Raw genomic sequence first — 144,179 nt, 5'->3', positions numbered from 1 at the left:
AAAGTTGGTGAGGGAGATAAAAGTCTCCAACTTCAACGATTTTTGCAATTCGTTCCAGTCACAGGCAGCAGAGAATTGGAAGGAAAGGCGGCCAAATGAGGTGTTGGCTTTAGGGATGATCAGTGAGATACACCTGCTGGAGCGCGTGCTACGGATGGGTGTTGCCATCGTGACCAGTGAACTGAGATAAGACGGAGCTTTACCTAGCATGGACTTGTAGATGACCTGGAACCAGTGGGTCTGGCGACGAATATGTAGCGAGGGCCAGCCGACTAGAGCATACAGGTCGCAGTGGTTGGTGGTATAAGGTGCTTTAGTAACAAAATGGATGGCACTGTGATAAACTTCATCCAGTTTGCTGAGTAGTCTTGGAAGCTATTTTGTAGATGACATCGCCGAAATAGAGGATCGGTAGGATAGTCAGTTTTACTAGGGTAAGTTTAGCGGCGTAAGTGAAGGAGGCTTTGTTGCGAAATAGAAAGCTGACTCTAGATTGGAGATGTTTGATATGAGTCTGGAAGGAGAGTTTACAGTCTAGCCAGACACCTAGGTACTTATAGATGTCTACATATTATAGGTCGGAACCATCCAGGGTGGTGATGCTAGTCGGGCGTGTGGGTGCAGGCAGAGAATGGTTGAAAAGCATGCATTTGGTTTTACTAGCGTTTAAGAGCAGTTGGAGGCCCAGAAGGAGTGTTGTATGTCATTGAAGCTCGTTTGGAGGTTAGATAGCACAGTGTCCAGGGAAGGGCCAGAAGAACACAGAATGATGTCGTCTGCGTAGATGTGGATCAGGGAATGACCCGCAGCAAGAGCATCATAATATATGCCATTTAGCAGACGCTTTTATCCAAAGCGACTTACAGTCATGTGTGCATACATTCTACGTATGGGTGGTCCCGGGGATCGAACCCACTACCCTGGCGTTACAAGCGCCATGCTCTACCAACTGAGCTACACAGGATCATCATTGATATATACAGAGAAAAGAGTCGGCCCGAAAATTTAACCCTGTGGAGTCTGCCAGAGGACCAGGCAACATGCCCTCCGATTTGACACACTGAACTCTGTCTGCAAAGTAGTTGGTGAACCAGGCAAGGTAGTCATTAGAAAAACCGAGGCTACCGAGACTGCCGATAAGAATATGGTGATTGACAGAGTCGAAAGCCTTGGCCAGGTCGATGAAGACGGCTGCACAGTACTGTCTTTTATCGATGGCGGTTATGATATTGTTTAGTACCTTGAGCGTGGCTGAGGTGCACCCGTGACCGGCTCGGAAACCAGATTGCACAGCGGAGAAGGTACGGTGGGATTCGAGATGGTCAGTGATCTGTTTGTTGACTTGGCTTTCAAAGACCTTAGATAGGCAGGGCGAGATGGATATAAGTCTGTAACAGTTTGGGTCCAGGGTGTCTCCCCCTTTGAAGAGGGGGGGATGACCACTGCAGCTTTCCAATCCTTGTGGATCTCAGACGATATGAAAGAGAGCTTGAACAGGCTGGTAATAGAGGTTGTGACAATGGCGGCGGATAGTTTCAGGAATAGAGGGTCCAGATTGTCAAGCCCAGCTGATTTGTACGGGTCCAGGTTTTGTAGCTCTTTCAGAACATCTGCTATCTGGATTTGGGTAAAGGAGAAGCTGGGGAGTCTTGGGCGAGTAGCTGGGGGGGGGGGCTGTTGGCCGAGGTTGGAGTAGCCAGGAGGAAGGCATGGCCAGCCGTTGAGAAATGCTTGTTGAAGTTTTCGATAATCATGGATTTATCGGTGGTGACCGTCTTACCTAGCCTCAGTGCAGTGGGCAGCTGGGAGGAGGTGCTCTTGTTCTCCATGGACTTCAGTGTCCCAGAACTTTTGGGAGTTAGAGCTACAAGCAAATTTCTGCTTGAAAAAGCTGGCCTTTGCTTTCCTGACTGACTGCGTGTATTGGTTCCTCACTTCCCTGAACAGTTGCATATCGCGGGGACTATTCGATGCTATCGCAGTCCGCCACAGGATGTTTTTGTGCTGGTCGAGGGCAGCAAAGTCGGGAGTAAACCAAGGGCTATATCTGTTCTTAGTTCTGCATTTTTTGAACGGAGCATGTTTATCTAAGATGGTGAGGAAGTTACATTTAAAGAATCACCAGGCATCCTCAACTGACGGAATGAGGTCAATATCCTTCCAGGATACTCGGGCAAGGTCGATTAGAAAAGGCCTGCTCGCAGAAGTGTTTTGGGAACGTTTGACAGTGAATTGGGGTGGTCGTTTGACTGCGGACCCGTAGCAGATACAGGCAATGAAGCAGTGATCGCTGAGATCCTGATTGAAGACAGCAGAGGTGTATTTGGAGGGCTAGTTGGTCAGGATAATGTCTATGAGGGTGCCATTGTTTACAGATTTAGGGTTGTACCTAGTGGGTTCCTTGATGATTTGTGTGAGATTGAGGGCATTATCTTAGATTGTAGGACTGCCGGGGTGTTAAGCAAATCCCTGTTTAGGTCACCTAACAGAACAAACTCTGAAGCTAGATGGGGGGGCGATCAAATCACAAATGGTGTCCAGGGCACAGCTGGGAGCTGGGGGGGGGTCGGTAGCAGGCGGCAACAGTGAGAGATTTATTTCTGGAGAGATTCATTTTTTAAATTAGCAATTCGAGCTGTTTGGGTATGGACTTGGAAAGTAAGCCTACAAAGTAATGTAGGCTTACATTACATTAAGTAATCTTTGGCAGTTCTATCAGAAAATGTTATAGTTGGTTATGGAAATCTCAGAATGTTTGGTGGCCTTCCTAAGCTAGGATTCAGACACGGCAAGGACATCAGGGTTGGCAGTGTGCTAAAGCAGTGAGTAAAACAAACTTAGGGAGGAGGCTTCTGATGTTGACATGCATGAAACCAAGACTTTTCGATCACAGAAGTCAACAAATGAGGGTGCCTGGGGACAAGCAGGGCCTGGGTTTACCTCCACATCACCCGCGGAACAGAGGAAGAGTAGAATGAGGGTGCGGCTAAAGGCTATCAAAACTGGTCGCCTAGAGCGATGGGGACAAAGAATAAAAGGAGCAGATTTCTGGGCGCGGTAGAGTATATTCAGGGCATAATGTGCCGACAGGGGTATGGTGGTGTGCGGGTACAGCGGAGGTAAGCCCAGGCACTGGTTGATGATGAGAGAGGTTGTATCTCTGGACATGCTGGTTGTAATGGGTGAGGTCACCCATGTGTGGGAGGTTGGACAAAGGAGGTATCAGAGATATGAAGAGTGGAACTAGGGGCTCCATTGTAAACTAGAACAATGATAACTAACCTGAACAACAGTATACAAGGCATATTGATATTTGAGAGAGACATACAGCGAGGCATAAAGTAATCGCAGGTGTTGATTGGGAGAGCTAGCTAAAACAACAGGTGAGACAACCGCTAATCAGCTAACACAACAACAGCAGGTAAAATGGCTGTGACTAGGCAGAGAGGGTCAGATTAACTACACACAGAGCCTGAGTTTGTGGCTGGGGCCATCAGAAAAAACAAATAAACATAATGGAGTACCGTGACTAATGGACAGTCCAGCAGGCATCAGCTATGTAGTCAAGTGATCATAGTGTCCAGGGGGCAGCAGTAGATGGAACAGGGAAGCCGCCACTACACTAGCGACACAGCGTTTAAAGTTAGTAGCAAGGGGCTAGTAGGAGCGTCTGCTCCGACGGAGGCCGGTTGAAGGCATAGCGGATGGAGTATTCGTCGGCAGACCAGTCGTGGTGGTGCGCCGTGTCGACAGAGAATCCAGGCCAGATGGCGAAAGAGGTATTGTAGAATTTAGTTTGCTAGCCGGGAGATGCGCATGGCTCACGGCTAACTGGAGCTAGCTTCGTGGCAGTGGCTTTAGCCAATATAGCCAATCAGTAGCATCGGTGATCCAGTGCCAAGGTCCAGAGTATACAGCAAGGATCCGGTGGAGTATTGGGCTCTTGCCGTGTATGATTGGAGTTCGGATGAACAGCTGAGTAGGCCGGGAGGTGGGCCTCAGGGATAGCTCTGGTACTGGATGCCACGGTGAGTGCACGCTAGCTGTGAGCTAGCTAGCTGTAGGCTGTGAGCTATCGAGCTAGCTGCAAGCTAGCTGTGAAGATCAGAAGTAGTGGTCCAGGGATTACGGCAGGAATCTGGCTTTGTTGTGGAGAGACAGTCCGATACTGGTAGACTAGAGAGTATTATCCAGGCTAAAAACAGGGCTGGTATCTGTGCAGAAGGTAAAAGCCGCTAGCAGTGGCTAACAATGACTAAATAGCTTGTAGCTAATTAGCTTCTGGAGGTTCTTGAATGTGTTCTAAAATTGAAAATTATAGCGATTCCGTATCACATTGGGTGAGGCAGGTTACCGGAAGGTATAATCGAATTAAAAATCAAAAATAGATTGAAAATAAATAGAAATATATATATATATATACAAAAAAATATGAAAAATACAAAAGTACACGAGAGGAACAAACAAACACATCTTCACTGCTACGCCATCTTGGTTGGTGATAATGGTGATCATATAACTCCTTCAACCAAAACCTATCCCCCTTTAGAACACAGGTTGCTTTCGTGGACTGATTTATCAGATAACCAGGAACTACCATCTGCTTCTCCACCTCAAGAAACGTTCAGGCATGAAAATGTCTGAAATAAAACAGGTGTGACGATCACATCCATTATCAAGATAGGGCTGCTTGGTATATAGACTAGGAAGATGAAACCACATGCTTTGCTTAACATATAACAAGGTGCTAAGCACATAAGAAAGTGCATGAGTCATGACTCTTTAAATGCATTTCTATTTGAGATCTCAGGCATAAATGTATGTACCGGCTAGAGGTTGACCGACTATGATTTTTCAACGCCAATACCGATTATTGGAGAACCAAAAAAGGTTGATACCGATTAAATCGGTGAAGATTTTATTAAATCGGTATCGGCGTCTATTTTTTCCCCAATAATAAATATATATAAAAATGACAATTACAACAATACTGAATGAACAATGAACACTTATTTTAACTTAATATAATACATAAATAAAATATATTTAGTCTCAAATAAATAATGAAACATGCTCACTTTGGTTTAAATGCAAAAAGTGTTGGAGAAGAAAGTAAAAGTGCAATATGTGCCATGTAAAAAAGCTAACATTTAACTTCCTTGCTCAGAAAATATGAAAGCTGGTGGGTCAATATTCCCAGTTAAGAAGTTTCAGGGTAGGGTCTCCCGGGTGGCGCAGTGGTTAAGGATGCTGTACTGCAGCGCTAGCTGCGCCACCAGAGAGTCTGGGTTTGGAAGGTCCGTGGGGCGACGCACAATTGGCCTAGAGTCGTCCGGGTTAGGGAGGGTTTGGCCGGTAGGGAAGTCCTTGTCTCATCGCACGGTGCGCGCTAACCAAGGTTGCTAGGTGCACGGTGTTTCCTCCGACACATTGGTGCGGTTGGCTTCAAGGTTGGATGGCGCTGTGTTAAGAAGGGTTGTGTATCGGAGGACTCATGACTTTCAACCTTCGTCTCTCCCGAGCCCGTACGGGAGCCGTAGCGATGAGACAAGATAGTAGCTACTAAACAATTTGATACCACGAAAATGGGGAGAAGGGGTAAAATTCAAAAAAATAATAATAATAAGTTGTAGTTATAGGAATTATGACTACCATATATCTTTGACTATTGAATGTTTAGCATTGCCAGCCTAATCTCGGGAGTTGATAGGCTTTAAATCATAAACAGCGCTGTGATTCAAGCATTGCTAAGAGCTTCTGGCAAACGCAGTAAACGCTGTTTGAATTAAATGTTTACGAGCCTGCAGGCAGCAGCCTAACACCGCTCAGTCAGACTGCTCTATCAAATCATAGACTTGATTATAATAAACACAGCAATATGAGCCTTTGGTCATTAATATGGTAAAATCTGGAAACTATAATTTCGAAAACAAAACGTTTTATTTCAGTGAAATACTGAACCATTCCGTATTTTATCGAATGGGTGGCAACCCTGAGTCTAAATATTGCTGTTACATTGCACAACTTTCTATGTTATGTCATAATTATGTACAATTCTGGAAAATTAGTTCGCAACGAGCCAGGCAGCCCAAACTGTAGAATAATACCCCGACTCTGCGAGCAATGTCCAGAAGATAAGTGACACAATGTCCCTAGTTAATATTGCCCGCAACATGAATTTATTTTAATCAAACTTTGTAACACAATAAAATGTGATGCTATCCAAGGAATACAAAGGGAACTGGGTAATCAGGCTAGCTCGCACTTACCATTACTTGAATCCCATTGCGGAAAAGTCACTCTTTGATCCAGTTGAAACGTCGGAAAACTGTGGCGCGTGTTGGACTAAGATGAACTATAATTTAGACATTTGCTCACGAGTTAAACACAATTTCGTCAAAACAAATACGAAATTACACTTGGCGTTAAACTAGTGAGAGAAGTGAAGTCTTTTCTTCTCTTTCCTTTGAGTATTCTTCAGCTTGCTGAATAGCTATGTTGTCGCTAGCCGCCTCATCTCACATCATCAATTTTAGACAGCCAGCTGACGTTAGCATGGATGAGAAATGAGACATCAATTCCAATTGTCAGCCTAAAACAATATCGATTATCCGGTGTCTTTCACTGGTGCGTAAAGTCCGTTCATTTATTACTGTCAATAGGAAATTGAACTACTTTAGCCACAGGTTAAACTTTGATGTTAAAAGCCTCTTTATGGGTGAGTGGGCTGCACAATGAGGTACTGGAAACGTCAACATCAAGGGTGTATTCATTACGGAACCCGTTTAAGAACCAAACAAATCAAAGAGAGCAAAACTAGTTTCTATTGGACAAATTCGGATAGCTCCCTTTCGTTTGCTTCCGTTTAAGAAACGTTTTGCAACATAATAGGCGGAATAAATACACTTCAGTTTCTGATAATATAAATTATATTAGAATGTACAGGCCCACAAAATGTATCGGAATCCCTTGATTGGTTAATCCTTTGCGGTTTCTTGCCTTTTAGTCCCCGCCCTCTATTTCTATTCGATAATAATAACACGCAACAGGCACAACAATCATTGAGTGGCACCAGAGCATTGTAAAGTCATTGACGTAAGAGAAACGTTTTAACCAAGTAGCTACTGTACTAGAAAATATGATCCTTATGATAAAAGCTTCATTACTTTAAAAAAATGTTGATGAAAGTGTGAGGGTGTTATGGGGTTGTTAACAGAAAAAGCAGTCGTTTCCTTCATATAGACCAATCACCTAAAAATTGAAACCACAAATTCCTCAAAATATCAATAATCACTGTGGCATTTCTTGCCCATGTTATTTTAATGGTCTTTATTTTAAATCAGCTAGGTATGAGTATGCAGATTTTACAAGGCAGCTCAAAATTACTTTTAGGGAGGGTGTCCATCTAGTGTAGTGTAATAACTTACAATGTATCAACATTGGATCTGTTTGACCTCTTCACCCTATAATATCTCTCAGGGAAGTGTGCTTATAATGGTTTTAACTTCATATAAAAATGATCCCCTCACATGTTCAAGCCAAACTATTTATATATTTTGATGAGCTACAATTACACGATCACGACATGCAGGTTAAAATATCAAAATAAACTCTGAACCAATTATATTAATTTGGGGATAGGTCGAAAAAGCATTAAACATGGCAATTTAACTAGCAATTGCTACCTAATTTGTCCTATTTAGCTAGCTTGCTGTTCCTAGCTAATTTGTCCTGGGATATAAACATTGAGTTGTTATTTTACCTGAAATGCACAAGATCCTCTACCTTGACAATTAATCCACTCATAAAACAATCAATCAAACCATTTCTAGTCATCTCCACCTTCCAGGCCTTTTTTACTTCTCTTGACTTTATGAGATTGGCAACTTTAATAAATTAGGTGCATTACCGCCACTGACCTCATTCGTCTTTCAGTCCCTACTGGGTACCTGCTTCTAACAACCAATGAGGAGATGGGAGAGGCAGGACTTGCAGCGCGATCTGCGTCAGAAATAGAACTGACTTCTATTTTAGCCCTTGGCAAAGCAGATGCGCCTTGGCGCAATAATTGAATAACATAGATTTCTAAATTTATTTTTGCAACGCACCCGCGGTGTAGTCAGCCTGTGACGCCTTCGACATCTCTGAAAAAAACTTTGCACAAAACAATGCAGAGTTCAGGTGCTAGTCGGAACTAGGAAACGCTGACATTTCCGAATCGTTAACTGGTTGTAGTTATACATGTACTGCGTTCATTCTGTTAGCAAGTCAGAAACGTCCGTTTTCTAACCAGTTTCCTATGTTGTCCTATGCCAAGGTTGTAACTTTAAAATGGAGTTGTTGATAAGAACAGCTGCCCTATGAGCACAATGTTGAAAATAACATTTTTGGCTGAACAAATTTGACAAGGCAGCTCAAAATTACTTTTAGGGAGGGTGTCCATTTCTCTCACTAGATGAGCTCCAATACTTATTTCAGAGAAATTACATTTGAGTATCCTTTGGTTCTAAATGCCATTAGAGCTAAATATAATCTTGAACTTCAAATAACAGTTTTGAACATTAAAATTTTATAAATGTCAAGTTTCCAGAAACATTTCTCATCTTTTAAAATACTACAAAATCCATATGAAGTATGATTGCTTCAACAAGCATGTCAATTCCACAATGATGAAATTAACTTGGTAATGTAACTAAAGAGAAAAAGCTATACTAAATGACACTCGTTCTGATTTAAATAGTTCAAAACTGTGGTTCAACCTCTAAACCACAACAACATTAGTCTGAGTACCAGCCTCTTAAGCTAACATTCCACCCCTTGTCATTGCCAAAGAGACTGTTTAATATGTGCTGGATTTACAGGGGTGCTGCTCATTGGCTGCCAGAATTAACATATTTCCCTTGACAACATGTGGAGCATTGGAAATAGAACGATAATTTATAACAATTTTTTTTTAAACATTTAGCTGTTAGCAAGTTGAATTAAAGCATTTTGTTGATGGAATTGCAGTATGTATTTAGTTTGATAATTTAGACTTGTGCTACTGTAGAAACTTTCACAGATTGGTTTCATCTGGACAAACAAAAAAAAGCAACCGGATCCCAACATGTTCTGTGGAGAAAAAAAGTGACAAGAATTCCGATCGAATCAGGATCTGCTCGAGCTCATTAACAATAGACTGTTCATTGAAGATAGCAGAAAGGCCAGCCTCTTTGGCACATGACATGGAGTACAGAGAGTGGAGACACTGGTACCCAGCCTACAACAGCATGTGTCTCAATCTTTTTCAGGATTTCGAACCTGCATTCTTTAAACATTGCAGAACAAATCAAAACAAAATAAAAGATAAATTGAACAAAACCCTCCTTTTGCAAACATATTGTATTCATCCAGTTGTGAAGCCAAGTGTAAATACCAGGTCAGTTCCCCCAGTGCATCACTCATTGAGGTGATTTAATCAGTGTAGAGCAGCAAACAAATACAGAGGAGTAATTATAAGCACTGCTATGTGGATACAGGAGAGGGTATCATAGTTCTGTAGAAATGGAAAGTTCAACATCATATACAGTCCAAGAAAGAGACATTTTCACATGTGCAAATTGTCCAGTCCATGGTGTTTTTCACCCTCTGATTCCAACTGATAGCAATCAACATTGAAATTATGCTTTTTCAGCCTCTCACTAGAGAAAAAAAAACCTGACACTATTACACTACCACAGCTGAGACAATTGGATTGGTTTGTGCAAGGTACATAAGTGCCTGACACGGACACAACACATTTCTGAGTGTGGAAACAGGTGTGTCTGTGGACACTGGTTTTACCAGTGGGGCCCCAGGGGAGGCTGAGACTTGACAGTGAGTTCAGAGCTCTGACAGGGGAGAGGGACACTCCTTGTCTCCTAGCCTCCACAGGTGCTTGGTTCCCACGATGCGAGGAAATGTCTCCCCAGAGCTCATAACTCCACATCGTCCGAGTCCGGTGCAGTACTGGTGGACTGGGCCTCTTCCTGTCTCTCTCCCCATACAAATCTGTAGTTGTTTTCCAACTCCTGCTGTCTCTTTTGCTCCTTGTAAACCTCTTCTGTTCCCCCTGTCTGAGAGAAATACAGGGAAGAGCAAAAATAATAACTCACACAATTACTCATATATTACTTAAACCTCTTCCAAAATGTTGAACTGCTTCCCTCTCCATCAATTGCTTATATTGGTTTTGAGAGCAGTCGTTGAACCAAATAGAGAAAATGTCCTTACAGATATTTTTCAACACATATCAAAACCTTTTTCTAGACGGAAGAGAACTCTGTAGTGTTTTTTTAAAAGGTTGATTTTTTAAAATTGTAATTACCAGTAGGTTGATGAGCAGCTCTCTGAAGGACTTGGTATCTTCTTCAGTCAACCACTGGTCCCCAGCCTCCTCAGCTGTCCTTTGTGTTATAATCTTCACCTCAATTTTACCTTAAAAAAATAATTTTCAACTTTACAATACTAACAAGCGTTTCACATAAACCAAAGCGTGTGCCCACACATACTAGAATATGGACAGCTTAAAATGTGCAACTCTGCACAAACATGAATGTCAGTCAGCAACCCTATTGAAAAGCTTCTGACACAATACCACACAAAATGAGAATAGATCATAGAAACAAGACATGGAAAGCACACAAGAGACAGATGAAAATGGATGAGACAGTGTGACTGTTGCATCTACACCTCTTAAAATATATTTAATGCTATATACAAATCATTAAAATCCCGGCGGAAAATATTTACACAAGAAGCAACATAGTATCAGTCTACTCCAGCCTAAAATCAGATAAACCCATTTTGAAATGTTAATATGACAAGCACACCCAGAAGCTTCCTCAGATAATATATTCACACATTAACTTTGCCACACACCAGAGATCTGAAGCGAATTTAAAAACCCATTTCAACAGATACGAGATCATGCAAAGCATAGCTCTGTTTTGCCAGTGACCCCCTTCTATTTTTGGAACCTGACCTAAATAGCCCAAATTAGATGAGAAGAGTGACATGATCACACGCTAAAGATATCAGGAGGAAAAGAGAGACAGGCCGTGTGTTTTTGGGCACTCCCCTTCCTACCTTCGGCCTTCAGTCCCGCCTTCTCTAGCTGTTCTTTAACCACGTCCTTAATGTGCTGCCACTGGGGGTCACCTTCGCCCATCTCCTGAACTTTGACCTCCCCATCGGGACTGCTGCCTGTCTTATACTTAGTAACTCTGATCTTAACAAGGTCGTCAGCCGCTTGGTCTGGGGTGACGAGACAAAAGAGGGACAAACAACAGAGGTCACCTCCCAACAAGTAAAAGTAGGGCAACAGGATGTAGGAGTTAAAGCCAGCAATGTGGGTGGGATCACTCAAGAGTTTTCAATTCACTACCGGTATTCTATGATTCCCTTTCTCTATATATAGGACTGTAAGTATACTGATATAGCCTACTCCCATTTTACTCTCTCCTGAGCATTGAACAGCGAATCTCCATAAAGGTACTGAACATGAGATGGAACAAGAAATTATGACAGACATCTACATAGAAATGAATATACACGGAATGTAGATGTATGATCTATGAACACAGAGCCAGGCCCAGAGGGTGGAGGTCCAGGCAGAGAGCCCAGTTACCTGGCTGTCGAGGGGCCAGGCTGGGACTACCCCTGGCTGGGTCGTTGGCCCTCTGGCCTCCCTCTGTCTGGGGCTCTGCCTCTGTGTCCCTGGCCTCTTTGTCCTCCAGGCGGTCCAGCAGCTTGTCCAGAGTAGCCTCCAGGGTCTGGGTTGCCTGAGTGCGGTCAAACTCCCCCTTCAGACCTTCGGTCTCCAGTTCTTGCTGAGCCTAGAACAAAAAAGAGAAACCCCACAAAGCAACATTATCAATCAAAATATTAACATGTTGACAAAATAATGGTCATTTAGATGTCCATCTACCTCACATGTTTGACCAATAATGTAGTTGAGCACTCAATAACCTGTTCTTTTACAGAGACCCATTTACAGCCTGTACACTTGTCTAGCATCTCTAGTGTCTGTTCGCACCTCGTCTATGATGTTGTCAAACTCCTTTTGCATTTCCCCTTTCATTTCCTCAATGTTGGCAGAAGGTACTGAGATGTCAGCTATCTCCTCCTCAAACTCCTGCAGCAAGAGATGCTCTTCTTCATCCCCCTCCTCATCCCTCTCCTTTTCCTTCTCGTTTTGGAGTTCCTCTCGTTCTTGTTTGGCTTCATTTTCTGCTTTCTGAGAACAAACTCAGAATTAACCATATTGAAATGAAATGCACAAAAATGTCACTGAATTATGAATACATTGTTATGGGTAAAAGTAAACTGTGCCATGACCTAAAGGCAGCACTAACCTTTCTGTTGCTCTCTTTGAGATGCTGCACAAATTTCATCAGGTCTGCAGGGTCAGTGATGATCTTGAAGTTAAATTGTTCATCTCCAAAAGCTACGAGTAAAAAAAAACACCAGATGGATATTAACCAAAAGGAAAAAACTTGAAAGCATCAGAAGTGATATTACAGTGAAAAAAAAAAAAATCCAGTTTAATATATTACCATCCTCTGTGACCTCATTATCTGTGAGCTGATTATCATAGGTATCCTCTCCAGCCTGTGAAAACAAAACACTGTTGGTGCCAGCTTGTGAAAGACTAAGGCATACGTTCAAAGATATGACGATCACTGACTGTACCTGATGCTCTGAAGTGGTGTCAGTTGCTGTGGTACTCCCTGGCTTCGTCACTCCCTCCCAGAAATCAGAATCCTCGGGCTCTTCGGAGGTCAGAACTGCATCTGGTCCAAGAGGAATGAATCAAGAGGACAGATTATTTCTCAATATGATGCTTTCATTATAAAATCCTGCAAGCAAGCTGTCCAATAAATTAAGTACTTTGATTAAGCAAACGGGATTTGTACCTTTTGTGTCTGACCCCAGGACATCTGGGTCATCAGTTGGCGTCGCTGAGTCCTCGTCTGTCCCCTCGTCCCCAGCCAACATCTCATCAAGAGTCTTCAGCTCCTCTGAGATCTGCTCCACTTTACGTTTCGTATCCGCTGAAAATGAAAGACAGAGCAAGAAGCAAAGTTACATTATTCATTAGGGCTTGTAAAATCAGGAAAGTACCAATTAAAATATTTAGTCTGGCTCCATATCACAGTACATAGTGGTTCCTCCTTTAAAAAGTTGCATCATACTGCAGCACGTTATGTGATTGTCAGCCATTTTTACCATTAATGCTAGTTAGACCACCAGAGGGCATCTTTGAGAAGCATTTGATAGTAATGCCAATATTGAAGACTAAAGAATTGTACAACTCTTTTGTAAGAACATAGTATATGGGATTGATTTTAAGAAATGTAGCTTAATTAATTGAATATTATGGCGTTACTATTGGAAGAAAAACTAAACCCTCAGGGTTTCCGGTAATGCCATATTTTCCGTTCCATCCTGTATAACGTGATGGTCGGGAGAAGGCTACAGTACTAAGAGCATAAGAGGATTGGAGGGTTCTAAATTAATATCTAAGAGGCATTTTTCATTAGGGCAAATCTGATCTGTGAGAATATCTAATGGGCATTCATATCATTTGAAACTAATTAATAATAAATCGCTTTGTTTAAAAATTAACGATATTTTGGAGATGATTTTGTTTTCATTTAACCTAGTGAGCGAGAAAAGGCCATTCTTAAACACGGGGTGAGACATTCTCACTAATTTGTAAATAAAGTTTGTTATTTAGAATGGTTTATTTCTGTTTTTAGAGGGAGAGAAACCAAAAGCCGCCTCATGGGTCTCCCGGTGGCGGCTGGCACAGGTATCAAAGCAGCATCTGTAGTAATGCAGTGTCTTAGACCGCTGCGCCACTCGGGAGGCCCCATCCACAAAGTTTAATGCTGATCAATTGCCATGCACAAAGTACCAAAATACAGAGGTGTTGGTAAAGGTATATTGTCCTGCTAATAGCCCATAATGGGCTATTATAATACTGTACATGGTGTCTAGGTCAGGATAACCAAAAAATTTCTTTATGAAAGACTATCAGAATGAATGTTGGTACTTATTTTGATCCAAAGCCTTGAATGAGTGAGTCACTCAGCTTTATGTAGGTGCCGGGGATAAATGACTTAGAAATGACTGCCTAGAAGGTCAGCATCCCGGAGTCGCCTCTTCACTGTTGACGTTGAGACTGATGTTTTGTGGCTACTATTCAATGAAGCTGCCAGTTGAGGACATGTGAGGACTCAGTTTCTATTTGGTTTATGTCGCCCATTAATTGTCAGTTAGAGACACAGTAGCGCCTTGGGACCCAAAAGGATAATCAGTGCTCCAACTCCCCATTGCGCTGGTCTAGAACAATGAAGTAGTGATGCAGGGTACCGTATTAAACCACAAATTACCTCTAAGTCCCACAGCATAATCACAAAACATTTAGTTGAGCAACCACTGTATAGGCCAAGCACCCTCCCAAAGACCCCCAGCCCCTGTTGACTCACAGACTTGGGCCTTGACATAGTCCATGTACTGCTGGGTGCTGAGGGCTGGCTGGCACACAATGCCCTGGGGCTTGGCGGTGTAGGGCGGGCGCAGGAAGGGGTGCTGGCAGGTGCGGGTGGTGTGGACCGTCAGCACGTAGCGGCACGACTGGGGCTCATCCACACGGGCCACGTAGTCCCCCGAGCCCTCCTCACACACAAACTGGACGACACAGACCAGAGCAAATTAGGGGCCAGAAGTCATGGATTGTCAAGGAGCCACACCAGTCATATCTAATGTGTTTGGAGTTTTACAAGATTTATTAAATACAATACAAAACACAGGTTGTCCTTACTGATGTTTGTTGCAATATTAAGACTCCATCGCATAAGCTCTCACCCTGACTTCAGTCTCCCTGGGGTTCCCGTTCAGGTCACACTTGGAGCCATTGACATAGCTCTGACTGTGGTAGCGCTTCAGTCTGTGTTGCTTGGAGGCCTGGGCACCAGGGAGGAAGAGAAAGAGATTATTATCAACACATACACCATGGATATTCTACTGTATCATCAAACTGCATAGACCATTACATCAAATTTAAACACTTGCCCCCAATGCCCCCTTTTCCTGATAGACGTGTTAATATTGCACCATAAATTGTGCCTTCCTGTATTATAATGTTTATTATATTCTACTGAGCCATTTACTTTATGTTTGTAATCTAAACTTTTATTATTGTTGTTGAATTGTCCAGAAGGAACCTGCCAGTAAGAATTTTGTTGGACAGTGTAGCTTTTTCAAGCAGAAATTTGCTTCCTGCAACACTAACTCAAAAAAAGTTCTGGGACACTGTAAAGTCTATGGAGAATAAGAACACCTCCTCCCAGCTGCCCACTGCACTGAAGATAGGAAACACTGTCACCACTGATAAATCCATCATAGAGAATTTCAATAAGCATTTTTCTACGGCTGGCCATGCTTTCCACCTGGCTACTCCTACCCCGGTCAACAGCACTGCACCCCCAACAGCAACTCGCCCAAGCCTTCCCCATTTCTCCTTCTCCCAAATCCATTCAGCTGATGTTCTGAAAGAGTTGAAAAATCTGGACCCCTACAAATCAGCCGGGCTAGACAATCTGGACCCTTTCTTTCGAAAATTATCTGCCGAAATTGTTGCCACCCCTATTACTAGCCTGTTCAACCTCTCTTTCGTGTCATCTGAGATTCCCAAAGATTGGAAAGCAGCTGCGGTCATCCCCCTCTTCAAAGGGGGGGGGGCACTCTTGACCCAAACTGCTACAGACCTATATCTATCCTAGCATGCCTTTCTAAGGTCTTCGAAAGCCAAGTCAACAAACAGATTACTGACCATTTCGAATCTCACCATACCCTCTGCTATGCAATCTGGTTTCAGAGCTGGTCATGGGTGCACCTCAGCCACGCTCAAGGTCCTAAACGATATCTTAACCGCCATCGATAAGAAACATTACTGTGCAGCCGTATTCATTGATCTGGCCAAGTTATTCGACTCTGTCAATCACCACATCCTCATTGGCAGACTCGACAGCTTTGGTTTCTCAAATGATTGCCTCGCCTGGTTCACCAACTACTTCTCTGATAGAGTTCAGTGTGTCGAATCGGAGGGTCTGCTGTCCGGACCGCAGTCTATGGGGGTGCCACAGGGTTCAATTCTTGGACCGACTCTCTTCTCTGTATACATCAATGATGTCGCTCTTGCTGCTGGTGAGTCTCTGATCCACCTCTACGCAGACGACACCATTCTGTATACTTCTGGCCCTTCTTTGGACACTGTTAACAACCCTCCAGGCAAGCTTCAATGCCATACAACTCTCCTTCCGTGGCCTCCAATTGATCTTAAATACAAGTAAAACTAAATGCATGCTCTTCAACCAATCGCTACCTGCACCTACCCGCCTGTCCAACATCACTACTCTGGACAGCTCTGACTTAGAATACGTGGACAACTACAAATACCTAGGTGTCTGGTTAGACTGTAAACTCTCCTTCCAGACCCATATCAAACATCTCCAATCCAAAGTTAAATCTAGAATTGGCTTCCTATTTCGCATCAAAGCATCCTTCACTCATGCTGCCAAACATACCCTTGTAAAACTGACCATCCTACCAATCCTCGACTTTGGCGATGTAATTTACAAAATAGCATCCAATACCCTACTCAACAAATTGGATGCAGTCTATCACAGTGCAATCCGTTTTGTCACCAAAGCCCCATATTACTACCCACCATTGCGACCAGTACGCTCTCGTTGGCTGGCCCTCGCTTCATACTCGTCGCCAAACCCACTGGCTCCATGTCATCTACAAGACCCTGCTAGGTAAAGTCCCCCCTTATCTCAGCTCGCTGGTCACCATAGCATCTCCCACCTGTAGCACACGCTCCAGCAGGTATATCTCTCTAGTCATCCCCAAAACCAATTCTTTCTTTGGCCGCCTCTCCTTCCAGTTCTCTGCTGCCAATGACTGGAACGAACTACAAAAATCTCTGAAACTGGAAACACTTATCTCCCTCACTAGCTTTAAGCACCAGCTGTCAGAGCATCTTACAGATTACTGCACCTGTACATAGCCCACCTATAATTTAGCCCAAACAACTACCTCTTTCCCAACTGTATTTAATTTATTTATTTAGCTCCTTTGCACCCCATTATTTTTATTTCTACTTTACACATTCTTCCATTGCAAAACTACCATTCCAGTGTTTTACTTGCTATATTGTATTTACTTTGCCACCATGGCCTTTTTTGCCTTTACCTCCCTTCTCACCTCATTTGCTCACATTGTATATAGACTTGTTTATACTGTATTATTGACTGTATGTTTGTTTTACTCCATGTGTAACTCTGTGTTGTTTGTGTCGAACTGCTTTGCTTTATCTTGGCCAGGTCGCAATTGTAAATGAGAACTTGTCCTCAACTTGCCTACCTGGTTAAATAAAGGTGAAATAAAAAATCCTGTACAGACAACTTGAAACAGCGGGTGAGTATCAGGGGAGGGAGTCACTTCTGCTGTAGCAATCAAGTCAGCCTCACACGCGGTTCTTTCCCTCATCATATCATCAACCTGAACAAGGTACATGCTGTGTTCCAAAACCAACAAGCAGCCCGTACCTGCCAAGCACTCATTCTAACCCTAATGCAACTATAGTAAAATGGGTGAAAAACAAAGTAGGATACAAATCTAAACAGCTTGAGATTTTCCTGTACATTCTCTCTCAATTGGCTTATACAACATGCTTTTTGCATGTTTTCCAGCAAGTATACATGAAACTCTTGGTTTTGTCCTTTGTACGAGTTAAACACATACTGAATCAAATAAACTTTATTTGTTAAAATGCTCCGAATACAACATGTGTAGACCTTACCCTGAAATGCTTATTACAAGCCCTTAACCAACAATGCAGTTGAAGATAAGAGTTACGAAAAAATAATGAAAAGTAACACAATAAAATAACGATGCTATATACAGTGAGTACCGGTATTGAATCAATGTGGGGGTAGAGGTAATTTGTACATGTAGGGTTGTAGTGACTATGCATAGATAATAAACAGCGACTAGCAACAGTGTAAAAAAATTACCATACCAGGCAGTGATGCAACTGGGCAGGATGCTCTCGATGGTGCAGCTGTAGAACTTTGAGGATCTGGGAACCCCTGCTAAATATTTTCAGTCTACTGAGGGGGAAAAGGTGTTGTGGAATCTTCATGACTGTCTTGGTGTGTTTGGACCATGATAGTTCATTGGGGATGTGGACACCAAGGAACTTGAAACTCTCGACCCGCTCCACTATAGCCCCATTGATGTTAATGGGGGCCTGTTCGGCCCGCCTTTTCCCATAGTCCACGATCAGCTCATTTGTCTTGCTCACATTGAGGGAGAGGTTGTTGTCCTGGTACCACACTGCCAGGTCTCGGACCTACTCCCTATAGGTGTGTCTCCTCGTTGTCGGTAAACTTGGGTTGACCTTGGGTTGTGCCATGGCAGAGATCTTTGTGGGCTATACTCAGCCTCGTCTCAGGATGGTAAGTTGGTGGTTGAAGATATCCCTCTAGTGGTGTGGGGGTGCTTCAGCCTCCAGAATTTATGCTGCAGTAGTTTGTGTCGGGGGGCTAGGGTCAGTTTGTTATATCTGGAGTACTTTTCCTGTCCTATCCAGTGTCCTGTGTGAATTTAAGTATGCTCTCTCTAATTCTCTTTCTTTCTCTCTCTCGGAGGACCTGAGCCCTAGGACCATGCCTCAGGACTACCTGACATGACTCCTTGCTGTCCCCAGTCCACCTGGCCGTGCTGCTGCTCCAGTTTCAACTGTTCTGCCTGTGATTATTATTATTATTATTTGACCATGCTGGTCATTTATGAACATTTGAACATCTTGGCCATGTTCTGTTATAATCTCCACCCGGCACAGCCAGAAGAGGACTGGCCACCCCACATAGCCTGGTTCCTCTCTAGGTTTTGGCCTTTCTAGGGAGTTTTTCCTAGCCACCGTGCTTCTACACCTGCATTGCTTGCCGTTTGGGGTTTTAGGCTGGGTTTCTGTACAGCACTTTGAGATATCAGCTGATGTACGAAGGGCTATATAAATAAATTTGATTTGATCAGGCCTACCACTGTTGTGTCGTCAGCAAACTTGATGATGGTGTTGGAGTTGTGTTTGGCCTCGCAGTTGCGGGTGAAAAAGAGTACAGGAGGGGACTAAGCACACACCCTTGAGGCGCCCCAGTTTTGAGGATCTGCATAGCAGACGTGTTGTTGCCTACCCTTCCCACCTGGGGGCGGCCCTTCAGGAAGTCCAGGATCCAATTGCAGAGGGAGGTGTTAAGTCCCAGGGTCCTTAGCTTAGTGGGCACTATGGTGTTGAACACTCAACTGTAGTCAATGAACAGCATTCTCACATAAGTGTTCCCTTTTGTCCAGGTGGGAAAGGGCAGTGTGGAGTGCGATTGAGATTGTGTCGTCTGTGGATCTTTTGGAGCGGTATGCGAATTGGAGTGGGTCTAGGGTATCCAGGATGGATGCTGTTGTGAGCCATGACCAGCTTTTCAAATGCCTACCGACGTTTAGGCTGGTTTAGGCTGGTTACCTTCACTTCTTTGGGCACAGGAACTATGTTGGTCTGCTTGAAACATGTAGATATTACAGACTCAGTCAGGAAGAGGTTGAAAATGTCCGTTTAGACACTTTCCAGTTGGTCCGTGCATGCTTTGAGTACATGTCCTGGTAATCCTGTTCCCGCTGCATTGTGAATGTTGACCTGTTTAAAAGTCTCACATCGGCGACCAAGAGCGTTATCACACAGTTGTCCAGAACAGCTGGTGCTCTCGTGCATGCTTCAGTGTTGCTTGCCTCGAAGCAAGCATAAAAGGCATTTAGATCGTCTGGTCGGCTCGCGACACCGGGCAGCTCACGTCTGAGTTTCCCTTTGTAGTCCGTAATAGTTTTCAAGCCCTGCCACATCCGACAAGCTTCAGAACCGATGTAGTAGGATTCAATCTTAATCCTGTATTGATGCTTTGCTTTTTTAATGTTTCATCTGAGGGCATAGCGGGATTTCTTATAAGGGTCCAGATTAGTGTAACGCTCCTTGAAAGCAGCAGCTCTAGCCTTTAGCTCAATGTGGATGTTGCCTCTAATCCATGGCGTCTGGTTGGGATATCTACGTACAGTCACTGTAGGGACAACGTTGTTGGTGCACTTATTGATGAAGCCGATGACTGATGTGGTCCACTCAACGCCATTTGATGAATCACGGAACATATAACGTTGTTGGTGCACTTATTGATGAAGCCGATGACTGATGTGGTACACTCCTCAACACCATTTGATGAATCACGGAACATATTCCAGTCTGTGCTAGCAAAACAGTCCGCGTCATCTGACCACTTCCGTATTGAGCAAGTCACTAGTACTTCCTTCTTTAGTTTTTGCTTGTAAGCAGGAATCAGGAGCATAGAATTATGGTCAGATTTGCCAAATGGAGGGCGGGGGGGAAGAGCTTTATATGCATCACTGTGTGTGGAGTAAAGGTGGTCTAGATTTCTCTTTCCCTCTGGTTGCACATGTGAAATGTTGGTAGAAATTAGGTAAAACAGATGTAAGTTTGCCTGCATTAAAGTCCCCAGTCACTAGGGGCACCACTTCTGGATGAGCATTTTTCTTGCTTGCTTATGGCCTTATACAGCTGGTTGAGTGCGGTCTTAGTGTCAGCATCGTGGTGGTAAATAGAAAGCTAAGAATAATATAGATGAGAACTCTCTAGGTAGATAGTGTGGTCTACAGCTTATCATAAGGTACTCTACCTCAGGCGAGCAATACCTAGAGACTTCTTTAATATTAGACATCGCGCACCAGCTGTTATTGACAAATAGACACACACCCCCGCCCCTCGTCTTAACAGACGTAGCTTCTCTGTCCTGCTGGTGCATGGAAAATAATGCCAGCTCTATATTATTCGTGTCGTCATTCAGCCACGACTCGGTGAAACATAAGATATTACAGATAATGTCCCATTGGTTGTATAATCGTGATCGTAGGTCATCTATTTTATTTTCCGATGACTGCCATCTGTTCTATTGACCAACGTGCAATGGGAGTTTACTCACTGGCCTACAAATTATGAGAAGGAAGCCCGGCCTCCACCCTCTTTTTCACGCAAATGACGGGGATTTGAGCCCGTTCCCGAGAAAGCAGTATATCCTTCGCGTCGGACTCATTAAATAAAAGAATATTCTTCCAGTTCGAGGTGAGTAATCGCTGTTCTGATGTCCAGAAGTTATTTTCAGTCATAAGAGACAGTAGCAGCTACATTATGTACAAAATAAGTTTAAAAAGTGAAATGCAAAAAAACTTTAAAAATAGCAAAGTTGGTTAGGAGGATGTAAAATGTCAGTCATCCCCTCCAGCGCCATGAAGTAACACCACAAAGTATGACAAAATGCTTTAAGGGTAGAGAGGAGAGGGGCTGCATGCAACAGGGGATTAAACCAGTTACCTTGGCTGTTTCATTGTTCCAGTCAAACTCTGAATCATAGTACCCCAGGAAGAGAACATCCCCTTTGATGTCTGTGTCTGTGGAGAGATAAAAACAGACTATCATTAGAGGCAAGGCCTAAATCTAAATAGACAAAGCACCATCAGGTAAACCATGTGATGCAGTAGCACTTGACAGACAGGTCAACACTAGACCGGTCAACACCAGAGAAGTAAATAATGACGTGTAACATGGGGATCCAAAATAAACATGGTGAAAGTGTAAACAGTGAGTACAAACAAGATGATCCAGCTGTTGCTACTTGTGTTAACTTTTGGCAAACACCGTGGTTGAAAATAAGTCTTACCCTCAAGGTGGTACTGTCTAATGTGTTGTCCATAGCAGAACTCATATGTCCACCAGTCTTTTGTCTGCAGTTAGAGAATGACAAAGTTTCAGTTGCTATGACATTTCATATTCATGTTGACAGTGACCTTACAATACTAGAAGAATAGCAAATAGCCTAGGCAGCCTTATATGGAGAAGTTGATTTCTTATGTGCATATGGAGTCTGTCCAACTCAAGGTCCGGTAGATTACAAGTTCAATAATCCAAGTGACTTCTTCATCCATATACAGTAAGAGAGGTAGCTTATTGTAGAGACAATTTGGATGGTTAGGTTATGCAAACTGACCAAATCAGATAAGCACGATAGGTATTTAACTGTCAATACAAGTTGCACAACTCATTGCAGCATCCAACCTGGGCCAACTAAACTTATTCTCTTCCATTTAATTAAAAGCATGACTTTATAACTGTCTGCAATAGTTCTGGTGTAAAGTGGCCAGGGGAGAAAACTGTTTAGACATTGATACAATATGAAGCACTGTTGTCTCTAGGCAGTGGTATAGTATTCCTCCCCTTAGTCTTCTTGTGTGTGTGCTTGTGTGTCTGACCTTCACTAGGCAGGGGGCAGTGTGCATGGGCTTGAGCAGGTCTGGGATGCTTGGTCCGGTGTAGCCTTGGGAGTCAGGCTCAGAGGCTCGGTCCTGGTGAAACCTCACTGCCTGGGCTGGAAGGCGACATTCATACATCTGCTTGTATTTGCTGGACACCAGCATGACTTCTTCTGTCTTAGCCTGTATTGTAGAAAACATGACATAACGCTAGATAAAACAGACTCTATTATATAGCTAGTTAACGAGATAGCTAGCTTGGCAAGTATGCTATCTGACAGCTGCTGTCAACTTGAAACTGCATTTTCTAAACGATAGCTACATATTAGTAGATAGCTACATATTAGTAGGTAGCAACAGTTAGCACAATGTATCAGTCTGTGCATAACGGTAACGTCCGCATTGTTGACTGGGGCGCTAGCTAGCAGCACTATAACGTTATTTCATCTAATTAGATAGCTAGTGCATTATCATTTCATTCAAATATCACGACTAACGTTAGCAAGCCATTAGCCATCTGACTCCAGTAGCGATGTACAGTAACGTTAGATAGCTAACTGGGCAGAATCGCTGAGACCATGCATGCTAGCTAACGTAAACTATAATTTCTTAATTTCACGTCTCACCTGACCCATAATGACAGGATCTGGAAGAATCTGGATCCCATATTTCACCTCGTTTAATTCCTCTAGATTCAAGAAAGCCAAGACGGATAGCTGACATGTCAAAAAGAAAACGTACAATCCCCTCAACCACCTAACCACGGAAGCAGCCATGATAGCTAGTTTCTGCTTCTCTTTCTTCTATGGTATAAAAGCTAGCTAGCTACATCTGTCAAGTCTTGTTGCTGTTTATTTGTGCTATGGAACGTCATGGATTGGACAACAGGGACATCAAATACCACATAATACGGTATTATACATGTCAATCAAAGTCACTACGTTGTCCTATTGGATAATTGTCCATCCTTTCCAGAATCCCTCGTTTTGGACACGACTGTTTCCTCGATTGGTCGAATAAGTATGTATAGGCGTGGCTCATACATCATTGGGTGAGTTCGTTTTGCCTGGCCCGGTTCCCCGGGTGATTTAGATTTAATTTAACCCTTGTTAACCCTTGTGTGGTGTTTGGGTCTGTGGGACCAATTTTCAATGTTTACTCAAATAAAAACTATACAATTCATACTTTTTTCAACCTGAGACTCATTGGCCTTGGCTCATTTTCTGTGAAGAACATGTAAAATAACACATTTTAATTGAGTGCACACTGTGTACACTCCTACACATTTATAAAGCACATATTTGGTGATCAGGTCCACTGGACCCGAGGGTAATAAAAGTGTGGAAAAGTGTATGTGTAGGTCAAAACAAGTAAAATTGAAACAAAAAGGTTTGCTGTGTGCCTTCACTGTGTCACCCTCCTCCCTGGGCCTGCTGTTTCAACATAACACCAAGAACCTGTCTGTCTGTCTCCCTGCCTATCTGCATGTCTTCAGCTTTTCTCGCACTCTTTACCCTTTGTAGTGTGTGAAACTACACAATGTATTGCGGGAACCTGCACAATGTTATTACAATACATTATTTCGATACATTATTTTGATACATTGTAAAAATATACCCCAGCCAGGGGCAAATTTGGGGAGGGACACATAATAATAAATAGCTTGGCATATGTGACTCCTTACCATGGCATATGTGACTCCTTACCATGGCATATGTGACTCCTTAAATTTCAGAATATGAGGATCATGTCTCTGTCAATTCGGAGTCTGACTGAGTTGGAAGAAGAGGATGAGATTGACCCTCAGCCATTCCCATGACCAGCCCGTCAGCAATCAGCTCATCAGCAGCCGGCAGGAGGAGAAATATGGATGTCAAAAAAGTGTGAACTTGAATGATCTTCTTGTCCAAGGAATGAGCTACCCCAGATGGAGAAGCCAGATTGAGGAGCCCCTGAGAAGAACCAAGGAATGCGGGTTGTCCTGGACGTGACACAGGGTCTCTGTGGCCACAACATCACATGCGATAACTTTTTCACTTCGCACAAGCTGGGAAAGGAGCTCCTCAAGAGGTACCTGACGATGGTAGGAACAGTATGAAAAAACAAGCCAGAGCTCCCTCCTCAGCTGTTGAATACATGGAACAGGCCTATCAATTCCTCTAAGTTTGTGTTCACAGCTGACACGTCCCTAGTGTCCAATGTGCCAAAGAAAGGCAAAAATTAAGCTACATAGGGATGGGAGAATCTATGGCCAGGAACCTCAAAAAACAGAGATCATAGTGGATTGCAATGCCACAAAAGGAAGGGTGGACAATTTAGACATCCGCACAACCCACATAACCAACAACTCCAATACAGGAAGTAAGTGTGAGTGAGGTTGTTGCATGTGTGTGTGCCTGACTCTCCTACCTTTGTCACGTTCTGACCTTAGTTCTTTTGTTATGTCTTTGTTTTAGGTTGGTCAGGGCGAGAGTTGGGGAGGGTTGTCTTTGTTCGTTTTTCTATGTTGTGTTTTGCATTTGGCCTGGTATGGTTCTCAATCAGAGAAAGGTGTCGTTAGTTGTCTCTGATTGAGAATCATACTTAGGTAGCCTTTTCCCACCTGTGTTTCTTGGGTGATTGTTTTCTGTCTTTGTGTATTGGCCTTTCTAGGGAGTTTTTCCTAGCCACCGTGCTTCTACACCTGCATTGCTTGCTGTTTGGGGTTTTAGGCTGGGTTTCTGTACAGCACTTTGAGATATCAGCTGATGTACGAAGGGCTATATAAATACATTTTATTTGATTTGTATGTCACCAGACAGGACTGTTTCATTTCGTGTCATTCTCTTTGTTATTTTTGTTTTAGTGTGTTTAATAAATTCATCATGAACACGTACCACGCTGCGCATTGGTCCGCCAATCCTTGCTACTCCTCCTCAGAAGAGGAGGAAGACGAGCGTTACAGAGTCACCCACCAACCAAGGACCAAGCAGCGTGGTAACAGGCAGCGGCAGAAATCTCAAGACTCCTGGACATGGGAGGAGATTTTAAACGGAGAAGGACCCTGGGCACAGGCTGGGGAATATCGCCGCCCCAAGGCAGAGCTGGAGGCAGTGAAAGCTGAGCGGCGGTGGTATATATATTTTGACTTGTTTAATTAACACTTTTTTGGTTACTACATCATTCCATATGTGTTATTTCATAGTTTTGATGTCTTCACTATTATTCTACAATGTAGAAAATTGTTTTAAAAATAAAGAAAAACCCTTGAATGAGTAGGTGTGTGCAAAAGTTTGACTGGTACTGTATGTGAGTGAGTGAGATGTTTGTCAAATTCATTTCTAGATTGCAGCCGGTAGCAACAAGAAAAAGCTTTGCGATGTGTGTGAACCCAAGAACAGGAAGACATAGTACACATGCATCAAGTGCAAGAAATACATTTGCAACACACACACAGTAAAACTCTGTCACTCATGTGGTGTGTAGAACGGCCTTAATACTGTATGTAAAATTTGTCCTTCCAATTTGCTCAGTTCAAAGCATTAAACATCAGTAGTGATGAAAACCTTGTTTTATTTATATTTGTTCAAGATAAATATGATTTATTCCACCCATGTCTTGATTATAATATATTTTTGTTTACAAAAATCCCTTTTACAAAAAAACACTCTAGTGCTTTTATTGATAAATGTGATCTAGCAGAGGTAAATGGAAAATGTTAACCATGTATGCTGTCTATATTGCTTGTAATTGAAGTCAACATCTAAGTATTAACTATTTTTTACATGCATTGTTATTGCCGTATTGTTTTATAAACCCAATAATATTGTGGGTCCTTCAGACCCTAGAACATTGGGTGAATAACAAAAAGATTGGTGCAGTGGTCTGAGGAACTGCATCTCAGTGCTTAAGGCATCACTACAGACACCCTGGTTTGATTCCAGGCTGTTTCACAACTGGCCATGATTCGGAGTCCCGTAGGGCAGTGCAGAATTGGCCCAGTGTTGTCTGGGTTTGGCTGGTGTAGGCCATCATTGCAAATAATAATTTGTCCTTAACTGACTTGCCTAGTTAAATAAAATGTAATAAAAAACAAGTGTTAAGGACCATTGGAACGGTCAAAACTAATAACCTCGGGGAACCGGGGGATGTTAAACGAATTTGCCCAGTGATACCCACCCATTTATTGGCATGCTATAAAAAGTTTCCGTACGATTTGTGTTCTAGTGTTTAGTAGTCAAAATGCAATGCACACAACTGAAGCGCACACTCCCGTAATTGATTTAAAAGCATTGAATTGCAAGCAAATAATTGGCTGGAGCGAGGTACCAACATTCAAAATCCATGCTAGAAAGTGTGTAAATAAACCATTTGGGAAAGGGTGCGGAATTGGGTTGCTCAGCCTCCCTTTCTCTCTCTCAATTCGTCTTGTTGCTGACAGTTGTACAATTTCTTGTCAAAGTACAAAAAAAACATTATCCATTTGTCTGTTTGTCTGTCTCTCTTGTTTTTTTCAATCTCGCTGCATGAATACACCTTCGTGGCATGAGAGACCACTGGAATTATTCTACCGCTGCCATAAATGTAGCAATAACTGTAGTGGAGCTGGGCAGAGACCCTGCAGTCACAGCTTGAGTGCACTGCACCATCACCTGTGCAATAAAGGTCCAGATCTCTTGGCAGATGCTGTAGGTTAGTGCGCCACACCTCGATCAGACGACAGTGCCGTTGCGTCAATGCTGTGTAAGAAACTCTGCAGTCAAACTTTTTTACTGAATATGTATGCAACAAAAGTTCAACATTCACTTTTTCCTACTATGCATACAATTTGATGCATATTGTTGCAAAATTGAAAATGAATGTACTTCTGGTCCAAAACGCAATGATGCTGGTCTGATCGAGACTAGTCTATTGCTTTGCAGTACATTTTGGATATGCCTTGGCATGAACCTTCATGCAATTAAATTCGATGCATGCATTCTGCTGCGATTCCAACGACTGGCCGCTCGTGGCATCGCTCTTGCGTCTGTTTTACGAGTCTTGGCGGAACAGCCTGGCGTGGGCGCACTGTGCTGCATGCAGGGGGATGAAGCATATCATCTATCGGAATTAAAACAGTGCTTACTGCCGGATTCACATAAATGGAATGTAACCAGATTTTTAACAACATTATTTTACGCATGCATTATAAGTATATTGGTGGCAATTTCATAAGGACAATCTGATTGGTGGAGACGTTAAGGTACGATTTATTTTGAGGTTATAATATTCATGAAAGGCCTTATGATGGATTATTATTGAGAATTGTATCAGTTGCATTCCCATTTAACTTGAAACAGTCATGCAAATAGATAATTGTTTCAAAGCATTTATGCACATTATATGCGAATTAGAGGCTTTGATTCAGAATAAGATATATCCTAATTATATCTTGTTAAATATCATTAGAGGCGTTGGTGACCTTTTACGAGTGTATTGCTGCCATATTTAATTTGTATTGAGAAAATATACATTATAATAAACAATTATACCTGTATCATTTGTCTACGTGCACCAACCGCACCCGGTCAATTCAGAGGCCTCTGAGAAAAGCTGAATCACATATCTCAATTCTGTCCATCGACGTGCTTTGACCTGCAATTGGTCCAGATTTGATTAGATCTGAATGACAACACAGTGCGTTTTTCCTAGTTTGTGCAATGGATTGCATCAGAGGAAATATAACGGAGCGCAAGGATGAGATGCTCACACAGAAGCCTGTCGATGACTGCAGTAAATACATTCTAAATTGTTACGGGTCCTGGAAAGGCAAAATAAGCATTACACACATTAGTCGGGAGGGACACAAACAGCGCTACTAGACATGGCGCTGGCAAGGATACAGGCTACAGCCAACTCGCATTATGTCACCCAACTCTTTGATTCTGTAAATTTAATCGACTATTATAGCCGAACCTGTTCTTGCGTTTGCATGTAAACGTTTATTTTTATTTTTTAGACAGCAGTGGCTTCTTCCGTGGTGTCCTCCCATGAACACTATTCTTGTTTAGTGTAGGCTCGTCAACAGATATGTTAGCATGTTCCAGAGATTTCTGTGAATCCTGAGCTGATACTCTAGGACTCTTCCTAATGAGCATTCTGCACTGTGCTCTTGCAGTCATCTTTGCAGTACACTGTGAATGCTTAAATTATGTATTCAATACAGACAAGAAAAAATACAATAATTTGTGTGTTATTAGTGTAAGCAACCTGTGTTTGTCTATTGTTGTGACAGGTGAAGATCAGATCAAATGTTATGACCAATGTATGCAGATATCTAGGTAATTCCAAAGGGCTCACATACTTTTTCTTGCCACTGTATGTACATGAAGGAAGGGTGAAGTGACTAGGCATCAGGATAGATAATAATAAGAGTAGAATAAAGTACAGACTAGCAGCAACAAATGATGAGTGTAAAAGTGTCAGAAATAGATGTGACCGATGTGAAATGGCTAGCTAGTTAGCGGTTTCAATCGGTTGAGGTAACTCTCTCTCTCTGAGACTTGAAGTACTTGTTCCCCTTGCTCTGCAAGGGCCATGGCTTTTGTGGCACGATAGGTAACGATGCTTTGTGGGTGACTGTTGTCTGTGTGCAGAGGGTCCCTGGTTTGAGCCCGGCGAGGGGACGGATAAAAGCTATACTGTTACATAGAGGTGCTGGATGTCTGGGAGCTCGGCCCCAGTGATGTACTGGGCTGTCTGCACCACCCTCTGTAGCACTTTGCGGTCAAGGGTGGTGCATTTGCCATACCAAGCGGTGATGCAGCCAGTCAGTATGCTCTCGATTGTGCAGCTGTAGAGCTTTAGAGGATCCGAGGGCCAAAGCCAAATCTTTTTGAGGGGGAAGAGGTTCTGCTGTGCCCTCTTCAACACTGTGCTGGTGTGTGTGGACCATGTTCCGTCCTTATTGATGTGGATGGGAGCACAGAGCTTCCTTCAGGCGCTTGAAACCCGCTTCGGTCTCGTCCCCGTCCATTTCACTGTTTTCGGGAGGCAGGCCCTGGTTAGAATGGTAAAGGGGGGATGCTATAGCCACAAAGTTGGGGATAAACTGGCTGCAGTATCCTGCCAATCCCCGGAAGGACTGGTGCGTGTCATGGGCCAGTCACGTACCGCATGGACCTTCCTCTCCTGGGGCTTGACGTTCCCCCGTCCGAACAAATACCCCAGCTACTCCACCTTTTGAGAACTAGCTTGCATTTCTTGGGGTTTGCTGTCAACCCAGCTTGCCTGAGCGAGTCCAGCACCGGCAGTTTTGGCACCAACACCATGCGCTGTGGGACTCTTCAATGACCCCCATCCTCAGCATAGCCTTCACTTCTTGCTTCACAGCCTTAATTCGGGCCTCGGGGATCAAGTTTGGCCTCTTTTGTACCATATCCCCGGGCCGGGTGCGAACATGGTGTTCAATGATGGCCCGGCTTTTCGGCGAAAACCTGCTGTATTCCGAGCAAATGGCGCCAACAGAGATGGTTGCCTCACTTCAAGTCCTTAGGAAACTATGCAGTATTTTGTTTTTTTAATGTATTATTTCTTACATTGTTACCCCAGGAAAACTGAAGTCTTATTACATACAGCCGGGAAGAACTATTGGATATAAGAGCAATGTCAACTTACCAACATTAGGACCAGGAATATGACTTTCCCAAAGCGGATCCCCTGTTTGGACCACCACCCAGGACAATGGATCTAATTTCAGAAGCCGACCCAAAACAACGGCGCCGCAGAAGGGACAGACGGAGCGGCCTCCTGGTCAGGATTCATAGACGTGCACATTGCCCACCGCCCCTGAGTATACTACTCGCCAATGTCCAGTCTCTTAACAACAAGGTAGATGAAATTAGAGCAAGGGTTGCCTTCCAGAGAGACAACAGAGATTGTAACATTCTCTGTTTCACGGAAACATGGCTCTGTCGGGATATGTTGTCCGAATTGGTTCAGCCACCGGGCTTCTCCATGCATTGCGCCAACAGAGATAAACACCTCTCTGGGAAGAGGAAGGGCGGGTGTATGCTTCATGATTAACAACTCATGGTGTAATCATAACACCATACAGGAACTCAAGTCCTTCTACTCACCTGTCCTATAATTATTTGCAATCAAATGCCGGCCATATTACCTCCCAAGAGAATTCTCGTCAGCTATTGTTATGGCTGTGTGCATTCTCCTCAAGCAGACACAACGACGGCCCTCGAGGAACTTCACTGGACTCTATGTAAACTGGAAACCATATATCCTTAGGCAACATTTATTGTAGTTGGGGATTTTAACAAAGCAAATTTAGCTTCTTGCGTCGAGCCATCCCGGATCCGGGATCGTGAATACAGCCTCAAGCTCATTACCATAACGCAACGTTAACTATTCATGAAAATCGCAAATGAAATGAAATTAATCTATTTGCTTTCAAGCTTAGCCTTTTGTTAACAACACTGCCTTCAGCAAATCCGACCATGACGCCATCTTGCTTGACTGTCTTATAGGCAGAAACTCAAACAGGATGAACCAGTGACTAGAACCATGCAAAGCTGGTCTGACAAATCGGAATCCACGCTTCAAGATTGTTTTGATCACGAGGATTGGGATATGTTCCGGTCAGCCTCAGAGAACAACATTTATCTATACGCTGACTCTGTGAGTGAGTTTATAAGGAAGTGCATTGGAGATGTTGTACCCACTGTGAATATTAAAACCTACCCTAACCAGACACCGTGGATGGATGGCGGCATTCACGCAAAATTGAAAGTGCGAACCACTGCATTTAAACATGGAAAGAGGTCTGGGAATATGGCTGAATATAAACAGTATAGTTATTCGCTCCGCAAGGAAATCAAAGAAGCGAAATGCCGGTACAGGGACAAAGTGGAGTCGCAATTCAACGGCTCAGACACGAGACTATGTGGCAGGGTCTACAGGAAATCACAGACTGCAAAAAGAAAACCAGCCATGTCACGGACACCGACGTCACGCTTCCAGCCAAACTAAACACCTTTGCCCGCTTTGAGGATAATACAGTGCCACCGTTGCAGCCCACTAACACGTACTGCACCCCCCCCCCCCTCCTTCTCCATGGCCGACTAGCAAGGCTGCTGGCCCAGAGCATGTGCTGGTGTGTTTACAAACATATTTAAAAAAAAAATATATATATATATATTTCACCTTTATTTAACCAGATAGGCTAGTTGAGAACAAGTTCTCATTTACAACTGCGACCTGGCCAAGATAAAGCATAGCAGTGTGAACAGACAGCAACACAGAGTTACATATTCAATCGCTCCCTATACCAGTCTATTGTCCCCACATGCTTCAAGGTGGCCACCATTGTTCCTGTACCCAGGAAGGCAAAGATAACTGAACTAAAATGAAGTGCTTTGAAAAACTAGTCAAGGATCACCTCCGCCTTACCTGCCACCCTAGACCCACTTCAGTTTGCATACTGCCCCAACAGGTCCACAGATGATGCAATCGCCATCACACTACACACTATCCCATCTGGACAAGAGGAATACCTATGTAAGAATGTTGTTCATTGACTACAGCTCAGCATTCAACACCATAGAACCCTCCAAGCTCATCATTAAGCTTGAGGCCCAGGGTCTCAACGCCACCCTGTGCAATTGGGTCCTGGACTTCCTGATGGGCTGCCCCCAGGTGGTGAAGGTAGGATACAACATCTCCACTTCACTGATCCTCAACACTGGGGCCCCACAAGGGTGCGTGCTCAGCCCCCTCCTGTACTCCCTGTTCACCATGACTGCATGGCCATGCACGCCTCCAACTCAATCATCAAGTTTGCAGATGACACTACATTAGTGGGCTTGATTAACAACAATGACAAGACAGCCTACATGGAGGAGGTGAGGGCACTTATGTACATAAGGTATTTATGCTTTATATTGTTAATAAATTAGCAAACATTTCTAAAAACTTGTTTTCGCTTTGTCATTATGGGCTATTGTGTGTAGATTAATCAGGAAAAAAATGTAATTTAATAAATATTTAGAATAATGCTGTAATGTAATACAATGTGGAAGAAGTCAAGGGGTCCGAATACTTTCTGAATGCACTGTATCTGTAAGTTTGTTTGATGCAGGCTATCTAATATAGATAGATATAGATATGTTTGAAAAATGTTAGAGAAATAATTAGTACCCAACCCAAGTGACATGCATGAATGTTTAGGGCACCAATACCTTTGTATTTTACCCCAATTTCGATATTGTCTCATCGCTGTAACTCCCCAATTTGCTTGGGAGGCGGAGGTCAAGTTATGCGTCCCCCCGAAACATGATCCGCCAAAACACACTTCTTAACACCTGCCCGTGTAACCCGGTAGCCAGCCGCACCAATGTGTCGGAGGACACACAGTTCAACTGATGACCGTTCAACTGATGCCTGCAGGTGCCCGACGCTGGGCCAATTGTGTGCCGCCCTATAGGACTCCGGGTCACGGCTAGTTGTGATACAGCCCGGGATCAAACCCGGATCTATAGTGACGCCATTAGCACTGCGATGCAGCGCCTTACATTTACATTTAAGTCATTTAGCTGACGCTCTTATCCAGAGCGACTTACAAATTGGTGCATTCACCTTGTGACATCCAGTGGAACAGTCACTTTACAATAGTGCATCTAAATCTTAAAGGGGGGGGGGGAAGAGGGAATACTTATCCTATCCTAGGTATTCCTTAAAGAGGTGGGGTGTCAGGTGTCTCCGGAAGGTGGTGATTGACTCCGCCTTAGACCGCTGTGCCACTCCAGAGGCCACTAAAACCTTTAATAGTCTTAATTAAAATATCCATCCCTTATGAAAACGGGAGTTGCTTGGACACAAGCATTAGGTTCTACACAATGGGAACTCTTGCAGGTCGCACCCTCTCCCTACCCCATATACACACTCTCCCTACCCCATATACACACTGTTCCTACCCCCTACACATACTCTCCCTACGCCATATACACACTCTTCCTACCCCCTACACATACTCTCCCTACCCCCTATACACACTCTCCTTACCCCCTATACACACACTTCCTACCCCCTACACATACTCTCCCTACCACATATACACACTCTCCTTACCCCTATACACACTCTTCCTACCCCCTACACATACTCTCCCTACCCCCTATACACACTCTCCTTACCCCCTATACACACTCTTCCTACCCCCTTACACATACTCTCCCTACCCCATATACACACTCTCCTGACCCCCTATACACACTCTCCCTACCCCCTACATACACTCCAACCAAATTAATCAGTACAGCTATAGTCTGAAGGGAAATCAGTGTCCTTGTCACGCCCTTTTTATTCTCTATTTTGGTTTGACTAGGGTGGGCGTTCTATGTTATTTTTTTCTATGTTTTTGTATTTCTTTGTTTTTGGCCGGGTATGGTTCTCAATCAGGGACAGCTGTCTGTCATTGTCTCTGATTGAGAACCATACTTAGGCAGCCTGTTTTCCCACTATGGGTTGTGGGGTAGTTGTTTTCTTTGTCTGTGTTTCACCATACAGAACTGTTTTGATTTTCATTGTTTCACTTTGGTTATTTTGTATTCAGTGTTCAGTTATATTTGATTAAAATGGACACTTACCACGCTGCGTTTTGGGCCCATCTTTCGTACTCCACATTAGATGAAGAAGATCATTACAGTCCTCTGTGATAATGATCACATAAATAAATTACCAGTAGGTGGCTGGTTACTGTATATGACATCATTGGTCTCCATGTCAAAACATTGTTGTGGCTTTCATAAAGTAAAAATCTTGAACTAATATCTGACAAATGTAATTGTCAATGAAATGCACCTGACTTATTTATCTGCATTGAAAGTGCACAAATAGGTTTGAACTGTTTTTAATTTGATAGACTATATCTATTTTTGGGGATTGTACTATGCTTAATGCAAGGGGTCAGGCTACTTACTTTACAGTCCTTATGTATATAATAAGTAAGACGGTACCACAAAGTAGGAATATTTGCATGTCCTTTGTTTGAATGTGAACGGTGGAACGTTGTACTATTGTTTAAAGCTACACTCTGTAAGATGTGGATATCCTCAAAGAGTGGGTCACCAACTAAGACATAAACAATGGTGCAAATGTATTCCATGACCATAACATTTTTACATGCAAATAGTACATGATTTCTATGAAACAGTATGTAATGCTCAATGAATGAAATTCCACATGAGAGCAACATGTTTTCTGAACATGACTTGAAACTAATTTGTTATTTGGTTGTGATAAAGTACATAATGTAGGTGTAGTAATCCCATGAAGGTATTCTTGTTATATTCTTCAAAATCAAGGTGCATATCTCATTATTAAAAATACTGGAAAACTTGGTAACATAGTTCACCGCCACAGACATGATAGTCTGACAGACGATTATGACTTCCGAACCTCATATGAACCAATTAAATTAGGCTTGTATGGCTGTGTTTACACAGACAACCGAAGACTCCAAATCTGATTTTCTTTCGATATCCATTCTTTTTTTCTGACTGTCCACACCCAGTTTTACATGTGACCCATATCATATTTGCACATTCACACTGATGTATCGTCTGAAGTAGTACACAGACACAATGCTTATATCCTTTCACTGTTCCTTTCAATTTTAGGGTGGTTGTCATGAAAACGGCAGGTTGCTAAATAAAAACACTTCAGAGCAAATCAATCTGATCTGAGCGTCCAGACAGCGGTTGCATTTGGAGGATTGGGTTTGTAGCAGAATTGGTATGTACATACAGTTGAAGTCGGAAGATTACATACACCTTAGCCAAATACATTTAAACGCAGTTTTTCACAATTCCTGACTTTTAATCCTAGTAAGAATTCTCTGTCTTAGGTCAGTTAGGATCACCACTTTATTTTAAGAATGTGAAATGTCAGAATAATAATAGAGATAATTATTTATTTCAGCTTTTATTTCTATCATCACATTCCCAGTGGGTCAGAAGTTTACATACACTCAGTTAGTATTTGGTAGCATTGCCTTTAAATTGTTTAACTTGGGTCAAATGTTTTGGGTAGCCTTCCATAAGCCACAATACGTTGGGTGGATTTTGGCCCATGCCTCCTGACAGAGCTGCTGTAACTGAGTCAGGTTTGTAGGCCTCTGTGCTCGCACTTGCTTTTTCAGTTCTGCCCACATATTGTCTATAGGACTGAGGTCAAGGCTTTGTGATGGTCACTCCAATACATTGCCTTTGTTGTCCTTAAGCCATTTTGCCACAACTTTTGAAGTATGCTTGGGGTCATTGTCCATTTGGAAGACCCGTTTGCAACCAAGCTTTAACTTCATGACTGATGTATTGAGATCTTGCTTCAATATATCCACATCATTTTCCTACATCATGATGCCATCTATTTTGGGAAGTGCACCAGTCCCTCCTGCAGCAAAGCACCCCCACAACATGATGCTGCCACCCCGTGCTTCACGGTTGGGATGGTGTTCTTCGACTTGCAAGCCTCCACCTTTTTCCTCCAAACATAACGATGGTCATTATGGCCAAATAGTTCTATTTTTGTTTCATCAGACCAGAGGACTTTTCTCCCAAAAGTACAATATTTGTCCCCATGTGCAGTTGCAAAGCGTAGTCTGGCTTTTGTTATGGAGGTTTTGGAGCAGTGGCTTCTTCCTTGCTGAGTGGCTTTTCAGGTTATGACGATAGACTGTGGATATAGATACTTGTGTACCTGTTTCCTCCAGCATCTTCACAAGGTCCTTTACCCTTGTTCTGGGATTGATTTGGACTTTTCACACCAAAGTACGTTAATCTCTAGGAGACAGAACGCGTCTTCTTACTGAGCGATATGACGGCTGCGTGGTCCCATAGTGTTTATACCCGCATACTATTGTTTGTACAGATGAACGTGGTACCTTGTGGAGGTCTACAATTTGTTTCTGTGGTCTTGGCTGATTTCTTTTGATTTTCCCATGATGTCAAGCAAATAGGAACTGAGTTTGAAGGTTGGCCTTGAAATACATCCACGGGTACACCTCCAATGGACTCAAATGATGTCAGTTAGCCTATCAGAAGTTTCTAAAGCCATGACATCATTTTCTGGAATTTTCCAAGCTGTTTAAAGGCACAGTCAACTTAGTGTATGTAAACTTCTGACCCACTGGAATCTGTAAATAATAATAATTGTTGGAAAAATGACTTGTGTCATGCACAAAGTAGATGTCGTGTCCGACTTGCCAAAACTATAGTATGTTAAGAAGAAATTTGTGGAGTGGTTGAAAAACTGGTTTTAATGACTCCAACCAACTGTATGTAAACTTTCAACTTCAACTGTACCTGCATTTACACAGGCGGCCGAATTCTGATATTTTTTCACTAATTGGTCTTTTAATCAATCACATCAGATCTTTTCACGTCAGATATTTTTCAGAAGTGATCTGATTGGTCAAAATACCAATTAAAAAGATCATCCAAATTGATCCGCCTCTGTAAAAGCAGCCAATTGTAGGTGGTATAAATCGGATGTCAAAAGATCCGAATCCATGTGTTTTTTTTCTTTCTGTTTATACATAAAATATCAGACAGGTATCAGATAAAATATCAGACAGGTATCAGATATGCAGGTATCAGATATGCAAATATGGCTGTGTTTAAACAGGCAGTCCAATTCTGACCAATTGTGCAAGTTCTCCCACTTAAAAATATGAGAGAGGCTTGTAATTTTCATCATAGGTACACTTCAACTATGACAGACAAAATTTGATTTCTTTTCTCCAGAAAATCATATTGTAGGATTTTTAATTAATGTATTTGCAAATTATGGTGGAAAATAAGTATTTGGTCAATAACAAAAGTTTATCTCAATACTTTGTTATATACCCTTTGTTGGCAATGACAGAGGTCAAACGTTTTCTGTAAGTCTTCACAAGGTTTTCACACACTGATGCTGGTATTTTGGCCCATTCCTCCATGCAGATCTCCTCTAGAGCAGTGATGTTTTGGGGCTGTTGCTGGGCAACACAGCCTTTCAACTCCCTCCAAAGATTTTCTATGGGGTTGAGATCTGGAGACTGGCTAGGCCACTCCAGGATCTTGAAATGCTTCTTAACGAAGCCACTCCTTCGTTGCCCAGGCGGTGTGTTTGGGATCATTGTCATGCTGAAAGACCCAGCCACGTTTCATCTTCAATGCCCTTGCTGATGGTAGGCTTTGTTACTTTGGTCCCAGCTCTCTGCAGGTCATTCACTAGGTCCCCTCGTGTGGTTCTGGGATTTTTTTCTCACCGTTCTTGTGATCATTTTTACCCCACAGGGTGAGATCTTGCGTGGAGCCCCAGATCGAGGGAGATTATCAGTGGTCTTGTATGTCTTCCATTTCCTAATAATTGCTCCCACAGTTGATTTCTTCAAACCAAGCTGCTTACCTATTGCATATTCTGTCATGTTTTGTCATTTATTATCTTGTCTTGTCCCTGTGCTTCCCATTCTATTCGTTTCCCTCTGCTGGTCTTATTAGGTTCTTTCCCTCTTTCTATCCCTCTCTCTCCCCCTCCCTCTCTCACTCTCTCGCTCTCTCTTCTCTCTATCGTTCCGTTCCTGCTCCCAGCTGTTCCTATTCCCCTAATCAATCATTTAGTCTTCCCACACCTGTTCCCGATCCTTTCCCCCTGATTAGAGTCCCTATTTCTTCCTTTGTGTTCCGTTCCTGTCCTGTCGGTTCCTTGTCTAGAATTCACCGTGCTGTGTTTGTGTATCGCCCTGTCGTGTCGTGTTTTCCTCAGATGCTGCGTGGTGAGCAGGTGTCTGAGTCTGTCTGGTTCAAGTGCCTTCCCGAGGCAACCTGCTGTTCACCTGCTGTTCAAGATCGAGTCTCCAGTTTGTCCTCGTCATTTCGAGTGAAAGTTGTGTTTTTTGTTTGTATTTACTTTACTGGATTAAAGACTCTGTTTTCGCCAAGTCGCTTTTGGGTCCTCTTTCACCTGCATGACAGAAGGAACCGACCAAGGAATGGACCCAGCGACTTCAGACGCTCGTTACACTGCCGTCAAGATCCAAGGAGCCATGCTCGGCAGACACGAGCAGGAATTGTCTGCTGCTCGCCATGCCGTGGAGAACCTGGCCGCTCAGGTTTCCGACCTCTCTGGACAGTTCCAGAGTCTACGTCTCGTGCCACCTGTTACTTCCTGGCCTGCCGAGCCTCCAGAACCTAGGGTTAATAACCCACCTTGCTACTCCGGGCAGCCCACTGAGTGCCGCTCCTTTCTCACGCAGTGTGAGATTGTGTTCTCTCTCCAACCCAACACATACTCTAGAGAGAGAGCTCGGGTTGCTTACGTCATTTCACTCCTTACTGGCCGGGCTCGAGAATGGGGCACAGCTATCTGGGAGGCAAGGGCTGATTGCTCTAACAAGTTCCAGAACTTTAAAGAGGAGATGATTCGGGTTTTTGACCGTTCAGTTTTTGGTAGGGAGGCTTCTAGGGCCCTGGCTTCCTTATGCCAAGGTGAACGGTCCATAACGGATTATTCTATTGAGTTTCGCACTCTTGCTGCCTCTAGTGAGTGGAACGAGCCGGCGCTGCTCGCTCGTTTTCTGGAGGGACTCCACGCAGTGGTTAAGGATGAGATTCTCTCCCGGGAGGTTCCTTCAGATGTGGACTCTTTGATTGCTCTCGCCATCCGCATAGAACGACGGGTAGATCTTCGTCACCGGGCTCGTGGAAGAGAGCTCGCATCAACGGTGTTTCCCTGCTCCGCATCGCAACCATCTCCCTCCTCTGGCTCAGAGTCTGAGCCCATGCAGCTGGGAGGGATTCGCATCTCGACTAAGGAGAGGGAACGGAGGATCACCAACCGCCTGTGCCTCTATTGCGGAGTTGCTGGACATTTTGTTAATTCATGTCCAGTAAAAGCCAGAGCTCATCTGTAAGCGGAGGGCTACAGGTGAGCGCAACTACTCAAGTCTCTCCATCAAGATCCTGTACTACTTTGTCGGTCCATCTACGCTGGACCGGTTCGGGTGCTACATGTAGTGCCTTGATAGACTCTGGGGCTGAGGGTTGTTTCATGGACGAAGCATGGGTTCGGAAACATGACATTCCTTTCAGAGAGTTAGAGAAGCCTACGCCCATGTTCGCCTTAGATGGTAGTCATCTTCCCAGTATCAGATTTGAGACACTACCTTTAACCCTCACAGTATCTGGTAACCACAGTGAGACTATTTCTTTTTTGATTTTTCGTTCACCGTTTACACCTGTTGTTTTGGGTCATCCCTGGCTAGTATGTCATAATCCTTCTATTAATTGGTCTAGTAATTCTATCCTATCCTGGAACGTTTCTTGTCATGTGAAGTGTTTAATGTCTGCCATCCCTCCCGTTTCTTCTGTCCCTACTTCTCAGGAGGAACCTGGCGATTTGACAGGAGTGCCGGAGGAATATCATGATCTGCGCACGGTCTTCAGTCGGTCCCGAGCCAACTCCCTTCCTCCTCACCGGTCGTATGATTGTAGTATTGATCTCCTTCCGGGGACCACTCCTCCTCGGGGTAGACTATACTCTCTGTCGGCTCCCGAACGTAAGGCTCTCGAGGATTATTTGTCTGTGTCTCTTGACGCCGGTACCATAGTGCCTTCTTCCTCTCCGGCCGGGGCGGGGTTCTTTTTGTTAAGAAGAAGGACGGTACTCTGCGCCCCTGCGTGGATTATCGAGGGCTGAATGACATAACGGTTAAGAATCGTTATCCGCTTCCCCTTATGTCATCAGCCTTCGAGATTCTGCAGGGAGCCAGGTGCTTTACTAAGTTGGACCTTCGTAACGCTTACCATCTCGTGCGCATCAGAGAGGGGGACGAGTGGAAAACGGCGTTTAACACTCCGTTAGGGCATTTTGAGTACCGGGTTCTGCCGTTTGGTCTCGCCAATGCGCCAGCTGTTTTTCAGGCATTAGTTAATGATGTTCTGAGAGACATGCTGAACATCTTTGTTTTTGTCTATCTTGACGATATCCTGATTTTTTCTCCGTCACTCGAGATTCATGTTCAGCACGTTCGACGTGTTCTACAGCGCCTTTTAGAGAATTGTCTCTACGTAAAGTCTGAGAAGTGCTCTTTTCATGTCTCCTCCGTTACTTTTCTCGGTTCCGTTATTTCCGCTGAAGGCATTCAGATGGATTCCGCTAAGGTCCAAGCTGTCAGTGATTGGCCCGTTCCAAGGTCACGTGTCGAGTTGCAGCGCTTTTTAGGTTTCGCTAATTTCTATCGGCGTTTCATTCGTAATTTCGGTCAAGTTGCTGCCCCTCTCACAGCTCTTACTTCTGTCAAGACGTGTTTTAAGTGGTCCGGTTCCGCCCAGGGAGCTTTTGATCTTCTAAAAGAACGTTTTACGTCCGCTCCTATCCTCGTTACTCCTGACGTCACTAGACAATTCATTGTCGAGGTTGACGCTTCAGAGGTAGGCGTGGGAGCCATTCTATCCCAGCGCTTCCAGTCTGACGATAAGGTTCATCCTTGCGCTTATTTTTCTCATCGCCTGTCGCCATCTGAGCGCAACTATGATGTGGGTAACCGTGAACTGCTCGCCATCCGCTTAGCCCTAGGCGAATGGCGACAGTGGTTGGAGGGGGCGACCGTTCCTTTTGTCGTTTGGACAGACCATAAGAACCTTGAGTACATCCGTTCTGCCAAACGACTTAATGCCCGTCAAGCTCGTTGGGCGTTGTTTTTCGCTCGTTTCGAGTTTGTGATTTCTTACCGTCCGGGTAGCAAGAACACCAAGCCTGATGCCTTATCCCGTCTGTTTAGTTCTTCTGTGGCTTCTACTGATCCCGAGGGGATTCTTCCTTATGGGCGTGTTGTCGGGTTAACAGTCTGGGGAATTGAAAGACAGGTTAAGCAAGCACTCACGCACACTGCGTCGCCGCGCGCTTGTCCTAGTAACCTCCTTTTCGTTCCTGTTTCCACTCGTCTGGCTGTTCTTCAGTGGGCTCACTCTGCCAAGTTAGCTGGTCATCCCGGTGTTCGAGGCACTCTTGCGTCTATTCGCCAGCGCTTTTGGTGGCCGACTCAGGAGCGTGACACGCGCCATTTCGTGGCTGCTTGTTCGGACTGCGCGCAGACTAAGTCGGGTAACTCTCCTCCTGCCGGTCGTCTCAGACCGCTCCCCATTCCTTCTCGACCATGGTCTCACATCGCCCTAGACTTCATTACCGGTCTGCCTTTGTCTGCGGGGAAGACTGTGATTCTTACGGTTGTCGATAGGTTCTCTAAGGCGGCACATTTCATTCCCCTCGCTAAACTTCCTTCCGCTAAGGAGACGGCACAAATCATTATCGAGAATGTATTCAGAATTCATGGCCTCCCGTTAGACGCCGTTTCAGACAGAGGCCCGCAATTCACGTCACAGTTTTGGAGGGAGTTCTGTCGTTTGATTGGTGCGTCCGTCAGTCTCTCTTCCGGGTTTCATCCCCAGTCTAACGGTCAAGCAGAGAGGGCCAATCAGACGATTGGTCGCATACTACGCAGCCTTTCTTTCAGAAACCCTGCGTCTTGGGCAGAACAGCTCCCCTGGGCAGAATACGCTCACAATTCGCTTCCTTCGTCTGCTACCGGGTTATCTCCGTTTCAGAGTAGTCTGGGTTACCAGCCTCCTCTGTTCTCATCCCAGCTTGCCGAGTCCAGCGTTCCCTCCGCTCAAGCGTTTGTCCAACGTTGTGAGCGCACCTGGAGGAGGGTGAGGTCTGCACTTTGCCGTTACAGGGCACAGACTGTGAGAGCCGCCAATAAACGCAGGATTAAGAGTCCAAGGTATTGTTGCGGCCAGAGAGTGTGGCTTTCCACTCGCAACCTTCCTCTTACGACAGCTTCTCGTAAGTTGACTCCGCGGTTCATTGGTCCGTTCCGTGTCTCCCAGGTCGTCAATCCTGTCGCTGTGCGACTGCTTCTTCCGCGACATCTTCGTCGCGTCCATCCTGTCTTCCATGTCTCCTGTGTTAAGCCCTTTCTTCGCACCCCGTTCGTCTTCCCTCCCCCCTCCCGTCCTTGTCGAGAGCGCACCTATTTACAAGGTACATAAGATCATGGACATGCGTTCTCGGGGACGGGGTCACCAATACTTAGTGGATTGGGAGGGTTACGGTCCTGAGGAGAGGAGTTGGGTTCCGTCTCGGGACGTGCTGGACCGTTCACTCATTGATGATTTCCTCCGTTGCCGCCAGGATTCCTCCTCGAGTGCGCCAGGAGGCGCTCGGTGAGTGGGGGGTACTGTCATGTTTTGTCATTTATTATCTTGTCTTGTCCCTGTGCTTCCCATTCTATTCGTTTCCCTCTGCTGGTCTTATTAGGTTCTTTCCCTCTTTCTATCCCTCTCTCTCCCCCTCCCTCTCTCACTCTCTCGCTCTCTCTTCTCTCTATCGTTCCGTTCCTGCTCCCAGCTGTTCCTATTCCCCTAATCAATCATTTAGTCTTCCCACACCTGTTCCCGATCCTTTCCCCTGATTAGAGTCCCTATTTCTTCCTTTGTGTTCCGTTCCTGTCCTGTCGGTTCCTTGTCTAGAATTCACCGTGCTGTGTTTGTGTATCGCCCTGTCGTGTCGTGTTTTCCTCAGATGCTGCGTGGTGAGCAGGTGTCTGAGTCTGTCTGGTTCAAGTGCCTTCCCGAGGCAACCTGCTGTTCACCTGCTGTTCAAGATCGAGTCTCCAGTTTGTCCTCGTCATTTCGAGTGAAAGTTGTGTTTTTTGTTTGTATTTACTTTACTGGATTAAAGACTCTGTTTTCGCCAAGTCGCTTTTGGGTCCTCTTTCACCTGCATGACATATTCAGTCTTCTCAGCCTGGTGCAGGTCTACAATTTTGTTCCTGGTGTCCTTTGACAGCTCTTTGGTCTTGGCCATAGTGGAGTTTGGAGTGTGACTGTTTGACGTGGTGGACAGATGTCTTTTATACTGATAACAAGTTCAAATAGGTGCCATTAATACAGGTAACGAGTGGAGGACGGAGGAGCCTCTTAAAGAAGAAGTTACAGGTCTGTGAGAGCCAGAAATCTTGCTTGTTTGTAGGTGACCAAATACTTGTTTTCCACCATAATTTGAAAATTACAGGCCTCTCTCATCTTTGTAAGTGGGAGAACTTGCACAATTGGTGGCTGACTAAATACTTTTTTGCCCCACTGTATATGTCATAATCAGTTGGTGAACTATTGTGGGTGTGTCTCTGCAGCTGTAAACTATGAATTCTGCTTCAGTGATAGTCATTGAGACCCCTGAATTCACTGCAATTGTGTCAGAAGTGGAATGTCGCTACAGTAGATGCATATTCCAAAGGAAGGGGATAGATTACTGAACTTGCTACAACCTCGAGTCATCTCTCGTGCCTGCTTGAAAACTAAGTCAGTAGAATGGTTTGATTATCTTAACATTGGCAATTATCATGAAACAAGTCACCAACCAGACAAGTTTGTTATCTCCCTTGGCTCTTATTGTTGTACTTAAATAGAGCCTTCTTTCCCACTAGACTTTGCTCAGCATTTATCTGATGTTAACACAACCGTCATCACTACCATTCATTTAACAGCTCCATCATAAAAGGCCATTCAATCTGCTAAAAATCCTTACCTTTGCTGTACCTGCATGTCGCAGTTTCATCCCCTCTAGATCTATTTTTTTTTTTTTACAAACATTCATATTTTTCACTTGTCCGTTAATACCTTGCTCTTGGAAATTAGAAGTTACTTCAGGTATCCTACTGAATAAACATAACTTATGTGTTATTATTTACAGATGGGGAAAGTCCTTAGCTGTTCATTATGGGATTTTGGGGGATCCAATGGCCGACAGGAGATGCCTTCTCTCTGAGTGGATACAGGCAGTAGGGTATGATTCCAGCTGTCTTTTACTGTAATGGATGCCAGACATGTTTTTTCTGTTGCATAACAAATTCAACTTGTTTAGAAAGTGTTAAATCAGATTTCATGTGATACTGTAAGCTGCCATTTACTGTAGCTGAAGATAACCGAATCATGGCAGCATTCAATTCATCCAGCAATTGGGCAAATCTTGTCACCTCAGATATGGTCACATAATGTTGGACTTTTTCTTCGCCGCCCAAGCAGGTGGTGACCGCAGCACCTCTCCTGTTTGTCCTTGTGTGCTGTGACCGTTTTTAGGATGCGTTCCTTAAGGAAGACAGTGTTGTTGGCCATCGTGGCGTCTGTGGTGTTGGTGTTGGCCCTCCTCCATTCTTGGCCCACCCGGGCCTACACCACCGTGGATGTCTGGCAGAGACCAGGGCCTGCAGTAGAGAGGCACCTGGAGGAGAGGTTCCCAGAACCAGACCACAGATCTGCCAACATCCCCTATCGTGTGAAGGAGAGTGTTGCAGGGTCAGTATTTGATATAAGACCTTTGAAATGATTCATTTTTTTCTCTCTTTGATATTCTGATTCAATAAGCTGATGATGTGGTGGAAATGATGTTTTATTGTCATTTGATTGATGAAGTCCTATCGTCCCTTTCTTCTGTCTCTAGTCTGTTGGCACGTAACGGGTGTGTGTGTGAAGGTGAGAGTGGGGGTATGAACCTGCCCTTTGCCCAGCTGCTGTTCCCCCGGGTGTCGGCCCACCCCATGCACACTGCATTTGAGGCTTCTGAGTTGGAAGAGATGAAGAAACGAAGGGCCAAGGAGTACCAGGGCTTCCAGATGAGGTGAGAGCAAAGGACTGTACACCAGCACAAAACTGAAAGGGAAGGACTTCCCATATATCATCGTAGGTGGTCCTTACCCTAGGGGAAGTTGCTGTGTTTGTCATTTCATGTGACTAAATACCAAGATTGGAAATTCTTAGGTTTAGGTTAAACTTGCTGTAGGTCTTTTGAACAAACAAGATGATGTCATTGGGTTAGGCTCAACATTACCCAGTTTTTAAAACATATAGGCCAAATAGGGTTCACGGGGCTTTAGTCTAGCTGTAATAGCTTTGAGTACTGATTATTAAACTGGTGTGTTTCTGCCCCTACAGGTCTCAGACTCCTGCAGATATGCTCATCGTGGCCGAGGCCAACAATCCTCTGCAGTACCCAACACAGGGGATGGAAGTACGGCCACTCAAAACCATCCTCATCCCAGGTCTGACCCATAACAGAGATTAGTTTAATTGTACCTTGACATACATTGCATTCGGGAAGTATTCAGACCCCTTGACCTTTTCCACATTTTGTTACGTTACATCATTATTCTAAAATGGATTAAATAAATACAAATCTAATCAATCTACACACAATACCCCATAATGACAAAGCAATGTAAAAAAACGGAATGCTCTGTCAGGTTGGATGGGGAGCGTCGCTGCACAGCTATTTTCAGGTCTCTCCAGAGATGTTTGATTGGGTTCAAGTCCAGGTTCTGGCTGGGCCACTCAAGGACATTCAGAGACTTGTCCCGAAGCCACTCCTGCGTTGTCTTGGCTCTGTGCTTATGGTCCTTGTTCTGTTGGAAAGTGAATCGTCACTCCAGTCTGAGATCGTGAGCACTCTGGAGCAGGTTTTCATCAAGGAATCCTGACTAGTCCCTGCTGCTGAAAAACATCCCCACAGCATGATGCTGCCACCACCAGGATGGTGACAGGTTTCCTCCAGATTTAACACTTGGAATTCAAGCCAAAGAATTAAATCTTCGTTTCATCAGACCAGAGAATCTTGTTTCTCATGGTCGGAGAGTCTTTAGGTTTCTTTTGGCAAACTCCATGCGGGCTGTCATGTGCGTTATACTGAGGAGTGGCTTCCGTTTGGCCACTTCCATAAGACCTGATTGGTGGAGTGCTGCAGAGATGGTTGTCCTTCTGGAAGGTTCTCCCATCTCTGGGGCTCTGTCAGAGTGACCATTGGGTTCTTGGTCACATCCCGATGCTCAGTTTGGCCGGCCGGCCAACTCTAGGAAGAGTCTTGGTGGTTCTAAACCTATTAAATTTAAGAATGAGGGAGCCCACTGTGTTCTTGGGGATCTTCAATGCTGCAGAAATGTTTTGGTACCCTTCCCCAGATCTGTGCCTCGACACAATCCTGTCTAGGAGCTCTATGAACATTTCCTTCGACCTCATGGCTTGGTCTTTGCTCTGACATGAACGGTCAACTGTGGGACCTTACATAGACAGGTGTGTGTCTTTCCAAATCATGTCCAATTGATTGGAGTCCACCTGTGGTGAATTCAGTTAAGTTGTAGAAAGATCTCAAGGATGATCAATGGAAACAGGATGCACCTGAGCTCAATTTCAAGTCTCATAGCAAAGGGTCTGAATACATGTTTAAAAAAAATATATAAATTAGCAAGAATAGCTCAGTTGGTAGAGCATGGCGCTTGTAACGCCAGGGTAGTGGGTTCGATCCCCGGGACCACCCATACGTAGAATGTATGCACACATGACTGTAAGTCGCTTTGGATAAAAGCGTCTGCTAAATGGCATATATTATTATTATTATTATATAACTTTAGACCGTCCCCTCGCCCATACCCGGGCGCAAACCAGGGACCCTCTGCACACATCAACAACAGTCACCCCCGAAGCATCGTTACCCATCGCTCCACAAAAGCCGTGGCCCTTGCAGAGCAAGGGGAACTACTACTTCAAGGTCTCAGAGCAAGTGACGTAACCGATTGAAATGCTATTTAGCGCGCACCACTAACTAAGCTAGCCGTTTCACATCCGTTACACTCACCCCCCTTTTGACCTTCCTCCTTTTTCCGCAGCAACCAGTAATCCGGGTCAACAGCATCAATGTAACAGAATGACTTTACGTCCGTCCCCTCTCCCATACCCGGGCGCGAACCAGGGACCCTCTGCACACATTGACAACAGTCACCCACGAAGCATCGTTACCCATCGCTCCACAAAAGCCGCTGAGCAAGGGGAACTACTACTTCAAAGTCTCAGAGCAAGTGACGTAACCGATTGAAACGCTATTTAGCGCGCACCGCTAACTAAGCTAGCCGTTTCACATCTGTTACATCTACAAACCTGTTTTCACTTTGTCGTTATGGGGTATTGTGTGTAGATTGATAATCCATTTTAGAATAAAGCTGTAACGTAACAAAATGTGGAAAAAGAGAAGGGGTCTGAATACTTTCCGAATGGACTGTAGGTTCCTTGATATTTAAAACCTAATTTATAATGGAAACCTGGCGATAACAGGCAAAATCTACTGCTCACCCAGAGCTGATTAGTGAAGGTGCTGGAGCCAAAAGGCAAAACTGGAGAAACAGGAACAAGTCTCTGCACACTTCTAGTCAGATGCACATTTCTTTAATTGTGGCTGAGCTTTCAGTCAGCCGACCTTCATCAGGAAACCTGGCAAAATAGGGCAAGCATACAAATACAAGTGTAATTGTATCAAGTTACCAACTCAGGGAGACTGTCCTATTACAACAATGTTAAAAAGAAGGAAAACCCCAGCACACCGGTAATCTTGATGCTGATCTTATTCACCAACGTGCTGGTCTCAATCTATCTTCATCAGGGTATTTGGAGGTAAAACTCATTGTCTTTTAACGTGACAGACAATAGGTGTTCTAACAAGCTAACGCTAGTATTACTACGGTGTTAGTACTATTATTGCAACCACTGACATCTACTTTCTATACCCTTACCACTATTACTACCATGATAACCTACTGCACTGTATGGCTGTTTTAGAGGAGAGAATAGTGTTTTGTTGCACAACAGAGAAATAGTGTTTACTCCAGCTGACAATTGATGTGGTGAATTTGGATTGGATAAACATCCAACAACTTCATCAAATATGCCAGTAAATTGATGTCATATGTTTTCAGGACTTGCAGTACAAGACCATCCCAGAGAGCTGTACACAGTAAGTAGACCAATAACATTTGGTTTGAGTTATTATTTCCAATACTATTCCATTTGTCTGGTCCTTGTCTTCTTTGTTCTCTGTCTCCCTCTTAATTTTTTTCTTTCTCAGGTCAACTTCACCTCCACCCTGGGAACGTTAAATGTGGCAGCAGAGGTTGAGGGGGTAAAGGTCAAAGGTGACGGGGAGATGCACATGACCCTGACCAGCAGCCTGCTGTCCAATTTGAACCGGCAGCTACAGTTTGTCACCTATACCAACACACTGTTCCACCCTAGTACAGCAGACACAGGTGAGGCCAGACACACCTGTCCTTCTGCTGTGTACTACTTATTTCTGTGTTGTGTCCATTATCAAAGTCCTATGCCAAATAACATCTGTAAAATATTTGTGGAAATGAGGTTGGAAATACTCTTGCTGTGTCTTTCAGTGCAGGTTGAGACAGAGGGTCACCAAGCCATGTTTACTATCAAGGTCCGTCATGGTGTAACTCCAAAACTCTACAACACAGGGCCCAAAGGGGGTATGTCGACAAATACAACGGCTGACTGTATCTGTCACAACCGCACAACACTTACAAAACAATAAATAATAATTGCATCTGAGATCAATACCCCAACTTTTTGTCTCTCTCTGTTCCCCTTCTAGAATACAACATCAGTGCCCTTGTTACCATAGCAACCAAAACCTTCCTGCGCTATGACAAGCTCCAAGATCTCATCGACAGTGTGCGAAAATACTATTCCACTGTCACCATAGTAATAGCTGATGACAGTGAAAACCCAAAGATGGTCTCTGGCCCCTACATCGAACATTACATCATGCCATTTGGAAAGGTTTTTTTTTAAACACTACTGCCTCTATTTGCAAGTAAGGGATGGGATACAGTGTACGTGTACCTGTCAGGTCAAAAATGTGTCTAACACTATCATTGTTAGCTTAAATGATCCTTGACAGATGACCTTAAGTGAAAAAGTACTGTCTGTGATTTTCTTAGTTGTCCTTTCCCTTCTGCTTCCTCTTTCCCACATCCTGTTCTCTGTGTCACAACAACTAGGGCTGGTTTGCAGGACGGAACCTAGCCGTTTCCCAGGTGACTACCAAGTATGTGCTGTGGGTGGACGATGACTTCATCTTCACGGCCAACACCAAGCTGGAGAAACTGGTGGACGTCCTGGAGAGGACTACCCTGGACCTGGTGAGGGGGCACAGGCATTGCCATACTGTATTGTAGACCTGGGTTCAAATATCACATGAAATCGTTCGAATACTTTGATAGTTAGTTCCAATAATTCAACAATGGTCCACTTTCTATGCAACAGTCGAATCCAGTTCAGAATCTTTTCTCTGGACTCAGAACACATTGGTTACTCACTGGGATTTACTCTGCAAAGCCAAAAACAGCACCTACACGATTCACCACATTCCATCTTGGGTAGCATGAGGAAACATAATCAACATTTCAGTCATTTTGCCCAACAGACACAACTTATTATGAGTTATTAAATGAAAGTTTTAAAATAATTTTGAATTACAGCACATCATGAAAAGACTATTGAAATAAATTATGTTAGCTGTCTTCTGAAGATGACAAATGAGGAGGAGGCATTCCTTGCTAGCCACATCCAGTCTATCATCTCACAAATGCGATAACATTGCCTTTAAAATCTGCATTGTCTACAAGCGTGATAATATTGAATCCCAGGCCTTGTTTACTACTTACAGAAGAAAACAATCTCTCAACAGACTCTTCCGTTCTCTCATCCTCTCTTCTTCAGGCATATTACAGGCATATTCTTGCTCTGTAATACATGAACACCACAGCAATATTAGCCATGCGCGTGTGCACAAACTCACACAAACACGCACACATGCAGGCATGGATACATGCACGCACACACACACACACACACATGTCATACATGCACACAATCCTAGCACAAAAGCCACAAAAGCTGACACCCACACATAAGGCTTGTAATGAATGATCTGTCTGTTTCTGAGGGTGAAGGGTGTTTTGGCTGGAGCCTGAATCCCGCTCAGAGACTTACTGTGTGCTCTGGGAATAGAATAGACCTCTTGTGTACCATAGACTGGGACTCCTACTCTTGAGAGGGGACTCTATGGGTTACACATGTCAGCAGCTGGTCTGCTGGACACTTTGAATCCCTTCTTTCTCCGGACCCCAAAAGCACAGACAGACAAACATGGAACGGAGATACTTCTCGGTTTTCTGGTTCTTATTTTAGTTTTGTCTGTTTATTGTGTCCTTTGGAAAGATGACGTGATCAAGGATCCAACTGTTTCCATCGGTTTCCCTACAGCATGCACTCATTATCAACTTCAGTCAGACAATTGGAAGTACCCCTAATGTTTGTTTTGTACACAGTATACAGTGCATTCGGAAAGTATTCAGACCCCTAAACTTTCCACATTTTGTTACGTTACAGCCTTTTTCTAAAATTGATTAAATAACAAATTGCAAATTAAAAAATAATAATAAACAGAAATCCCCTATTTACATAAGTTTTCAGACCCTTTGCTATGAGACTCGAAATTGAGCTCAGGTTGTCATGCTGGTGAAAGAGGACCCAAAAGCGACTTGGCGAAAACAGAGTCTTTAATCCAGTAAAGTAAATACAATCAAAAAAACACAACTTTCACTCGAAATGACGAGGACAAACTGGAGACTCGATCTTGAACAGCAGGTGAACAGCAGGTTGCCTCGGGAAGGCACTTGAACCAAACAGACTCAGACACCTGCTCACCACGCAGCATCTGAGGAAAACACGACACGACAGGGCGATACACAAACACAGCACGGTGAATTCTAGACAAGGAACCGACAGGGCAGAAACGAATAACAAGGAGAGAAATAGGGACTCTAATCAGGGAAAAGGATCGGGAACAGGTGTGGGAAGACTAAATGATTGATTAGGGGAATAGGAACAGCTGGGAGCAGGAACGGAACGATAGAGAGAAGAGAGAGCGGGAGAGTGAGAGAGGGAGGGGGAGAGAGAGGGATAGAAAGAGGGAAAGAACCTAATAAGACCAGCAGAGGGAAACGAATAGAAGGAGAAGAACAGGGACAAGGCATGATAATCAATGACAAAACATGACAGTACCCCCCACTCACCGAGCGCCTCCTGGCGCACTCGAGGAGGAATCCTGGCGGCAACGGAGGAAATCATCAATGAGTGAACGGTCCAGCACGTCCTGAGACGGAACCCAACTCCTCTCCTCAGGACCGTAACCCTCCCAATCCACTAAGTATTGGTGACCCCGTCCCCGAGAACGCATGTCCATGATCTTATGTACCTTGTAAATAGGTGCGCTCTCGACAAGGACGGGAGGGGGAGGGAAGACGAACGGGAGTGCGAAGAAAGGGCTTGACACAGGAGACATGGAAGACAGGATGGACGCGACGAAGATGTCGCGGAAGAAGCAGTCGCACAGCGACAGGATTGACGACCTGGGAGACACGGAACGGGCCAATGAACCGCGGAGTCAACTTACGAGAAGCTGTCGTAAGAGGAAGGTTGCGAGTGGAAAGCCACACTCTCTGGCCGCAACAATACCTTGGACTCTTAATCCTGCGTTTATTGGCGGCTCTCACAGTCTGTGTCCTGTAACGGCAAAGTGCAGACCTCACCCTCCTCCAGGTGCGCTCACAACGTTGGACAAACGCTTGAGCGGAGGGAACGCTGGACTCGGCAAGCTGGGATGAGAACAGAGGAGGCTGGTAACCCAGACTACTCTGAAACGGAGATAACCCGGTAGCAGACGAAGGAAGCGAATTGTGAGCGTATTCTGCCCAGGGGAGCTGTTCTGCCCAAGACGCAGGGTTTCTGAAAGAAAGGCTGCGTAGTATGCGACCAATCGTCTGATTGGCCCTCTCTGCTTGACCGTTAGACTGGGGATGAAACCCGGAAGAGAGACTGACGGACGCACCAATCAAACGACAGAACTCCCTCCAAAACTGTGACGTGAATTGCGGGCCTCTGTCTGAAACGGCGTCTAACGGGAGGCCATGAATTCTGAATACATTCTCGATAATGATTTGTGCCGTCTCCTTAGCGGAAGGAAGTTTAGCGAGGGGAATGAAATGTGCCGCCTTAGAGAACCTATCGACAACCGTAAGAATCACAGTCTTCCCCGCAGACAAAGGCAGACCGGTAATGAAGTCTAGGGCGATGTGAGACCATGGTCGAGAAGGAATGGGGAGCGGTCTGAGACGACCGGCAGGAGGAGAGTTACCCGACTTAGTCTGCGCGCAGTCCGAACAAGCAGCCACGAAACGGCGCGTGTCACGCTCCTGAGTCGGCCACCAAAAGCGCTGGCGAATAGACGCAAGAGTGCCTCGAACACCGGGATGACCAGCTAACTTGGCAGAGTGAGCCCACTGAAGAACAGCCAGACGAGTGGAAACAGGAACGAAAAGGAGGTTACTAGGACAAGCGCGCGGCGACGCAGTGTGCGTGAGTGCTTGCTTAACCTGTCTTTCAATTCCCCAGACTGTTAACCCGACAACACGCCCATAAGGAAGAATCCCCTCGGGATCAGTAGAAGCCACAGAAGAACTAAACAGACGGGATAAGGCATCAGGCTTGGTGTTCTTGCTACCCGGACGGTAAGAAATCACAAACTCGAAACGAGCGAAAAACAACGCCCAACGAGCTTGACGGGCATTAAGTCGTTTGGCAGAACGGATGTACTCAAGGTTCTTATGGTCTGTCCAAACGACAAAAGGAATGGTCGCCCCCTCCAACCACTGTCGCCATTCGCCTAGGGCTAAGCGGATGGCGAGCAGTTCACGGTTACCCACATCATAGTTGCGCTCAGATGGCGACAGGCGATGAGAAAAATAAGCGCAAGGATGAACCTTATCGTCAGACTGGAAGCGCTGGGATAGAATGGCTCCCACGCCTACCTCTGAAGCGTCAACCTCGACAATGAATTGTCTAGTGACGTCAGGAGTAACGAGGATAGGAGCGGACGTAAAACGTTCTTTTAGAAGATCAAAAGCTCCCTGGGCGGAACCGGACCACTTAAAACACGTCTTGACAGAAGTAAGAGCTGTGAGAGGGGCAGCAACTTGACCGAAATTACGAATGAAACGCCGATAGAAATTAGCGAAACCTAAAAAGCGCTGCAACTCGACACGTGACCTTGGAACGGGCCAATCACTGACAGCTTGGACCTTAGCGGAATCCATCTGAATGCCTTCAGCGGAAATAACGGAACCGAGAAAAGTAACGGAGGAGACATGAAAAGAGCACTTCTCAGCCTTTACGTAGAGACAATTCTCTAAAAGGCGCTGTAGAACACGTCGAACGTGCTGAACATGAATCTCGAGTGACGGAGAAAAAATCAGGATATCGTCAAGATAGACAAAAACAAAGATGTTCAGCATGTCTCTCAGAACATCATTAACTAATGCCTGAAAAACAGCTGGCGCATTGGCGAGACCGAACGGCAGAACCCGGTACTCAAAATGCCCTAACGGAGTGTTAAACGCCGTTTTCCACTCGTCCCCCTCTCTGATGCGCACGAGATGGTAAGCGTTACGAAGGTCCAACTTAGTAAAGCACCTGGCTCCCTGCAGAATCTCGAAGGCTGATGACATAAGGGGAAGCGGATAACGATTCTTAACCGTTATGTCATTCAGCCCTCGATAATCCACGCAGGGGCGCAGAGTACCGTCCTTCTTCTTAACAAAAGAACCCCGCCCCGGCCGGAGAGGAAGAAGGCACTATGGTACCGGCGTCAAGAGACACAGACAAATAATCCTCGAGAGCCTTACGTTCGGGAGCCGACAGAGAGTATAGTCTACCCCGAGGAGGAGTGGTCCCCGGAAGGAGATCAATACTACAATCATACGACCGGTGAGGAGGAAGGGAGTTGGCTCGGGACCGACTGAAGACCGTGCGCAGATCATGATATTCCTCCGGCACTCCTGTCAAATCGCCAGGTTCCTCCTGAGAAGTAGGGACAGAAGAAACGGGAGGGATGGCAGACATTAAACACTTCACATGACAAGAAACGTTCCAGGATAGGATAGAATTACTAGACCAATTAATAGAAGGATTATGACATACTAGCCAGGGATGACCCAAAACAACAGGTGTAAACGGTGAACGGAAAATCAAAAAAGAAATAGTCTCACTGTGGTTACCAGATACTGTGAGGGTTAAAGGTAGTGTCTCAAATCTGATACTGGGAAGATGACTACCATCTAAGGCGAACATGGGCGTAGGCTTCTCTAACTCTCTGAAAGGAATGTCATGTTTCCGAACCCATGCTTCGTCCATGAAACAACCCTCAGCCCCAGAGTCTATCAAGGCACTACATGTAGCACCCGAACCGGTCCAGCGTAGATGGACCGACAAAGTAGTACAGGATTTTGATGGAGAGACTTGAGTAGTTGCGCTCACCTGTAGCCCTCCGCTTACAGATGAGCTCTGGCTTTACTGGACATGAATTAACAAAATGTCCAGCAACTCCGCAATAGAGGCACAGGCGGTTGGTGATCCTCCGTTCCCTCTCCTTAGTCGAGATGCGAATCCCTCCCAGCTGCATGGGCTCAGTCTCTGAGCCAGAGGAGGGAGATGGTTGCGATGCGGAGCAGGGAAACACCGTTGATGCGAGCTCTCTTCCACGAGCCCGGTGACGAAGATCTACCCGTCGTTCTATGCGGATGGCGAGAGCAATCAAAGAGTCCACATCTGAAGGAACCTCCCGGGAGAGAATCTCATCCTTAACCACTGCGTGGAGTCCCTCCAGAAAACGAGCGAGCAGCGCCGGCTCGTTCCACTCACTAGAGGCAGCAAGAGTGCGAAACTCAATAGAATAATCCGTTATGGACCGTTCACCTTGGCATAAGGAAGCCAGGGCCCTAGAAGCCTCCCTACCAAAAACTGAACGGTCAAAAACCCGAATCATCTCCTCTTTAAAGTTCTGGAACTTGTTAGAGCAATCAGCCCTTGCCTCCCAGATAGCTGTGCCCCATTCTCGAGCCCGGCCAGTAAGGAGTGAAATGACGTAAGCAACCCGAGCTCTCTCTCTAGAGTATGTGTTGGGTTGGAGAGAGAACACAATCTCACACTGCGTGAGAAAGGAGCGGCACTCAGTGGGCTGCCCGGAGTAGCAAGGTGGGTTATTAACCCTAGGTTCTGGAGGCTCGGCAGGCCAGGAAGTAACAGGTGGCACGAGACGAAGACTCTGGAACTGTCCAGAGAGGTCGGAAACCTGAGCGGCCAGGTTCTCCACGGCATGGCGAGCAGCAGACAATTCCTGCTCGTGTCTGCTGAGCATGGCTCCTTGGATCTCGACGGCAGTGTAACGAGCGTCTGAAGTCGCTGGGTCCATTCCTTGGTCGGTTCCTTCTGTCATGCTGGTGAAAGAGGACCCAAAAGCGACTTGGCGAAAACAGAGTCTTTAATCCAGTAAAGTAAATACAATCAAAAAAACACAACTTTCACTCGAAATGACGAGGACAAACTGGAGACTCGATCTTGAACAGCAGGTGAACAGCAGGTTGCCTCGGGAAGGCACTTGAACCAAACAGACTCAGACACCTGCTCACCACGCAGCATCTGAGGAAAACACGACACGACAGGGCGATACACAAACACAGCACGGTGAATTCTAGACAAGGAACCGACAGGGCAGAAACGAATAACAAGGAGAGAAATAGGGACTCTAATCAGGGAAAAGGATCGGGAACAGGTGTGGGAAGACTAAATGATTGATTAGGGGAATAGGAACAGCTGGGAGCAGGAACGGAACGATAGAGAGAAGAGAGAGCGGGAGAGTGAGAGAGGGAGGGGGAGAGAGAGGGATAGAAAGAGGGAAAGAACCTAATAAGACCAGCAGAGGGAAACGAATAGAAGGAGAAGAACAGGGACAAGGCATGATAATCAATGACAAAACATGACACAGGTGCATCCTGTTTCCATTGTTCATCCTTGAGATGTTTCTACAACTTGATTGGAGTCCACCTGTGGTAAAATTCAATCAATTGGACGTGATTTGGAAAGGCACACGCCTGTCTATATAAGGTCCCAATGTTGACCGTTCATGTCAGAAAACAAATCAAGCCATGAGGTTGAAGGAATTGTCCGTAGAACTACGAGACAGGATTGTGTCGAGGCACAGATCTGGGGAAAGGTACCAAAAAATGTCTGCAACATTGAAGGTCACAGTGGCCTCCTTCATTCTTAAATGGAAGAAGTTTGGAACCACCAAGACTCTTCCGAGAGCTGGCCACCAGGCCAAACTGAGCAATCGGGGGAAGAAAGGCCTTGGTCAGGGAGGTGGCCAAGAACCCAATGGTCACTGACAGATCTCCAGAGTTCCTCTGTGGAGATGGGAGAACCTTCCAGAAGGACAACCATCTCTGCAGCACTCCACCAATCTAGCCTTTATAGTAGAGTGGCTAGACAGAAACCACACCTCAGTAAAAGGCACATGACAGCCCGCTTGGAATTCTCCAAAAGGACTCTGACAATGAGAAACAAGATTCTCTGCTACTTCTAATGAAACCAAGATTGAACTCTTTGACCTGAATGCCATCTGGAAGAAACCTGGCACCATCCCTATGGTCAAGTATGGTGGTGCCAGCATCATGCTGTGGGGATGTTTTTCAGGGGCAGGGACTGGGAGACTAGTCAGGATCGAAGGAAAGATGTACGGAGCAAAGTATAGAGAGATCTTTGATGTAAACCTGCTCCAGAGTGCTCAGGACCTCACACAGGGGTGAAGGTTCACCTTCCAACAGGACAACGACCCTAAGCACACAGCAGAAGTGGCTTCGGGGAAAGTCTCTGAGATGTCCTTGAGTGGCCCAGCCAGAGCCCGGACTTGAACCTGATCGAACATCTCTGGAGAGACATGAAAATAGCTGTACAGCGACGAAACCCATCCAACCTGACAGAGCTTGAGAATAAGAGGATCTGCAGAGTAAAATGGGAGAAACTCCCCAAATACAGGTATGCCAAGCTTGTAGAGTCGTACCCAAGAAGACTCAATTTAAACAATTTTAGAATAAGGCTGTAACGTAACAAAATGTGGAAAAAGTCTAAGGATCTGAATACTTTCCAAATGCACTGTATGTTCTTTGTGTGTATGTGTGTCAGAATCAGTTAATGCATTCTTTATATGCACATTTGTGTGTGTGTGTGTGTGTGTGTGTGTGTGTGTGTGTGTGTGTGTGTGTGTGTGTGTGTGTGTGTGTGTGTGTGTGTGTGTGTGTGTGTGTGTGTGTGTGTGTGTGTGTGTGTGTGTGTGTGTGTAATTTAGGTGGGTGGTGCAGTGCGGGAGGCCACTGGCTATACTGCCACCTACAGGCAGACCATGTCCATTGAGCCAGGGGAGGAGGAGGGTGACTGCTTGCATATGCGGAGGGGCTTCCACCACATCATCCAGGGCTTTCCAAACTGCGTAGTCACGGACGGGGTCATCAACTTCTTCCTGGCCCGCACAGACAAAGTCCAGCAAGTGGGCTTTGACCCCCGTCTGGCCAGAGTGGCCCACCTGGGTGAGTACAGACCCAAACCCCAGCACCACACAGAGCGTGTCTGTCCATAACATCAGCTGTACCAGTAGTCAAATGTAGTCGGTGCTACGCGGAGCCTGCACCTGTACCTTATGAGTCCAAAGAGGAGTAGGATAGAAAGTAGGATAAGAGTACCCTAACCCTAGCTTTGTGTCCACATCCCAATTCAATCCTAACCCTAAATCCTAATCTTGGCATAACTTGTGTTCAACCCTGATCCAAAACCCTCCAAATAAGGCTCCTCCATGTCCGAATTCACAATTTAACCCCTGAGCTGCACCATCTACATTTGGAAGAAAGTGATATAGGTAACAGTCTGAATAGTCATTCATTAATTATGTATCAAAAAGCTCAAGAAGGGAATGAAATAGCTTCTTCTCACATGTTTGTTAGTTGATTTTGTACATATAAATTGTGTGATACGTTAAGTTCCCTTTAGCATAAACACGAACCTCTTTTCTTTTGCTCTTGACCCCTTGGTTCTTGTCACAGAGTTTTTCATCGATGGCCTCGGCTCACTTCACGTGGGATCCTGTGATGATGTCATCGTCAACCACGCCACCAAGATCAAGCTTCCCTGGGTCAGCCAATCAGAGAGTGACAAGACGTATGCCAAGTTCCGCTACCCACCAGCCTCTTCGGATGCCACACACACCAAAAACGGCCTCCTCTATTTCAAGAACCGCTTCCAGTGTTTGACTCACAATTAGATGACCTGTTTTGTTAACCTGTCGTTTCTCCTCTCGTTCAAGATTCATGCTCTTTCTGAGTTGCCAAAGAAGCTCTCGCCCGACGTGTCCAATCGGATAAGATTTTAAACAACCACATTACACACATCCCCTTGAATATCGACCTTGCTTGTTTCACTCTAGAGGGATTTCCATTCAAACAGAGCAAAGCTGTCATTTCTCTTAACTTAATCATAATTTCTCTTCAGTTGTGTACTCTTGATTGTAAACTCAAGGTTGAGATCATATTAAGGGATATATGTGCGTGTTGTGCCTCAAATCTTATCTGACGAGTCGCCACCGAGTCCTTTTGTTGAGGAAAGAGAACAAAGACATGCTGAATTAGCCTTATGCCCTCACAGGACTAAATGAGGTGAACGAGTTTCCATACTTTTATGAAGAGATCAGAGGTATGTGTACTCTGTCCTTCCCTTTGCACTATACAGTTTGAGCTGGACTGAGCTCTAAGGGTCAGACAAATGAGGATTGTGGGGACCAAGGGGGACTGAGGATGGGGATTGACAGTCATTCAGTAGAGAGGACACTTCTCAGCATGTGACAACCCCTTCAGAGACACAACGCATGGGTGCTCCCTTTCCAACCCCAGACAATGAACGCATACAAGACTCTAAATGTGTGGCTAATTCTCCCTGGGTGTCTGTGCCAATGGTTTCCCAGGTGGTTTGGTGTTGAATGATATTTTTTGTTTAAAACCTCTGTGTCGCCCTTGACTGGCCCATGCTTGAGGAGAATGATGCTCATCCATCTGGTCTGGGATCTAACCCAGGAATAATATCCCTGTTTCACCTGGTCTAGTGCATTCTGTCTATCTAGGGTCGATTCCACTCTGTTTTATACTCCAAGCATCATAATAAGGAATGCTTCTATCCATGCACGCATTTGAATGGGAGGGGAGATTAATTGCATTTTCATATGCTACCTCGAACAGAAGGGTTAGTTTGACCAAAGTGCATGTCTCTCTATTTCTTTACCAATTCTACATGGAAATAAACACACACTAATAGAATGATGGCAATAATGGCACAGTTTGTGTTTAGAGAGTTGAAACGCTGTACGAATGAGTAGAGCACCAAAGGAAATGGTTGGAGAGACACAATGTTAGGTAACACATCACAGAGAGATGATATGAATGAGAAAGTAAGGGTCACAGTCACACCGAAGTACCAAGGCAGCAAAACATTTTATACTTCCAGTTCCTCTGCCATGCAACCTGACAGCAGGATCACATAATGTTATTGTGTTTTCTAAAATCAAACAACAAATCGTTTTTTTGGATTTGTTATGAAATACCCCAAGGTGCCAGTGATACATTAGATACCTTTTTATGTTTTCCTTTTTGAATAGAGGAATATTTTAAAACAGATACAATTTTGGGTGATGCCAGAATTAGATTTGTATTTCCTGAAAGGGGATATTTAACACTAAGTGAGATCTCAGTTCAATTGAACCTTGATTGGAGTAGCTCTTCCATGGGAATCTATGACTAATACCAGCTAGACTCCCCAAGCAGATACTTCCCGTTTTCAGAATGAGAAGTGTTCTGCATGTGAGTAGGGGCAGTAGTTTGTCAACAAAGACACTGCTTAATGATAGGTTTGATTGAATTCCATTATCTGAAGGGATTAGTTGAAGGGATTTGGACAGTGATTTCCATTGTTAAACTGATGTTAATGATGATGATGATGGCGGTTGTATTTTTTCTGCTTGCTTCACCATAGAACCACGGGTCTGAGTCTTTCCAACCTGACGACTATCATAATATATGCCATTTTCACAACAACCTTCTGCATTATCAGACTGTTTTCAGTTAAACATGATTATAAAGTCTCTGATAAAAAAATACAGCTGATGTATGGTACTGTGATTTTTTAAGGCAACATTTAAGAGGGTGTTCTGGTGCAGTGCAGAGATGCGCACGGTGTCTCCAGTGCGCATTTCTAGCCCGGTGCGCTATATTCCAGCTCCTCACATTGGCCGGGCTAGAATGAGCATCCAGCCAGGACGGGTTGTGTCATCTTTACACTCCAGACCTCCAGTACGCCTCCACAGCCCAGTACGTCCTGTGCCTGCTCCCCGCACTCGCCCTGAGGTGCGTGTCCCCAGCCCAGTACCACCAGTGCCAACATCACGCACCAGGCTTCCTGTGCTTCTCCAGAGCCCTGTACACCTGTTCCTCCTCCCCACACTCGCCCTGAGGTGCGTGTCCTCGACCCAGTACCACCAGTGCCGGCACCACGCACCAGGCCTACAGTGCGCCTCGCCAGTCCAGAGCGTCCAGCAACAGTACCCAGTCCAGAGCGTCCGGCAACAGTACCCAGTCCAGAGCGTCCGGCAACAGTACCCAGTCCAGAGCGTCCGGCAACAGTACCCAGTCCAGACCGTCCGGCAACAGTACCCAGTCCAGAGCGTCCGGCAACAGTACCCAGTCCAGAGCGTCCGGCAACCTCCTACGACGGGTCGCAGTCTGGAACCTACCACAACGGGTCGCAGTCCGGAGTCTACCACGACGGGTCGCAGTCCGGAGCCGCCAGATTCACCCTCCTGTCCGGCGCCGCCAGATTCTCCCTCCTGTCCGGAGCCGCCAGATTCTCCCTCCTGTCCGGAGCCGCCAGAGTCTCCCTCCTGTCCAGAGCCGCCAGAATCTCCCTCCTGTCCGGAGCCGCCAGAGTCTCCCTCCTGTCCGGAGCCGCCAGAGTCTCCCTCCTGTCCGGAGCCGCCAGAGTCTCCAGCCAGCCAGGAGCCACCAGAGCTGCCAGCCAGCCAGGAGCCGACAGAGCCGTCAGCCAACCAGGAGCTGCCGATGTCGCCTGCCACACCGGCGATGCTGGAATCTCCCTCCTGTCCGGAAATGCCAGAGCCACTCCTCAGTCCAGTGACGCCCTCTACGATGATCTCCAGTCCGGGTTCCGCTGCGAGGGTCCACATCCTGCACCTGAACCGCCGCGGTGAAAAAGGCCCACGCGGACCCTCACCTGGCCGGAGTCCGCACCTTTGTGGGGGGGTACTGTCACCCGCCGACCTGAGTATTCTTTGTTTTCTTTGTTTTGGTTAGGTCAGGGTGTGACATGGGTGATGTATGTGTTTTTGTAATGTCTAGGGGTTTTGTAGGTTTATGGGGTTGTTTATCATCTAGGTGTTTATATATGTCTATGGTTGCCTAGATTGGTTCTCAATTAGAGGCAGGTGTTTACCGTTGTCTCTGATTTGGTACCATATTTAGGCAGCCATCTTCTTTGGGTATTTCATGGGTTATTGTCTATGTGTAGTTGCCTGTGTCTGCACTCGTTGTCATAGCGTCATGTTCGTTTTGTTGTTTTTGTTCTTCGTGTTCTTCATTCATTAAAAGAATATATATTCACATCACACTGCGCTTTGGTCTCCTCACTACTATGATCGTGACACTGAGAGATACACTATATATACAAAAGTCCACTTCATATTAGTGGATTCGGCTCTTTCAGTCACACCCATTGCTAACATGTGTATAAAATGGAGCACACAGCCATGCAATCTCCATAGAGAAACATTGGCAGTAGAATGTCCTTACTGAAGAGCTCAGTCACTTTCAACGTGGCACCGTCATAGGACGCCACCTATCCAACAAGTCAGTTGGTTAAAGTTCTGCCTGCTAGAGCTGCCCCGGCATAGCAACAACGGCTCAGCCACAGTGGTAGGCCACACAAGCTCACAGAACTGGACCGCCGAGTGTTGAAGCGTGTAAACAGTCTGTCCTCGGTTGCCATACTCACTACTGAGTTCCAAACTGCTTCTGGAAGCAACGTCAGCACAATAACAGAAATGGGTTTCCATGGCTGAGCAGCTGCATATGCTGCATATGGGGCGTTGTGCCAGAAACCGAAAGGTTGCGGAATCGAATCCCCAGCTGACAAGGTAAAAATCTGTTGTCTGCCGTCGAACAAGGCAGTTAACCCACTGTTCCCCATTTAACTAGGCAAGTCAGTTAAGAACAAGTTCTTATTTACAATGACAGCCAAACCCGGACGAAGTTGGGCCAATTTTGCGTCGCCCTATGGGACTCCCAATCAAGGCCACAGGATACAGCCTGGATTCGAAACCAGAGTGGCTGTAGTAACACCTCTAGCACTGAGATGCAGTACCTTAGACCAGGGCTCTCCAACCCTGCTCCTGGAAAGCTACCGTCCTGTAGGTATTCAACCAACCCTAATCTAGCACACCTGATTCTAATAATTAGCTGGTTGATAAGGTGATTCAGGTTAGTTACAACTGGGGTTGGAGCAAAAACCTACAGGAGGGTAGCTCTCCAGGAACAGGAATGGAGAGCCCTGCCGTAGACCGTTGCGCCACTCGAGAGCCCATGTAATTGATGTAATGTAATTGAGATAGATATGTACATATACTGTAGGTAGGGGTAAAGTCACTGGACAACAGGATAGATAATATGCAGTAGCAGCAGCGTATGTGATGAGTCAAAAGGAGAAGGCACATGCCAGCTGATTGGTGAGTAAAATATTGACGTGGCATATCAAAGAGTGAAGCATTACTCCCATGTTTGTTCAGAGAAGACAGCGTGAATCAGGCCTTCATGGTCGAATTGCTGCAAAGAAATCACTACTAAAGGACACCAATAAGAAGAAGAGACTTGCTTGGGCCAAGAAACACGAGCAATGGACATTAGACCGGTGGAAATCTGTCCAATGGTCTGATGAGTCCAAATTTTAGATTTATTTTTTATTTTATTTTTTTTGTTGATGTTTACCCCTTTTTTCTCCCCATTTTCGTGGTATCCAATTGTTTAGTAGCTACTATCTTGTCTCATCGCTACAACTCTCGTACGGTCTCGGGAGAGACGAAGGTTGAAAGTCATGCGTCCTCCGATACACAATCCAACCAAGCTGCACTGCATCTTAACACAGCGTGCATCCAACCCGGAAGCCAGCCGCACCAATGTGTCGGAGGAAACACCGTGCACCTGGCGACCTTGGTTGGCGTGCACTGTGCCCGGCCCGCCACAGGAGTCGCTGGTGCGCGATGAGACACGGATATCCCCACCGGCCAAGCCCTCCCTAACCCTAGGCCAATTGTGCATCGCCCCACAGACCTCCCGATCGCTGCTGGTTGCGACAGAGCCTGGGCGCGAGGCCAGTCTCTGGTGGCACAGCTAGCACTGCAGTGCAGTGCCCTTAACCACTGCGCCACCCGGGAGGCCCACATTGCGAGAATCTTGACTGTCTCTGGTGGCACAGCTAGCGCTGCAGTGCAGTGCCCTTAACCACTGCGCCACCCGGGAGGCCCCCATTGCGAGAATCTTGACTGGTTGCATCAGCGCTTGGTATTGCAACTGCTTAGCATCCTATCGCAGGGCGCTACAGAGGGTAGTGCGTACGGCCCAGTACAGTTACTGTATTCCTAGTTATATGTACATATATACCTCAATTACCCCGTATCCCTGCACATCGACTCAGTACCGGTACCCCATGTTTGGCCTCCTGAGTGGCGCAACTGTCAAAGTCACTGCATTGCAGTGGTTGAGGTGTCAATACAGACCCAGGTTCGATCCTGGGCTGTATCACAACCGGCCACGATCAGGAATCACATAGGGTGGCGCACAATTGTCCCAGTGTTGTCCGGGTCAGGGGAGGGTTTGGCCGGGGGGGCTTTACAAGTAGGCTGTCATTGTAAATAATAATTTGTTCTTAACTGACTTGCCTAGTTTAATAAAAAATAATAAAAATGTATATAGTCAAGTTATCATTACTCATTGCGTATTTATTAAGTGTCATTACTTTTCTATTATTTCTCTATTTTCTTTCTCTCTGCATTGCTGGGAATGTGCCCATAAGTAAGCATTTCAATGTTAGTCTCCACATGTTGTTTAAAAGAATGTGACAAATAAAAAAGTGATTTGGACAGTGGGCAGTGCTAGAGGGTTTCCAACACAAACCACAACCTTGAGCTCTAGCAGATGAAACCACAAAACCGCATGCTCCTTCACTCATTCACTCACTACATTAATCAAATGATCACGTTGGAGGTGCCAACTGAGGGAGCGTCAAAATTTCAGTTAAGGCCTCTCTCTCATTAATGCCAGAGAGAAAGGTATGAAAGCCTGTTTGTTGATGTGATGCACTACCTCTCCACCTAGCCTGTTCTAGTGATCCCTGGGATCTCTCCCTGCCCGTGCCTCTGGAACCAAGGGAGAGCCGGAGCGCAGGGAGATTCAGGGGGTGATTCATCCATAGCTTCAGATGTGAAAAAAATACTTACATTGTAAAATAACCTCTTAACAGAATTTACAACATTTTCTATTAAATTTAATTTCTATATTCCAATGTGAAAAATTCCTGACAAACGTAATCTGCCAAAATATTTTCAACTCTTTGGTGTGTTACAGTTTTCCTCCAGCAACCTTTCATAACAAAAAAAACTTTAGGATCAAAACAATCATGTTTCCAACAGCAGTTATGGGCATATAAAACATATAACACAACATATAACATCATGGCCTCTTAACTGACCCTCATGTGTCTTTAACAGGTAATAGCCTAAATGCTCTAGGTTTGTTGGCCTGTCCCTCACATCTGTTATGACCATTTTGTCATAACAGATGTCACAGTCCTTGGTGCAAATATAGATGTATGATGGGATGTCATGGAGACATGACTGAAAGATGAAGCAAACCTTATACCTTATATATCCATTAAAATGAAATGTCCATTGTCCATTTAATTTCTATGGATACATTTTTTAACTGAAATGCAGGGGAAAAGAGATATGGATGAATACAATTGACAAATAACTTCACAATGGTTATTGACTCCTGAGTGAAATATGGTGTCATAGTTAACTAGTAAGGAAAGAAAATGTATAAAAATGCCAGAATAAAGACACAATCAAAATAAACAAAAGTCCATCATAGATTTAAAGCAACAGTGACAACATCATTAGTTTGAAATTGAATGCAAAAGAGAAATGTCCTGTTGGTTGTCATTGAGATTAGGATGGGACGGGATTGTTATTTGTTGCTATGGAAATATCACTTACATTTACATTACATTTAAGTCATTTAGCAGACGCTCTTCTCGGAAGGCTCTTTGAAGAGGTAAAATGGTCACCTTTGCAAACTGTTGTGTCTGCATTTGCAATAAGATTATAGATATGGCCTTCACTTGAACCCAGGGAGGGAGATCTTCGAAAACCATTAGTTTGATTGATTTTCAGACGGTATTGGGGCGCTTTGATCTTGTATTGTTATACAGAATCAAGAAAGAAACACACAAAACAAAGAAACAAAACCATTAAACCATAAAATAAATGTTATAATTTTTCTATTAATTTTTTGGGGGGCAAGGAAGATAAAGCGTTTAGGCCTAATATCAAAACCAGTCACCTTTGAGAAAACACAAAATCCTAATAATTATGCTACTACATGTGCTTAATTACGTCACATTTGTTTTGAGCAGACTACCGTGGGCTTTAACAGGGCGCTTGGCTCAAGCCCGGGAGGCAGCCGGTTTAAAATCGAATGCAATCGATTTAACTTTCAGCCAATGCAAAACACGCCAACACCGGCACCCGGGCGAGATTAATCTAACCCTCTCATTGACAAACACACACAGACGGTTCTTACTTTATCTGTACTGTGAAATCTCTCCCAAACAAGATGCTGCCAAGAATGTGTCGATTGGTTCTCCGCACACTTCAAATGATATCCAGTCATAGCGTTCGAGGCAATCAGTGAAGACAAGGATGCAGAAGGGATACCGCCGGAGCAAGTATTTTGGAATTAATCATTCCTACAATCCATTTTTTTAATCCACTTTTATTTCTTCACAACAATATAAAACACGTTATGAGGTTGTTTTTTTTCTTCAGAAAATTAGACTGATTTTGGATGAGAATTAAGACACAGCAAAATCCCGTTTTCTTGATTTTGTTTCGGTGCTGCACTTGTACTGAGACCAGTTTTAAAAACTACGTTGGGCGCAGAAGCGCGCAAAAGTCATGGCCGCATTTCCGGGGACCGACCACTTTCTAAACCATTTCTTACAGACGAGGAAAATGTTTTTAGTTGAATTTGGTATGGGAGAGTCATTTCAGTGTTAGCCTTCTTCAGATTACATTTTGAAATTGTCAAGTGCAATTATTGATACATTTTCTCCCAATATATTTATAGGAATTCGTCTGGATTCATTTGTTAGCAGCAGTATTTTACCTTAAAATATTTACTTTATTTTAGTTTATAAAATACATTGACTACATCAATAAAATTATAACATATATTTTAGAAATAGAGATGTGGAAGTTCACAGTAAAAGGTCACCACTGTTCTATAGTTTCTCTATATTATCACATTAGAAAGAAGTCTTAAGTTCTGTGTTACCACTATAATATCTTGATTTTGTATGTGGTTTTTGCTCAGGAATATCTCATTCAATAGTGTACAGCATGTCTAACATCCATTCTTTCTATACCCCATAGGACCGCACACCCAGCTCCTCTCCTGAGAACGGACCCCATCTCCTCTCCTCCTTCCTGGCCAGACCTTGTGGCCAAGCCCGGCTGGGGGGCAGTGGACTGCGGCAGGAACGGCCACACTCATCCTATGAAGGGATCATGAGTTCCATGACTGGGATGCTCCAGCTATTGGGCAGTGAAGTGGCCCAGAGCTCCAGTCTAAGGGTCCAACAGGTGGCAACTCTGACAGTGCCAAAACTTAATTTTCCTGGACACGTCCAGAGCGGACTTGACCTTCACCCCCATCCACACCAGCACCACCACCTCCATGAGCTGCCTCTCACCCCTCCTGCTGAGCCCTCCTCCACCCCGGCTGCCTACACCTTTGAGCTCCCCCCATTGAAGATGCTCGGTGTACAAGAAGACTTCCCACCTGAAGGAGCGACCTTTCGTCTGCAGCTGGCTCTTCTGCGGGAAGAACTGCACACGCTCAGACGAGCTGCAGAGGCACCTGCACACACATACTGGGGAAAAGTGCTTCGGCTGCCAGACGTGTGGGAAGAGGTTCATGCGGAGCGACCACCTGGCAAAACACGAGAAGACCCACCAGGGGGAGGGGCCACGACAACCAGGGCCCCCAACAGGAGGCTCCACAGCCACAGGGTGGCACCAGAGGACCAGCCAGGAACATCAAGAAGGAGTAGAGAAAATACAAAAAGCCAAGTGACTCGCGGTCAGTATGGTGTGTTTTATTGAGAACCCCAGCTCCTGTCTCTGTGTGTGTGGAGTTCAGGCCATGAGACCCGCAGAAAGACAGAAGGGCCAGTGTGGAGACAGAGTCGAGTGCAGACCAATGCCCTTTCTCTGGAGAAAGAGACTTCTTACACAAACTTTTACACCATCAAACCATTGTCATGACAACATGTTTGTCATGGTCATTGTAGCCAGCATTGTCTACTCTGCCAGCAGGAGGCCTGTGATCTTCAGAGGATGTTCTGTTCAGCATGACTGCCTGTGTGGGGATTGGCAATAAAAGCAGAAGAGTTGTGGTGGTTGAATATTCCTTTCTCATGGACCTCTAATGGAGATAACTGGTCTCAGAGAGTGACCAAAGACATCAGGGAGGAAGTCAGAATACAAATCATTTTGGAAATAATGCTGTAATGCTGTTTACAATGGCTATTTTCATTCAGTCTGCCAGTAGAGAATATCTGAATGCGGTGTTATGGTTTTCAATAACACCACACTAGAATGTATTGTAATCCTTAGAGGAAGGACCACATTCTCTTTTGGATAAGTACAAAGTAGCGGTTTATTGGGCTTATTTCTTAAGTGTGTATTTTTGGGACATTTGTATTGATATCATACAATGTATTGTAAATTAATTACATATATTAGTCGATTTAGCATGATGCACAGGATAACCGACATTAATTGTAATTTGGTTGTCAGTAAGCCAAAATAATAGAGATTCAATTAACACTGATCTACATTACATGTGCATAAAATCAGAAAGAATCAAAACTATGTTTGAGTAAAACAAACTGTTTGAGCTTGGTTTCATTCAAATAAATTCCCCCGGATTCCCCCGGTACTGCTGGTCATTCCGTGCACCAGCTTCTGAGGTCTACGTCACCGGACTCTAGGCGTCAATGAACTGCTTCATTACACACACCTGGTTCCCATTCCCCCTGATTAGCAATTGTATATATGTGCCCTCTGTTCACCATTGTTTTGTTTGGTTATTGTTCCCAGGTCCGTTGGTCTACCTGTACTTTGTTTCGGCTTTTGCCCTGCGTGTTTTGTGTTCTCGTTATTACGGGTCTCATCCTGTGCATTGTTATTACGGGTCTCGTCCTGTGCATTGTTATTACGGGTCTCGTCCTGTGCATTGTTGTTACGGGACTCGTCCTGTGCATTATTACGGCTCTCGTCTTGTGCATTCTTACGGGTCTCGTCCTATGCATTGTTATTACGGGTCCCGTCCTGTGCATTGTTATTACGGGTCTCGTCCTGTGCATTGTTATTACGGGTCTCGTCCTGTGCATTGTTGTTATGGGACTCGTCCTGTGCATTATTACGGGTTTCGTCCTGTGCATTCTTACGGGTCTCGTCCTGTGTATTGTTATTACGGGTTTCGTCCTGTGCATTGTTATTACGTGTCTCGTCCTGTGCATTGTTATTATGGGTCTCGTCCTGTGCATTGTTATTACGGGTCTCATCCTGTGCATTGTTATTACGGGTCTCGTCCTGTGCATTGTTATTACGGGTCTCGTCCTGTGCATTGTTATTACGGGACTCGTCCTGTGCATTCTTACGGGTCTCGTCCTGTGCATTGTTATTACGGGTCTCGTCCTGTGCATTCTTACGGGTCTCGTCCTGTGCATTGTTATTACGGGTCTCGTCCTGTGCATTGTTATTACGGGTCTCGTCCTGTGCATTGTTATTACGGGTCTCGTCCTGTGCATTGTTATTACGGGTCTCGTCCTGTGCATTGTTATTACGGGTCTCGTCCTGTGCATTGTTATTACGGGTCTCGTCCTGTGCATTGTTATTACGGGTCTCGTCCTGTGCATTGTTATTACGGGTCTCATCTCATCTTGTGTATTTATTAGAGGTTGTACCTCTCTCTTTTGTTTGGGTTACATCCCTGTGTTTTTGTATGTTTGTTTGGGTTACATCCCTGTGTTTTTGTATGTTTGTTTGGGTTACATCCCTGTGTTTTTGTATGTTTGTTTGGGTTACATCCCTGTGTTTTTGTATGTTTGTTTTGGGATTCGTCCCTGTGCCTTTTCATGGCATGTTGTATTTTTGGGTCGAGTATTAAAGCCCCCTTTTACATATTCCTGCGCCTGTCTCCAATCACTTCTACAACATGACAAGTAATGATAACTCAAGTGATTGTTTGGCCATTTTGTCAACTGTTGTCAATTACTGTTGACAATATATTTGAACATGTGCGTGAGCATCTTCTATCAGGTAGCCATCTATCTCCAAGTGCCCTATATTGAGCATTTAAAGTTGTCCCTCAACTCACCATTTTGAGGAAGCTAAATACCTGTAGTATTTTTCCAATACCCTCCCAAAGCCTGTTAGGTAGGCAAAATGAACCACATGGACGCTAAACAAATCACCAATGGATGTGAAACGCTATTGTTTAGTTTTAGACAGAATAAATTGAATTACTCTTGCTTAGTGGTGCTATTGTTCACTTTTGTATTGTTCCTGTGTGGTGGAAGTATTCATCTCAAAGGCAACAGCTAGTGTTGACTACGTGAAGGAAATGGTCATTCTGGGAATTTCCAGGATATTCAAGTCATCTCACTATCAGTTCCTTTTCGGCAGTCTTATAACATAACATGACCAAGACCAGAAGTATGATGGGGGGGAGGAACAGCAGCAGTGTTTCATAAACGTTGTTTATTGATATGATCTCACAGCAGATTATTTACATTCATGATGACACTGGCAGAAGAGCACGCCCTCTATCGGTGTCCCCTTTTCCTCTCTCCTTCAGAGTTTGGAGTGGGCTTTGTGTGAGTTTACGTGTGTTTTCTTCAGATAACGTTGGAACAATGGCAGGGTTAAAGTGGCCCCTTAAATGAAGGGAAAAGTATGCAAACCGAGCAGCACAGTAATAATGGATAGAGTAGACAATCATGACTGCTCAAACCCTGGACAAATTCAGTCCCACAATTAAGCTCAAATAGTTCTCCGGCCCACAATGTCAACACTCTTGACCCAAAGGCTGCTTTATGAAATGGTGGTGAGGATGAATTCAGAATAGGAGGATAGCAATTAAGGAAGAGGGACAGAGAATAGATATGGCATTACCTCCCCACTGCTGTTTTACCTTCCTTGTTGTGCAAAGTGATCAAATCTGTCACACGTAGCAGTAGCATAATGTTAATATGGTCCCCGTGTTTAAGAAAAAGCAACATGAAAGGGCTGGCGACTTAAGTGGTAGTTCCCAAATGTCTATTTCTATACGAAAACAAATGGTGTTAAGCGTGTCACCATATGAGTGGTACAGTACTGTAGAAACGGTTTGCAGTGTGAATAGCTACCGTTGCAACACAGAAGCTGCATTCCACCAGAGAGAGAAACACACACACACACACACACACACACACACACACACACACACACACACACACACACACACACACACACACACACACACACACACACACACACACACACACACACACACACACACACACACACACACACACAGACACACAGACACACAGACACAGAGAGAGAGAGACACAGAGAGAGAGAGACACACAGAGAGAGAGAGAGACACCATTGGCTACTTTTCCTTTTCGCTCACAAACACCAGAGGGCTGCATTTCTGCTTCACTTCTCGCATCACAATAGTAAATACAGGTTTCAAAATAGTAGAAAATGTAATATGACAGAAATACCAACAAAAAAATGATAATTAGAAGCTAGAGATACCATAGTAATCATAATATAATGTTATTAGGGTAATCACAAGAGTTGTGATAGTGAAACTGTCTGAACTAACCCCGCCCTAGGCCCCCTGCCTGTCCTGACTGGAGCCAGGTTCACCAGGGCTCTATCAGCCTGCCCCTCATTCGCTATAGACTGAAGGTTACACTAGGTACAGATATAGGATCAGCTTCCTCATCCCCCAAACCTAGCCTGGGGGAAATTCTAAACTGACCTAAGATCAGCGTCTAGGAGCAACTTCACCCTACACCCCTTCATTCAGGCTGTGAAGTAAAAGGTTATCAGCACTCATGCTCATGCAGAGAGAGTTCAGTTAGCTGATCCAGGTTGCCTGAGCGATGCGATGCGTAAGTCCCTCCCTCCCCTGGCATGGCTCCATGGTAACAGACAGTACCACCCTGAGAAGACCAGAGTAGACAGAGGCAGCGTGTTCAGTTACATACACATAGTGGAGTCATACCTGGGGCAAGAGGCCTAATATGTCAACTTTTATATCAAAGCCTTTATTACATATTCCGTTTGGACATCTGTGCAATCTCTGAGTCATATTCCAAATGAAAGTCTGTGTCTGCTCCTGAGTGGTGCAGGGGTCTAAGGAACTGTATCTCAGTGCAAGAGCTGTCACTGCAGTCCCTGGTTCGTATCCCGGCTGTATCACGTCTGGCTGTGATTGGGAGTCCCATAAGGCGGTGCACAATTGGCCCAGCGTCATCCGGGTTTGGCTGGAGTAGGCTGTCAATGTAAATAAGAATTTGTTCTTAACTGACTAGCCTAGTTACATAAAGGTTAAATAAAAAAAATCTATTACAAGAAGGCCTGTACATTGTGTATAGGAGGAAGCTGGTAATTGCCTTCCTTACTGTCGCTGAGGGGTTATTGGAATATACTTTAAAGTTACATTATTTCTAGTAGATTCGGAGTTCCTTTGTTTCCTGGACCACCTGCATATCCCCACAGTGAACTGAGCTCTTAATCTCAGAGAGATGGAGAGACAAACACACAGAGAAATTGAAACCCTACCTAGCCTCGCAAAGAGGAAAGACAAAGATGATGCTATGTTGAATGGTTATAAAGCAAGATCCTATCCTTACATCAACCCTGGATGGAGACAGGAAGAGAGAGTGACCCAACAGTTTAAACTCACTCAGCCTTCACACAATGCTATCAGTCCTCTCACCTTCTCTATATCTATTGTAGCATACATCACTTTCCAAACAGAAAGAACAGTTTCAAATAGCCCTCAACCCACTGACCGGACTACACTTTTTTCCAAAGGCCCCAAAAGTTCCCTATCCCCCTGTCTGCATCTACCAGAGAGAGAGGAGGAACGAAATGAAGTGTGGAAAAAGGCATGACAAGCCTCTGATAAGAGCCCTGAAATCAAACCCATTTCCTCCTTTTAATGGGGAGAGTCTGGCTAAATAAGATAAACCACCAGTCAGGGCACTGGGCTAGTTATCCCTGGGAACTGACTGGAGAACATTGGGACAAAGGAATGTTTTTAACCCCTGAGCCTATCCAACACTGACTAGGGATCAGATTGTCTGCTGAAGATGACATCCTCAGAGTATTCTGACTTGGGATCAGTGGGACTCGACAGCAATCTATATGGTTTCTATAGTATTTCTAGGAACTGACCACAGATCAATATGACAGCCAGCCAGGGTGCCATTAGTAGTGTAACCCCAGCTGGGAACAACAACAGGATATCACCATTCGGACAGAGGATAGGACTGGCCCAGTCATTTCCCTCTAGCACTGGCAACCACGACAACCCGGGCCAATGGCCAGGGGAATAATATGATAAAACAGTAAAGAACCTGGGAAAGTGCTGAGTTATTCCCCTCATCCTAACCGTAGAAGAGCTATTTATAAACTAAACTATTCACTGATCTGTAGTGATGAGAGAGTTTATGGGAGGTTAATGACAGATATCCAACACATTTTTACTTAATTAGGCAAGTCAGATCAGAACAAATTCTTATTTACAATGATGGCAACACTGGGCCAATTGTGCGCTGCTCTCCTATGGGACTCCCAATCACAGTCAGTTGTGATACAACCTGGAATCGAACCAGGGTTTTTAGTGACACCTCTAGCACTGAGATGCAGTGCCTTAGACCACTGCACCACCCAGGAGCCCAAATGGCAGTGAGTCCTAAGTTAACTCAGACTTTCCCGTACTGTAAATCATGCTTTGATTATATTTCTGTAGAAATGTGTGGTTGCTCTCAAAATAGAATTTGGTCAATGTGGATAGCAGTTGTGAATTGTCAGAACCTGCAAGATACTATATCACTGCTATAAGGCGAGTGTTGGAGTCAGTGGGTTCTTATTGTATTTCTCTGCAGTGTGGTTGAATACCTGTAAGCTGTGCTGGGTAGGGGGGCACAGGCCGTTGGACACCCCCTGGCAGTGCCTGGCCTCTTGGGACATGGTGAGCTTCAGAGGGAGGTGAGAGGGACGGGGTGTTGCAGGGCTATGGTACAGTGGGGACTAAAAGAGGAAAAAGGAGGGGTGAATAAGAGAAAGACAGACAGAAAGAGAAATAGAGAGCGATAAATAATTAGGTAATTAGAATAAATGTATTCTTACAATAGTTGTAGTAGCTACTGGTATCTTCACTTTCTGTGGTCAGCATCCCAAATGGCACCCTATTCAATAGGGCTCCGGTTCCCTACTATGTAGGGAATGGGGTGGTGTTATTAGTGCCTACCTGTGTTTCTGCAGTGGGTCCCTGGCTGGGCAGGTGCAGGGAGGGCAGAGAGGTGTTGTAGGAGTGCAGGTAAGGTAGCCGGTAGCGGTCAATGGAGGCCGAGGAGTGGGGTCGCAGGCCAGAGGTCGTTGCCACGGGCGCCCTCATGGCTCGTCCCAGGCTGTTGGACTCCCTTCGCTGGTACTCTATAGGAGACTGGAGAGCTATGGACCACAGGAGATGGGGAAAGACAGGAGGTTCGTTCGTTGTAGGGAGAAAGAGTGAGACACAATCATGCAGTTGATGCTTAACCAATGGTACTATTTATTTGTTTATTGAGCATCTATAAATGTATCCATATGTCAGAATCCATGTCTCACTTCTCTCAAGGCTTAAAAATCCTTCTTTAACCCGTCTCCTCCTCTTCATCTACACTGAATGAAGTGAATTTAACAAGTGACATCAATAAGGGATCATAGCTTTTACCTGTATTCACCTGGTCAGTCTGTCATGGAAATGTTTTGTATACTTGTGTGTGTAAACATCAGAGAAAAAAGTAGTACACTAAATAGGGAATAGGATGTCATTTGGAACACATTATGTATGTGGCCCTGGTCCAGCTGTCAGCAGTACCATTGAGGAAGTTCCTCTGTGTCTCCAGGATCTGGACCACGTCGTTGACCCAGGCCCTTCGCGTCTCAGGGGACGATGCCTGTAGGGCGAAGCGTGTCACGCTCCCATCGGGCCCGCGGGACGTCAGGACCAGACGACATGGGTCCTCCTCACAGTGGTCCTCCACACCCAGACAACTGAGCTGCAGTAGAGAGAGAGGCACAAGGGTCACATACACACACACACACACGCGCGCACAGAAACACAAACACACACAGTACTCCGCCATTCTCACCTTGATGCTGTTTTTAAAGGTGTACCCTGGCAGAGAGAAGCCCTTTTTCCTGTCGATTGGCTCACTGATAATGACCAGCTGTTCAAACAGGAAGACACGCCTCTCCTTGGCGCGGGACAGGAAGCTGCTGTCCTGCTCACTGACTGTAAAGGTGTCCTGCTGGAGCAGCTTCCCCTGAGCTGTGATCTTCCCCTGAGAGAGAGACCCCCATAAGATAGAAAGAAAAACACTCATTTGAGTCATTTAGCGGACACTCTTATCCAGAGCAACTTAAAGTAGTGAGTGAATAGATTTACATACTTTTTGTACTCATCATGTATAATGTTTTTGTTTGACAAGTGATATAATCAAAATGGTTTCCACCTGTTTTCAGTCATCTCATACATGCTTGCCAACTGTGCTAGAAAACACAACATCACATGGAGAACAGCGTCTTGTGTCTATCTCACCTCAAAGCCCTGCAGCCTGCCCACATTCATCATATCATTACAGCGCTTGGGCACGAAACACGTCACCTCCACCGCTCTCTGTGGGTGAGAGAAGAGGGGTGGAGATGGAGAGAAAGAGATGTTGTGGGATAGACAATTATGGTTTGCAGTTGCACTTAAAACAGTATTTTTTTCACGTTCTCCAACAGAGCTGTGTACATGAGAGAACTCTGTGTGCAGTTCACAGTAATATCACAAGAAAGTATTGGAAATGTTTTGACCATGACTGTTTGTACCATGGTTTTGGGAGAACTCTCACCTCCAGCTCTGAGGTATCCCTTCCTGCTTTGGTGTAGTACTTCAGGAAGTCCTGAGGGATCCAATCAGAGAATAGTTACTGAACGTTTCAGAGTGATTTCTGAACAAAATGAGACTGTACTGTATCTTGTGTTTCATCATGTAAGAGCGACATATTATCCATTGTGAGATTAGTGAGCTGATAAGAGGACTTGGGACAAAAGCTTTCAACATTCATCTCTAAATCACAGTAAAAGCTCCCACAATGCTGGGGGGCAGGCTGCTTATTCTCCAGTCACTCACAATTTGTCTTTCTTCCTGCCTTTCTCTCCATCTCTTCCAGTGACAAGTCATTCAATACAGCTCCATTTCACGATGACTCAAATCAGCTAGGGCTAGATGGCATTATGCTAATTATACCAGTTATTTTCCATATTCCAGAGGGATTTCAAACACACACGTATACGCACACAGGCAGACGCACTTAGACAAGTACACATGCAGATGCAAACACACACACCTTGAGCAGTAGTTGGTATTTCATGATCCTCTGTACTGGTTTGATGAGCAGGTCGTTGAGTTGTAGTCTGTGGCCCAGCTGCTGCCTCAGCTCCTACAGAGCCAGACAGGTTAGCTCCTCATAGGACACACACATAACTAAGGGCAGCTTTGGGTCAGCCAGACAGAACCCACTGAACAAAAAATGGATTGAATCAACGTTGTTTCAATGCCATTTCAACAAAAAAAATGTATGTGATGTTGAATCAACATGGAAAACTGATTGGATTTTCAGAAAACATATTTTTTTGTTGAAATCACATTGAATTCAAGTTAGTTAACAACTCAACCAAATGTAAATCAAAATTAGATGTTGAACTGATGTCTGTGCCCAGTTGGAAGACATACAGAACAAAGGGCAGATTCAGGTCAGTCAGACATAAAGAGACATAGAATTAGCACTTAAGATACAAACAACCCAGACCAGAGTTGGAGAAATAAGAGGAATTAGGCTAGAATGATGCCTGAGTGGGATTTAACTGCTCTTAAACTATCCTTGTCATTGTACTGTGAAGAGTCACTCACCTCGAAGTAGGTCTCGATATACTCTGAGACAATGTGCTCTGACTTGGGCTTGTTCTGACAGTACACTACGTACATGTGGAGACGCCGCTCCTAGAGGTCCAAAAACAAACACAGAGATGATGAGAGCTTTACCAGATGGTGGCGCCTGTGGTCCCTGTGTGTGAGAGAGCTAGTGTGAGCAGGTGTGTGTGTGTGTGTGTGTGTGTGTGTGTGTGTGTGTGTGTGTGTGTGTGTGTGTGTGTGTGTGTGTGTGTGTGTGTGTGTGTGTGTGTGTGTGTGTGTGTGTGTGTGTGTGTGTGTGTGTGTGTGTGTGTGTGTGTGTGTGTGTGTGTGTGTGTGTGTGTGTGTGTGTGTGTGTGTGTGTGTGTGTGTGTGTGTGTGTGTGTGTGTGTTAAATGTCTCCGCCATTGTGGACACTCTAACCCTCTTATTCCTCTAAGTTTGACTCAGTTCTCCTTCCCCTCCAGGCCCTTTTGAAGTCTGTTAAATAAGAGCAGGAACTTTGCCTTATTAAATGGTTCCGGCAGCTTGGGAAGAATCCTTTAATTCACTCTTGCTTAATTAAACTTGCTGGACTAATGAAGGAACAGAGAGGGAGCGAAAGAGAGACAGGGAAGTGGGAGAGTGAAAGAGAGACAGGGAAGTGGGAGAGTGAAAGAGAGACAGGGAAGTGGTAGAGCGAAAGAGAGACAGGGAAGTGGGAGAGCGAAAGAGAGACAGGGAAGTGGGAGAGTGAAAGAGAGACAGGGAAGTGGGAGAGTGAAAGAGAGACAGGGAAGTGGTAGAGCGAAAGAGAGACAGGGAAGTGGTAGAGTGAAAGAGAGACAGGGAAGTGGTAGAGTGAAAGAGAGACAGGGAAGTGGTAGAGTGAAAGAGAGACAGGGAAGTGGTAGAGCGAAAGAGAGACAGGGAAGTGGGAGAGCGAAAGAGAGACAGGGAAGTGGGAGAGTGAAAGAGAGACAGGGAAGTGGGAGAGTGAAAGAGAGACAGGGAAGTGGTAGAGCGAAAGAGAGACAGGGAAGTGGGAGAGCGAAAGAGAGACAGGGAAGTGGGAGAGCGAAAGAGAGACAGGGAAGTGGGAGAGCAGAAGAGAGACAGGGAAGTGGGAGAGCGAAAGAGAGACAGGGAAGTGGGAGAGCGAAAGAGAGACAGGGAAGTGGGAGAGCGAAAGAGAGACAGGGAGGTGGGAGAGCGAAAGAGAGACAGGGAAGTGGGAGAGCAGAAGAGAGACAGGGAAGTGGGAGAGCGAAAGAGAGACAGGGAAGTGGGAGAGCGAAAGAGAGACAGGGAAGTGGGAGAGCGAAAGAGAGACAGGGAGGTGGGAGAGCGAAAGAGAGACAGGGAAGTGGGAGAGCGAAATAGAGACAGGGAAGTGGGAGAGCGAAAGAGAGACAGGGAAGTGGGAGAGCGAAAGAGAGACAGGGAAGTGGGAGAGCGAAAGAGAGACAGGGAAGTGGGAGAGCGAAAGAGAGACAGGGAAGTGGGAGAGCGAAAGAGAGACAGGGAAGTGGGAGAGTGAAAGAGAGACAGGGAAGTGGGAGAGTGAAAGAGAGAGTATGTGCATGTGTCTATAGAAGATAATGTAAGAATGTGTGTATGTGTGCATGGACGATTTCCTGCCATGGTTTTGCTTTTCTCACTCGGCCTAATTTTTTAGTGAGATCCAGACCTTCACACACAAACCCAGCTGTTTGTGTGTATGCATGTGTGTGCGCACGTTTGTGTGTGTGCACTAAGTACAAACACAGCTGTTTATTTGCTTTGAATGTCATTTATCTGTCATTATGGCTCATTTGTTTCTGCAGTTTCACAAACAGCCTGGCGTTTGAAAACTGGCTCTTTGTAACTGGACCTGTTAGCTGACCGTAGCACAGTACAAAGCCCTGTAGGACAATTATGCCTGCACTTATTATTATTCTACTGGCTTTCACCTCTCCTCTCCTCCAGGCAGCCTGAACGATCAAGACACATCTGGATGGCAGTGAGCCAGAGACAGGGACAGTAAACAGTCAGTACTCTGAAGAGACCAGGACTTCTTACCAGACACACAGAGGGACACCCTGGAACTTCATTCCAAATACAAGAAAACAGAATCAAAGACCATGTAAGGGGCTAGGTTGTCATGGTGTGTCCGCAAACAAAGAGTTACACTTATGCAAACACAAACACTCATTTGCACACACACACACACACACACACAGACTCACATGCTTGATGAAGAGTTGGGCCAGTCTGTCGGGCTCTGACACACACTTCTCCAGCTCCCCCAGGAGATAGCTGTGACACACAGAGCAGAGGGGAGGGTCGAACACCAATATACACTCGTCTACACACACACAGGCAGAGGGGAAGAGACACACAGATACACACACAACTATACACATGGAAACAGATACACACAGAAACACAGAAAGATCGAGAGAAACAGATCCGACAGGTTTTCCCGAGACCACACACACAGGAAATATCTGACAGCCATGTGGAGTCAGTGTGAGAGCATCAGACTTATGTGATACGTGCTGATGAACATGCTCCAGTCTCAGTGAGCTCTCACACATACGCTCTTCACATAAACAGCGCTCAGTATTCACATTCACACACGTTTAGCCAAGAGCGTGAGACCTACTCTTTATGCCAGTCATAGATCTGGTGGATGTTCCCGAACACTATCTTGTCTTTGCCCTTCATGTCCTCTGGAATCCCTTGAGTGGCCATGCTGACCATGTAGCCCTGGGCAAAGTAGAAGAAACACACATCCTACCTCAGGACAGGAAATACTGCTACTTCACAGGAGGGCATCTGGCTATAGTCATCATTGTGTAATATGGTAGAGACAATAGCATAACTTCTATGGCATAACAGAAAAAATAGTATTTTTTCAGACTAGGTACTTTATATAAAAAATAACTGATAGGGGGGTCAGAATAAAAAATGTCACATGATCGATTTGTCACACACCTCTACTATGAGGCCCAGGTCGTCCACATACAACTTCTCTGTCTCTATCAGCTCTGTCAGCACATATCTGAGAGTGAGAGAGAGAGAGATGAGTTGGCTGTAGTAATAGAGGGCAGCCATTAAACAGTGTCTTCTCTCATCACAGTGAGGGATGGGGTTCTCCCAGAGTGGAGCCAGCACTTCCACCACACCGTTAGCTCTCATCAGGACACAGCATACAGAATTACATCCCAACTGGAACCATATTCCCTGTATAGTACATTACTTTTCACCAGTGCCCTTAGGGAACGGACTGCCATTTGGGACAATGGGACTTGGGACACCAGGAGCACTTAGATGCTGCATTATACTGTGGTGGAAAACTGACAGTCCATTAATGGGATAGGGACCATAAGACTGGACACACTGTGGGTTCACATGGAGGTCACAACCACCTACATGCTCTTCTCTAAGGCACTCCTCCTGTCCTCCTCACTGTCCATGGTGGCTGACCATTGACTGGTCGAGTCATCAATCAGGGAGGAGCCATCTTCTTCTTCTGGGAGAATGGTGGAATAATGATGGTTCTGAAAGAAGAGGGTAGAGAGGTGAGTTCATACATGTATTCACTCCAGGTCTGTTGACTGTAAGCATATGTCTTCTATACAAAGAGAGCATAGAGTCCAAGCCCGACAGACAGTTCTCCTAATCCAGGAAGCAGACATCCATGGGAAGGAGAGGGAGGAAGTAGGGAGACTCCTCAGGACAAGGCCAGCACCCTGTAGGCTGTTCCAAGAGGGAGACTACTCAGGACAACTCCAACACCGTTTGGGTTGTTCCAGGAGGGAGACTCCTCAGGACAAGGCCAGCACCCTGTAGGCTGTTCCAAGAGGGAGACTCCTCAGGACAAGGCCAGCACCCTGTAGGCTGTTCCAAGAGGGAGACTCCTCAGGACAAGGCCAGCACCCTGTAGGCTGTTCCAAGAGGGAGACTCCTCAGGACAATGCCAGCACCCTGTAGGCTGTTCCAAGAGGGAGACTCCTCAGGACAAGGCCAGCACCCTGTAGGCTGTTCCAAGAGGGAGACTACTCAGGACAACTCCAACACCGTTTGGGTTGTTCCAGGAGGGAGACTCCTCAGGACAAGGCCAGCACCCTGTAGGCTGTTCCAAGAGGGAGACTCCTCAGGACAAGGCCAGCACCCTGTAGGCTGTTCCAAGAGGGAGACTCCTCAGGACAAGGCCAGCACCCTGTAGGCTGTTCCAAGAGGGAGATTCCTCAGGACAAGGCCAGCACCCTGTAGGCTGTTCCAAGAGGGAGACTCCTCAGGACAACTCCAGGCAAACTGCCTGCCGTGAAACTTAGTCCACACCCTCTGTACTTTGATAGCAATAAGCACTTTTCCATCTCTTTTCCTTTCGCTTTTTCTTGCCTAGGTGATAGCTGGCTGAAATGGCAAGAGAGTAATATTTCAAAGAATAAATAAGACTTCACCTCAAATACAGGTTAATCTCTTAATAGGAATAAGAATGTAATCTTCTCTTTCTAAGACTTCAGCCACCCTTGTATTTATCTGTACCACCGCTCAACCCACCGCTCAAATGGGTGCTGATAGCCACAGCACGTCTGCCTCATGCTTCCTCGTATCCTAATGTTACCACCGCTCAAATGGGTGCTGATAGCCACAGCACGTCTGCCTCATGCTTCCTCGTATCCTAATGTTACCACCGCTCAAATGGGTGCTGATAGCCACAGCACGTCTGCCTCATGCTTCCTCGTATCCTAATGTTACCACCGCTCAAATGGGTGCTGATAGCCACAGCACGTCTGCCTCATGCTTCCTCGTATCCTAATGTTACCACCGCTCAAATGGGTGCTGATAGCCACAGCACGTCTGCCTCATGCTTCCTCGTATCCTAATGTTACCACCGCTCAAATGGGTGCTGATAGCCACAGCGCGTCTGCCTCATGCTTCCTCGTATCCTAATGTTACCACCGCTCAAATGGGTGCTGATAGCCACAGCGCGTCTGCCTCATGCTTCCTCGTATCCTAATGTTACCACCGCTCAAATGGGTGCTGATAGCCACAGCACGTCTGCCTCATGCTTCCTCGTATCCTAATGTTACCACCGCTCAAATGGGTGCTGATAGCCACAGCACGTCTGCCTCATGCTTCCTCGTATCCTAATGTTACCACCGCTCAAATGGGTGCTGATAGCCACAGCACGTCTGCCTCATGCTTCCTCGTATCCTAATGTTACCACCGCTCAAATGGGTGCTGATAGCCACAGCGCGTCTGCCTCATGCTTCCTCGTATCCTAATGTTACCACCGCTCAAATGGGTGCTGATAGCCACAGCACGTCTGCCTCATGCTTCCTCGTATCCTAATGTTACCACCGCTCAAATGGGTGCTGATAGCCACAGCACGTCTGCCTCATGCTTCCTCGTATCCTAATGTTACCACCGCTCAAATGGGTGCTGATAGCCACAGCGCGTCTGCCTCATGCTTCCTCGTATCCTAATGTTACCACCGCTCAAATGGGTGCTGATAGCCACAGCGCGTCTGCCTCATGCTTCCTCGTATCCTAATGTTACCACCGCTCAAATGGGTGCTGATAGCCACAGCGCGTCTGCCTCATGCTTCCTCGTATCCTAATGTTACCACCGCCAGGCAGCCCACAGACAGTATGTCTATTCACCAGTACCTAAGCTATGTTAAAGGGATGGCAGAGCTCCTGATGGACCTAGTGAGGTAGACTATTCATGGCATCTCAGCTCAGGGTCATCTCTTCTGACCGTGGAGGGGAGGTAAAGGCAACGGCAGAGCTTTGATAAGAGTCATAAAGATTTACATATTTATTGACCCTCGTGGAGAGCTTCAGTGGTTAGAATGTGTCATGGGGTGTAAAGGCTGGAGTTTCAGTAAGAGTTAGGGGGAGGGAGGGAGTGAGAACATTTCCAGCCTGGCCATTCCCTCTTAGCACTTCCTCAAGCTCCGCCCCCCCCCCCCATTTCCTCTTCTTCCTTCCCGTAAATTCTCCAGTCTCTCTAAGCCTGACCGAGACTCACCCAAGACCCTGTTCTGACTTCAAAGTCCCCCTCTACCTCCCTATTCCCTCCCCTTGACAGCCTCCCCTGGTTTCTCTTCTTTCCCCCATTACCCACATCTCCCTCAACCCCTCTCTACCCCTACCTCTGCTCCCTAACCATGTTATATCCAGCATCCCTGTAGCTCTTTCTCTAACACCCACGTTTTAGTCTTCCCCGGACCTCTACTCTACTAACCCCCCTCCACCCACCCCTCCAGCCATCCACCCCCAGCCCTGACCCTGTTTTCAGCTCCCCAGTGAGTCTGTGGACGCAGTAGACTGTCCGGGGCTGATCTGCTGCCTCGCTGCTTGATCACTTCCAGATGCAGCCTGGAAAATCCCACAGGATTGATCCCACTGAGCAAGGGCTTTCTTAAAGGTTCTTTAGATTTAAAGTGGTGAGAGTTTTTCCTGATTGTTTGAGGGCGAGAGTGTGTGTGTGTGTTTTTGTGTGCATGTGCATATAATAACTGATAAGGCAAAGTTGTTCTTTGAAGGTAATGTTTGGGTGAATTGGAGTTACTGCCAGATACTGTACACTGAATATACTGTACAGCATTCCCAGTGACTATGTATTTGCGGGAGAAACTGTTATGTTTTATAAACATTAGCTATACTAATTTAGCATACTCCTCTGGTTTGTTTGATGACTCTAGCATTGCTTATGTGCTCTGTTTGAATGTTAATACTCTAATTACCGGGATTTTTGCATTAACCAATAAGCGGTTGCCCAGCAACAGCGGTATCTCAGGTTACATGAGGAGAGACTTGATATTTTCTGACCTTACATCTATTTATGGTTAACTCGCCTCCGCTTTCTCGGTTGTTCAGGATTCTCTTTCTCTCTTTCTCTCTCTCTCTTACTTTCTTTTGATATCTCTCTCTCTCTCTCTCTCTCTCTCTCTCTCTCTCTCTCTCTCTCTCTCTCTCTCTCTCTCTCTCTCTCTCTCTCTCTCTCTCTCTCTCTTTCACCACCTCCCCCCACTCTCTCCTTATTGAATATTGATACTGGTTTTAAAGGGAGTTGTTTCAGGCTCAGTGCCAGTGTTTGACTAACAGGGAAATGAATGCTCTGACAGCTGTAATATCTCTTTGTTCTCTAAATCTCCACAGAATCAGCCTTTGTGTACAGAGCTCTAACAATCAAATCAAATTGTATTTGTCACATGTGCCGAAAAACAAGTGTTCACGTGAAATGCTTATTTTACAAGCCCTTAAGCAAGAATGGAGTTTTATGAAGAGATAAGAAAATATTTAATAAATAAACTAAAATGAAAAAAATATATTTTTTAAAGGAATGCAATAACAGTGCCTTCGAAAAGAATTCAGACCCATTGACCTTTTCCACATTTTGTTACGTCACATTCTTATTCTATAATATGTATATTTTTAAGAATCATCAGCAATCTACACACAATACCCCATAATAACAAAGCAAAAACAGGTTGCTATAAATGTATAAAAAAATAGAAAACACATACCTTATTTACATAAGTATTCAGACCGATTGCTATGAGACTCTAAATTGAGCTCAGGTGCATCCTGTTTCCATTGATCATCCTTGAGATGTTTCTACAACTTGATTGGAGTCCAGCTGTGGTAAGCTCAATTGATTGGACATGATTTGGAAAGAAACACACCTGTTCCCCCAGTTGACAGTGTATGTCAGAGCAAAAACCAAGCCACGAGGTTGAAGGAATTGTCCGTAGAGCTCCGAGACAGGATTGCATCGTGGCACAGAGCTGGGGAATTGTACCAAAACATTTCTGCAGCATTGAAGGTCCCCAAGAACACAGTGGCCTCCATCATTCTTAAATGGAAGAAGTTTGGAACCACCAAGACTCTTCCTAGAGCTGGCCTCCGAGCCATTCTGAGCAATTGGGGGAGAAGGGCCTTGGTCAGAGAGGTGATCAAGAACCCGATGGTCACTCTGACAGAGCTCCAGAGTTCCTCTGAAGAACCTTCCAGAAGAACAACTATCTCTGCAGCACTCCACCAATCAGGCCTTTATGGTTTAGTGGCCAGACGGAAGCCGCTCTTCAGTAGTAAAAGACACATGACAGCCAGCTTGGAGTTTTCCAAAAGGCACCTAAAGACTCTCAGACCATGAAAAACAAGATTCTCTGGTCTGATTAAACAAAGATTGAACTCTTTGGCCTGAATGCCAGGCATCACGTCTGGAGGAAACCTGGCACCATCGCTATGGTGAAGCATGGTGGTGGCAGCATCATGCTGTGGGGATGTTTTTCAGCGACAGGATTGAGGGCTCCAGAGCGCTCAGGACCTCAGACTGGGGTGAAGGTTCACCTTCCAACAGGACAGTGACCCTAAGCTCACAGCCAAGACGACACAGGAGTGGCTTCGGGACAAATCTCTGAATGTCCTTGAGTGGCCCAGTCAGAGCCTGGACTTAAACCCAATCGAACATCTCTGGAGAAACCTGAAAATAGCTGTGCAGCGACGCTCCCAATCCAACCTGACAGAGCTTGAGAGGATCTGCAGAGAAGAATAGGAGAAATTCCCCAAAACAGTTGTGCCAAGCTTGTAGCGTCATAACCAAGAAGACTCATGGCCGTAATCACTGCCAAAGGTGCTTCAACAATGTGCTGAGTAAAGGGTCTGAATACTTATGTAAATGTGATATTTCAGTTTTTTATTTTTAATAAATTAGCAAACATTTCTAGAAACCTGTTTCTGCTTTGTCATTATGCAGTATTGTTTGTAGATTGATAAGAAAAAAAAAAAAAAATGAGGGTAAGGCTGTAACGTACAGTAACAAAATATGGAAAAAGTCAAGGTGTCTGAATACTTTCCGAAGGCACCTTGTACAGGGGTTACCGGTACCGAATCAATGTGGGGGGTACAAAAGGCTGCAGTGTCCTCTGTCTGCTCTGTTTGTGTGTGTGTATGTGTGTAATCCTTACCAGACTGTGTGTATCCCTGTCCTGTAGTAGGTCAGATAGGTAGCTGTGACAGAGAGGGTGTGTTGGAGAGTACGTCGCTGGACTCACCAGGCCATCATTCCCCTGCACAACACACAACATACACAATATAACACACATACACGCACGCATGCACACATACACACGTAATCTATTCACATTACTTGGGCATTCATATTAAGTCATTGGAGTCAGGGGTTTGTCCTGAAGTGATGTTATCACAATCTTTATAAAAACCTCTGTGTGGATTCCAAGGCTATAGTAGAAAGTAATGCCTCACCAAGTCCACATCAGTGCAGGGGAGGATTGTGTAGTTCTCCCCCTGCTCCAGAGGCCTTCCAAGGGCTTGGCCGTTAGGGGGAGGGGAGAGGGATGCTTCCCATCCAGCCTGTGGACCTGCCTGTCCTCCTTGCATCCCCCTCCTCCTTTCACTCCTCCTCCTCCCCCCACGCTCAGCTTGCGGACGGGGTTGGTGAGCCACTTCTTCAGGGCACTGACAGAGTGATGTGACTCCCCAGGGGAGGAGGGCGAGCAGGGGCTGGAGATGCCAGAGGCCTGGTTGGCCACAGAGCCTACGGATGGAGTGATGCTGCCCTCACTGCCGGCCACAGAGTACGACTCTACAGGGGAGACAGAGAGAGAGAGGTTTTGGTTATTCAGTTATTGAGGTAATTTAGTCCAACTTGATTTAAGCACAGGTTTTTCTTTTGGTTACTTCCTTAGAATACCTTAAATTTATAGACTAATGTATTAACAGTACTCAATTTCCCAGTACCAGCTTTAATACCACAGCAACCAGGCCATTTACTGCTTTCTAACCCACACAGAGCTCTCATGTGGATATTGCCTTACCACCTCACAAAAATGTGCTTAAATGATCTGTTTTAAGCAGATAAAGTATTTATACCATTGTAGCATAGGGAGTCACATGCCAGGCCGAAATAAACCACGTTTAATCAACAAATCCACGGGTGGAAACTCACTTCACAGTACAAAGAAAGAAACAGAAAGAACAAGATACTTTGGCCCGGACACTGTTTATCTACAGTGTGTGTGTGTGTGTGTGTGTGTGTGTGTGTGTGTGTGTGTGTGTGTGTGTGTGTGTGTGTGTGTGTGTGTGTGTGTGTGTGTGTGTGTGTGTGTGTGTGTGTGTGTGTGTGTGTGTGTGTGTGTGTGTGTGTGTGTGTGTGTGTGTGTGTGTGTGTGTGTGGTGGGAGGGGCTGGGGGGGTAGGAGGCATTCTTAACTAAGCTATGGAGAGAGCTGTTGATTTGACGTCCTAAAATAGTTCACACGCGACAGATGACACAGCCATCAAGTCAGCCTGCCGATGTGATATCATCACTGAGAGAGAGGCAGGAAGAGGATGAACAAGAGTGTGGAGTGGGTCTGCAGGGAGAAAGGGGTAAACATATTGGAGGAGGTTTATGTTAACACATACTGTATATGTCCTCAAAGAGAGTGTGGATATGAGTTTTAAACTCATGCCGTGCTGGGTTGAGCCCGGCCCACCCTGTCTTCTCTCTCAGGGGGTAAGGAGTTGGTGTTTACAGAATGGTATACACTGGCTGACCCCACTGTATATTTGGATTCCAGTGAGACATTGCAATGACAGTGAAAACGAGAAAAGGAAGAGGTACAAAGGGGAAAAGGAGTGAGAAAGAGTGAGAGGAATTGAGAGGCAGGAGGTGGAGGGACGAACACACAGTAAAATAGTTTGAGAGGAGAGAGAGGAAGACAAAAGCGAAGAGTTTTCTTGGGAGATGAATGAGGCCTTGAGAAAACACATTGTCAGCAAGAGCAAGCTGACTGAGACACTCTGTCTGTAAGTCTGTCTTGTAGTGATGGAAAAGCAGCTGATGTAAATCATGACAGTCAAAGCCAGCCCCTATCACTCATTCTATCCTAACCATTGTTTCCTGTACTCCTAACTTAGCATTAGTGGGCTAATACAAGTGCTGTCACTCACTCACACCATAGAATGAATTCCATTAACGAAGCCTTTAGACTATGGAAAAGAGTATGATCTCAAACACATTGCTCTGATTGGGAAGCCCCAACAGTAACGTTTGATTTTGTTCTGCTGATCTTAGCAGTGGTTTAAGCTCTTTGTGGCTCTTTGCTGCCACTTTGACCACTTCCCAGACTCCTAACTATGTACCGCCAGCATATTGATTTAAGCTGTAATCATAGAAATGGGGTATCAGTGGCCAAGAGAAAAGCTGAGACAGATCTTCTGTAGAAGTCTGACATAGCCATTTTTAGGAGACACCGCATTGGCGGTTACACTGTTAATAACATGGCCATTTCTCTGGTACTGGTCACTTTTAATTTATACCCAGCTAGCACATTTGGTTTCTTGGAAGTTGTGGAAATGTATGTTTTGGTTTCACATTGGTTGTGGGAATGAAGCCATACGTTTCCTGACCGTTAAACCTGAACGTTTTTTTAAAGTGGAAATTTCATTTGTTCAGGGAACTTTTATTTTTTAGGTTGCAGGGAGGTTCTGAGAACGTTTTACTCTGGTTCCTTGAAAGTTTTCCTGGGAAGTTTTATTAATGCTCTGAGAATGGAAACTGTAGGTTATTTTGAGTTTCTTTTAAACTTCCTTAACTTTTACTAAATATTTCAATGCGAGTTTTAATAACACTGCTATCTTATTTTTGGTTAACTTTTTTAAACTCCAATCACAGATAGAACACATGGAAATTAATTTCCTTGGGCTTTAATCATGCAAACACATTTATTTTTTATTGTGACACGACATCAGTGAGATTCAAACCTACAATCTTCTGTTTTCTATCCATGAAATTAGTCCACTGCATCATCATGATGGAGCTAGAATACAATGTTTTTTTACACATACATTCATTTTGGTCTATTCAAACAGACTCCATTTCAAAGGAAACAAGCACACATTAAGATGTGTGGCCAATTAGACGGCAACACACCTGAACACACTTAACAAGATTGAGGATAGAGAGAGTTTTGTTGATGCTGAGAACGGAATGTATTGTAAATGTTTTTACAGTGCATTCAGAAAGTGTTCAGACATTACATTACAGCCTTATTCTAAAATTAATTAATTAATTGTTTTCCTCATCAATCTACACACAATAGCCCATAATGACACAGCAAAAAAGGTTTTATAATTTTTTGAAAATGTATTTAAAATAAAAACATAAATACCTTATTAACATAAGTATTCAGACCCCTTGGTATGAGACTCAAAATTGAGCTCAGGTGCATCCGGTTTCCATTGATCATCTTTGAGATGTTTCTACAACTTCATTGGAGTCCAAGGCACACACCTGTCTATAAAAGGTCCCACAGTTGACAGTGAATGTCAGAGCAAATCCTAAGCCATGAGGTCGAAGGAATTGTATGTAGAACTCCAAGACAGGATTGTGATGAGCAACAGATCTGGGGAAGGGTACCAAACATTTCTGCAACATTGAAAGGCCCCCAAGAACACAGTGACCTCCATCATTCTTAAATAAAATATGTTTGGAACCACTAAGACTCTTCCTAGAGCTGGCTGCCCGGACAAACTGAGCATTCGGAGGTGACCAAGAACCCGATGGTTACTCTGACAGAGCTCCAGAGTTCCTCTGTGAAGATGGGAGAACCTTCCAGAAGTACAACCATCTCTGCAGGACTCCAACAATCAGGCCTTTATGGTAGAATGGCCAGACAGATGCCACTCTTCAGTAAAATGCGCATGACAGCCTGCTTAGAGTTTGCCAAAAGGCACCTAAAGGACTCTCAGAACATGAGAAACAAGATTCTCTGGTCTGATGAAACCAATATTGAACTCTTTGGCCTGAATTTCAAGTGTCATGTCTGGAGGAAACCTCACACCATCCCTACGTTGAAGGATGGTGGTGGCAACATCATGTTGTGGGGACATTTTTTCAGAGGCAGGGACTGGGAGACTAGTGAGAATCGAGGGAAAGATGATCGGAGCAAAGTACAGAGAGATCCTTGATGAAAAGCTGCTCCAGAGCGCACAGGACCACAGACTGGGGCGAAGGTCCACCTTCGCACAGGAAAACGACTCTAAGCACACAGTCAAGACAACGCAGGAGTGGCTTCGGGACAAGTCTCTGAATGTCCTTGAGTGACTCAGCCAGACCCTAGACTAGAACCAAATCAAACAGCTCTGGACAGACCTCAAAACAGCTGTGCTACAACGCTCCCCATCCAACCTGACCAAAGATTGGTTCACGTCCATAGATCTGAAGGATGTGCTTTTTCATTTAGTCATCTTCAGGATTGGTGGGTCCCCTGAGGGACAGTTGAGCTAATGTTGGCTAATGTGAATAGCACAAGGTTGCAAGTAACAAGAAATTCCCTGGATATATCTGATATTGGCAGAAAGCTTAAATTCTTGTTAATCCAACTGCTGCACTGTCCAATTTACAGTAGCTATTACAGTGAAAGAATACCATGTTATTGTCTGAGGAGAGTGCACAGTCTTGCAACATTTTGAACAGAAATACAATGGTTCATTGGATCAGTCTAAAACTATGCACATACACTGCTGTCATCTAGTGGCCAAAATCTAAATTGCACCTGGGCTGGCATAATACATTATGGCCTTTCTCTTGCATTTTAAAGATGATGGCACAAAAAAGGTTGTTTTTTTTCCTTGTATTATCTTTTACTAGATCTAATGTTTTATATTCTCCTACATTCCTATAACATTTCCACAAACTTCAAAGTGTTTCCTTTCAAATGGTACCATGAATATGCATATCCTTGCTTCAGATCCTGAGCTACAGGCAGTTAGATTTGGGTATGTCATTTTAGGCGCAAATAAATAAAAAAAGGGGCAGATCCTTAAGAGGATAATTTATACAGCCTCCCCACAGATGAGGTTTCATTTTGAGGGTGTGGCCTACAAGTTTCTGGTCCTGCCTTTCGGGCTGTCCCTAATCCTTGCACCTTTTCTACAGTTATGTTACGTTTGATGCTGGAGCTCCGAGATACGTGTCAAAATCGGTAAGCAGTGTACTTCGAAGCAGTGTTCCGATGACTGTATCATTTTTATCGGAAGCACGTGATCAATGACGTCCAAAGCTTAATTTCCTTGAACAACCACCTGATTGGTTTGGTATCAGTGGGACAGCATCTATAATCATGTGGTTGCTCTAAATACTTTTGACCAGCAGGTGCCACTAGTGTACACTGTGCTGATCAAAGTCTGGAGTAATTAACCTATTTCAACGCAATTGTCTGAAAAACCCCAATGCTTCAGGAAGCTTAGTTTGCCTGTCATTACTTTTCTATGGTGGTGGAAGCGGATTTTGCACCGGTGGGGCTTATCTGGACGATTGGCTGTAATTGAGGGAACAGGTGGAGCTCCACACTGCCATGCTGGTTTTCCGTATTCAGCCTCTGGGGTTCATAATGAATCACAAGAAAAGCTGTTTGACTCTAGCTCAGCATCTGGGACTTGTTCTGAACTTGGTTCTGAAGCATGCATTTTTGTTGCAACAAAGAGGGTCGCTTTCCAGCTCTGTCTGGCACAGTTTCAGCTGGGGAACTCGGTGCCTTTTCAATTGTGGCTGCAGTTATTTGGTCTGATGGCCTTTATGACAGCGGTGGTGCATCTGGGACTGCTGTGTATGCGTCTGTTTCAGAGCTGAGTGATTTCTTCAAGTCTGGACGCATCTCGCCACTGACATTGGTTGCTCATGGTATTCCTGTCGTGCCTAAGGGCTTTGGCTCCTTGTAAGGTCTGATAACAGGACAGTGGTGGTGCACATAAACAGGCAGTGGGGATGGGGTTTCTCTCTTTGCTGAACCTGACCCATTATCTGCTCTTATGGAGCAGAGAGAATGTCCTGTCGCTCAGGGTGATGCATCTTCCTGGATCTCTCTACGTGGGTGCGGATCTACTTTCCCGGGGGGGGGGGTCGTATCTCTACGGAGTGGAGACTGGTGGTTGTCTAGATATGGGACCAGTTAGCCAGGGCTGACATAGATCTTCACTCATTGTGAGAAAACGTGCATTGTTGTCTGTCTTCTCAATGGCGGAACTGGGCACTCCGTTGGGAACGGATGCTTTGGCATGTCAGTGGCCTCGGACCCTGCTCTATGCGTTTCCTCCGGTGGACTTGATTCAGGCCACCGTAGATAGTGTCCGTCAGGAGGGTCTGTTGTTGAATCTGGTGGCTCAGACCAGTGTCTAAGCCTATGTCACCAACCTGGGACCTGGCTTTGGTCCTGGATGTTCTGTGTAACCCTTCGTTTGAACCACTGGAGTCAGTGGTGCTGAACGTCCTTTCCTACAATAATGCCCTGCTCATGGCCTTGGCATCGGCCAAGCGCGTTGGAGATCTCCACACACTATCAGTACAGCATTCCTGTTTGGAGTTTGTTATGTCCTAATGCAGCTTTTGCTCCCAAGGTTATGCCTATTTCTTACAGGTCCCTGGCTTTTGAGACAGAGCACCTCCTCTGTTTGCTTCCTGTGAGCAATGGAGGTTCAATGGCTAAAGAAATAAGTGCATGGAACTAAGAGATAGCCTAGCCCTAGGCCAATGTAGAAGTAGGCCTATAACTTCCTTGACAACTAAGTAAAAATACATAAAGCCAACAAATAAAAATAGACAATGAAAATGCAGGTTTTTTCAATCACATTCACCTCTCTACTCTGCCTGTCTTCCTCCCTTTGTATATGTCTTGACTTGAGATATCGCTAGTGAAGTGCAACACTGTATTAAATCAATCAACTGAGTGAGCGTCCAGCCCAATGTCTGTAGCCTATACATGAGAGTCTGGCCCGAAGCTGTCCCTAGCGAACTTGTAACATTGTAGCAGCTAGCCTATTCCAGTGAGCTCGGGACATACACATCTATTTTTGCTATTTTTACTGTGAGGAAGGATTTTATTCACAATGGATTTTATTTGAAAAAACTGACTTCGTTGACTTACATGATGACCAGACCGGATACGTCACTTGTGTGAGCGTCGCAAAATAAATTTACAAATCCATGTTATTCAATTATTGCACCTGCACTGCTCTCGCCCGCCAACTAGCGTCTGCAATGCCAAGGGCTGAAATAGAAATCCTTTCTCTTACTGACGCAGATCACGCTGCAAGTTCTGCCTCTCCCATCTCCTCATTGGTTATACCCACGTGGGTGATTGAAAAACAAAATGATTTTCCGGTTATTGTGGTAATACTATGAAAGTGTAGATGCCAATCACCATATAAGTTCCAAGATAAAAAAGCCTGTAAGGAGAAGAGATGACTAGAAACGATTCGGTTGGCCGTTTTAAGTGTGGATTAATTGTTGGAGTAGAGGACCTTGTGCATTTCAGGTAAAATAACAACTCAATGTTTATATCCCAGGACAATAATATGCTTGCAGGAGTGCAGAGCCAAAACAACCAAACGTGTCACTGTCCCAATACTTTGGAGCTCACTGTATCTTTAGGAAGCCCTTTAATTCAAATAGATGAAACAAAAATAGAACTGTTTGGCCATAATGACCATCGTTATGTTTGGAGGAAAAAGGGGGAGGCTTGCAAGCTGAAGAACACCATCCCAACCATGAAGCACGGGGGTGGCAGCATCATGTTGTGGGGGTGCTTACTGCAGGAGGGACTGGTGCACTTCACAAAATAGATGGCAGGAAAATTAGGTGGATATATTGAAGCAACATCTCAAGACATAAGTCAGGAAGTTAAAGCTTGGTTGCTAATGGGACTTCCAAATGAACAATGCCCCAAATTGTATGTAAACTTCCGACTTCAACTGTACACACACACAGATAGACACACACACAGAAAGATGGGATCCACTTTTGTGACCTACTTAAGGTAGGGCCCTGCTCTCAGACAACCATGGTAAAAGGGTTCTTCCCAGTCTAAAGAGAAAGAGGACAGGACTACTATTACCCATATAGAGCCCTGTGTTACTCAGCATACAGTTAGTTACACATGGTTATGTTCACTTATAGCCAGGCAAAACCCTTATCTACAGTACACCTACTTACTCGGCAGCATAACACTACACACGGATCCTCACAAATGGAGAGATGTAGTCCTAAAGTTTACCTACTACACACAGTAGCCATGGAAATATGTGACAAATTTACCTTTTTCACAGGGCTGTTTAGATCAGCCATACTGGTTAGAGTTGAATTGGCTCCAAAGTCAAACCAAATATCTTTGGAAATATGTGGGGTGTGATAACAGGGTCAGAGACCAATAACTTATAACCCGCCGGCGGGGGGGGCTTAGGGTCATGAAATATTGTGTGGCTGAAGGGCGGTTGGGTGACGGGTCGCTTGAATAAAGAGAAACCAATACATTAAAAAACATGAATGTATAATTATTGTGCAATTCATGTCTATAGGCTACGTTGAGGTTTTTTTCCATTATTTTTGTCTGGCATTAGTGGATAGCCTAAGCATAAGCTTTAGGGCCTAACTGTAGTGCGCCAAATACACACAAATTGCAGGTGCATCATGCAATCTGAGGGGCACAAAGTATGTCAGGATGGCTGTGGGGTCGTCAATTTCTTTTTTCCTGCAATCTAGAGCCGTAATCATTATGCTTAATTCTATATAAAAAAATATTTGTAATTTTCTGCATGTCTAAGCATACCTCTAGAGCTGTCTGTATCCTCCTGATCTGTGTTTTTTGCTTAAATCTGGGTAAAGGTTGAACGCAACGTGAGTCAGTACATTTAGTAATTGCTTGCTTTTCTTAAGTCTACTAACCTTGCCAGTAGGCATGCCAGCTAATAAAGTTAGGCAAGCTAGCTACTCAAACTTGATTGGTAGCCTTAAATGTCTTCTTGGTAGCTAGTTTAGAGATTGGGAAACTATCTGGGCTGGTTAAAGCCAAATTGCTCTGTGGCTAGTAGTATTACAGAGAAGAAGAAAAATCTTAAACAAAAGATCATATATACATTTACAAAAAGGACAAATCTGAGGTGGCACATGATTGTATGTAGTTTCTTGCAAAAGCCTTCTATGACTTGAAAGAATAATTGTAGAAATTAAATGCCTTTTATTGTGTGACGGAGTTGACATAAATTCAGTTATTGTAATTGCATTATATGAAGAAAAAATATATAATTAGGAGGTTGGTTTGATAGCTAATGCTTTGGTCTATCAAAATATATGTTTCAAATGTTGTTAATATTAACACAATATTTGATATTGTCCCATCTTTTAAGAATCCTTGAGCTGTAAAACCGCAACATTGTCTCTCAGCTTCATGGCAAAACGTGTAAAATAGCATGAGATTAGCTATAAAACTGCACATTTTTCATGGGCAGTACACAATTTTCTATACAGTGAATTTCAATCATAGATGAAGACAGTAGGTAACTTAAGACAGAAACAATAGGAGGGAGGTTGGTCTGGGAGGATGGGTAGGCTTTCAACATGAATGTCTAGCAACCGGAAGGTTGTGTGTTCGAATCATGGAAAACGTTAGCATTTTAGCTAATTAGCAACTTTGCCACTACTTACTACTTGTTAGCTACTGTGCATGTTACCTAACCCTTCCCCATAATCCTAACCTTAACCCTTTAACCTAACTCCTAACCTTAAACTTAACCCTTTAACTACTTAGCTAGCATGTTACCTAACCATAACCATAACCTTAACCCCTAAACCTTACCCTAACCTTAAACCCTAACCTTAATCTTAACCCCTAGCCTAGTTAATGTTAGCCACCTAGCTAGCCTAACTAATGTTAGCCACCTAGCTAATGTTAGCAACAACAAATTGGAATTTGTGTAATGTACACAAACAAATGCGTTATAGAGAAAGAAAGTTGTGTAATACACACAAAATACATTGTGATGAAAATAGTGTAATACAAAATAGTGTAATGGCAAAGTGGGTGGGGTTATATCCTTCCTGTTTGGCCTGTTATGAATTTCTATTAAATAATTTTTGTCTATTTAAAAAAAAACTGTGCCTTTAGATGAGGTCATCCCCACTGCAGTAAACTGTGGACTGTTGGGCTGTGATGGCTCCTATGGCTAACTGCTCTGAACTTCCTGTCGGAAAGCTGCCAAGGCAAATACCCCTCAGTGCACACTGCTCTCATCAGCAAACTATGAATCTGTTATAGAACAATTTAACCCTTTCCTATCCTCTCCTATCCGATTAGTATTAATTCTGCTCATAGGCCAAAAAGGGTACAGAAACTGTCACAGTACATCCCTAGAAAGCGAGGGATTATACTGTGTTTTATACACCAAACATAATCATTCTGGTTTCACATGAGTCTGAGTAATTTAATCTGATAATGATCCTTAATCTGGTACACCCAAATAAAACAGGACTGTTTGTTTTTGTGACCTGGTTCAATCCACATTGTTTCCATGTCATTTCAATCTCAAAATTCTATGTGATGACGTTGAATCATCATGGAAAACTGATTGGATTTGAAAAGAGTAATCAGTTTAAGGGAATTTAATAATTTTTCAGACAACTTTTAGCCTAACCTTTTTGTTGATTTCACAATGAATTCATGTTAGTTGACAACTCAACCAAATGTAAATCAAAACTAGACGTTGAAATGACAGCTGTGCCCAGTGGGTTCTCTAAATGTCAGCAATCATAGATACACTGTAGGGCCAGGAGTTTTGCCTGGTCAGGATCACTTGTTCAAGAAAAGGAAAAACTCCTGGCCCTTATCATAAACAGTTGGTGTGCATTAGGAAAGTCTGAATTAGGAAAATCTGTGTGCATTAGGAAAGTCTGAAAGCCACACTTCACCACTATCATTTCCTTTTTAGTTACTTTGTATCAGGTTTATTTTTACACTTACCGGCAGTGATGACACACACACACACACACACACACACACACACACACACACACACACACACACACACACACACACACACACACACACACACACACACACACACACACACACACACACACACACACACACACACACACACACACACACACACACACACACACGCGCGCGCGCGCGCACGCGCACACGCACACACACACACACACAGACTGGGTAATTAGTCAGAGTTTATGTGCTGCAGTAGTTTAGGAGTCAGAGATGCTAAATTCTCTTTGAGGGCCCTGAGTGGGTTGAGTCACTGATGTGATCTTCCTGTCTGGGTTGGCGTCCCCCCTTGGGTTGTGCCGTGGCGGAGATCTTTGTGGGCTATACTCGGCCTTGTCTCATGATGGTAAGTTGGTGGTTGAAGATATCCCTCTAGTGGTGTGGGGGCTGTGCTTTGGCAAAGTGGGTGGGGTTATATCCTTCCTGTTTGGCCCTGTCCGGGGGTGTCATCAGATGGGGCCACAGTGTCTCCTGACCCCTCCTGTCTCAGCCTCCAGTATGTATGCTGCAGTAGTTTGTGTCGGGGGGCTAGGGTCAGTTTGTTATATCTGGAGTACTTCTCCTGTCTTATCCGGTGTCCTGTGTGAATTTAAGTATGCTCTCTCTAATTCTCTCTTTCTTTCTCTCTCTCGGAGGACCTGAGCCCTCGGACCATGCCTCACGACTTCCTGGCATGATGACTCCTTGCTGTTCCCAGTCCGCCTGGCCGTGCTGCTGCTCCAGTTTCAACTGTTCTGCCTGCGGCTATGGAACCCTGACCTGTTCACCGGACGTGCTACCTGTCCCAGACTTGCTGTTTTCAACTCTCTAGAGATAGCAGGAGTGGTAGAGATACTCTTGATGATCAGCTATGAAAAGCCAACTGACATTTACTCCTGAGGTGCTGACTTGCTGCACCCTCAACAACTACTGTGATTATTATTATTTAACCATGCTGGTCATTTGTGAACACTTGAACATCTTGGCCATGTTCTGTTATAATCTCCACCCGGCACAGCCAGAAGAGGACTGGCCACCCCTCATAGCCTGGTTCCTCTCGACGTTTCTTCCTAGGTTTTGGCCTTTCTAGGGAGTTTTTCTTAGCCACCGTGCTTCTACACCTGCATTGCTTGCTGTTTGGGGTTTTAGGCTGGGTTTCTGTACAGCACTTTGAGATACCAGCTGATGTACGAAGGGCTATATAAATACATTTGATTTGATTTGAGTGTGTTTCCTATTACATTTTCCCAAACATTTTCATAACATATTCAGTCTTTCTCACTTTGTGTTTGTATACAGTTCACTGAATTTTGAGCCTAATGAAAAGTGGGAAGAGAGGATGAGGAAGAGAGGAGAGAAAGAAAATAAAAGTTTATATGTGTGAGTGATAAATTTAGTGAGCAAGTTCGAGAAAAAGACAGTGGCCTTGATAAGTACAGTATAAAAATATCACCAGCCTCCGAATTCAGTTGAATTTGCAAGAATTGCTTTCAATTGCGAGCTATTAAAACTATTAATACAGATTTTCCATCATGAAAGGAGGGGTCTTGATTCTGCCTTAAGCTGATGACAAAGAGAGAAAACTGTGTTTCTTAGAGATTGGTGAGAGCTTGATTGTCCTATGGTTATTTTGCATACAACCTTCCCACAACTTTCTGGGAATGTTGCAGGATATTGCTTGGCTTTGGAACATTCTCAGCACATTTAAGGAACATGACAAAACAAGGCTATTTTCTTGGCATTTCATTACTTCAACAGAACATTTCCTAAAAGTTCAAACATGGTTACATTTAATTATATTTTTGGTCATGTTCTAGGAATGTTCTCCAACTGGTTTGACATTGGGAATGTTGTCAAACAGTCCAGAGAATGTTAAGAAACAACGTTCTTCTGTGGGAATTTCAATACTTCAGCATAACGTTTCCTACAGGTTTCCTCGTGGTTCTATTTAAAGTCATGATCTTGAACGTTCAGAGAATGTTAAGAAACAATGTTCTTCTGTGGGAATTTCAGTACTTCTGCATAACATTTTCTGCAGGTTTTCTCATTCTTCTATTTAAAGTGATGTTCTCAGAACATAAAGACAACATTCCATAAAAACACACAAGAAAACATTAGTAACGTTCAAAGATTGAGTGCTTGTTTTCTTTGAAATTGGGTCCATTTGAATAGACTAAAATGAACAGCTTTGTATGAGTTTTAAAAAAAACATGGCACGGTACCTACATCCTGGTAGCGCAGAACAGAATATAGAGAACAGAAGATCATAGGTTTGAATCTCACTGACGACCATGCCATAATAAAAAATCCATGTGTTTGCATGATTAATGACAAATCAAATTAATTTCCATGTGTCCTATCTGTCCTTGGTGTTCAAAACAGTTAACCAAAACTAAGTCTGCAGTGCAATTGAAAGTCTTGTTGAAACATTCAATGAAAGTTTTTAAAAAAACAAACATTACAATTTTGTTCAAAACGTTCACTAGATTTATAAAATGTTCTCAGAATGTTTTTAATCATGTTCAAATAACTTATCTCCATTCTCCGAATGGTAATAAAACCGTTCAGGGAACCATAGAGAACCATAGTAAAACATTCTCAGAACCTCCCTGCAACCTAAAAATGTACATTACCAGAAGAGGCAAAAGTGTCCCTTCCATTCTCAGAAAGTAAAAAAAAAACATTCAGTTTTAATGGTCAGGAAATGTATGGCTTTGTTCCCAGAACCTATGGGAAACCTAAAATGTACATTCCCACAACTTCCAAGGACCAGATGCACTAGCTGGGAATGCACTAACATCACCAGGAATTCCTGCCTATTTATCCCCCAAAAATGATGGTGTTTCTGACCCTGACATCACTGATAGACAACAGCTGCTGAAATATGTTCACATCAACATATAGAAAGTCACATTACATCTTCTTAGATAAACTGGGAGAAGAGGGGAGATAAAGAGAGAGAGAGAGGATGAGAGAGTAAGAGAGACAGAGAGAAAGTGAGAGAGACAGAGAGAGAAAGTGAGGGATTGAGATGTAAGGAAGAGCGAATATGGTTCTGTTTGGACTCTCTGTCTCAGGTTAATAAACAAGGGAGACAGAGGAGGAACAGAACAGGTTGGGTCATTGGGGTGTTGGGGGAGAGGTAATGGTTAACACAGAGAGAGGAGAGAGAGAGAGAGGGGAGGTAGAGGGTAGAGAGATAAGATGGTGCCGGAGAACAAGGCTGACGTTTTACGTATTCCTAACCAATTGTGTTTTTTGTTTGTTTCTTTGCGTTGTTTGTAACTTATTTTATTTAACTTATTTTGTACATAATATTGCTTCTACTGTCTCTTATGTCCGAAAATAACTTCTGGGCATTAGAACTGCAATTATTCACCACGGACTAGCAGAATCCTTTTTTTCTTTAATGAGTCCGACGAGCCCCCGGGAACAGGCCCAGATCCCTTCATTGGCGTGAATAGAAGGCGGAGAAAAAAGAGCCAGAGGGCAGGCTGCCTTCTGAGAATTTGTAGGCGATCCAATGAATCCCACTTCCTTCCATTCTGCTATGAAACGTGCAATCTTTATGAAAATAAAATCAATGACCTATGCGGAAGATTAAACTACCAACGGGACATTCAAAACAGTAATATCTTATGCTTCACGGAGCCGTGGCTGAACGACAACATTATCAACATACAGCTGGCTGGTTGTACGCTGTATCAGCAGGACAGAACAGCAGCATCTGGTAAGACAAGGGGCGGCGCACTATGTATATTTGTAAATAACAGCTGGTGCATGATATCTAAGGAAGTCTTGAGGTTTTGCTCACCTTTTGCTCAGGTAGAGTATCTCATGATAAGCTGTAGACCACACTATCTACCTAGAGAGTTTTCATCTGTATTTTTCATAACTGTCTACATACCACCACAGACTGATGCTGGCACTAAGACCGCACTGAATGAGCTGTATTTCGCCATAAGCAAACAGGAAAACATTCACCCAGAGGCGGCGCTCCTAGTAGCCGGAGACTTTAATGCAGGGAAACTTAAATCCGTCTTACCAAATTTCTATCAGCATGTTAAACGTGCAACCAGAGGGAAAAAAACTCTAGACCACCTTTACTCCACACACAGAGATGCGTACAAAGCTCTCCCTCGCCCTCCATTTGGCAACTCTGACCATAATTCTATCCTCCTGATTCCTGCTTACAAACAAAAATTTAACTCAATCAATAAAAAGGTGGTCAGATGAAGCAGATGCTAAGCTACAGGACTGTTTTGCTAGCACAGACTGGAATATGTTCTGGGATTCCTCCGATGGCATTGAGGAGCACACCACATCAGGCAATGGTTTCATCAATAAGTGCATCGATGATGAAATTCCCACAGTGACTGTATGTAGATACCCCAACCAGAAGCCATGGATTACAGGCAACATCCGCATTGAGCTAAAGGCTAGAGCTGTCGCTTTCAAGGAGCGGGACACTAACTCGGAAGCTTATAAGAAATCCTGCTATGCCCTCCGACGAACCATCAAACAGGCAAAGTGTCATGTTTTGTCTTATATTGTCTTGTCTTTTTGCTTTCCCTTCTGTTCGTTTCCCCCTGCTGGTCTTATTAGGTTCGTTCCCTTTTCTATCCCTCTCTCTCTCCCTCCCTCTCTCTCCTCTCTCTATCGTTCCGTTCCTGCTCCCAGCTGTTCCTCATTCTCCTACTCACTCATTTAGTCTTTCCACACCTGTTCCCTATCTTGTCCTCTGATTAGAGTCCCTATTTCTCCCCTTGTTTTCCGTTTCTGTCCTGTCGGATCCTTGTATATTGTTCGCCATGCTGTGTCTTCGTCTCGCCCTGTCGTGTCTTGTTTCCCTCAGATGCTGCGTGTGAGCAGGTGTCTGAGTCTGCTATGGTCGGTGCCTTCCCGAGGCAACCTACAGTTTATGGTCGAGTCTCCAGTCTGTCCTCGTCACTACGAGTGGAATTAGTTTTTTATGTTTAGTTTTCTGCTCCGATTTGTCTAGGAGTATTGCCTATTTCCTTTACTGGAATAAAGACTCTGTTTTCGCCAAGTCGCTTTTGGGTCCTCATTCACCTGCATAACAGAAGGATCCGACCAAGAATGGACCCAGCGACTACAGATGCTCGTAACACTGCCGTCGAGATCCAAGGAGCCATGCTCGGCAGACACGAGCAGGAATTGTCTGCTGCTCGTCATGCCTTGGAGAACCTGGCCGCTCAGGTTTCCGACCTCTCTGGACAGTTCCAGAGTCTTCGTCTCGTGCCACCTGCTACTTCCTGGTCTGCCGAGCCTCCGGAACCTAGGGTTAATAACCCACCTTGTTACTCCGGGCAGCCCACGGAGTGCCGCTCCTTTCTCACCCAGTGTGATATTGTGTTCTCTCTCCAACCCAACACATACTCTAGAGAGAGAGCTCGGGTTGCTTACGTCATATCACTCCTTACTGGCCGGGCTCGAGAGTGGGGCACAGCTATCTGGGAGGCAAGGGCTGATTGTTCTAACAATTACCTGAACTTTAAAGAGGAGATGATTCGGGTTTTTGATCGTTCAGTTTTTGGTAGGGGGCTTCTAGGGCCCTGGCTTCCCTATGTCAAGGTGATCGATCCATAACGGATTACTCTATAGAGTTTCGCACTCTTGCTGCCTCTAGTGACTGGAACGAGCCGGCGCTGCTCGCTCGTTTTCTGGAGGGACTCCACGCAGAGGTTAAAGATGAGATTCTCTCCCGGGAGGTTCCTTCCAGTGTGGACTCTTTGATTGCTCTCGCCATCCGCATAGAACGACGGGTAGATCTTCGTCACCAAGCTCGTGGAAGAGAGCTCGCGTTAACGGTGTTTCCCCGCTCCGCATCGCAACCATCTCCCTCCTCTGGCTCAGAGACTGAGCCCATGCAGCTGGGAGGTATTCGCATCTCGACTAAGGAGAGGGAACGGAGGATCACCAACCGCCTGTGCCTCTATTGCGGACTTGCTGGACATTTTGTCAATTCATGTCCAGTAAAAGGCCAGAGCTCATCAGTAAGCGGAGGGCTACTGGTGAGCGCTACTACTCAGGTCTCTCCATCAAGATCCTGTACTACTATGTCGGTCCATCTACGCTGGACCGGTTCGGGTGCTACATGCAGTGCCTTGATAGACTCTGGGGCTGAGGGTTGTTTTATGGACGAAGCATGGGCTCGGAAACATGACATTCCTTTCAGACAGTTAGGGAAGCCTACGCCCATGTTCGCCTTAGATGGTATTCATCTCCCCAGTATCAGATATGAGACACTACCTTTAACCCTCACAGTATCTGGTAACCACAGTGAGACTATTTCCTTTTTGATTTTTCGTTCACCTTTTACACCTGTTGTTTTGGGTCATCCCTGGCTAGTATGTCATAATCCTTCTATTAATTGGTCTAGTAATTCTATCCTATCCTGGAACGTTTCTTGTCATGTGAAGTGTTTAATGTCTGCTATCCCTCCCGTTTCTTCTGTCCTCACTTCTCAGGAGGACCCTGGCAATTTGACAGGAGTGCCAGAGGAATATCATGATCTGCGCACAGTCTTCAGTCGGTCCAGAGCCAACTCCCTTCCTCCTCACCGGTCGTATGATTGTAGTATTGATCTCCTTCCGGGGACCACTCCTCCTCGGGGTAGACTATACTCTCTGTCGGCTCCCGAACGTAAGGCTCTCGAGGATTATTTGTCTGTGTCTCTTGACGCCGGCACCGTTGTGCCTTCTTCCTCCCCTGCCGGGGCGGGGTTTTTTTTTGTTAAGAAGAAGGACGGTACTCTGCGCCCCTGCGTGGATTATCGAGGGCTGAATGACATAACGGTTAAGAATCGTTATCCGCTTCCCCTTATGTCATCAGCCTTCGAGATTCTGCAGGGAGCCAGGTTCTTTACTAAGTTGGACCTTCGTAACGCTTACCATCTCGTGCGCATCAGAGAGGGGGACGAGTGGAAAACGGCGTTTAACACTCCGTTAGGGCATTTTGAGTACCGGGTTCTGCCGTTTGGTCTCGCCAATGCGCCAGCTGTTTTTCAGGCATTAGTTAATGATGTTCTGAGAGACATGCTGAACATCTTTGTTTTTGTCTACCTTGACGATATCCTGATTTTCTCACCGTCACTCGAGATTCATGTCCAGCACGTTCGACGTGTACTCCAGCGCCTTTTAGAGAATTGTCTCTACGTGAAGGCTGAGAAGTGCTCTTTTCATGTCTCCTCCGTCACTTTTCTCGGTTCTGTTATTTCCGCTGAAGGCATTCAGATGGATCCCGCTAAGGTCCAAGCTGTCAGTGATTGGCCCGTTCCAAGGTCACGTGTCGAGTTGCAGCGCTTTCTAGGTTTCGCTAATTTCTATCGGCGTTTCATTCGTAATTTCGGTCAAGTTGCTGCCCCTCTCACAGCTCTTACTTCTGTCAAGACGTGTTTTAAGTGGTCCGGTTCCACCCAGGGAGCTTTTGATCTTCTCAAAGAACGTTTTACGTCCGCTCCTATCCTCGTTACTCCTGACGTCACTAAACAATTCATTGTCGAGGTTGACGCTTCAGAGGTAGGCGTGGGAGCCATTCTATCCCAGCGCTTCCAGTCTGACGATAAGGTTCATCCTTGCGCTTATTTTTCTCATCGCCTGTCGCCATCGGAACGCAACTATGATGTGGGTAACCGCGAACTGCTCGCCATCCGCTTAGCCCTAGGCGAATGGCGACAGTGGTTGGAGGGGGCGACCGTTCCTTTTGTCGTTTGGACAGACCATAAGAACCTTGAGTACATCCGTTCTGCCAAACGACTTAATGCACGTCAAGCTCGTTGGGCGTTGTTTTTCGCTCGTTTCGAGTTTGTGATTTCTTACCGTCCGGGTAGTAAGAACACCAAGCCTGATGCCTTATCCCGTCTCTTTAGTTCTTCTGTGGCTTCTACTGATCCCGAGGGGATTCTTCCTTATGGGCGTGTTGTCGGGTTGACAGTCTGGGGAATTGAAAGACAGGTTAAGCAAGCACTCACGCACACTGCGTCGCCGCGCGCTTGTCCTAGTAACCTTCTTTTCGTCCCTGTTTCTACTCGTCTGGCTGTTCTTCAGTGGGCTCACTCTGCCAAGTTAGCTGGTCATCCCGGCGTTCGAGGTACTCTTGCTTCTATTCGCCAGCGCTTTTGGTGGCCTACTCAGGAGCGTGACACGCGCCGTTTCGTGGCTGCTTGTTCGGGCTGCGCGCAGACTAAGTCAGGTAACTCTCCTCCTGCCAGTCGTCTCAGACCGCTTCCCATTCCTTCTCGACCATGGTCTCACATCGCCTTAGACTTCATTACCGGTCTGCCTTTGTCTGCGGGGAAGACTGTGATTCTTACGGTTGTCGATAGGTTCTCTAAGGCGGCACATTTCTTTCCCCTCGCTAAGCTTCCTTCCGCTAAGGAGACGGCACAAATCATCATCGAGAATGTGTTCAGAATTCATGGCCTTCCGTTAGACGCCGTTTCAGACAGAGGTCCGCAATTCACGTCACAGTTTTGGAGGGAGTTCTGTCGTTTGATTGGTGCGTCCGTCAGTCTCTCTTCCGGGTTTCATCCCCAGTCTAACGGTCAAGCAGAAAGGGCCAATCAGACGATTGGTCGCATACTACGCAGCCTTTCTTTTAGAAACCCTGCGTCTTGGGCAGAACAGCTCCCCTGGGCAGAATACGCTCACAACTCGCTTCCTTCGTCTGCTACCGGGTTATCTCCGTTTCAGAGTAGTCTGGGTTACCAGCCTCCTCTGTTCTCATCCCAGCTTGCCGAGTCCAGCGTTCCCTCCGCTCAAGCGTTTGTCCAACGTTGTGAGCGCACCTGGAGGAGGGTGAGGTCTGCACTTTGCCGTTACAGGGCACAGACTGTGAGAGCCGCCAATAAACGTAGGATTAAGAGTCCTAGGTATTGTTGCGGCCAGAGAGTGTGGCTTTCCACTCGTAACCTTCCCCTTACGACAGCTTCTCGTAAGTTGACTCCGCGGTTCATTGGTCCGTTCCGTGTCTCCCAGGTCGTCAATCCTGTCGCTGTGCGACTGCTTCTTCCGTGACATCTTCGTCGCATCTATCCTGTCTTCCATGTCTCCTGTGTCAAGCCCTTTCTTCGCACCCCCGTTCGTCTTACCCCCCCCCCCGTCCTTGTCGAGAGCGCACCTATTTACAAGGTACGTAGGATCATGGACATGCGTTCTCGGGGACGGGGTCACCAATACTTAGTGGATTGGGAGGGTTACGGTCCTGAGGAGAGGAGTTGGGTTCCGTCTCGGGACGTGCTGGACCGTTCGCTGATTGATGATTTCCTCCGTTGCCGACAGGAGTCCTCCTCGAGTGCGCCAGGAGGCGCTCGGTGAGTGGGGGGTACTGTCATGTTTTGTCTTATATTGTCTTGTCTTTTGCTTTCCCTTCTGTTCGTTTCCCCCTGCTGGTCTTATTAGGTTCGTTCCCTTTTCTATCCCTCTCTCTCTCCCTCCCTCTCTCTCCTCTCTCTATCGTTCCGTTCCTGCTCCCAGCTGTTCCTCATTCTCCTACTCACTCATTTAGTCTTTCCACACCTGTTCCCTATCTTGTCCTCTGATTAGAGTCCCTATTTCTCCCCTTGTTTTCCGTTTCTGTCCTGTCGGATCCTTGTATATTGTTCGCCATGCTGTGTCTTCGTCTCGCCCTGTCGTGTCTTGTTTCCCTCAGATGCTGCGTGTGAGCAGGTGTCTGAGTCTGCTACGGTCGGTGCCTTCCCGAGGCAACCTACAGTTTATGGTCGAGTCTCCAGTCTGTCCTCGTCACTACGAGTGGAATTAGTTTTTTATGTTTAGTTTTCTGCTCCGATTTGTCAAATCAAATCAAATCAAATTTATTTATATAGCCCTTCGTACATCAGCTGATATCTCAAAGTGCTGTACAGAAACCCAGCCTAAAACCCCAAACAGCAAACAATGCAGGTGTAAAAGCACGGTGGCTAGGAAAAACTCCCTAGAAAGGCCAAAACCTAGGAAGAAACCTAGAGAGGAACCGGGCTATGTGGGGTGGCCAGTCCTCTTCTGGCTGTGCCGGGTAGAGATTATAACAGAACATGACCAAGATGTTCAAATGTTCATAAATGACCAGCATGGTCAAATAATAATAAGGCAGAACAGTTGAAACTGCAGCAGCAGCACAGTCAGGTGGACTGGGGACAGCAAGGAGCCATCATGTCAGGTAGTCCTGGGGCACGGTCCTAGGGCTCAGGTCCTCCGAGAGAGAGAAAGAAAGAGAGAATTAGAGAGAGCATATGTGGGGTGGCCAGTCCTCTTCTGGCTGTGCCGGGTGGAGATTATAACAGAACGTGGCCAAGATGTTCAAATGTTCATAAATGACCAGCATGGTTGAATAATAGTAAGGCAGAACAGTTGAAACTGGAGCAGGAGCATGGCCAGGTGGACTGGGGACAGCAAGGAGTCCTCATGTCAGGTAGTCCTGGGACATGGTCCTAGGGCCCAGGCCAGTTGAAACTGGAGCAGCAGCATGGCCAGGTGGACTGGGGACAGCAAGGAGTCATCATGTCAGGTAGTCCTGGGGCATGGTCCTAGGGCTCAGGTCCTCCGAGAGAGCGAAAGAAAGAGAGAAGGAGAGAATTAGAGATCGCACACTTAGATTCACACAGGACACCTGAATAGGACAGGAGAAGTACTCCAGATAAACAAACTGACCCCAGCCCCCCGACACATAAACTACTGCAGCATAAATACTGGAGGCTGAGACAGGAGGGGTCAGGAGACACTGTGGCCCCATCCGAGGACACCCCCGGACAGGGCCAAACAGGAAGGATATAACCCCACCCACTTTGCCAAAGCACAGCCCCCACACCACTAGAGGGAAATCTTCAACCACCAACTTACCATCCTGAGACAAGGCCGAGTATAGCCCACAAAGATCTCCAACACGGTACAACCCAAGGGGGGAACCCAGACAGGCCGACCACAACAGTGAATCAACCCACCCAGGTGACGCACCCCCCCAGGGACGGCACGAGAGAGCCCCAGCAAGCCAGTGACTCAGCCCCCGTAACAGGGTTAGAGGCAGAGAATCCCAGTGGAAAGAGGGGAACCGGCCAGGCAGAGACAGCAAGGGCGGTTCGTTGCTCCAGAGCCTTTCCATTCACCGACCCACTGAAGAGATGAGTCTTCAGTAAAGACTTAAAGGTTGAGACCGAGTTTGCGTCTCTGACATGGGTAGGCAGACCGTTCCATAAAAATGGAGCTCTATAGGAGAAAGCCCTGCCTCCAGCTGTTTGCTTAGAAATTCTAGGGACAATTAGGAGGCCTGCGTCTTGTGACCGTAGCGTACGTGTAGGTATGTACGGCAGGACCAAATCAGAGAGGTAGGTAGGAGCAAGCCCATGTAATGCTTTGTAGGTTAGCAGTAAAACCTTGAAATCAGCCCTTGCTTTGACAGGAAGCCAGTGTAGAGAGGCTAGCACTGGAGTAATATGATCAAATTTTTTGGTTCTAGTCAGGATTCTAGCAGCCGTATTTAGCACTAACTGAAGTTTATTTAGTGCTTTATCCGGGTAGCCGGATAAATTGTCTAGGAGTATTGCCTATTTCCTTTACTGGAATAAAGACTCTGTTTTCGCCAAGTCGCTTTTGGGTCCTCATTCACCTGCATAACACAAAGTGTCAAAACAGGACTAAGATCAAATCATACTACACCGGCTCTGATGCTCGTCGGATGTGGCAAGGCTTGCAAACCATTACAGACTACAAAAGGAAGCACAGCCGAGAGCTGCCCAGTGACACGAGCCTATCAGACGAGCTAAACTACTTCCATGCTCGCTTCGAGGCAAATAACACTGAAACATCCATGAGAGCACCAGCAGTTCTGGGAGAGACTGTGATCACGCTCTCCACAGCCAATGTGAGTAAGACCTTTAAACAGGTCAACATTCACAAAGTCGCAGGGCCAGACGGATTACTAGGACGTGTACTGAGAGTATGCGCTGAACAACTGGCAAGTGACTTCACTGACATTTTCAACCTCTCCCTGTCCGAGTCTGTAATGCCAACATGTTTTAAGCAGACCACCATAGTCCCTGTGCCCAAGAACACTAAGATAATCTGCCTAAATGACTACTGACCCGTAGCACTCATGTCTGTAGCCATGAAGTGCTTTGAAAGGCTGGTCAGAAAACCCTACTCCAATCAATAAGCTAAGGACCCTGGGACTAAACACCTCCCTCTGCAACTGGATCCTGGACTTCTTGACGGGCCACCCCCAGGTGTTAAGGGTAACAACACATCCTCAACACAGGGGCCCCTCAGGGGTGCGTGCTCAGTCCCCTTCTGTACTCCCTGTTCACTCATGACTGCACAACCAGGGAAGACTCCAAGTTTACCGATGACACAACAGTGGTAGGCCTGATCACCGACAAAGACGAGACAGCCTATAGGGAGGAGGCCAGAGACCTGGCCGTGTGGTGCCAGGACAACAATCTCTCCCTCAACGTGAGCAAGACTAAGGAGATGATTGTGTATTACAGGAAAAAGAGGCCCGGGCACGCCCCCATTCTCATCGACGACGCTGTAGCGGAGAAGCTTGAGAGCTTTATGTTCCTTGGTGTCCACATTACCAACTAACTAACATGGTCCAACACACCAAGACAGTCATGAAGAGGGCACGACGAAACCAATTCCCTTCAGGAAACTAAACAGATCCTCAAAAGGTTCTACATCTGCACCATCAACATGTACACACAGGTTGCATCACTGCCTGGTATGGTAACGGCTCGGCCTCCGAGCGCAAGGCACTAGAGAGGGTAGTGCGTACGGCCCAGTACATCATTGGGGCCACGCTTCCCGTCATCCAGGACCTCTATACCAGGTGGTGTCAGAGGAAGGCCCTAAAAATGTTCAAATACTCCAGCCACCCTAGCCATAGACTGTTCTCTGCTACCGCACGACAAGCGTTACCGGAGCGCCAAGACTAGGTCCAAGAGGCTTCTAAACAGCTTCTACCCCAGCTTATTCCTTCACTGTAAGATTCTTCCTTCACACCTGTTGTATTCCTGTTGTATTCAGCGCATGTGACTAATACAATTTGATTAGATTTGATTTTGATAATGAGAGGGAGAGAGAGAGAGATAGGGAGTTGAGGAGACAAACACACACCGGGGGTTGTGAAGGGAATCATGGTCTAGAAACAACAGAAACACACAGAGAAAGAGAAAAGTAGGAGGTGGAAAGAAAGGAAAAGTAGAAGGCCTAACTGGCTCTAACCACTTTTCTCCCCTCATGTATCCTAAGAGTGGAGGATGGAAATCCAGATGAGAGAGTCGAAAGAGAGAGAGAGAGGAAAGACAAAGGAAAGAGAGAGAGAAAGATAGAGAGAGAGAGGAACGACAGAGGAGAGAGAGGAAAGACAGAGGAGAGAGAGATGAAAGACAGAGGAGAGAGAGAGAGAGAGAGAGAGAGAGAGAGAGAGAGAGAGAGAGAGAGAGAGAGAGAGAGAGAGAGAGAGAGAGAGAGAGCGATAGAACGACAGAGGAGAGAGAGGAAAGACAGAGGAGAGAGAGAGGAAAGACGGATGAGAGAGAGAGTGGAAAGAGAGGAGAGAGAGAGGAAAGAGAGGAGAGAGAGTGGAAAGACAGAGGAGAGAGAGTGTAAAAACAGAGGAGGGAGAGTGGAAAGACAGAGGAGAGAGAGTGGAAAGACAGAGGGGAAAGAGAGGAAAGACAGAGGAGAGAGAGAGTGGAAAGACAGAGGAGAGAGAGAGGAAAGACAGAGGAGAAAGAGAGGAAAGACGGAGGAGAGAGAGAGAGAGGAAAGACAGAGGAGAGAGAGAGGAAAGACAGATAAGAGAGAGTGGAAAGGGGAACAGAAAGCTCCATGAGGAGACAGTCAGACACAGACACCCGGCAGTGACAATGAAGAGCACACACACATACACATACATTCTAAATCAGAGACTTAACAGTGGACAGAGAGAGACAGGGGATTCAACTCAATTTCAATTTAAGGGGCTTTATTGGCATGGGAACATTTTTACATTGCTGAAGCAAGTGAAATAAACAACACAAAAGTAACAACAGTAAACATTACACTCACAAAAGTTCCAAAATAATACATTTCAAATGTCATATTATGTCTATATACAGTGTTGTAATGATCTCTCTCTCTCTCTCTCTCTCTCTCTCTCTCTCTCTCTCTCTCTCTCTCTCTCTCTCTCTCTCTCTCTCTCTCTCTCTCTCTCTCTCTCTCTCTCTCTCAGTATAACAGAGCATCAAACCACCATGGTGATGGTGACCTCACTCAGTTTCTTTTAAAACACCAATTATCACTGTCACATTAACATAAACACTTTGTCACTGTCCGACAGGCTACATGACAATTACTGTAAAGAAAGATAGATCTTCCAAGAGGAATGATGGTTGAAAATACACTGAGATCATCATCATGGCTTAGTCTATGCTGTGTGCATGTGTGTGTGTGTGTGTGTGTGTGTGTGTGTGTGTGTGTGTGTGTGTGTGTGTGTGTGTGTGTGTGTGTGTGTGTGTGTGTGTGTGTGTGTGTGTGTGTGTGTGTGTGTGTGTGTGTGTGTGTGTGTGTGTGTGTGTGTGTGTGTGTGTGTGTGTGTGTGTGTGTGTGCGTGTATATGGTGCAGTGGCCAGGACCAAAGAGACACTGGGTGTAAGAGATATGCTGTCACTTGCTTTGAAAGACAACAAGGTAGAATGAGTGAGAAAAAGGCAGCATAGTAAGAGTGCCATCCTAACATAATGCTTTCCTAGCTTACCCATTTCACACATCTACTTTGTCTCTGCAGCATGGATAGAACTGCACTTTAATCACTGCCTGAGCAACTGGAACAACAAAGGATTTAAGAGGGGGGGAGAGAGAAACAGGGACAGAGAGTGGTTATCTGTCCCGGCACAGTACTGACTCCCCCGCGCGCACACACCACTCTGTGCAAACCAAACACTGTCACAGAAAAAGAGGAAAGGCAGACAGACACTTGCACATATACTTACAACCACACTGGGAGATGTGACACACACAGGCACACCCTCAAGCACACACACACACACACACACACACACACACACACACACACACACACACACACACACACACACACACACACACACACACACACACACACACACACACACACACACACACACACACACACACACACACACACACACACACACACACACACACACACACACACAGACAGACACACACACAGACACACAACCAGTGGGCATTAAGCTCTCTGGTTGATCAGTATTATCTTGTTGATGTGCATGGTCCCAGTCAGAAGTCAGATTATAACAGCATGATATTCTGGAGTCTCCATCAGCCCTACTGCACTACGGCGCAGAGCAGTTGTTGCTATGGTACATCACTGCACTTTGATGAATAAAACTAGGTCCATGTCCCAAAAGCAACCCTATTCCTATGGGCCCTGGTCAAATATAGTGCACTATATAGTTTGGCTGTTTGGCTGTTGATAAGGTACGTAGGTCTTATCTACACTGCTAAAAAGTTAACATGCTCCACAAATAGGTTGTTCGGTTGACAATCTGTGTGAATGTTCGTATGTGTGTTTGTGTGTGTGTTGGCTCGCATTTGAGGATGTGTGCTGGATGGATAGAGGATATAATCCTCAATCAGCCAGGCAGCAGATCTGTCATTCAAACAGTCCTCAAGCCTCAGTATTTTTATATTTAGCCTTTGGTAAATTAGGAAATGAATCAAAAGAGGGTCGGCAGAAAGAGCGAGGAGATTATCTCTACACTGTACAAACACACTTCAACATGTACACACACTTAAACAAACCCACACACACATACACACAGTCGTGATTACAAGAGTACAAATATTTTGGCAGGGAGGGAGCTCTCTGACATCCCTAACTCATGGAGAGGAGAGCTCTCCTGTACAGCTTCTGTGCCAGGGCAGGCTCACAGCACTGCTAAATTGTGCCAAAGACAGAGCTTTGAGGAACTGAGAGGACCTCTAGTCAAAAAGAGGAGAGAGTACAGGCCTCCCGGGTGGTGCAGTGGTCTAAGGCCACCAGAAACTCTGGGTTCCAGCCCAGGCTCTGTTGCAGCCGGCCGTGACCGGGAGGGGTTTGGCCGGTAGGGATATCCTTGTCACTAGCGACTCCTGTGGTGGGCCAGGTACAGTGCCTGTCATTTCTCTCTGTCTTTCAACTCTCTCATCTGGATTTCCATCCTCCACTCTTAGGATACATGAGGGGAGAAAAGTGGTTAGAGCCAGTTAGGCCTTCTACTTTTCCTTTCTTTCCACCTCCTACTTTTCTCTTTCTCTGTGTGTTTCTGTTGTTTCTAGACCTTGATTCCCTTCACAACCCCACTGTGCGTGTTTGTCCCCTCAACTCCCTTTCTCTCTCTCTCGGTCTCTCGCTCTCTCGCTGTCCCTCTCATTATCAATATCAAATCTAATCTAATTGTATTAGTCTTGTATTAGTCACATGCGACGAATACAACAGGTGTAGATCTTACAGTGAAAGAAGAAGCTGGGGTAGAAGCTGTTTAGAAGCTGTAATGAACTTTGTCTGTTGTTTGTAGAGAGTCAGACCGAAATGCAGCGTGTAGGTTACTCATGACTTTTAATGAAGAAAATGCAGTACATGAAATAACTGAAAATACAAAAACAACAAACGAGTGAAACTAATACAGCCTATCTGGTGACTAACACTAAGACAGGTACAATCACCCACGAAATACAACGCGCACTCAGGCTGCCTAAATACAGTTCCCAATCCGAGACAACGAGAATCAGCTGACTCCAATTAGGAATCGCCTCAGGCAGCCAAGCCTAACTAGACACACCCCTACTGATACACACTCCTAATTAATACAAACCCCAATACGAAATACAACATATAAACCCATGTCACACCCTGGCCTACCCAAACATATAACAAAAACACAAGATACAATGACCAAGGCGTGACAGAAGCCTCTTGGACCTAGCCTTGGTGCTCCGGTAACGCTTGTTGTGCGTAAGCAGAGAACAGTCTATGGCTAGGGTGGCTGGAGTATTTGACCATTTTTAGGTCGCTAGGTGTACGGTGTTTCCTCCGACACATTGATGCGGCTGGCTTCCGGGTTGGATGCGCGCTGTGTTAAGAAGCAATGCGGCTTGGTTGGGTTGTGCTTTGGCAATGTTAACACATGTTTCCCATGCCAATAAAGCCCTTGAATTGAATTGAATTGAATTGAATTGAATTGAATTGAATTGAATTGAGACTATCAGTTATATAAAGTTAGAACAGTGACATAATTATTGTATTCTCAGTAATATAGAGTTCAAACAAAACCAGTAACTATACAGCGCCTTCGGAAACTCTTCAGACCCCTTGACTTTTTCCACATTTACATTACAGCCTTATTCAAACATCTCATCAATCTACACACAATACCCCAAACAGATTTGTAGAATTCTTTTCTAATTTATTACAAATGAAAAATGTGAAATATCGCATTTGCAAAAGTATTCAGACCCTTTACGCAGTACTTTGTTGAAGCACATACGGCAGTGATTACAGCATCGAATTTTCTTGGGTATGCCGCTACAAGCTTAGCACACCTGTATTTGGGGAGTTTCTCCCATTCTTCTCTGCAGATTCTCTAGTTCTGTCAGGTTAGATGGGTGCGTCGCTGCACATATATTTTCATATCTCTACAGAGATGATCGATTGGGTTCAAGTCCGGGCTTTGGCTGGGCCACTCAAGGACATTCACAGACTTGTCCTGAAGCCACTCCTGCGTTGTATTGGCTGTGGGCTTAGGGTTGTTGTGCTGTTGGAAGGTGAACCTTCACCCTAGTCTGAGGCCCTGAGCTCTCTGGAGCACGTTTTCATCAAGGACCTCTCTGTACTTTTCTCCATTAATCTTTGCCTCGATCCTGACTACTCTCCCAGTCCCTGCCACTGAAAAACCTCCCACAGCATGATGCTGCCATGGTGCCAGGTTTCCTCCAGACGTGACACTTTCAGAAGTTATGCTTGGCATTCAGGCCAAAGAGTTCAGACCAGACAATATTGTTTCTCATGGTCTGAGAGTCTTTAGGTGTCTTTTGGCAAACAACAAGCTGGCCGTCATGTGCCTTTTACTGAGGAGTGGCTTCTGTCTGTCATAAAGGCCTGATTGGTGGAGTGCTGCAGAGATGGTTGTCCTTCTGGAAGTTTCTCCCATCTCTACAGAGGAACTCTGAAGCTCTGTCAGAGTGACGACCGAGTTCTTGGTCACCTCCCTGACCAAGGCCCTTCTCCCCCGATTGCTCAGTTTGGCTGGGAGGCGAGCTCTAGGAAGAGTTTTGGTGTTTCCAAACTTCTTCCATTTAAGAATGATGGAGGCCACTATGTTCTTGGGGATCTTCAATTCTGCAGAAATGTTTTGGTACCCTTTCTCAGATCTGTGCCTCTACACAATCGTGTATCGGCGCTCTACGAACAATTCCTTCGACCTCATGGCTTTGTTTTTTCTCTGACATGCACTGTCAACTGTGAGACCTTATATAGACAGGTGTGTGCCTTTCCAAATAATGTCCAATCAATTGAATTTACCACAGGTGACTCCAATCAACTTGTAGAAACATCTCAAGGATAATCAACAGAAACAGGATGCACCTGAGATCAATTTTGAGTCTCATAGCAAGGGTCTGAATAATTAAGTAAATAAAGTATTTCTGTTTATTACATTTAATACATTTGAAAACATTTCTAGAAAGCTGTTTTCGCTTTGTCATTTTGGGGTATTGTGTGTAGGTAGATTGGTAGATTGCTCAAGATGTTTTTATTAAAAATATATATATTTTAGAATAAGGCTGTAACGTAATGAAATGTGAATAAAGTCAAGGAGTCAAGGAGTCTGTGTAGTCTTAGAGTGATTATCTTAATTTACCGAGATTAGCTAGCCAGCTATTTGTCGTCCTTAACGTAGGAGACTCTGCTAGCTAGCCAACAGCTAGCCAACGTCTACTGAATAGAACTCAACAACCCGGTCGCATTCACAGGTAGTATCACATTTTCATTTCATTTCATTACAGTACAACGGTTTGATTTGTTTGATCGTAGCTAGCTACATAGCTAGCTACATAGCAGTCTTTGTATCAAAGATAATTGTGTAGTCTAGAGCGATTTTCTAGGTTAGCCAGCCAGCTATTGTCGTTCTTTTAACGCAACGTAACGTAAACAACACTACTAGCTAGCCAGCTAGCCCCCGAATAGCAGCACTGCAGAAACTATTACACTCAACGGAACGACTTGATTAGTGTTGTGTCAACAACGCACCCACTGCCAGCTAGCCTACTTCAGCAGTACTGTATCATTTTAATCATTTTAGTCAATAAGATTCTTGCTACGTAGCTTAACTTTCTGAACATTCGAGACGAGTAGTCCACTTGTCATTCCAATCTCCTTTGCATTAGCGTAGCCTCTTCTGTAGCCTGTCAACTATGTGTCTGTTTATCCCTGTTCTCTCCTCTCTGCACAGACCATACAAACGCTCCACACCGCGTGGCCGCGGCCACCCTAATCTGGTGGTCCCAGCGCGCACGACCCACGTGGAGTTCCAGGTCTCCGGTAGCCTCTGGAATTGCCGATCTGCGGTCAACAAGGCAGAGTTCATCTCAGCCTATGCCTCCCTCCAGTCCCTCGACTTCTTGGCACTAACGGAAACATGGATCACCACAGACAACACTGCTACTCCTACTGCTCTCTCTTCGTCCGCCCACATGTTCTCGCACACCCCGAGAGCTTCTGGTCAGCGGGGTGGTGGCACCGGGATCCTCATCTCTCCCAAGTGGTCATTCTCTCTTTCTCCCCTTACCCATCTGTCTATCGCCTCCTTTGAATTCCATGCTGTCACAGTTACCAGCCCTTTCGAGCTTAACATCCTTATCATTTATCGCCCTCCAGGTTCCCTCGGAGAGTTCATCAATGAGCTTGATGCCTTGATAAGCTCCTTTCCTGAGGACGGCTCACCTCTCACAGTTCTGGGCGACTTTAACCTCCCCACGTCTACCTTTGACTCATTCCTCTATGCCTCCTTCTTTCCACTCCTCTCCTCTTTTGACCTCACCCTCTCACCTTCCCCCCTACTCACAAGGCAGGCAATACGCTCGACCTCATCTTTACTAGATGCTGTTCTTCCACTAACCTCATTGCAACTCCCCTCCAAGTCTCCGACCACTACCTTGTATCCTTTTCCCTCTCGCTCTCATCCAACACCTCCCACACTGCCCCTACTCGGATGGTATCGCGCCGTCCCAACCTTCGCTCTCTCTCCCCGCTACTCTCTCCTCTTCCATCCTATCATCTCTTCCCTCCGCTCAAACCTTCTCCAACCTATCTCCTGATTCTGCCTCCTCAACCCTCCTCTCCACCCTCTCTGCATCCTTTGACTCTCTATGTCCCCTATCCTCCAGGCCGGCTCGGTCCTCCCCTCCCGCTCCGTGGCTCGATGACTCATTGCGAGCTCACAGAACAGGGCTCCGGGCAGCCGAGCGGAAATGGAGGAAAACTCGCCTCCCTGCGGACCTGGCATCCTTTCACTCCCTCCTCTCTACATTTTCCTCATCTGTCTCTGCTGCTAAAGCCACTTTCTACCACGCTAAATTCCAAGCATCTGCCTCTAACCCTAGGAAGCTCTTTGCCACCTTCTCCTCCCTCCTGAATCCTCCTCCCCCTCCCCCTCCTCCCTCTCTGCAGACGACTTCGTCAACCATTTTGAAAAGAAGGTCGACGACATCCGATCCTCGTTTGCTAAGTCAAACGACACCGCTGGTTCTGCTCACACTGCCCTACCCTGTGCTCTGACCTCTTTCTCCCCTCTCTCTCCAGATGAAATCTCGCGTCTTGTGACGGCCGGCCGCCCAACAACCTGCCCGCTTGACCCTATCCCCTCCCCTCTTCTCCAGACCATTTCCGGAGACCTTCTCCCTTACCTCACCTCGCTCATCAACTCATCCCTGACCGCTGGCTACGTCCCTTCCGTCTTCAAGAGAGCGAGAGTTGCACCCCTTCTGAAAAAACCTACACTCGATCCCTCCGATGTCAACAATTACAGACCAGTATCCCTTCTTTCTTTTCTCTCCAAAACTCTTGCACGTGCCGTCCTTGGCCAGCTCTCCCGCTATCTCTCTCTGAATGACCTTCTTGATCCAAATCAGTCAGGTTTCAAGACTAGTCATTCAACTGAGACTGCTCTCCTCTGTATCACGGAGGCGCTCCGCACTGCTAAAGCTAACTCTCTCTCCTCTGCTCTCATCCTTCTAGATCTATGGGCTGCCTTCGATACTGTGAACCATCAGATCCTCCTCTCCACCCTCTCCGAGTTGGGCATCTCCGGCGCGGCCCACGCTTGGATTGCGTCCTACCTGACAGGTCGCTCCTACCAGGTGGCGTGGCGAGAATCTGTCTCCTCACCACGCGCTCTCACCACTGGTGTCCCCCAGGGCTCTGTTCTAGGCCCTCTCCTGTTCTCGCTATACACCAAGTCACTTGGCTCTGTCATAACCTCACATGGTCTCTCCTATCATTGCTATGCAGACGACACACAACTAATCTTCTCCTTTCCCCCTTCTGATGACCAGGTGGCGAATCGCATCTCTGCATGTCTGGCAGACATATCAGTGTGGATGACGGATCACCACCTCAAGCTGAACCTCGGCAAGACGGAGCTGCTCTTCCTCCCGGGGAAGGACTGCCCGTTCCATGATCTCGCCATCACGGTTGACAACTCCATTGTGTCCTCCTCCCAGAGCGCTAAGAACCTTGGTGTGATCCTGGACAACACCCTGTCGTTCTCAACCAACATCAAGGCGGTGGCCCGTTCCTGTAGGTTCATGCTCTACAACATCCGCAGAGTACGACCCTGCCTCACACAGGAAGCGGCGCAGGTCCTAATCCAGGCACTTGTCATCTCCCGTCTGGATTACTGCAACTCGCTGTTGGCTGGGCTCCCTGCCTGTGCCATTAAACCCTTCAACTCATCCAGAACGCCGCAGCCCGTCTGGTGTTCAACCTTCCCAAGTTCTCTCACGTCACCCCGCTCCTCCGTTCTCTCCACTGGCTTCCAGTTGAAGCTCGCATCCGCTACAAGACCATGGTGCTTGCCTACGGAGCTGTGAGGGGAACGGCACCTCAGTACCTCCAGGCTCTGATCAGGCCCTACACCCAAACAAGGGCACTGCGTTCATCCACCTCTGGCCTGCTCGCCTCCCTACCACTGAGGAAGTACAGCTCCCGCTCAGCCCAGTCAAAACTGTTCGCTGCTCTGGCCCCCCAATGGTGGAACAAACTCCCTCACGACGCCAGGACAGCGGAGTCAATCACCACCTTCCGGAGACACCTGAAACCCCACCTCTTTAAGGAATACCTAGGATAGGATAAGTATTCCCTCTCACCCCCCTCTTTAAGATTTAGATGCACTATTGTAAAGTGACTGTTCCACTGGATGTCATAAGGTGAATGCACCAATTTGTAAGTCGCTCTGGATAAGAGCGTCTGCTAAATGACTTAAATGTAATGTAAATGTAAGATTTAGATGCACTATTGTAAAGTGACTGTTCCACTGGATGTCATAAGGTGAATGCACCAATTTGTAAGTCGCTCTGGATAAGAGCGTCTGCTAAATGACTTAAATGTAAATGTAATGTATGTAAATGTCTGAATACTTTCTGAAGGCACTGTATACAGTACTATTGGCTTTAAACTAAGGTTGCAAAATGTACATAGACACTGTGACTCTGCTCAGTGAAGTAGGTTTGACATAGACACTGTGACTCTTTTCTCAATGATGTAGGGGTGCAATAGACACTGTTACTCTTTGCTCAGTGATGTAGGGTTTTCATAGACACTGTGACTCTTTGCTCAGTGGTGTAGGGTTGACATAGACACTGTGACCCTTTGCCTAGTGATGGAGGGTTTACATAGACACTATGACCCTTTGCTCAGTGATGCAGGGTTTACATAGACACTGTGACCCTTTGCTCAGTGATGCAGGGTTTACATAGACACTGTTCCCCTTTGCTCAGTGATGCAGGGTTTACATAGACACTTTGACCCTTTGCTCAGTGATGCAGGGTTGACATAGACACTGTGACCCTTTGCTCAGTGATGCAGGGTTTACATAGACACTGTGACCCTTTGCTCAGTGATGCAGGGTTGACATAGACACTGTGACCCTTTGCTCAGTGATGCAGGGTTTACATAGACACTGTGACCCTTTGCTCAGTGATGCAGGGTTTACATATATCCCGAGAGAGTCAGCGATACGCTCACATCTGGAAATCTGCAGTGTCTCGGAATGTGCTGCTTTCGGATCATTGGATCATGGAAACGCTGGAGTCACTGAGTCACTCTGCCGAACATTCCTTTCCCCCAAAAAGCTAGGCTTAAGCAACCCCCTGACCCCCCCCAATACACACACAAACTCTGAACAGCTATCCCCCCCAAAAAAACTGTTTCCGACAACTGAAAGGGGATTTATGGAGCACTGTGGTGAAGAAATGTTATGTTCATTATCGTCTGTTCACAGAAGCACAGAGCTGATGACTGCTGGATAGAAAAATGCTGCTGTACTCTAACTGTGGGGCTACAGGTGCCGTATGGTAACTGTCCAGTTCTGTGGCACTTATGGGGTGGAAGGGTAGCCTAGAGCGTTGGACTAGTAACTGGAAGGTTGCAAGTTCAAACCCTGAGCTGACAAAGCACAAATCTGTCGTTCTGCCCCTGAACAGGCAGTTAACCCACTGTTTCTAGGCCACCATTGAAAAATAATAATTTGTTCTTAACTGACTTGCCTAGTTAAGTAAAGGTAAAATTAATATGTGTTCACATCAGAGAGTTGGTTGATAGGTGTAGATAACATAATTGATTGCTGACCACTGTGGTCTATTAGTATGCTGTAGACATTACTACTGTTTATGTAGAACATAGACGCATGGGTCTCTTCCGAGCCAGTACAGGAGTTGTAGCGACAAGACAGTAACTACCAACAATTGGATACCACGAAAAGGGGGTGAAAAAAAGAGGAGAGAGTATCACAATGGTCAGATGTGTAGCGTGATACATTTTCACATTCTGCACAGCTTCTCATGTCGGCATGAGACTAGCAATGTGTCTGCTGCAAACCCCAGAGCAGAGTGAACACAACCAGGGCCCAAAGACATTTCATTTCATTTCCTCTGGAGGAGTTGGAGTATCAGCAAAACATCACCATCAATTATCGTCAGCTGTCTCTCCCCCGAGAGAGAACAAGAGAGAAGAGTGGAAAGGAATGAGGAGGTAAGAGGGAGAAGGACAGACAGACTGACAAAAAAAGAAAATTAAAGAGTGAGAGAAAGATAGAGACACTGACGTACCACACACCTCCTAGAGGTTGCCCCCATAGAATTAGGACTTAGAATATGAGAATTGGGTGAACCTTCTTATGATTGAATAAAGGTCAGCCATTTTGGTCAGGGAGCTGGTCAACCATCGTTGCCATTTCTGTGGTAAGATATTGTGTAAAATAATGAATTTGAAGAATTTATCTGCTCTATATGTTTGTTAGCTAGCTAGCCAGACAGTTTTAGAGGAAAGATTCCATAAATGTATCAAATGAATTGCCAATATGTCAACATTCCATTCAAACAATGGAGTGAATCCACAGCCGTACACTGGCTGAAATCAGTAGATGCTAGGACAAGTTGTAAATACAACAAGTACTGATATTGTATCATACTCTCAGCTTTTCAAGAAAACAAAAATGTTGACATTTATGGTCAGTTTACATATATTTTAGAAGCTATTTATACGGAACATTTGTATAAAATGCATATAAACTGTATTTATGATTATATGACAATATTTTAGGTTGACAAAAATATTATATTGCACAATTTCTGATATATCACACGCCTTTGTTTTATTTTCCTGCATAAGTAAAATCAGGATTATGCCTCTACTGCCATTCATTCCAATAGAGTACCATAGTATGAGTCATAATACCCCAATAAAAAGGATCAATTCTCTCAGCCTATAGCTGTAGCAGTGTCTCAGTCTCAATATCTGATCTCAGAACAACCGATTTGGACAGTGAAGAAGAGTATAGGCTATACTTAATGGTGCCCATTTGCTAGTAGTATCTGACCTAAAAACAGATTGAATATCAACCAACAATCGATGGAGCACTGCTGATTCTCTCTCATCATCTGATCTCAAACCATCTCGGACAAACATGTGTAAGTTTACAGAAGCAAAAAACACAGACTTCACAACTGCACAGACCATCTGACCTACAGTATAACTGAGAAAGCAAACTAAACTCCCATCTCATCTGAGACCAGTAAAGCGAAGAGAGGTAGCTGGGTGAAAAGGACGGACATAAGGCAGAGATGTACCAACCTCGAACTCGGGCGTAGCAGCAGCCACACTTAGCCAGTAGTTTTGGGAACAGGTGCTGACACCCGCACCCCCGCTGATGGTGACCCCCCTTCATGCTGATCCACTGCCGTTAGTCCCAAAGCGACCAGGGGTGGGCATGGCACAGGACACACACACTCACACACACTCACGCTCAAACGCACACAGGAGGTATTTCTGTGGTAATCCCCAGAAGATAAAAAAGAAAGAAAGCTTTGCTCTGCTCTCAGTTAAATCCCAGAGCAGGAGGAGGATATCCACAGAAGAAATAGTCCAGTCTTTTAGGATCCCATGTGGAAGAGTGAGAGAGAGAGGGAGAGATGTGGAGAAACAATATGCTTTCCACAATTCACTGAGCTCACTCTGTGGTCACATAGTGGGCTAGCATTCTGTGTGTGTGGAACAGAGAGAGAGATAGAAATAGAGAGATAGGGGGGGTGGAGTCTACAGCTCTGCTCGCTGGCTATTCCAGCATGTAGTTCCCTCCTCTTCATATTTTTTTCTACATTTTTTTCTCCTTCCTATTTTCCCTCACCACACCAGCCTGATCCTTCATTCTCATTTACTCATGGTGCTTTTCCAATGACACTTACCCCCACACCAGTCTGCCACCAATGTTTATGTTAATGTCAGCTCTAGTGTAGTTCTGTTTCCATCAGGAATGTGACACTAAGACTTGGGGCGAGCAGAATCAACACCTTCTGCATCATTCAAGACAGTTGCTTTTCAAGAAGGTGTTAAAGTCCAGAGTTAGCCATTGTTGGTAAATTGAGGCTGAAAAGTACCCAGGGCCTGGGGCCTTGTCAGGGCAGGTTCGCCGGAGCCATGCCCCAGTGAGACATGGCTGCAGGTCTGAGTAGATGGAAACAGAAACGTTTGAGTCTTTTGGGTAAAACACCATGGTAAATCCTCAACTGAAACGCACCACCGGTGTCTGCATCTCTCACCCGGACATTATCCTGGCAACCCTGCATCTCTCACCCGGACATTATCCTGGCAACCCTGCATCTCTCACCCGGACATTATCCTGGCAACCCTGCATCTCTTTTTCTTCCTATGGATTTTTTGTGGGAAAGTGTATGTTTATAATATTCACTGTTAATTGACCTTATGGTATACCTGTTTGCTGTATACTTTCTGTTCTCCTTTATTCCTGGTAGGGTCATTCAGGTCTCCATGTAAGTGCATATATCTTTGCCTAAATGTTTGATTGGAGTATAAGGAATGAAACTGGTCCATACAGAACTGGGTGTACATCAAATGTTTACTCCAGGACGATATCTTTGAGGCTCATTTGTTTATGTAAACACGTGCATATCAACAGCGTTCAGCAACACGCATTCAAAATGCACGCGCACACACACCTGTAATTCTTACAGAAACCACTTCATGTCACAAACTTTCCCTGGATGCCACTAGTCTTGCTCAACACAAAATGTCACCTGTCTAAAAATATTGAGGTCCATGGATCTAATATTTTGTCATTTCTAAATGTTGTCGTTTACCACTAATGAAGCCTAAAGATAAATAATCAACTTGATTAAAGAGAAAAAAATATATTTCCTTTTTAATAAAGTAGTTGTCACGATCGTCTAAGGCAGGGGTGTCAAAGTCAAATGGACGGAGGGCCAAATAAAAAATTTAGCTACAAGCCGAGGGCCGGACTGTTCGAATGTTCATTGAAAAATTTTTAAATGACGCATATAGTCTAGTGAACCTAATTGAACCTACTGAAAACCTAACAAATATATTCCAATATGATCAGATAAATAAAGCAATATTTTCTTATGGCTCTGTCAGCAATCTTTAATTTTCAACAGACACAAAAGACAAATTTCCTTTATATAAAAATCCCCATAACATGAACATTAAATGAAAGAAACCGGTATTCAAGGCACCATCAGTAGCCTATATTTTCTATTTTAGCAAAAGTGGGCTAAATTTACTTCAAAGAAAAAAACAATAATAGCAATTTTCTATCATCCACTCAACTGAAATATTTTTAAAATATAATTGGATTGAAATACAATAAAATAAAGTGCAAAAATCTATTAATCAAAAACAACACTTTGTTTAAGGAGAAGTAACATGCAGTGAAAACAAATATTAAACTTTAACTTTTAAACTTGAACTGAGTAAAAACTCTAAATATGTGATTGCACAGTAATGTCCACTTGTTTGAGGTTGAGGGTGATACTTGGTGGTGTCCCATCTTTTCCACAAGTTCATCAATGTTCGGGGTAAGGCTCTGAGCTGAGGAAATCCTCAGAATTGAGTGGAGGTGTTCAGCAGTAAGTCGACTTCTGTGTGATGTTTTGTTCAAGTTCATCAAAGAAAACAGTTGTTCACACAGGTATGTGCTGCCAAACATAGACAACGTTTGAGCAGCCTGGATGCGCAGCTGGGGCATTGTGTCGGGGAGGAAACGGGCGAACTCCGCAGCACCCACTGCCGCATATTTTGCCCTCAGTGCATCATTGCATTGGAGGTCAATCAACTCCATTTGGAGGTTTGGTGGTGAGCTTTCCACGTCAACAGCAAATGGGTTACCGAGCAGTTCCAACCTGCTTTTTTGTGCTTCAAAGTCAGCAAATCGGCGTCGAAAGTCAGCGGCAAGCATACCTATTTTATCAGCCAACTGTGCGCTCGGGAACGCACTGGTAGAGAGCTTCTCTTTCATGGTCTGGCAGCTGGGAAAGTGGCTCAAATTTTCTTTCCGCATCTGCGTCTCCCACAGAGTCAGTTTGGTTTTAAATGCCTTCACTGTACTGTACATATCAGAGATGACACGATCCCGACCCTGCAGCTGCAAGTTCATTGCATTCAGATGACTCGTAATGTCACACAGAAAAGCCATTTCACACAGAAACATTTCGTCTCGGAGTTGTGTTGTGTCTTTCCCTTTGCTGTCCAAGAACAGACAAATCTCCTCACGAAGCTCGAAACATCTTTGAAGCACCTTTCCCTGGCTTAGCCATCGCACCTCTGTGTGATAAGGCAAATCACCATGCTCCGTTTCTAACTCCGTCAGAAATGCCTTGAACTGGCGGTGATTCAAACCTTTGGCTCTGATAAAGTTAACTGTGCGCGTGATGATGCTCATTACATGCTCCATTTTCAAGGCTTTACCGCACAACGCTTCCTGGTGTATGATACAATGATAAGCTGTCAGCTCACCTGTCGCGTTTTCCTCTTGCATCTTTTCCCGTATCTTCGCCACCAGTCCGCTCCTGTGTCCACACATCGCAGGTGCTCCGTCGGTTGTCAAACCCACGAGTTTTTCCCAAGGCAGCTCCATCTCATTTACACATCTTGACACCTCTTCATACAAATCATGCCCCGTAGTTGTGCCATGCATAGGACGTAAAGCCAAAAACTCCTCTGTCACGCTTAGGCTGGAGTCCACTCCGCGGATGAAAATTGACAACTGGGCAATGTCAGAAATGTCGGTGCTCTCATCCACAGCCAAGGAATATGCAATGAAATCTTTTCCCTTTTTCACAAGCTGCTCTTTTAGATTGATGGACAACTGGTCTACTCTCTCGGCAATGGTGTTTCTGCTCAGACTCACATTTAAAAAGAGTTGCCTTTTTTCTGGGCAAACTTCGTCACAAACTTTAATCATGCAGTTTTTGATGAAATCCCCTCCGTAAATGGCCGGGCTGATTTAGCGATCTCTTCTGCCAAAATAAAACTGGCCTTGACAGCAGCCTGGCCTTGTGATTTGGCTTTTTTGAACAGAGCCTGTCGAGATTTGAGGCCTCGTTTTAATTCCTCTGCCTTTTGTAGCCTTTGTTCCATGTCCATATTCTTGTTTTTGTCCGCGTGTTTCGTTTCATAATGTCGTCTCAGATTATACTCTTTCAGTACCGCCACACTTTCTCCACACAGAAGACACACAGGTTTTCCAGCTACCTCCGTGAACAAATACTCCGACTCCCACCTTGTTTGAAACCCCCGGTTCTCAGTGTCCACCTTCCGTTTGCCATTTTTGATGGGTATCTGAAAGTTAATTTTACTGTGATGCTGACAACTGCTGTGCCAATAAATATTGAAATGAAGCAGCCTACTGCTCGGTGCGTCACCGTTGCATTGTGGGAAATGTAGTATTGGTGCGTGTAAAAGATCTGCGGGCTGCCGGCTTGCTGCGGTCTGCGGGCCGGTTCTAATAATAAATCAAGATCATCCCAGGGGCCGTAAAAAACCTTCTCGCGGGCCGGATGTGGCCCGCGGGCCTTGACTCTGACATATGTGGTCTAAGGTGTAAACAGTGGACCAAGGTGCAGCGTCGGGGAGCGTACATACTTCGCCAACAAACCAATAAACATCAAACGAAATGCCAACGTAGTGCGCAGAGGCAACTATAAATGGACAACTACCCACCAATACATGTGGGGGAAAAGGCTACCTAAGTATGGCTCTCAATCAGAGACAACGATAGACAGCTGCCTCTGATTGAGAACCACACCCAGCCAAACACACAGAAATACAAATCATAGAACAAGGAACGCCCACCCATAGAATGCCCACCCAAATCACACCCTGACCAAACCAAAATAGAGACATATAAATCTCTCTATGGTCAGGGCGTGACAGTAGTACAATTTAAAGTGAGTATGTTTTGTTGCAAATATGTATTTACGGAGAACTTATATCATATATTTGATATAATAATGTATTTTACTAATCATAACACCTTCTCTACTTCCACAGTCTCTCCCTCCCTCTGTCTCTTGTTAATCAAGAGGACAGCTGCCTTCTAAAAGGGATGTGTAGATGTAAGTGGACTATAGATTCTCCAGATGTTCGTGGCGGTACAGACAGATACCAAACACAATGGACTCCATTGCGTGTTTAGACCGAGGCTTATAATGTCAGTATAGAAATCTCTCTCTCTCTCAATTCAATTGGCTTTATTGGCATGAGAAACATATGTTCACATTGCCGAAGCAAGTGAAATAGATCATAAACAAAAGTTAAATAAACAGTCAGAAATGAACAGTAAACATTACACTCACAATAGTTTCAAAAGAATGGTGGCATTTCAATGTTAAATTATGGTGAATTAAATAAACATAAATATGAGTTGTATTTACAGTGGTGTTAGTCTCTGTCTCTCTCTCATTCTCTCTCTCTCTCTCTAGAGTAAGCAGCGATGTGCAGGTAAAATATCCCACACACAGTAAATAACAAAGCCTGAGGCCTGGAGTCTTGTTTTCTCTAATCTCAGATAAAATGATTATGACCAGATGATCTCAGCAGCACAGGTGCGTGTGGCCGTGGTAGCGTTTACTCCATGGAGAGCTACGTGCAAAATAATTTATATGAACCTAGAAATGGAGAATGACTGCAGCAGGCTTACTGGAGCAGAAATTATAGGAAGGTTGTGAAGAAGCAGCATATGTGTCTCTCATTCTCTCACCCTCTCTGTCTCATCATCCATCTCACTCCATCCATCCTCTATCGCACACCCTCTCTCTATCCACTCTCTCGATCATGGGTAGACCAGCACAACCCAGCAATCTGAATCTACCCAGGAGATTAAGGCTATAAAAATATCTAAATGCGCTTGGTCCCTTGGCCATCTACTTAAGCCTCTTTAAAACCCCTGCTTAAATGACGAACCCAGTGAGCTGAAAAGCGTTGATCTTTCTCCAATGTGTGTGTGTGTTGCGTACGTGTGTATGTTGAAGGGTTGGATCACTGTGTTGCTGGTAGTATGGAATTGTTGCTCAGAAGGTGAGGCTAGAGTAGACATAACTATGCTTCTAGAATCAAAACACCTTCAGATCAGCCTTTCCTTCCCAATCCAAACTGTGTAAACATCTGCACCCTGACCCAACCCCAGCCCCGGTACCACTTCTTCCTTTCTGCACTCTCCTGAAACCATTTTCAACTCCTGCTCAAGGAAATGTGGTTTGATTTCTCTCCCTACCAAATCTAATTTGCCTTCCTCCTTCCTTCCCCTCCCTACCCTCTGCTCTGGTTGGGGCTAAGGAGCTGTCAGATGTTTGTCCCAAATTGCACCCTGTTTCCTGTATAGCGTACTACTTTTGACCAAGGCCTATAGGGCTCTGGTTAAAAGTTGTGCACTATGTAGGGAATAGGGTATCATTTGGGATATAGTTAGACAGTTCCTCTGGTGGAGACGGGAGGAGAGGAAGGGGGTCATGGGACAGACTGCAGAACTCTGGCCTGGAGCCCTCCAGCTACAGACAGATAGGCAGGCTGTGTTTACCTGCCCTGTCTGCAGCGAGGAAGGATACAGCCCAAGGCACAGAGACTGGGTCTGATACTGTCACCTAGTGGTGAAGCAAAGCACTGCATCATATTATCAATTTGGATCCTTTAAATACTTTTGTGTGACCCCCCTAGAGTTGATGGTTGTTTTGATTCTGATTGACAGGTCAAACTGACCCTTAATAGAATGCTGCTATATTTGACAGCACACTTCCCCTTACCATCCACCCCCCCACCCCTACCACCCCCCCACAACCCCTATCTTCCTTATCTTTTCGGCCTCCCAGTCCCAGGATCTCACTAGGTCTCAGTCTCCATCTGAAACCCCTCTCTGCTCTCCACTTCTGCTAACCAAGCAGCAGCCGGTCCTCCTTTGTCTTGGAAATCTTCAACATGAGATAGATTTAGGACAGAGTAAAACCTTTCAGAATGAATTAAACCAAACCCACTGGATAATTCACGCAATGAAATTACAAAATTAATAAATGTTACATTTAATTTGACTAAATGAAATTAGACTGGACCCATTGCATCTGGTCATTGGTAATAATTCTGGAAAGATTACATTTAACTGAGGGAATGTTAAAGCCACCAGCCACCCTCTCTCACTATCTCATCCCCGGAATTGTCATGTTTTGTCTTATATTGTCTTGTCATTATGCTTTCCCTTCTGTTCGTTTCCCCCTGCTGGTCTTATTAGGTTCGTTCCCTTTTTCTATCCCTCTCTCTCCCTCCCTCTCTCTCCTCTCTCTATCGCTCCGTTCCTGCTCCCAGCTGTTCCTCATTCTCCTACTCACTCATTTAGTCTTTCCACACCTGTTCCTTATCTTGTCCTCTGATTAGAGTCCCTATTTCTCCCCTTGTTTTCCGTTTCTGTCCTGTCGGATCCTTGTATATTGTTCGCCGTGCTGTGTCTTTGTCTCGCCCTGTCGTGTCTTGTTTCCCTCAGATGCTGCGTGTGAGCAGGTGTCTGAGTCTGCTACGGTCGGTGCCTTCCCGAGGCAACCTACAGTTTATGGTCGAGTCTCCAGTCTGTCCTCGTCACTACGAGTGGAATTAGTTTTTTATGTTTTGTTTTCTGCTCCGATTTGTCTAGGAGTATTGCCTATTTCCTTTACTGGAATAAAGACTCTGTTTTCGCCAAGTCGCTTTTGGGTCCTCATTCACCTGCATAACAGAAGGATCCGACCAAAGAATGGACCCAGCGACTACAGATGCTCGTAACACTGCCGTCGAGATCCAAGGAGCCATGCTCGGCAGACACGAGCAGGAATTGTCTGCTGCTCGTCATGCCGTGGAGAACCTGGCCGCTCAGGTTTCCGACCTCTCTGGACAGTTCCAGAGTCTTCGTCTCGTGCCACCTGTTACTTCCTGGTCTGCCGAGCCTCCGGAACCTAGGGTTAATAACCCACCTTGTTACTCCGGGCAGCCCACGGAGTGCCGCTCCTTTCTCACCCAGTGTGATATTGTGTTCTCTCCAACCCAACACATACTCTAGAGAGAGAGCTCGGGTTGCTTACGTCATATCACTCCTTACTGGCCGGGCTCGAGAGTGGGGCACAGCTATCTGGGAGGCAAGGGCTGATTGTTCTAACAATTACCAGAACTTTAAAGAGGAGATGATTCTGGTTTTTGATCGTTCAGTTTTTGGTAGGGAGGCTTCTAGGGCCCTGGCTTCCCTATGTCAAGGTGATCGATCCATAACGGATTACTCTATAGAGTTTCGCACTCTTGCTGCCTCTAGTGACTGGAACGAGCCGGCGCTGCTCGCTCGTTTTCTGGAGGGACTCCACGCAGAGGTTAAAGATGAGATTCTCTCCCGGGAGGTTCCTTCCAGTGTGGACTCTTTGATTGCTCTCGCCATCCGCATAGAATGACGGGTAGATCTTCGTCACCAAGCTCGTGGAAGAGAGCTCGCGTTAACGGTGTTTCCCCGCTCCGCATCGCTTACCATCTCGTGCGCATCAGAGAGGGGGACGAGTGGAAAACGGCGTTTAACACTCCGTTAGGGCATTTTGAGTACCGGGTTCTGCCGTTTGGTCTCGCCAATGCGCCAGCTGTTTTTCAGGCATTAGTTAATGATGTTCTGAGAGACATGCTGAACATCTTTGTTTTTGTCTACCTTGACGATATCCTGATTTTTTCACCGTCACTCGAGATTCATGTTCAGCACGTTCGACGTGTACTCCAGCGCCTTTTAGAGAATTGTCTCTACGTGAAGGCTGAGAAGTGCTCTTTTCATGTCTCCTCCGTCACTTTTCTCGGTTCTGTTATTTCCGCTGAAGGCATTCAGATGGATCCCGCTAAGGTCCAAGCTGTCAGTGAGTGGCCCATTCCAAGGTCACGTGTCGAGTTGCAGCGCTTTCTAGGTTTCGCTAATTTCTATCGGCGTTTCATTCGTAATTTCGGTCAAGTTGCTGCCCCCTCACAGCTCTTACTTCTGTCAAGACGTGTTTTAAGTGGTCCGGTTCCGCCCAGGAGCTTTTGATCTTCTCAAAGAACGTTTTACGTCCGCTCCTATCCTCGTTACTCCTGACGTCACTAAACAATTCATTGTCGAGGTTGACGCTTCAGAGGTAGGCGTGGGAGCCATTCTATCCCAGCGCTTCCAGTCTGACGATAAGGTTCATCCTTGCGCTTATTTTTCTCATCGCCTGTCGCCATCGGAACGCAACTATGATGTGGGTAACCGCGAACTGCTCGCCATCCGCTTAGCCCTAGGCGAATGGCGACAGTGGTTGGAGGGGGCGACCGTTCCTTTTGTCGTTTGGACAGACCATAAGAACCTTGAGTCCATCCGTTCTGCCAAACGACTTAATGCACGTCAAGCTCGTTGGGCGTTGTTTTTCGCTCGTTTCGAGTTTGTGATTTCTTACCGTGCGGGTAGTAAGAACACCAAGCCTGATGCCTTATCCCGTCTCTTTAGTTCTTCTGTGGCTTCTACTGATCCCGAGGGGATTCTTCCTTATGGGCGTGTTGTCGGGTTGACAGTCTGGGGAATTGAAAGACAGGTTAAGCAAGCACTCACGCACACTGCGTCGCCGCGCGCTTGTCCTAGTAACCTTCTTTTCGTTCCTGTTTCTACTCATCTGGCTGTTCTTCAGTGGGCTCACTCTGCCAAGTTAGCTGGTCATCCCGGCGTTCGAGGTACTCTTGCTTCTATTCGCCAGCGCTTTTGGTGGCCTACTCAGGAGCGTGACACGCGCCGTTTCGTGGCTGCTTGTTCGGACTGCGCGCAGACTAAGTCAGGTAACTCTCCTCCTGCCGGTCGTCTCAGACCGCTTCCCATTCCTTCTCGACCATGGTCTCACATCGCCTTAGACTTCATTACCGGTCTGCCTTTGTCTGCGGGGAAGACTGTGATTCTTACGGTTGTCGATAGGTTCTCTAAGGCGGCACATTTCTTTCCCCTCGCTAAGCTTCCTTCCGCTAAGGAGACGGCACAAATCATCATCGAGAATGTGTTCAGAATTCATGGCCTCCCGTTAGACGCTGTTTCAGACAGAGGTCCGCAATTCACGTCACAGTTTTGGAGGGAGTTCTGTCGTTTGATTGGTGCGTCCGTCAGTCTCTCTTCCGGGTTTCATCCCCAGTCTAACGGTCAAGCAGAAAGGGCCAATCAGACGATTGGTCGCATACTACGCAGCCTTTCTTTTAGAAACCCTGCGTCTTGGGCAGAACAGCTCCCCTGGGCAGAATACGCTCACAACTCGCTTCCTTCGTCTGCTACCGGGTTATCTCCGTTTCAGAGTAGTCTGGGTTACCAGCCTCCTCTGTTCTCATCCCAGCTTGCCGAGTCCAGCGTTCCCTCCGCTCAAGCGTTTGTCCAACGTTGTGAGCGCACCTGGAGGAGGGTGAGGTCTGCACTTTGCCGTTACAGGGCACAGACTGTGAGGGCCGCCAATAAACGTAGGATTAAGAGTCCTAGGTATTGTTGCGGCCAGAGAGTGTGGCTTTCCACTCGTAACCTTCCCCTTACGACAGCTTCTCGTAAGTTGACTCCGCGGTTCATTGGTCCGTTCCGTGTCTCCCAGGTCGTCAATCCTGTCGCTGTGCGACTGCTTCTTCCGCGACATCTTCGTCGCGTCCATCCTGTCTTCCATGTCTCCTGTGTCAAGCCCTTTCTTCGCACCCCCGTTCGTCTTCCCTCCCCCCGTCCTTGTCGGAGTGCACCTATTTACAAGGTACGTAGGATCATGGACATGCGTTCTCGGGGACGGGGTCACCAATACTTAGTGGATTGGGAGGGTTACGGTCCTGAGGAGAGGAGTTGGGTCCCGTCTCGGGACGTGCTGGACCGTTCGCTGATTGATGATTTCCTCCGTTGCCGCCAGGATTCCTCCTCGAGTGCGCCAGGAGGCGCTCGGTGAGTGGGGGGGTACTGTCATGTTTTGTCTTATATTGTCTTGTCATTATGCTTTCCCTTCTGTTCGTTTCCCCCTGCTGGTCTTATTAGGTTCGTTCCCTTTTTCTATCCCTCTCTCTCCCTCCCTCTCTCTCCTCTCTCTATCGTTCCGTTCCTGCTCCCAGCTGTTCCTCATTCTCCTACTCACTCATTTAGTCTTTCCACACCTGTTCCCTATCTTGTCCTCTGATTAGAGTCCCTATTTCTCCCCTTGTTTTCCGTTTCTGTCCTGTCGGATCCTTGTATATTGTTCGCCGTGCTGTGTCTTTGTCTCGCCCTGTCGTGTCTTGTTTCCCTCAGATGCTGCGTGTGAGCAGGTGTCTGAGTCTGCTACGGTCGGTGCCTTCCCGAGGCAACCTACAGTTTATGGTCGAGTCTCCAGTCTGTCCTCGTCACTACGAGTGGAATTAGTTTTTTATGTTTTGTTTTCTGCTCCGATTTGTCTAGGAGTATTGCCTATTTCCTTTACTGGAATAAAGACTCTGTTTTCGCCAAGTCGCTTTTGGGTCCTCATTCACCTGCATAACAGGAATAGTTGTCTCTTATATCTTCCAGGGGTGCAACTTTCACTGGTGATAGGGACATGTCCCCCCCACACTCTGAAATTGCATTCCCCCCCCCCCCCCCCAGTTTTATCATTGGAATGTGTTACAAAAGGAGGAAACAGTGTGCTTTAGGACCATGTGGATGCTGTTTGGAGTGTTTAAAAAATCTATAATAATAATTATGTCCCCCCCACTTCTAAAACCAAAGTTGCGCCCATGATATCATCTGTGGGAAATACACTATCTGGATCTTATGTAAAGTATATGGAGCCATACAGTCCTCCAAAGAGACATGTAAGCACTCTGTATTTCTACTTTTACCAGTAGTCCTACAAATACAGTGCTTTCAGAAAGTATTCAGACCCCCCCTTGACATTTCCCACATTTTGTTACGTTACAGCCTTATTCTAAAATTGATTTTTCTTAAAATTCCCTCCTCAATCTACACATAATACCCCATAACGACAAAGCAAAAACAGTGTTTTAGAATTTTTTGCAAATGCATTACAAATAAAAAACTGAAATGTCACATTTACATAAGAATATATATTTATATGTTTTATTTGACCTTTATTTAACTCGGCAAGTCAGTTAAGAACAAATTCTTATTTACGATGACGGCCTACCAGAAGGCTAAAGGCCTCCTGTGAGGACTGGGGCTGGGATTAAAAATGTAAAATAAATAAAAAATATAGAACAAAACACACATTATGTCAAGAGAGACACCATAACGCTACATAAAGAGACCTAAGACAACAACATAGCATGGCAGCAACACATGAAAATACAGCATGGTTGCAACTCAACATGACAACAACATGGTAGCAACACAACATAGTAGCAGCCCAAAACATAGTGCAAACATTATTGGGAACAGACACCCTATACTCTGTACTTTGTTGAAGCACCTTTGGCAGCGATTACAGCCTCGAGTCTTCTTGGGTATGACGCTACAAGATTGGCATACCTGTATTTGGGGAGTTTCTGCCATTCTTCTCTGCAGATCCTCTCAAGCTCTATCAGGTTGGATGGGGAGCATAGCTGCACAGCTATTTTCAGGTCTCTCCAGAGATGTTTGATCAGGTTCAAGTCTGGGCTCTGGCTGGGCCACTCAAGGACATTCAGAGACTTGTCCCGAAGCCACTCCTGTGTTGTCTTGGCTGTGTGCTTAGGGTCGCTGTTCTGTTGGAAGGTGAACCTTGGCCCCAGTCTGAGGTCCTGAGCGCTCTGGAGCAGGTTTTCATCAAGGATCTTTCTGTACTTTTCTCCGTTAATCTTTCTTTCAGTCTTGACTAGTCTCCCAGTCCCTGTCCCTGAAAAACATTCACACAGCATGATGCTGTCACCACCATGCATCACCATATGGATGGTGCCAGGTTTCCTCCAGATGTGACACTTGGCATTCAGCCAAAGAGTTCAATCTTTCTTTAATCAGACAATATTGTTTCTCATGGTCTGAGAGTCCTTTAGGTGCCTTTTGGCAAACTCCAAGTGGGCTGTCATGTGCCTTTTACTGAGGAGTGACCACTCTACCACAAATCAAATCAAATCAAATGTATTTATATAGCCCTTCGTACATCAGCTGATATCTCAAAGTGCTGTACAGAAACCCAGCCTAAAACCCCAAACAGCAAGCAATGAAGGTGTAGAAGCACGGTGGCTAGGAAAAACTCCCTAGAAAGGCCAAAACCTAGGAAGAAACCTAGAGAGGAACCAGGCTATGTGGGGTGGCCAGTCCTCTTCTGGCTGTGCCGGGTGAAGATTATAACAGAACATGGCCAAGATGTACAAATGTTCATAAATGACCAGCATGGTCGAATAATAATAAGGCAGAACAGTTGAAACTGGAGCAGCAGCACAGTCAGGTGGACTGGGACAGCAAGGAGTCATCATGTCAGGTCATCCTGGGGCACGGTCCTTGGGCTCAGGTCCTCCGAGAGAGAGAAAGAAAGAGAGAATTAGAGAGAGCATATGTGGGGTGGCCAGTATTCTTCTGGCTGTGCCGGGTGGAGATTATAACAGAACATGGCCAATATGTTCAAATGTTCATAAATGACCAGCATGGTCAAATAATAGTAAGGCAGAACAGTTGAAACTGGAGCAGCAGCATGGCCAGGTGGACTGGGGACAGCAAGGAGTCATCATGTCAGGTAGTCCTGGGGCATGGTCCTAGGGCTCAGGTCAGTTGAAACTGGAGCAGCAGCATGGCCAGGTGGACTGGGGACAGCAAGGAGTCATCATGTCAGGTAGAGAGAGAAAGAAAGAAGGAGAGAATTAGAGAACGCACACTTAGATTCACACAGGACACCGAATAGGACAGGAGAAGTACTCCAGATATAACAAACTGACCCTAGCCCCCCGACACAAACTACTGCAGCATAAATACTGTAGGCTGAGACAGGAGGGGTCAGGAGACACTGTGGCCCCATCCGAGGACACCCCCGGACAAAGGCCTGATTGGTGGTGCTGCAGAGATGGTTGTCCTTCTGGAAGGTTCTCCCAGCTCCACAGAGGAACTCGCGACCTCATGCCTTGGTTTTTGCTCTGACATGCACTGTCAACTGTGTGACCTAATATAGACAGGTGCAGGTGCCTTTCCAAATCCTGTACAATCAATGGAATTTGCCAAAGGTGGACTCCAATCGAGTTGTAGAAAAATCTCAAGGATGATCAATGGAAACAGGATGCACCTTCTCTCAATTTCGTGTCTCATAGCAAAGGGTCTGAATACTTATGTAAATATGGTATTTCTGTTTTATATATTTTTTTATGCATTTGCAAAAAAATCTAACAATCTGTTTTCAATTCATCATTATGGGTTATTGTTTATTGTTTGTAAAAAAATATTTTATACATTTTAGAATAAGGTTGTAGCATTACAAAATGTGGAAAAAGTCAAGGGGTCTGAATATTATCTGAATGCACTGTGTGTTTACCTATTATCTTACAGTGCTATGATGTGGCTCGTAGCCCTTTCCTGTAGACAAATGACCAAATGGCCCTTTAGTGGCCTCATGGGTGGAATGTTATTAATACTTTTCATAATTAATAACATTGTTTTTTTACGCAGAAAACCAGGTGTTTCTATGTTAAACGTTTTTCTTCTACTTCAGTCTTCTGTGATGTATATTGTGTAAACTACCTTACTGCAGCTTACATGGAAGAATATACATGTCATTCTATGCTTTCTGTGTATCTTCTCTTCAAACCCTTAGAATATGTTCCTCCCTTTTCCCAGTAGTCTCTTGCTCTCAGAGCAGCTTCTGAACCTTCAGAACCTCCAGCACAAGCTAAAAATGTCCATCTAACCAAATCTATCCTATAAAACCCCTTCAAACTCGATGAAAAAAAAAACAGAACAAATTCCTCTGTCATGTCGAAGTTCTGTAACAGATTTCCATTTGCTCCTTACCCACTCCAACTGCCTTCTTTGGTATTGGGTATCAGATGTAACCAACCATTTCACCCCTTTCCTAATCCTTCCCCTAGCAACCTCCCTCTTCTTATCGCTTTCTCTCATGTCGTGCGTACAGCCCAGAACATCACTGGGGCCAAGCTCCCTGCCATCCAGGACCTTATACCAGGCGGTGTCAAAAAATAATTGTCAAAGACTCCAGTCACCCAAGCCATGACTTCTCTCTCTGCTACCACACGGCAAGAGGTACCGGAGCGCCAAGTCTGGAACCAAAAGGCACCTGAACAGCTTCTACCCAAAGCCATAAGACTGCTGATCAGTTAATCTAATGGCTTCCTGGAATGTTTACATTGACCCCCTTTATTATTTAATTATTGTTTTGCACTAACTTCCTTGCACTGGTTCTATGTACACTCACCTCTACCCACACACTCACACATATTACACTGACACTCCCAACACACATATGCTCACAAACACAAAACACACACACCCACACATAGACACACTTCCACATTTAATATACGCTGCTACTCTGTTTATTATATACCATGATTGCCTAGTCACTGTTACCCCTACCTACATGTACATACTTTATTACCTCAACAACCTCGTTACCCTGCACATTGACTCGGTACTGGTACTCCTTGTATATAGCCTCATTATTGTTTTTGTGTTACAATGTGCTTTTTACCTCTGCATTGTTGGGAATGTGCTTGTAAGTAAGCATTTCACTGTAAAGTCTACACTTGTTGTATTCGGTGCATGTGACCAATAACATTACATTATATATCTCTTTTCCTACACTTTCTTCTCTTTTCCCCGCATTGTAATGAAAGACACAGAGATAGAGGGAGAGGGAGTGAGAGAGAGAGAGAGAGAGAGAGAGAGAGAGAGAGAGATGCACTTCTGTGTCTCCACCAAATGTTCTCTGTTTTCTGGCTGTATGTCTATGGACACACAGTACCAGTCAAATATTTGGACACGCCTACTCATTCAAGGGTTTTTGACTATTTTCTACATTGTATAGTAATAGTGCAGACATCAAAACTATGAAATAACACATATGGAATCGTGTAGTAACCAAAAAAGTGTTAAACAAATCAAAATAGATTTTAGATTTTAGATTCTTCAAAGTTGCCACCCTTTGCCTTGATGACAGCTTTGCACACTCTTGGCATTCTCTAAACCAGCTTCATGAGGTAGTCACCTGGAATGCATTTCAATGAACAGGTGTGCCTTGTTAAAAGTTCACTTCTTAATGCATTTGAGCCAATCAGTTGGGTTGTGACAAGGTAGGGGTGGTATACAGAACATAGCCCTATTTGGTAAAAGACCAAGTCCATATTATGGCAAGAACAGCTGAAATAAGCAAATAAAAATGACAGTCCATCATTACTTTAAGACATGAACAGCAGTCAATGCAGAACATTTCAAGAACTTTGTTTCTGGTGTCCTTTGACAGCTCTTTGGTCTTGGCCATAGTGGAGTTTGGAGTGTGACTGTTTGAGGTTGTGGACAGGCGTCTTTTATACTGACAACAAGTTCAAACAGGTGGCATTAATACAGGTAACGAGTGGTGGACAGATGAGCCTCTTAAAGAAGAAGTTACAGGTCTGTGAGAGCCAGAAATCTTGCTTGTTTGTAGGTGACCAAATACTTATTTTCCACCATAATTTGCAAATAAATTCATTAAAAATCCTACAATATGATTTTCTGGATTTTTTTTCTCATTTTGTCTGTCATAATTGAAATGTACCTATGATGAAAATTACAGGCCTCTCTCATATTTTTAAGTAGGAGAACTTGCACAATTGGTGGCTGACTAAATACTTTTTTGCCCCACTGTAAATGCTTCACAGCGTTCAAGTAACAGACACATCTCAACATCAACGAGAATCAACTGAGGCGAGAATCAGTTCTTCATGGTCGAATTGCTGTAAAGAAACCATAGACTAAAACAGGAAGCTCCAGTGCTCAGGTCTGTTCAACGCTGGCCAGACAAATCTGATTCCATGCTTCAAGATTGCTTCGATCACGTGGATTGGGATATGTTCCGCATTGCGTCAAACAACAACATTGACGAATACGCTGTTTCGGTGTATCGGTGTATCGGTGATGTCTATTAAAGCATTCCCAAACCAGAAACCTTGGATTGATGGCAGCATTCGCAGGAAACTGGAAGCGCCAACCATTGCTTTTAACCAGGGCAAGGTGACCGGAAACATGACCGAATACAAACAGTGTAGCTATTCCCTCTGCAAGGCAATCAAACAAGCTATTAGAGAGACTAAAAACAGCTTCTATCTCAAGGCCATCAGACTGTTAAACAGCCATCACTAACATTGAGTGGCTGCTGACTCAACTCCAGCCACTTTAATAATGGAAATTGATGTAAAAAAAAGTATAACTAGCCACTTTTAACAATGCCACTTAATATAATGTTTACATACCCTACATTACTCATCTCATATGTATATACTGTACTCGATACCATCTACTGCATCTTGCCTATGCCGTTCTCTACCATCACTCATTCATATATCTTTATGTACATATTCTTCATCCCTTTACACTTCTGTGTATAAGGTAGTTGTTGTGAAATTGTTAGGTTAGATTACTCGTTGGTTATTATTGCATTGTCGGAACTAGTCCCAGAGCGCTAAGAACCTTGGCGTGATCCTGGACAACACCCTGTCATTCTCAACCAACATCAAGGCGGTGGCCCGTTCCTGTAGGTTCATGCTCTACAACATCCGCAGAGTACGACCCTGCCTCACACAGGAAGCGGCGCAGGTCCTAATCCAGGCACTTGTCATCTCCCGTCTGGATTACTGCAACTCGCTGTTGGCTGGGCTCCCTGCCTGTGCCATTAAACCCCTTCAACTCATCCAGAACGCCGCAGCCCGTCTGGTGTTCAACCTTCCCAAGTTCTCTCACGTCACCCCGCTCCTCCGTTCTCTCCACTGGCTTCCAGTTGAAGCTCGCATCCGCTACAAGACCATGGTGCTTGCCTACGGAGCTGTGAGGGGAACGGCACCTCAGTACCTCCAGACTCTGATCAGGCCCTACACCCAAACAAGGGCACTGCGTTCATCTACCTCTGGCCTGCTCGCCTCCTTTACCACTGAGGAAGTACAGCTCCCGCTCAGCCCAGTCAAAACTGTTCGCTGCTCTGGCCCCCCAATGGTGGAACAAACTCCCTCACGATGCCAGGACAGCGGAGTCAATCACCACCTTCCGGAGACACCTGAAACCCCACCTCTTTAAGGAATACCTAGGATAGGATAAGTAATCCCTCTCACCCCCCTTTAAGATTTAGATGCACTATTGTAAAGTGACTGTTCCACTGGATGTCATAAGGTGAATGCACCAATTTGTAAGTCGCTCTGGATAAGAGCGTCTGCTAAATGACTTAAATGTAAATGTAAATGTAGAAGCACAAGCTTTTCACTACACTTGCATTAACATCTGCTAACCATGTATATGTGACAAATTAAATTAAATTAGATTTTGATTTGAAACCACTACTAAAGGACATCAATAATAAGAAGAGACTTGCTTAGGCCAAGAAACACGAGCAATGGACATTAGACCAGTGGAAATTTGTCCTTTGGTCTGATGAGTCCAAATTTGAGATTTTAGGTTCCAATCGCCATGTCTTTGTGAGACGCAGAGTAGGTTAATGGATGATCTACGCATGTCTGATTCCCTCCATGAAGCATGGAGGAGGAGGTGTGATGGTGTGGGGGTGCTTTGCTAGTGACACTGTCTGTGATTTATTTTGAATTCAAGGCACACTTAACCAGCATGACTACCACAGCATTCTGCAGCGATACGCCATCCCATCTGGTTTGAGCTTAGTTTTTTAAAATTTGTTTTTCAACAGGACAATGACCCAACACACCTCCAAGCTCTGTAAAGGCTATTTGACCAAGAATGAGAGTGATGGAGTGCTGCATGAGATGACCTGGCCTCCACAATCACCCGACCTCAACCCAATTCAGATAGTTTGGGATGAGTTGGACCGCAGAGGGAAGTAAAAGCAGCCAACAAGTGCTCAGCATATGTGGAAACTCCTTTTATAGACGGTTGGAAAATCATTCCAGGTTAAGCTGGTTGAGAGAATGCCAAGAGTGTTCAAAGCTGTCATCAAGGCAAAGGCTGGCTACTTTGAAAAATATAAAGTATATTTTGATTTGTTTAACACTTGGTTACTACATGATTCAATATGGGTTATTTCAAAGTATGGATTTTTTCAGTATTATTCTATAATGTAGAAAATAGTAAAAATAAACAAAAATCGTTGAATGAGTTGGTGTGTCCAAACTTTTGACTTGTACTGTATGGGTATACGCTTGTCTGTGTATATATATTTGCTTATACTGTGTGTGTGTGTGTGTGTGTGTGTGTGTGTGTGTGTGTGTGTGTGTGTGTGTGTGTGTGTGTGTGTGTGTGTGTGTGTGTGTGTGTGTGTGTGTGTGTGTGTGTGTGTGTGTGTGTGTGTGTGTGTGTGTGTGTGTGTGTGTGTGTGTGTGTGTGTGTGTGTAAGTTTGCTTTGTAATGCTTGTTTCTGTGAGAGCCACACATTATGTTTCCAAGAATCCTAGTATCATCACTAACAGAGGCATTGTTTGTCCTCTGTATAAAACACAAAGTTATAACACTCTCAAAACACCCACTCACCATTTGCCCCAGTGGCCTGTAACTCTGAGACAACACAAAAACAGTTTTCAGACAGTTGCAGCATTGCACTGTTGTCCTCCTCCAGATACCATTTGTACATGTGATGTAGGCTTCATGTGTATGTGTTTGATACACTGAAAGTAAGTTAGAATGGGAATATTTGATTCAGTGTGTGTGAGCGTATGTAGGGGAGAGCGGGGTAAGCTGAGCCATTTTTTACATTCAGCATCACTCCGTCAAGGGAAATATAGTTTTCTTTTTAGCAAAGATACCTATATATATTTCAGGATGTTGTGCATCCCTGGAAATAATCAGAATTCATGAAACTTTACAGTTTTGAAAAAACACTGTAGCTTGCCCCAAAAAAGTGGTCTCTTGGCACAACTTATCCCAGGTATGGGGTAAATTGAGCCATGGGACAGGGTAAGTTAAGCCGTCTACAAATTTCTGTATTGAATGAAATTACCACAACATTTTAAAATCCACATCTCTCTTTTTTTCCCAAAGATGATTCAACACACACACAATTTATTTTTGTATTTGAATCATTTTAAGCATCTTTTAACACAGGCTTAACACCTAACAAAGACGTTGTACTTTTTTAAACACTTACAACATAGGCCAGGCCCTGTTGATACCTCATATCCTAATGATAATGCCTTGCATTAGCCTGGGAAGAAAACACTTGAGTTTGCTTAACTTGCCATTGGCTCAAATATTTGCTCAATTTACCCCATGGTCATTGGCTCAACTTACCCCAAGGCAAATATTTTTACTATATTAGCCCACAGCTACAAGGATGCACCTTCATCATGTTAGGTGTAGGAGCTCATATTGAAGCTTATGGAGACTCTAACTGATGTATAGAACAATCTTAAAATGATCTAGGTTGGTTTAGATACAACCATCTTGTCACCTCTAACACAATAAATTAATTTGACTTGGTGAAAATCTATTTGGACGTAAGTTGCTTACCACTTTTTCCAAGTGGTTTCTTCCTTCACAGACTTCCTAATTATTTGGTGAAATTATTAATTTTGTATATGGTTTCTGAGAAACAAGGTAGCTCAACTTACCCCTTTTGCTCAACTTCCCTACTCTCCCCAACAGTGTGTTTTTATATATGTTTATGACTGAGTTCCTGAGTGAATGAAAAATAGAAAATTATTAGGAATAACCAGCAGGGAATATGTCTATTTAAACCCTTTTTCAAAGCCATAACCATTGGAGATTCATTATTGATCAACTGCCAAGAATCCAATATTAGCCAGACCCATGACTTTGGTTAAAACATAGATTTGGTTTTAGACATAGCCCCAGTTCCTTTCCCTGAAAGATATTGTAGCTTCTTTCCAGTCCCATATCAGAAGATAGGACAAATGAGTGTGTCCATGAAAAACCGTATGAGGTAAACCCCAAGAACTGAATCAGAAAAAAACAGCTAAATCTCTCTTTCTAGTTCTGTACTGTAAAAGGACAGGAGTTCTGTTTTGTTTTTAGCTCAGCAGTAGCGCCACTCTGTGGTAAATCTAAGCTGTTCCACTAGTCTGCGAAATCAAACCAACAGATCTGAAGATCTTAGTGGGAATTAAATGACCATGAGAAAAGTGATAGATTTGATATATTTAAAGTCCTAGAAAACATTTAGACTCCGCTGGCATAAGCTGCTTTCATTAAAGCACCAGATCATTGCTCTCTGTCTGGCTCTGGTATGTTGAACAACAAACACTATTTAAAAGATGAGAAGAAGTTGGCTGTTTTTAGTGTATTATCGAATCATAATCTAAATAGAAAGAGCAAGATTGAGAGAAAAAGGTGGTGGGAGTGTCACCTCTCGTTCTGTATCCATGTCATGTGTCGTTATACGAGTACTTATACTACTTAATTCCAGCCTTATTCCAGTCTAGGCCACCGCATTGGTGGGGCTTGACAAGCAGCAGTGTGTTTGGTAACAAAGCTGTGTCCCACAGTAAACTCTGATCAGGCAGGACTATGTGTATTTGGATGGAATGAGAAGCTTGAGGGAGTCACCCTGCCAGACAGGTGGAATATCAGAGAAAATAAAGAACAGACAAAATAAGATTATGACAGAGGCATCATGGGAAAGGTCTGTTGGGCAGGCTTTGCTGAGTCATCTCTTTGCCTCCTTCTTCCTTGTTTCCCCGACAGTTCTGTCTTCAACACCACTGGACTGTTTACTCTGTTCTGACTGCAACTCTCACGTAGACCTGTGTAATGGGTCATAAACAAATCTGTGTTGTTTTTAAGCCACAAATCACATCATTTGTAAAAATAGGAGACCGGTCTTCACAAACCATGAATGACACATTAGAACAGTGTTCAAACTGGGGAGCCACAAGATGGTGAGGTAAGTATGACTGTAAGAGAAATACCTCTCATTGGTCAGGAGGACAACACAAGGGGGAAGTGTGTTGGCTTGAGGGGGACTTTGGCACAACAGTCATACCTGTCTGCTTCAAAAAGATGTCCAATAAGGCAATGGATTAACTGAATGAAATGGGGGGAAAACCTTGCATGACACTCGTGATTACACGACATAATTTCCTAACACTGTGTTACAGTGGCTCAGAGAGGACAATATAAGAGGGAAAGGGATAGTCGGTTTGTTTCAGACTTAAGGTGGCATAGGTCTCAACGTATTTGTGGTTTGTAGAGAGAGATGGAAATGGCCATTCAATAATCCCCTCTTGAAATCCTCAGTAATTGGGATGAGGTGAGAGAGCATGCTGGCTGACTTGAGAC

At 45.1% G+C, this 144,179-nt stretch overlaps 3 protein-coding genes across 7 annotated transcripts; 1 reads left to right on the top strand and 2 right to left on the bottom strand.

Moving 5' to 3' along the window:
- Positions 1–9,419: 9,419 nt before the first annotated feature.
- On the bottom strand, positions 9,420–23,290 carry LOC124031284 (protein OS-9-like). Of its 2 annotated transcripts, XM_046342353.1 has the most exons (15): positions 23,082–23,288; positions 22,456–22,638; positions 21,867–21,930; positions 21,521–21,597; positions 14,893–14,991; positions 14,514–14,715; positions 12,936–13,073; positions 12,712–12,812; positions 12,576–12,630; positions 12,375–12,466; positions 12,056–12,256; positions 11,648–11,855; positions 11,107–11,274; positions 10,346–10,455; positions 9,420–10,094 (listed from the first exon to the last, which is right to left on the bottom strand). In XM_046342353.1, the coding sequence occupies exons 1-15, from the start codon at positions 23,229–23,231 to the stop codon at positions 9,954–9,956; spliced, it is 1,989 nt and encodes a 662-aa protein (XP_046198309.1). In that variant the 5' UTR covers positions 23,232–23,288; the 3' UTR covers positions 9,420–9,953. The 2 variants fall into 2 exon arrangements, with proteins under 2 accessions (XP_046198309.1, XP_046198310.1); XM_046342354.1 differs by lacking the exon at positions 11,107–11,274 and having other exon boundaries at positions 23,082–23,290.
- A 4,187-nt stretch (positions 23,291–27,477) lies between these two features.
- b4galnt1b (beta-1,4-N-acetyl-galactosaminyl transferase 1b) lies at positions 27,478–59,837 on the top strand. 4 transcript variants are annotated; one of them, XM_046335264.1, is made up of 13 exons: positions 27,478–27,676; positions 35,103–35,217; positions 44,218–44,310; positions 44,604–44,819; positions 44,965–45,141; positions 45,456–45,562; positions 48,260–48,297; positions 48,409–48,589; positions 48,728–48,820; positions 48,946–49,133; positions 49,355–49,495; positions 57,598–57,835; positions 58,346–59,837. In XM_046335264.1, the coding sequence occupies exons 3-13, from the start codon at positions 44,264–44,266 to the stop codon at positions 58,561–58,563; spliced, it is 1,644 nt and encodes a 547-aa protein (XP_046191220.1). In that variant the 5' UTR covers positions 27,478–27,676; positions 35,103–35,217; positions 44,218–44,263; the 3' UTR covers positions 58,564–59,837. The 4 variants fall into 4 exon arrangements, with proteins under 4 accessions (XP_046191220.1, XP_046191227.1, XP_046191214.1 ...); XM_046335271.1 differs by having other exon boundaries at positions 44,550–44,819; XM_046335258.1 differs by lacking the exon at positions 35,103–35,217.
- Positions 59,838–70,446: 10,609 nt separating this feature from the next.
- LOC124031283 (rho guanine nucleotide exchange factor 25-like) lies at positions 70,447–122,517 on the bottom strand. Its single transcript, XM_046342352.1, has 16 exons — positions 122,108–122,517; positions 86,176–86,515; positions 85,878–85,979; positions 80,324–80,451; positions 79,886–79,952; positions 79,554–79,657; positions 79,135–79,204; positions 76,928–77,017; positions 76,365–76,457; positions 75,867–75,917; positions 75,569–75,646; positions 75,120–75,311; positions 74,846–75,026; positions 74,234–74,436; positions 73,882–74,013; positions 70,447–71,915 (listed from the first exon to the last, which is right to left on the bottom strand). The coding sequence occupies exons 2-16, from the start codon at positions 86,308–86,310 to the stop codon at positions 71,799–71,801; spliced, it is 1,743 nt and encodes a 580-aa protein (XP_046198308.1). The 5' UTR covers positions 86,311–86,515; positions 122,108–122,517; the 3' UTR covers positions 70,447–71,798.
- Positions 122,518–144,179: the final 21,662 nt, after the last annotated feature.

The sequence above is a fragment of the Oncorhynchus gorbuscha genome, linkage group LG03 (genome assembly GCF_021184085.1).
Source record: "Oncorhynchus gorbuscha isolate QuinsamMale2020 ecotype Even-year linkage group LG03, OgorEven_v1.0, whole genome shotgun sequence".
In the NCBI taxonomy this organism is placed as follows: Eukaryota; Metazoa; Chordata; class Actinopteri; order Salmoniformes; family Salmonidae; genus Oncorhynchus; species Oncorhynchus gorbuscha.
The sequence above is the reverse complement of the archived record's forward strand: the minus strand, read 5'-3'. Positions and strand labels throughout refer to the sequence as shown.

Coding starts and splice junctions, on each gene's coding strand:
- LOC124031284 (XM_046342353.1), bottom strand. CDS start 23,231: ATGGCTGCTTCCGTGGTTAGGTGGTTGAGGGGATTGTACGTTTTCTTT. Junction 12,813..12,935: donor CCTGGGGTCAGACACAAAAG/GTACAAATCCCG, acceptor CTCTTGGACCAG/ATGCAGTTCTGACCTCCGAA. Junction 12,257..12,374: donor TCAAAGAGAGCAACAGAAAG/GTTAGTGCTGCC, acceptor GTTTGTTCTCAG/AAAGCAGAAAATGAAGCCAA.
- b4galnt1b (XM_046335258.1), top strand. CDS start 44,264: ATGGCCGACAGGAGATGCCTTCTCTCTGAGTGGATACAGGCAGTAGG. Junction 44,311..44,603: donor GAGTGGATACAGGCAGTAGG/GTATGATTCCAG, acceptor GACCGTTTTTAG/GATGCGTTCCTTAAGGAAGA. Junction 48,298..48,408: donor ATCCCAGAGAGCTGTACACA/GTAAGTAGACCA, acceptor TTTCTTTCTCAG/GTCAACTTCACCTCCACCCT.
- LOC124031283 (XM_046342352.1), bottom strand. CDS start 86,310: ATGCAAGGAGGACAGGCAGGTCCACAGGCTGGATGGGAAGCATCCCTC. Junction 79,953..80,323: donor AGTGCCTTAGAGAAGAGCAT/GTAGGTGGTTGT, acceptor TCTCACTCTCAG/ATATGTGCTGACAGAGCTGA. Junction 79,205..79,553: donor ATCTATGACTGGCATAAAGA/GTAGGTCTCACG, acceptor TGTGTGTCACAG/CTATCTCCTGGGGGAGCTGG.